Raw genomic sequence first — 137,622 nt, 5'->3', positions numbered from 1 at the left:
CACTCTGACACAAAAGTCGTCATGGGTGTCGTAAAATAGGTTTTAGGGGTGCTGATTCCAAAATTAATGACCAATTTGGAATCTGACATTGCTGATTGTCACTTTGACACAAAAGTCGTCATGGGTGTCGTAAAATAGGTTTTAGGGGGTGCTGATTCCAAAATTAATGACCAATGTGGAATCTGACATTGCTGACTGTCACTTTGACACAAAAGTCGTCATGGGTGTCGTAAAATAGGTTTTAGGGGGTGCTGATTCCAAAATTAATGACCAATGTTCAATCTGACGTTGCTGACTGTCACTCTGACACAAAAGTCGTCATGGGTGTCGTAAAATAGGTTTTAGGGGGTGCTGATTCCAAAATTAATGACCAATTTGGAATCTGACATTGCTGACTGTCACTTTGACACAAAAGTCGTCATGGGTGTCGTCAAATAGGTATCCGAGGGTGTTTGAAAACTAATGACCAATTTGGAATCTGACACTGTTGACTGTCACTTTGACACAAAAGTGATCATGGGTGTCTTCAAATAGGTTTTCATGGGTACTGATCTCAATATTAATGATCAATTTGGAATCTGATATTGCTGACTGTCACTTTGACATAAAAGTCGTTATGGGTGTCGTCAAATAGGTTTCCAGGGGTACTGTGCAATGTCAGGTTCCAAATCGGTCATGACTTTTTAAATCATTTCATTAATTTTGGAATCAGTACCCCTAAAAACTATTTGACTACACCCATGATTCCTTTTGTGTCAAAATGACAATTAGCACTGTGAGATTCCAAAATAGTTATTAATTTTGGAATCAGCACCCCCGGAAACCTTTTTGACGACACCTATGACGACTTTTGTGTCAAAGTGACAGTCAGCAATGTCAAGATTCCAAATCGGTCATTAATTTTCAAATCAGCACCTCCGGAAACCTATTTGACGACACCCATGACGACTTTTGTGTCAAAGTGACAGTCAGCAATGTTAGATTCCACATTGGTCATTATTTTTGGAATCAGCACTCCCTAAAACCTATTTTACGACACCCATGATGACTTTTGTGTCAAAGTGGCAGTCGGCAATGTTAGATTCCATATTGGTCATTAATTTTGGAATCAGCACCCCTAAAACCAATTTTACGACACCCATGACGACTTTTGTGTCAAAGTGACAGTCAGCAATGTCAGATTCCACATTGTTCATTAATTTTGAAATCAGCACCCCCGCAAACCTATTTGACGACACCCATGACGACTTTTGTGTCAAAGTGACAGTCAGCAATGTCAGATTTCACATTGGTCATTAATTTTGGAATCAGCACCCCCTAAAACCTATTTTATGACACCCATGACGACTTTTGTGTCAAAGTGACAGTCAGCAATGTCAGATTCCAAATCGGTCATTAATTTTTAAATCAGCACACCCGAAAACCTATACTCGTGGTATATGCACTTGAAATGTGAAAGTGAAAATGCTGGAATGACATGTAAACCAAAAACAATTTGAGTGACATATAGAAGTAAAGTAATAAGCCTGGAATCGAAGTAAAGTGGAATTCAGATTACTTAAGTACTTGATTACCGAGGAATCCATATTACAGGAATCTATATTATACCGATTCCAAAGGAATGGATTACAGAGGTAATCATAATACAGCATTACAGTAATTTTCATATAACAAAAGCAAATATTTGGGATGGGATCTACTTTTATAATTATTTTTTTAAATAAATTTTAACATAATTGATATTATTTTGCGCTACATTCTAGTATTTTCGTACAAAATAATGTTTATTAGAAATCAAAAGTTTATATCGAGATAGTAGATTGTGGTTGTTATCAAAATTCCATAGAAAGGATCAAGATTGTTTTGTCCATTATTGTAGTGCGAGCGAGTGATAAGACGTGCTAGAAAGGGTCGGCATATTGGGCTCGCGCGGCGGGTAAAATACCTAATTTCGCCCGACGCCGAAATGTTATAACGCTCTTAAAAATGAAGGTTGGCACTTGCCGGTAGCTGTAATCACACATAATTATAATGAAAAGCTTTAATTCCTGCAAAACCAGATCAGCAACGAAATTAAGATCACGCAAAGTGAATCCAACCTGGGTAGTATACCATCGCGTCCCATTCCAAACTATAGTTCTACACACAGTGGCTACAAGCAGTTTGCCGACGCGATGGGCACATAGGTATTTTTCGAGGAGCTCTGAAATCTTGAATAGTACATGGTAGTCATCCAGATGGAAAAATAGCTGAAGATCCAACAGGAGAGTCTTGGCTCTCCAGATCTGGTGCTTTCGTAGGCGCTGTAACCATGTGGTTATAGTCAAGACGTAAGCCAGAGCAAAATCGCACACAGATCTCCCCGCATGCCCATCAGTTTTTCGCATGCCATTAAGAACTTCATACTGAAGTCCCTCATCTTTCTTACTGCTGAATAACAAATATTTTATTCATAGTAAAGTTTATTGGCAAATTGTAACAAATATAGTGCCAAGATTTGGTTGACCGGCTATAAATTGACAGGTTTCTATAACAAATTAAATAAGTATTTTTTTAAATGCAATTTTTTCAAGGCTAGTCGGGCGAGGTCTTAAACTTATAGAGGAATTTCAACGAGGCTATATGGCACTGGTCTCTCCTAAAGTGAGTAAGGGCTATGAGGTTCAATGGTTTGGCATGCACGCCGCAGACCCACCCCGCTGTACGCCCATACGAGCGTACACGAGGGCCGCACACTAAAGTAAAGTAAAGTAAAGGCCTATCGGGATCGTAACTATTTCTTATAAACGTAAAACATTACATACTTGCGTGATAGGTGTAGTACGTTATTGATGTTCGCCGTATGTTTAGTACAGTCAAAGTATTTATAGATGCAGACAAAGTGCCATAAGGGTCCCCCCATATCTGGCGTCTCGCGAGCGTAGCGTTGGGCCAACTGTATGGCAAAGCCTGCGTCTTTTTTCATACAGTTGGCCCGACGCTACGCTCGCGAGACGCTAGATGTGGGGAGACCCTAAAAATGTATACATGACTCTATTTATTAAGTATCTATGTACACTATATGTATGTTAAGGTTGTGGATACATTTTTGACACGTTTTCCGCAGATATACCTTGGCTTGATAAGTTTAAAAAAATCTATATAAATCTGTGCCATAACACCTTAAACTATAAAAGTACAAGATACTTAATTTGTTGAATAACAGAATTTTGAATGTTTAAATATTGTGTTGTGTTATGAATTGTATGTTAAACAATGCCCTTAAATGATCTTACTTATAATTACTGAAAAGTATTAATTATTTTAACAAATATGTGTTGGTTGTGTTGAGTTATTAAAACAATATTATATGAATAAATATAACTTTATTCATCTGAATGAAACATACAAAATCTTAAAACAAATTAAACAATGTCACACGAGATGTTATTATTATTAATAAAATTATAACTATTAATAATGAGGATCAATTGAAGTGCACTTGACGTATATTTAAGAGAAATTTAATAATTATTCTTATAATTAAATGGTGCTAGCCTAAGACACAATTATTTTACAAATCAACAAGGATTTTATACAATTAAATTATTACTAACTAGTTGTTTGTTTCATTTCATTAAAAAAAATACGTTTCATTGAGTGGCACCTACATCTTGGAACTGTCTTGTATATTTGGTTGTCGCAGTGTTTGGGGTGCGAGGAGCGGGCAATCAAGGACGAAGAGAGCGATAGAGAACGCGAGCTATGATTATGTTATAAGCGTGCGTTGTGACGTTGGCTAGGTATCTTGGTCGTCAAAACAAGCATGAAGCGAAAAATAAAAGTAACTTGTAAAACCAGTACAAGAAGTGAAAACGCTTATTACGAGTATGTGAATACAATCAATGTGTATACAAACATGTCAAATATTACAGATTTAGAAGAAAATGAAAATGCTAACTACAAATATAAGAGAACGCTATGTACAGTTCTACAAATAATGTAATACAAACAAGATCTCAAATGCTGACGTAATAAGTACATGTTATTAAAAATGATGTAGTAAAATGCAAATGAATGTTTTTTTATACTACGTCGGTGGCAAACAAGCACACGGTCCGCCCGATGGAAAGCGGCCACCGCAACCCATGGACGCCTGCAACTCAAGGAGCGTCACATGCGCGTTGCCAACCCATTAGAAACTTGTACACTCCCTTTTGCTGTGTTGTTAGATATTTTACTGTTTATTTATGGAGTACCGCTATAACATACACAGTAATCGTTAAAAATATAAACAAAGAGCCAATGACAAGAATTCACAGTTAGAGAGATATCTGGGTATGGTATGTACTTTTCAACTAGCTTACATCATGCCTAATTAATTATATGTACCTATTACTGCTTGTGAAAAATATGTAGATATAAAGGATGGACAGATTGTCATGACGAAACTAACAAATCAGATTCACAAAAATCCTTAAAATTAGCACGAACAGTTTCAAAGTCAAAGAAAATGCATACTCAACTAAGACTAGACAAATCTAAAATCAGTCTTACTTCACATCTCATCGTCCGTGATATCGTCATCGTCCGATATGTCGAGGGGGGCTATTCTTGTTGAGTTGGCGACGGGTTTCCGCCGGTCCGTAGAGAACGCGTACGACTCGTAGTCGAGAATCTCTTCATCGCTTAGGTGCGAGTCGCCTTCGACGAATGATGCGAACCTGGGAGCGAATAAAAGTTAAATTGATTTGTTTTATTAGGAATTATTAGGAATTGCTTCCATAGGTAAATACATGGTGTTACATTTCGTTTGTTCAGCTATGAAACCCTCTAGGGCACTGCAATATAATTAAATCTAACTTATCTAAATACATAGTGATAGTTATGACTATGGCTTAAGGCTATTTATTAAATATACACTGTTTTAAGGAGAGCTAAACACATACATTTCCTATAAAGTTATATAACTCTACTCAAATAAATATTATAACTGTATATCACTATCAAAAAACTCTTGTAACGAATAAAAGGAATTATCTAATAAGTATTTCGAGATCTGTTTATTAAATAAACTGTTCGTGTCTTCATCTCTGATGTGTTTCGGAAGTTTATCATATACTTTAATACACATTACATGCGGACTGGATGCATGCATTTTTAATTGAGATGATGGCACTGGAAGTCATCAAGTTTACCTGTTATTTTTTTTATGGGATAGGAGGCAAACGAGCAGACAGGTCGCCTGATGGTAAGAGATCGCTGCCGCCCATGGACAGGTGAAACACCAGAAGTTAAAATAAATAAAATGTGAAGTGAAAGTAAATTCATTAAGTTTACCTTTTCGAGTCATTAATCGTCATTAAGTTTGAACCTGATCCTCCACTGCGCACAATCCGGACTAGAGCAGTACTTCCTCAAGTTCTCTAGCACCTGTTTCGTCTACTCTTTTACTTTTTAGTCATTATGTGTACCTTTTCGAGTCATTAAGTTTACCTTTTAGAGTCATTAAGTTTGAGCATGATCCTCCACTGCGCACAATCCGGACTGGAGCAGTATTTTCTCAAGTTCTCTAGCGCTTGTTTCGTCTCTCTCGCTCCCTCCTCGTAGTATTCTTCGCTCGTGAGCAGACGCGGCTTCGGGGGGAACTTGCGCCGCCTGAAATGGACCGTGAGGTGAGAAAAGAGGATCCAACTTCCGTTAATAAGCCTAACCGGCAAAATTAAGGGACATATATTTCTTATTTTTATTAAATATTTATTTGCTTTATTTTAACCTATCAAAAAGTCCAAAAAGAGAACGTATAAAACCTTAAAAGAGTTGAAAATTGCAAGTTTGTTTATTTTGCGTTTCTTAGTGCAATCGAATCAACTCAAATTAGTTAGATTAAGGTACGTAATGTAACTGGTCCATTTATTCCATGTTTTAATATGTTTGCATTATTAAATAGAGTGTCCACCGGTTATATATGGTAGGCGTGTTCACTGGATACATGTAGAACTCAACATCATAGTGTAATAATGGAAAAAATGGATCAGTTACAATATGCTACTTGACCCTTTTTTAAAGTTCATTTTATATTATTTATTACTGTCCAATTAACCGAAAAAAAATACTACCATATTTTATTACGACATGAAAACCACAAAAAACATTTATAAAGTTTACTTTAGCTTAATTAGGCAAAAACATCATTAGCCATGTTAATGTATAGATTGTCTGCGCATGACGTAAATCGAATTGAACTCAAAATTTTCTGAAATTTAAGTTATGAGGCAGGAGTCAAATCAGCTTTCTTTTTAAGAAGTGTCAAAATGAATTAGAACGACTTGTTAATATGGAATTTATATGAAATCGAATTGAGTGACGTCACGTTCAACTCAGTTACTTTATATATTTCTACCTGACTTTAAATATTTTATTTTAACTACAGTCAAGTTCCCAATTACTTACCAATATCCATAAACGGAGTTGAGCACAGACTGAGGGAAGTATTTTATGGTAAGACAGACAGCGACCACGGCCGTGGAAGCTTCTTGATACTCGCTGCTAAAGAACATCATCAGTACGCCAATGCCCTGTAAAATATTTTTGAGTTTCATCAGGTTTGTCAGATTATCTCAAGTTCTGTGACTAATAGCCGAGTCATTTAAGGCGTTGCCATGGTTACAGAGCCAAACAATGCGTTTTCAGTTTTTTCGATACTGCGCGCATGCGCGGAAAGCCGGCGGACGCTGGCTTTGGGGAATAGACTTTTATGTAGGGTTTTAAAGATCTATGCACGACCCTGTAAATGACGAATAACAGTTCGGGAGTAGAAAAAATTACTAGCGGTCATTTTTCAAAAATAGCATTACATCGTTTTCCACAGACTTTCTAACAGCGAATTCGTGCGTTCGAAATTCAAAAATCGATCTCCTGTTTCCATTTTTGCTTCAAATTTGACACCTTGAAGATAAACAAATACTTAGGCGTCAATGGTTTCTCTAAATTATGCCTATGGCTGAATTTAAATGTAAAAGTCGAAAAATTCGTCCTGGGGTTTATTATATACACGGTGCTCGGGAGCATTACGAGAGATTTTAACAGCAAATTCCTGGTCCCATTTTGAGACTAAAATGTCATACATACTTTTCAGAATTTCGCCTAGTTTCAGAGTTATTACCAATTGACAACGTTTCAAAATTTTCAATGTCCCTCAATCGAAAACCATTTCGAGATATACGTGTAGATCACATAAATATTTTTTTTAATTTTTTTTTCCGTATTTTTAGTATAAAAAATCATAAAAATAGTTTAAAGGGGAAGTGACGTAAAATAGCTGATTTAGAGCTGCCAATATAAGAAAAAATCTTCCAGTTGGGATGTCCCTTGAGTTTGACAGTGACACTTATCACAGTTCGTAGTAGTTCGTAGCAAAGATATTAAAAATTTCATGGCTTAGTCTATGATTCGTAGTCATTCACTATGGGTTGACAGTGACACTTGACAGTCAAACATACCGGACTGTTTGAGCTGACTGTTAAAACTTTATTTTTTTTTAAAGATTTTGTCGTTTTCTTAGGTGTATGAAACAACACATGTGACGTCACGAAGCTGCGTCTTGACGTTTGTAACTTACGCTCTTTCTGCTCGAAGTAGTAATAAGAAGGGATTTTCTCATTAAAATAGCAGTTTTTGGACAAATAAAAAAATACGTGTATCTTTTAGTATTAAGTTCTTTCAAACCAAACAATAAAAAGTAGTACTCAAAAATATGAAATGTTGTCAATTGAAAAAATAAAATTCAGTACAAAAGGCTTTTTTAACGGCGGTCGGTGGCAAACAAGCATACGGTCTGCCTGATGGAAAGCGACTATGGACGCCTGCGATTCGACTAGTATGCGGATGAGAGTAAACCCATTTTAACCGACTTCAAAAAAAGGAGGTTTTGAGGAATGTTTTTTTTAAATTTATTTTTTGTATGTATGTTACTCGATATCTCCGAGAATCGTGGACCGAATTTCAAATTTTTTTTTTCAATCGAACGGGTATAACCCCGAGATGGGGGACCATCCTGCGTATGGTTGGGTGGGGCAAACAGGAAATAGCAAGGCGACGAACAGGTCTGGTAACGACTCCAAAAATAATTGATTTGTTTATAATTTAGATGTTTAGATTATTGCAATCCGATAAGAAATCTGAATCCAAAGGTTTATTATTTTTTGCTTTTTAGTTTCTCCGTGTTTTGTAACGCGCTTATTTTGAAGACGTTTTTTTTTATTAAAAAAAAAAAAAGATCGTAAGTAAGTACCTGCAATGTCCACATGACAAGATTCTTGCTCCGTTGATTCCTCGGTGGTCCCACCCTATAGCAAACTAAGAAACTGATGAATCCCACAACCAGTGTATACCAGAACATATACGTCTGGTATGACAGGAGAATGTTTCTGATGTTCTCCCATATCTGCTGGAAGATGTACACGCCGACCGTCCAACCGCCTATGAGGACACCGTAGGTCAAAGTTTTCTGTAAAGAAAGACATCGTTGGGTTTACCTTCATACCGGTTGCTGGTGTGCGGAGGCCAAAGTGTTTTTCGGGGAGGTGGGAAGACGCTTGAGGGAGAGGGGTCTGGATCCTCGCTCTGGGACCTGATGCAAAGGTTATCCATCGCGGTTCAACGCGGTAATGCGGCAAGCGTTATGGGTACTTTTGCATCGGGAAGCTCACGGCGGGCTTGTTAGGTTAGGTTTTTGTATCTGTGTGTGTATTGTTAGGTTAGATCTAGTTTTTGTTTATGCATGTTAATGTAAGATTATTGTAATTATTTATTAATCATGTCACTTGAATGTTATTCTTAAGGGTCTACCACTTCATAATATCTGACTTTTAATCTTTTTACATATTTTTTATATTGCCAGTGTAACGAAAAACATTGTGTGTAACTCGGGGCGTATAAATGTATGAAGATACGTAAGCGTTTTCATGCTAACGAGCGATTTCTCATACATAAAATGCGGCTCGATGCTAAAAACAGGTGACTTCACCCTAAAGTGGAGATGCAAGACAATGTGTACTGCTCGCTCGGCCCTAGAGTGGTCAAAAGCGCCTAAACTTCCGAAGATGGCACATACTAAAAAAAGTAAAACTGCAGTGGAAACTACTTGCATCTATTCTCATTATTCAGCTGTAAAATATTTTACTTTAGCACAGGTCTATTTCTAACACTCCTAATCGTGTTTTACTTCGATTTTCAACAGATTACTTACTCTAGGCAAAAGTCTGCTGATATAATACACCAGCACCATGAAAGAGGCCGACACGCCCATAAGAACCCCGCACAGGTAGAAAAACACCGGGTTCCCGCTGAGCGCACGCGATCCACACTTCACATAGGAACATTAGCAGCACACGGTCCCACGCAATAATGCTATCTCTGTCAGTCTTTACTAATTCCTATGAATAAAGCAATCTCTGTCTCTCTTTAATTGATATAGCACAAGATCCCAGGCAATAGTGCTATCTCTGCCACTCTTAATTACTTTTTAACCCCCGACGCAAAAACGACGGGATGTTATAAGCTGTCTGCTTGTCTGTCTGTCTGTGTGTGTGTCTGCCTTTACTTTAGTAGTAGATTTAGTTTTTACTTTAGTTTTAGACTAAAGGTAACTTACCCTGGGCAGAAGCCTGCTGATATAATACACCAGCACCATGAAAGAGGCCGACACGCCCACAAGAACCCCGCACAGGTAGAAGAACACAGGGTTCCCGCTGAGTGCACGAGATGAGAACACAGTACACGCGCCCAAGAACATTAGAAGCACGCGCCAGATGTCCACCCCTGGAAAAAGATTTATTAAAATTAGGATATAGTGATATAGAAGTAGTGTGACTACTTGAAAAAAGAACAAATCAAAAAATATTCAATAAATTAATTTGATTTGTTCCCTAGTCGTACTGGTAGAGTTCACAACTTCAAAAAAAAAACACTTACTAATAATCTGCAACTCTATGCTGTGCCTATGTTTAGTACTGATGGCCATGCATGTAGTATTGAAGAGGTCTATCGCCACCGTCCGGTATGTCTTCTTATGGAACGGACTGACCACGGACCAGCCGTAGCTGTCTTCCGTGTACTCCTTGTACACATCAACCGGACTGCTGGCGATGTATTGGCTGAATTCATCGTTCTTTATCCTTATGTGGAACTGTAAGGTAAACATTATTATTGTGAGAAATATATAAATAAATATTGGAGACACCTTACACAGATCAAACTAGCCCCAAACTAAGCAAAGCTTGTACTATGGGTGGTAGGTGACAATATAAATACTTATATAGATAGATACATACTTATATTCATAGAAAACATCCATGACTCAGGAACAAATCTGTGCTCATCACACAAATAAATTCCCTGACCGGGATTCGAACCCAGGACTGCGGCTTAGCCTATACTTATATTCATAGAAAACATCCATGACTCAGGAACAAATATCTGTGCTCATCACACAAATAAATGCCTTGACCGGGATTCATACCCAGGACCGCAGCTTAGCAGGCAGGGTCACTACCGAGCCAGACGGGTTGTCGAATGTGTAATTTTTTCTGTTAATTGTTAAAGACAAAATGTTAACAACTGAAGAAAAACGAAAAAGAATTCAGGGATGCCAATGTTTTTAAAGTCAGCCATACTATTTGCATAGCAACATATTCCACACAAATTTAGGGAGGGATTACTCTTCTCTACAGGTACTATCAGCTGTAAAAGTGCATGGCGAATTTATCAAGGAATACATTCATAATTTCACCATGCAATTTGCCGCTCACTGTACATGCACAAATATGGGGCTACTTTCTGGTGTTGCTAGATAAAGAATGTTAAATATAAACAGCCTTGTCAGGAATCTACACAGGGAAACTGGCGATGCTCAAAATAGCAAGGAGTAAAAGCCATGATAGGAAAAAAAAAATTGGCGATGCAAAAAACAATGACTGCACATAGTTACTACTACTATTATAGAGTTACTCATTATTTTCCTCCTTGCGTTATCCCAGCATTCACCGCGGCTTATGGGAGCCTGGGGTCCGCTTTAACAACTAATCCCAAGATTTGGCATAGGCACTACTTTTATAGGGCAGGGCCATAAGTGGACAACAGACCTCATAGACTGGTACCCACGGGGCCACACAAGGAAGAGAGGAAGGCCCAATCTCCGATGGTCTGATGACTTTAAAAAGATAGGCGGAGCTGGCTCAGGAAAGCGAGAGACCATGATACCTGGAAGGCTTTGGAACAGGCCTATGTCCTCAAAAGACAAGACTGAAGTTAAAGTTGTTGATGGAAAAAAATAGTAATATATTATAGTTATAAATAAAAACAAATAGATAATAATCAAAAATAGTATACATGTAGATGAAAGCTTCAGTAAATAAAGGCTATTTTATTTTGTTTTATTTATTTACTACTTTTATGAAAATGACTGCCATCTGACCTTCCAACCCAAAGGGTAACTAGGCCTTATTGGCATTAGTCCAGTTTCCTCATGATGTTTTGACTACTATTATAGAGTTACTATGCTAACAGAAACTACAACATGAAACTGAACTTACCTTAGCTGTTTGCCACAGGGCCAGAATATTTTTGGAAGTGCCCCGGTAACAGTAAATGTCTATATTTTGTTTTGTGGATGAAATATCTCTGTCTATGGTCTGTGAGCCGCTCAACCAATGAACTGTAATAGAAAGTAAAGAATATTCATGAGTTTGTAGCCAATTTCAATAGAACACTAACAATAAGTCTCCATATGTATCAAAGGATTTTCAGATGCAAAACTTCAACCTGGCATAGGCCATTTCTTAAAGATTTATTTTCTATAAAATTACAACGCGTTTACACACAGCATCAGCTGCGTGCTTCAAACACTTTGAAGTTGCAAAATGTTAGACAATATTGAATTTCTTTACTTTATGAAAAACATAACCTCTAAATCTGACCTAGTATTTACGTGAGCAACTCAGTCTTTATTTTAGTGAAGAATTACAAAATAATACCATACCATCATACGGCAAGGAGTGAGCTTGAGAAAATACCACAAACAATAACAAAACTATCAAGCGTTGTGATGCCTCCATGTTAAAATAACCACTAATACACGCGCATAATCGATTTTCAGTAAGTTTCAATAGTATGTTCTAGCACTTTTTATTTAGTTTTTATAAAAAATCGCTTCAGAAACTTTATAATTATTTAGTTTTAGCTTCGTTACGTTAGGAGCTTGGTCCGCGGTTTGCGTTTGACGCGTTTGACGTTGGTTTGACGTCTCACTGACAATGCAGTGACATATAAGACAAGAAAAGTCCGTATTGTACTATAATCGTACTTATAACCGCGAAAATCGTAGTCCTTAAATTTTGAGCAACTTGTCAAGTTGTCACTTGTAATGTCACGCTATTACACTATATACATCGGGTTGGCTCGCCAATACACACCGCACGTCCGTGCTCCATCACACTCGGACACCGACTGCTATATGTACTCGAGACACCTATACACTACATCCCTTTCTTGTTTTAATTTTTTTTTTTATAAATATTTAAATAATAGGTCAATTTAGTTTTAATTCAAATTTGCCATGCTGTGCCGTGTATCTCTTTTTTTTTCTTTTTAATGAACTACGTTTCTTCTAATTGTCTGCCCACTTTCGTCATTCCTAACTTGATCATCTCCGTCTTTACCACTTAGTACTGTATGTGAAGTAGTTATAATTAGGGATTAATTTTCTATCTTTAGTCATATGTTTAGGACATTCCGGTCTGAGGGTTGACTCAGAGCGGACGCTGCACCACCACCTGCAGTGTATACTCAAACATACTTGTGTGTTTTATTAACTACAATTCCTAGATGTCAGTCTCCCTCCTTCTTCTTTAAATCTGTTACCTTTTTCCATTCAGACTGTTTTGAAAACTAGATTAGTACATTTTTTTTTATATACATATATGATTGTTTTTTTTTTCTTTCTTCAATAGCATACAAATCATACAATATAATTGTACAATGCAAGCATCGCACATTTCTCACGTCAGCATTAAAATTAATATAATTATGACTTGATTAGAATTGTTTTGCATTGCTTGATTGCATTTGCATGCATTTAGTTATGTTTTATTGCAAATAAATAATGATTGATTGATTGATTGATCGCTGTATTTGCGATTACGCTATACATCGATTTATGCATTAGTTTATGTTTATACGTGCTCCTAGCTAGTACTCAGTATACCTTGGTTATCAATAAATTTATAAGTGTATCAAAAATCAGTGTTTCTATCAAGACTACCATCAACCATCAAGAATCATATCATCTAAGGTGTACGGCTCGTACAATAATATTTCACTAATTTCATACCTTTTCATGATTTACATTATTATTATTTTTTTTAATAGGTCGCTTGTCAGGCGTCTAATGTATATTAGGTAATTATTGATGATAACATTGATAACTGATTGTATCGGCCCTATACTTCATTATATGCACCTATTATTGCTAGTAACTAGTAAATAGTACATATAAGTATTTAGTTATAGAACCTAATGTATCTGGAGCCTCGTCTGCCGACAAACCATACTCTGGTTTGGCAGAAGATAATTTTAGTTGTAGGTTTAGTTTTTGAATAAACATTTATTTCATTTTTCAGTTCATCTAATGCAATTCATAATACTTACGGATATTATAATGTTTAGTTAGATCTACTCATAAATTTAATTATAAATTGCAGTGCATAGTTATTAAAACTTTTACTGTCTACTGTTTTTTTTTTCTGGATCGAAAGGGCTCGTGATTCATTGCATTGTAATACATAGAGATACTATATAAATCCTATTCAGGGTCACGTATCCACTTTATCGTTTTATTGATTTTGTTTCATCATGATCAGCTTTCTTTCTCGTAGATACTTTGTACCACACAAAGTAATCAACGATTAATTTTCTAAAATAGATAGCTGTTCATATACTATTTAAGAAGTGCTTACCCAATTGACCCAATTATACTAACATCCGATTTATATCTACACAGTATGTATATATTTTAGATAACACTTTCCTTTTAAAGTATTTTATCAACATCTTTTTTTTATTATTATTATCTCTTTATCTATCTTAAGATCTTAACTCTTAGGCTAGGCTATTTTATAATATGATTATTAAAGAAATTACAAAACCACTTTTTTTTTTTTTTTTTTTTTTTTTTTGGATGATTGGCGATTGACCATAGTCACACCCGATGGAAGGTGAAGATATAGTCGAAGATGGAGCTCACCGATTCAGTAATACTTAGCATATTCACTTTTATCTTAAAGAGACCGAGGTCGTATTTTTCTGGGAACATCTATGGTGGGAGTGCATTCCATTCCTTTGATAAAATATTATCTAAATTATTACCCAAATATTATCTCCTTCATGTACTTTCTTTGCGCTGTTAACCGAACAAATCAGCATGCCCATTTACAAGGCATCAAGTCATACTGAAATTGACCGGAGTAACAGGAGTAACAGAATACTTATACAGCTCACCGAACTACGAGGTAACTACCTCGTAGTAGGTAAGCACAGTGTTTCTCCCCAGGTACCACGATTTGAATTTGTTTTTGCAGCTGTGTCTTTAAATTCCTTCAGGAGATGTTATATCTTGACAGACTCAGCGTTTATTTATGTGTCACACGGAGAGAAAAACAACTAGATTTAATGTTCGTTCAACATTTCTATTTTTTTTTTTTTTTTTTAATTGCGCCTACGTGTTCTTTCATTCCAACTACAAGTTTGATGTTGTTAAGTGTAGTTACACTTCCTTCTACATTTTTTTTTATACCACGTCGGTGGCAAACAGTTATAGGGCCTCCTAATTGAAAGCGGTCACCGTAACCTATGGACGCCTGCAACTCAAGGGGTGTCACATGCGCGTCGTCGACCCATTAGAAACTTGTATAGTCCTTTTTTTTTTTTAGAACCCCATACTGTAGTTCATCGGGGAATACCTTGACATAGCTCATTCCACAGCCGGAGCGTTCGTGGGAGGAAATATTATTGTTTTTTTTTTTTTTGAACCAATCTTTTATTTAAACCAACAAGTCGATTTTGTAAAAGCACATGTCACATAATGTTTGGCTGATTCAATAAAATATATTTTAACAAGTTTGACCTTGTTGTTTGGTTCGTACAAATTCGACTTGTATCATCAATATTGTGATTTATTCCCTTTACTAAAATACTATTGTTTCAAACAGATAAACACGCAACAAGACGAGTTTGTTAGATTCACAAGGCAAATTTCTCTCAGTTGTACCCTTAACTTCACATCCGTCTATCAATCCATTTATATATAGAATAGAATCATGTTCCCTAACTTCTAAATAATGTGCATTGTAAGTAGTTAGGTACCTAGATAATTGACGTGAAGCATTGAAATCTGTGATTATTTAACATTTTACAATCACTACAGACAAAGCTGATTCAGCCGCTGATTGTTGTCCTTTTGTTCATTTTCTTGACCAAACGAAATAAGGTCACTAGTGAGATTTCAATATCCTCCCGTGAAATTACGCAAACAAGTTCAGCATTTTTATTTCTTATTTTTTTTTTCTATATTAGTTCAATAGAGGCTCACAGATCCATTAGTTTATTTGTTTTAACTGGACACCTGACTTGTATGAGATTCACCTACATGAATCTCTGCAGTATGTACCTATTACCCTAACTGATAACGAGTACCTTCAGTACCAATATATTTTTGTAATGATTTTCAACTGACGTAGATTGTCTTTGAAAATCTATCATAGATCAACTTAAATAGGCATGTCTTTCTCTTGAGGTCACCCATACTGACAAAGCCTTGTTGACGGTAAGCAGAGTTAGCAACTTCTTTTTTTCCGCGTTGTTGAAATGTATCAAGCGTTCGCTTAATTTTATTCAATTCAGCTGCACCACTACGTGTTTTTTTTATATACAATGCAATGTCAAACCAATGAACTGTCTTTATTTATTTATTTTTTTTCACTCTTTTCACTCTGATTGACGTTAGCGGCATCTAGGTATATAAAGAGTGCTCTTTTCCAGCGCTCCTACCGAACTCCTACTGATGTAGGATCACCTTCGCTGTCAAATGCCTCCAACGACAATTAAGAAGCCATACTGGACTTTCTTGGGGCAACCTGTACCCAATCAATTTAATGATTCTAACTAACACAAGTCAAAATATATTATATTGAAAATATTTCAACTTATGCTATCTCAAAGTACTCAGTCATTGTACTTGAGTGTTTTACTGGGGTAGTTGTCTCAGACTCTCAGGCACTGGATGCCTTGGTATTTTTTTCTTTCATATGTGTAATTTATTTCGGTTTCAATTTAATGATATTTATTGACCGACGTCAATCTACTATTATGACAATTGAAGGCTCAGATAGCATTTATCATCTGATCTAAGCGTCATTTAAGCGCACGTTCAACCAGTATAACCGTAATTTACTTCGTGTTTAGGTTATTATCATTAAGCTCATATTTGCAACAATTCAATGTTCAGTTTTTTTTTTTTTTTTTTTTTTTTTTTAATTGCTGTTTAACTATGTTTACAACAATTTAATGACCAGATAAATATATCTGCCTTAACCAAGGTATGTTTTTTTTTCATTTATTTTACATGACAATTAAATGTCCAGATTCAGTAATCTGCTGGTTCCACATATATCTATATTTATCCTCGTAAGGCTAAAGTCATATCAAATTAATGACCAGATACATTTTATCTGCTTTGAATGAGCCGTGCACACTGTACAGGTCAGGTCATTGTTATTCTGTTACCAGTAGGTTTTTTTTTCCATGACAATTTAATGTCCAGATTCGGTAATCTGCTGTATTAACTAGCTTAATAACCAGAATTTCTGTTATCCAATTCACACACATGACAATTAAATGTCCAGATTCTGTAATCTGCTGTTTCCAAATTCGCAATTTAATGCCTTATTTTCAGCCACAAATGGCATAAAATTTCATAGTACTTAGGTGCCAATTAAATGTTCGATACAATTGAATGTACAGAGTTGCATATCCGTTTAATGCCTCTTTTTTTCTGCCGACTTTACTGGTAAAGTAATTTAATACTTAGATGGAAACTGCTTATCATAAGTGCTTCAAAAATATATTTTTTTCTATACCGTGTTTTTTTTCGTTAAATTTGACACGTCGTTAGGTTCATTATCAAGAACCATCCTGTATATCACTTTTAGGTATATTTAGCACTTAATGTGAACCCATCTGGTTTTCTGGTTTTTAAGTAATTAAATACTCAGATAAAACTGCTCGAAATCGGCGTTAGGAATGTTTACGTAAGTCAATCCGCGACAAGAGTATTAGTCATGATTTTATGGCATGTTCAATCAATTCAAAAGATTCACGTTCAAGTGATAATCTATCTCTAAATAAGTGTTACTTTCCCGACATATGCATAGATCCTTTCATTTGCAGCTGTAGTTCAAATAACCACTTAATGAAGTCGTGACTTACGTTACTTTTACGTAAATTCACCCCTGTAAGGAAGTATACTTAGGTAAGTATTTATCTAGTTTGTTTTGGTTTTCACCTTACTCTCAAACATCGACTAATGCTACCATAGGACATTTAAGTGTGATGGTTGTACAACATTTTATCATTCAAGTAAATGCCTTATTTAGGTAAATAGCTTAACCATTTATAAATTTAGCAACATCACATAATTTTGTGTATTAAACCAACCAACAGGTAGATGGTAACTTCACTAATTAAAAATAAATATCATTTCTCTTGGTTGGACGGAAATTATTGTAATGATTCCGGGCTGTGATTTATGTAAATAATAAATCAATTTTATAAACCCACTACACATAAACTCAAATAACATTTTGGTACCTAAAAACATTTGGCAATCTAGGTAGGTAACCAAACCGTTTACTAGGTAGGTAGGAGCCACACACCGACACCTGTATAGGCATGACAATCTAGGAAGGCTGGCCGTATGTTGTCAATTGCCTCAAACATTTTATTAATTACATCTATCGGTTACCTGCTTAAGGTTTATATTCGCACGGTTGAAAGAAATAACATTTCATTTATTTTTATTTGGTTTTGACTTAATTCTTGAAAAACTGCCGTTATAATCATTTCGCTTTGTAGTATTTAATGAACACTTTCATTTAGCTTCATTACGTTCCGAAACTACTAAGAATGCCAGTAATTTAAAACGGCAGGTAACCAAACCTGTTTACAAAAAGATAACGGTGCATCATGGCGCATCGTTACTCGATTTTATAGGTTATGTTACTTATGTTTCTATCCCATCCTCGTCGCCACTTGTAATGTCACGCTATTACACTATATACATCGGGTTGGCTCGCCAATACACACCGCACGTCCGTGCTCCATCACACTCGGACACCGACTGCTATATGTACTCGAGACACCTATACACTACATCACTCTCAGTGCGTCTTCATATTTTGAGTAAAAGTGAAAGATGACCGCAATTTGCTAAATTCAAGCTATAAATTCCAAATAAATTCGTTGTTTGCGGAAAAGTTGTATGATAGAAGACACAATACTTTTTGCACAGACTTTCAAGCTGACATTTGTCTAATTTCAAAGCTTACCAAACCAACATCTTCATTAAAATTTCTGCACATCATGTCTAAAATGAGATGTTAGCGATCGAGCTAGCGGCTGTTTTGGCTGCTCTTTTCGCTTGTTGCTCCGGCGCGTCGGTCAACTACTGTGGGGCTGTGATGTGCGGGATGACTAATGCTCACACGTTTTGCCAGTTTACTGTAAGTGTTTTCATTCACACATTGGTTCAGGACCAAGTCAGGACTGAAGACCCATTGGAGTAATGAACTGAACCACCCGTATATAGAAAGTTGTTTGCAAAACAGACTTATATAAGTAGGTACCGACTGAATGTGGTACCAGGATGCATTGTCAGAACCGGCGTCTCTGTACCTACATAAAAACTTTTATTGCAAAGAGTAGACATTATTTTCGTTGTCTTGTTTCTGGCCACTCTGTCACGATTGTATTTGTCTTTTAACAAATAATTAACTAATAAATTCGTGCTGTTGCATAAATTTCCACCTGTTAGCTCCTGTTACAGAAAGCTCCAGGTCGTCATACTTTTTGGTGATAGATAAACCAAGCAAAGAAAACAAGACAACCAAAAAAGTTTTCGACCTGGGTGGCTAGCCGAATGGCACAATCGCTCACGAAACGCTCACGAAACGAAGCGCTAGTAGATATCTATCTCTATCGCGCTTGCGTATTGGCGCGACAGAGCCAGCGGCGTATCGCTTTCGTTTGGCGTCGGAGAAATGCCATTCGGCTACGGGGCCAGGAATCATAAATATGTTGCACCTGGAAATGAAAAACGTAGGAAAAATAATATGCATATTTATTTATTATCAGCATACATATTTTACAGCACGGCCCAGGCCCCAAATGTACCGGCTACATGGACGATCGTCTTTCAGGCGAGGAGAAGACGCGTTTGATTGGTCGTATGAACCGCCGGCGCAATGAAGCCGCCCTGGGCAAACTGCAACTGCCTCCAGCCAGCAATATGTTGAAACTGGTAGGTTGGATATAGCGATGCGCTTATTGATAACTACTACGTCGAATACGATCAACGTCTAGTCCTGCTGTCAAACATTGTTGCAACTTCTTGAAAGTGGGAGCTTTGGTGGGGTAACGTCTATAACGTAAAACATTACCTGACGGCCGCTTTATGTTTTGAATCAAAATTGTCACTTTGTGACTTTTAAAACAACTCGGGACGGGAACCACGGGCTTACTTAACCTAAATGACAATGGTTTACGATTCGTAGTGAACCAAATACTTACTGTCTTCGTCACACGAAGTATGATAGAGGGAGATTCTGATTACTTTATAATTATTATTATCTTTTGTAGCGTTGGGTCGAAGAGTTGGCCCGAGAAGCGCAAATATGGGCAGATCAGTGCAACCCGCCCAGCTATCCCGAAGGACATGACGCGTGCAGGGATCTATGTAAGTTTAGTCTAGTCTAGTAATAAGAGGCAAGAGGTCATAAGTTTAGGGACTTAGAATAAAGGTTGGAAAAAATCTAGCCCTACAGATCTTTCACAAATAAATTTTGCAAAAAGATGGTGGAACGGACCTGGCATCTTTTGAAAGATCAGGAAAAAATACGTAAGTAACGATTTTGATGGGACCGTTTCTGAAAGGGCTAAATAAACATAATATACACATTACATCGAAGTTTGACGCTTAAAATAGCATCAGAACTGGCAACGCTTTCAAGATCGTTGCTAACTTGTCTTGGACTGATCAGTCTTATCTGTATAACACGAAGATCTTTGCTTCGCCTCGTATACAAATATTTTCATGTATGTATTAAAATAACCGTAAATTCCAGATTCAATAACTGTAGGCCAGTGCGTGGCCTCAGTGGTCGGTGAAGCGCCCGGCCTCCGGCCTGAGTCTATGGTCGACATGTGGTACTTGCAGGGCCGGCAGAGTCCCATCTCCGCGTAAGTCATCTACGATAACCAGTTATCGGAACTATGGGAGCAAAACTTTAACAAAACTTGCTAAGTGGACATTATGGAGTGCTTACAGCCCTGAAAATATTAATATCCTTGTAGTAAAGTATTGTAAATCTTAGGTATAGAATCTTTTTATTTGATTTACGTCAGCTCTAAGGTTTTGTTAAAGTTTTGCTCTCATAGTTCCGATCACTGACGATAACTACAGGTTCATACCTAACGTCACAATTGCTTACACTCCGTAGCGTATCGTACATATATTTTAAATTTTTAAAGTTGCTACGACTACTACTGCCCTGGCTCAGCGACCCGAAGTGGATCTTGGCCTCCGACACTAGACTCCGCCATTCGCTCATATCCTGTGCGATCTGATGCCAATGCCACTCAGTCACTTTAAAGGCCAGACAGGTCTTTCTGGACCTCATCGATCCATCGGTACCAGGACCTTCCAGCTAGCCGTTTCTCAGTAGATCGGAGCTCTCACTATCGCTCTTTCTCTCTTTCGTGCTATAGAGCCAATTGCGCTTCAATCGCGTCATTGATTGTCACTTCGGTTAGGCTGGCTGGACATGATATCCACGAATTAGGGTGTTTACGTACTTAAAGGAAAGTAGTGGGAATTGGAAAACGTGCTGATGAGTTGCAATCTCTTGGTTATGTTACTACTTAAAAGGTTAGATAAGATACAAAATGATCTTCTGATGTAAGTTAATCAGATGGAATTTTACGCCTTCGTATAGTTTCGTATAGTGTAAAAAGTTTTCTAACTATCATATATTGTTTGGTTAGGGATGAGAAGATTCCAATGGACTTCGGGCAAATGTTATGGGCACACACATACTTAGTTGGCTGCGCAAGAAGCCGATTTATGGTAAGTTACAATACTCTGACCGAATTTTATATACTTATAACAAGTGCAGATACAAAACATAATGACACCAGAATTCTGCAGTCCTACTACAGCGAACACGCAGATTGTGATTCTGTCTCTTTTGCTCCAATAAAGGCATAATAGAGTATCAGAGGATTCAGAGGAAACTTCAATAGGTAGTGCTTTTGTACCACTTGGGCAGGCCTTTATCACTCTTGAGGGGGATCAAGCGTTTCTGATCCCCCTCCTCATGCGGGTGCCTTGGCCGTAAGCCTAGGCAATGCCGGAGCGCGCCATGGTGAATGACATGATAAACATACATCGATCCCAGCGCGCCCTCACGAATGGCCGAGAGGATGAAACGCCGGAGTGGGTTTAGTGGGTAGGACCAAGTTTCCCCCCTGTCGCTTTATTACTCTCCAAAGATCACGATAGTTTTAAACTTTCATACTCTTACTTAACTGGTCGCGATTAGGCTCCACAGATTTTCGACAACGCTGTACCCAACATAACACTCTTTTATGTTTCATGTATTGTGTACAAATGGAAAACTAGTACTTTATCATTTATATCATTTTAGTTTTAGTTGCACAGTGCCTTGGTTTTTTGTTGTTGTTTCATTTTCGTGTGCAGATAGAGCAAAACGGCCGTCTCCGTACAGTAACACGCCTGGTCTGCAACTTTGCGCCGCGTGGACCTGAAGGACCCTTATGGACTACAGGAGCACCTGCATCCGCTTGTCCGGCTCGTTCGGGATCTGACCCGGAGTTTACTGGACTTTGTACCTTTCGTGAGTTCTGGTTACTATTTCTTGGCTTTTAGGGCCCGCTGAGAATCACTGGAGTAGATGTTGAGTCGGTTAGCTTAGTTGTTGCCATGTCAAATAAATTTAAGCGTCACCGAAGAGTCCTCTCTTCCACAAACTTAACATCGTCCGTTCTTGACGATATTATGCGAATGCGAATATGCAGGTACATGTTACGGGAGGAAAAATTGAAAAATTTACGTAAAAAAGTAGTAGTTAAGCAATCTTCAATGTAATTTGTTATTGCTTTTATAGATCCCGACAGTACTTTTACGTATAATAACACTAACGCCACGGTATTAAAAGAACAGTCAGTTTTGGATGCGATACTGGAAATAGAGAAAAATGATTCTTTGGATTATCATGGTAGCTTGGACCAAATATATTTGACAAAAATGGTGGCAGCAAGTATAAATAATCCAACTGAGGACCAAGACCAACTTGATTCTACAGAGAAGGATGATATCATTGAGACTGAGATTCCGGATTATAAGGAAGGTGCAATGAACGTTACTGACGATAGTTTAATGAATGATTATAATGATGATAATGTAACAACAAAAATAGTAAAAGAATCATCTACAGCACGAGTAACCAAAAAAATCAGTACGATCGGAAGACCACAATCATATAATATAGAGGAGCTTAACCTAGAAAACAAGGACCCTGAAAGTAAGTCACGTGATGAATCAGATCATATTTAACTATAAAAATATTGAAAATTTCATTCCATTGTTGCAGATGGAACAGCAAAGTCAGTTTCTGACAAAGAAGATAATGTTTACAATGATTATGATCATGAAGAAGGGATTATAGAGAGAAAAGAACGGGATTATATTACGTCTACGACAGAAAACATAGTAACAACTTCAACAACATCAGACGAAATCGGTAATATATTATTAGTAGTAAAACATGTGCTTTTGACAGTGATTTGATTGATCAATAATATAATAATGCAATTGATAATAATATATCAAGAACTACAAAACAGATATTACAAGATATCTAAATTTTTAATTACAGAAAGAACTATAGAATTTATATCGACACCAAGTAACATAACAGTATCAACAGACATATTATTAGAAATAGAATCTACAATAGCTACTTATTCAAGTATCAGTGAAGTAAATAATGATACTGAAAATCCAGAAGCAGGTGCCGAAGCTACAACACCCTATGTTCAAAACGATATCCTTAAAAGACTGCTAGACTTAAGTAAAAAGAATGAAGAGAATCCATCAGACCGTAAGTGAAAAATAAATGAACATGGAAAATGTAAAATAAAAATGTTATTGTTGATGATCATATGATGAGAAAAGAAATTTAAAATTATATTTAAAAAAGTATAGACGATGGTTTATTACAGGCTAAGGTATAAGGAAACCTTTTTGAAAATAATTTAGAAAGGTTTATGATTACAGAAATAATGAAAGCCTATAGGAAATGTAATTATTAAATCATATCCTAAACATTTTGAGAGGATTTTTCGGAAGACAGAAAGTAGATGCCAACTACTTATATTGAATTAAAATAAGACAGTGGGATCTTACTAAAATGTTTGTTTTTCTAGTGCCCCACAACCTAAGCCTTCTTGAGCTTACTGTGGGACTCACAATTAGATAATCTGTGTTAGAATGTCCTATAATATTTTTTCTTCTTTTCTCCAGCTGAAACCGCTCGGCAATTGGAAGAAGCATTGGAGAGTATGGAGAAAGCTTTAGAATCTCCACCAGTTTCGAGCAAGGTACTTTACAGAGCAATACATATATACATAAACTCACTCATGTATTCTCAAACGTGGTTACCCTTACCTACTCCGGCAGAGCACATAAAACTGCTCAAGTTTCAGTGCCAAAACAATGAAAAAAAACGAAATTTTGATACTTCATGATAGTGACAGGTTGCTAGCCCATTGTCCACACCACAACCTGACATCTGCGTTATTTTAATAGTTATCTGTGGTGCAAAGAAAGCTAAGTATTTTTTTTAGGTTCGCCGAGAATTACGTGAACCACAAGAATCTCAAGAACCTAAAGAGACACCAGATCAGATAATTAACGAGCGAAAGCCACAAAAACAACTTCCTAAAGAGCAAACCCAACCTAAAGAGCAAAGCCAATCCCAAAGACTGAGAGACATCGGTACTCCTGACGCGGCTCCAATCATGTCTATACTGAAGAAATACGCTCCGTTGATGAAGGGTTATGAAAATATATTCAAACGAAGTGATGCATCAAACACAACCCTAACTTTTGTAGTATTGGTTTTAGGATTCTTAGTTTCAAACAGTTTATAAAAATCTATCACCTACCACGAATAACGAAGTTCTTCTTCATTTACTATGACGCTATAGTAAAGGAATTGCGAATGTCACCAAGTTTACATCGATTTAACAATGACAATGACAATTATAATATATGACAATTATAAAACAGCGTGGTTGGACTCTTAAAAAAAAAACCATTTCCAAGATATACTTAGAAAACATTGTATACGTTTACCTATCAATCTGTGACTGATGAACTCAATCTGAGTGGCTGTAACTTTTGTATTTCGTACATCAATCTTCTTATTGTTTAAGATAAACATCTTTAAATCGATTTAGCTCATTTGAAGAATTCAACGGTTGAGTCGTAAATATGCCCAAATTCTATTTGTTTTTTCGCAGACGTGATTTAAGACAACTGTGCCATTCTCAGGAAAAATGTCCGTTTTGTATGGACAATTTCGTCACTGACAATATTTCCCATTGTATAATGAAAACATTCTCGAAAACGGTAGAATTGTATGATTTATAAATACATCATATGAGTGATGATATTTCTCCCTAATATTGTCTTCGGTTACCGCGATAGTTACTCAAGAAATAAAACTATGGAAACGGATTATTACGGAATTGTAAATTCATTAAACGCTCTATAACCCGTTTTCATAATTTTATTTCATAATTCTATATCTTATATTTTTCCATAATAATATATTTATTGTTGACTAGAAGTACTATTGTGGTTGTTAGATTTTGTCATTTCTTTTTATAATCTACCAACTACTTATATTGTATTTGTTATGTTTTATTAAAGCTCGTGTTATTATTTTCTCTTGTTTTATTTGAATTTGAACTCCTGAAACTGAGAAATCAAAAATATCCGTGCAGAAACTCTTCCCAAGATTTGAATCTGCCGGCGTATCATGCTGCCAATTTTATCACTTATCCACGTGGATAAGACATCAGTCACTCGCACACTGTAATACTTGCTAAAGCGTGACGGATGCTTTATCCACGTGGATAAGTGATAAAATTGGCAGCATGATACGCCGGCTGGTACAAGTTGGCTTCTTAGGCAGGGTCACTACCGACTAGATCAAACATGTCATCTCACAGACACACAAAGACAAAATAACTTAACGCTGTTGTCAAAAAGATTTGGAACAAGGCGTTTAAAGGGTTACTGTCATTAAAAAAAACAACATTTTGTAATACGACCAATATACTTAAGCAGGCTTAATTACGCCATTGCCCCTTAAATAAGGTAACCAAGTTACAATAATTATGTATTCTGGTCCGTTTATGAAGAGACATTTAATATGTAACCAGTTTTAGCTCCACGTCGCGGTGTCTTGGTTATGTCTAAATTGGGCCGAGCATATTTAACAGTAATGGCGATGTTGGCATTGGTGGATTTAGACAATTCTTGAAACGTCTGATTTTTTTTTTCAGTATTGTTTAATTTTACAACACAGTACCTATACTATTTTGGTATTGTTTTCCCAGTAGGTAGATAATAAAAATGTTCTTATTTGGAGATTATTTCATAGTAAAATACATTTTATCATTGTCTTCAGCTTGGTAATTTCGGAAAATTACAGCCGCAGGTATAATAATATAAAGTAACGGGTTTCATTACTATTAGCCTAAAGCTAAAATTGCCAAATTTGACCTTGAATCATATATTTTTTGTATTTTTTCGTGAAGCTCCACGTACTAAAGAGTATGTAAAATTAAATTAAAATTAACAAAGTACTCAAAAATTTAAACTTCTCGGCCCGGATTAAATAAAAATATGTTTAACAATTAAAAAATTCTAGTAACTTTTCAAAAAACCTGCCTTTGAACCCGCATCGCAACGGCGCCGGCGAACGGTCATCGCCCGGTCCGAACGTCAGTCGGTCTCGGCGCGCGTAGCACGTAGCACGCTCGTAGCCTCGTAGCGAGCTACGGCAGGCTGTAGTGCAACGTGAATTTGATATAAAAATATACTAGGCTGCTGCTTCTAATCATTTGGTTCAAAACGAAATGGTTTTAAATATATAAATAAACCTTTTTTTAATGTAGTTGGTTTATCCTGTTTCAATAGACTCATTTATTTCTATTATTTAGCTTGAGAATAAAAAACGGAACAATTTAATACAATAATATACATAACAACCACATCAATATCGAAAACACAATATTTGAACTAACTTTTACAAAGATAAACAAATGAACGTCGATTAGTCTGCAAAAAATTGCAGAAAACAAAAACGCATCACGGTAATACACAAAAAAAATACGTGTGAGCTCGTTCAAACAACGATAAACAAATGAAAATCGACTAATCACCCAATACCGCAAAAACAAAAGCGCATCGCGAAAACGAAATGACGAACGACGACAATAAAGGCGAGACGAGAGAGGCGAGAGGATCGTGGCCGAGGAGGTCTGAGGATGTCAAGATCGAGTTTGGTTTCGGTGTACCGCTGGGATCTATGGGGGCTCATCCGGCTTTCCATTCTGCTTGGGACATTGGATGGTAAGTCTTGTGTCATTGTTGAGCTCTTACTTCGAGACCTCGAGATTCATATAAAAAGTCCAAGGTCTGTTGATGAATTTGGTTTTGGAGCCCCGTTGGGAACTATGGAAGTGCATTCTACTCTGATTTTCAATTTGTTGAAAGTATTGGCTGGTAAGAGTGGTAACAGCTTCAAGGTTCAGCTTGGGACATTGGCTGGTAAGTATTTATTATATTAATAATAAATATTGTATTCTCGGCTGATGCTCCGGGGATGAAAAATAAAGCTCCGTTGATAGAGGAAAGTCTGAGAGCATCGAAAGAGTTCGGGTTCCAGTCAAGTTGGGAGCTATGGGAGCGTATACGACTTTCCGTTCAGCTTGGACGGGTAGTGGGCAGCATTGGATGGTAAATAAGTATTGTGTCATTGCTGAAGGTCTGACTTTAAAAGTTATGGGCAAAGGTGCGGTCTCGAAGGTCATAGACGACATGGTGTAACAAGTTCTGCTTTGGAGCATACCACTGCGATCTAAAGGTGACTTTCCATTCAGCTTAGGACACCAGATAGTAAGTATCAGAATCATGGATGAAATATCAACCGAGTGACGACAAAGGAGAAGCGATGGAGACCATATACACCTGACTGAGGAATCTGGAGCACTCTGCAGGGTTAGCACATGATTGCCGCGAGAGTATGTCGCCACGAGATAGACTACCCGTCCCTGACTCGAAAAAAAGGAATCTTGGCGCGTACTCTGAGGATATCACTGAGATATCAAGAACGAGTTCCTTAGAATGCATTTGAGTTAGGGCTAAGGGAAAGTCTTATTACTCCAGCCTGCGACGCGAATACTTCGATCCCAAAATTCCCTTACGCTATTTCACGATTTACTCTTGTAACAAAATAATCTCTAGTAAATTGTTTGGAAAATACAGGCATTTGATGCACTCAATCCTTTAGTTTAAGCTTGCAAAATGAGTCAAGAGTACCTGGAGCTAAATTTGCATCAAAGTAGGTATCTTAAATAAGGAATGAGTTGAATTGAGCAATTTTCTACTTAAGCCTGCAAGGCTTGTCGTAACTATCATCAATAAAGAAGTGCTCTTTGTTCAGAGTTGTCATACTGGCAGTAACGTAACGTCTTTAACTAATTAGTAATTACCTATTTGAGATTTTCCGCAATTGACGGTTTTAATCCGAATTTTAATATTAAAGGTCCTTTGAAACATGAGGAATCTTCTGTGGTGGAAAACCAAATTTAAGGGCCCTATATCGTTCATATCGTTCTTATTAACTAAATGAAATACCACTTGTTACAAATCAAATTAAATGGCTTAAAATTAAAATTACTATCATTGATAAAATAAGTCAAAGTTGCAAAAAAAGTGTGACGAAAATTTAAAATGATGCTTCAGATGGTGTTGTTTGCTTGCACTAGTACGCAACGTGGTTCAGCTTTTGTCAAGTGGAAACTTTAGCCAATTTTACTGAAAAATGTACATGTGCGAAAAGGAAATTCGTAACTAGTGTCGATTTAAAACACTCCTCTCGGTCGTGGTTTAATTTATCGCCATTCGACTTATATTGACCGGGATATAGACCGTGATTACCCTTTAGATTTTTGTCGAGATCCCGATATTTCGACGCAGTTGCATGCATCATGATCACGGAAAACTGACGAAGGCGGGTGGATGTCAAAGTCAGATTATCCCGTGATCGTGATGCATGCAACTGCTTCGAAATATCGGGAGCTCGACAAAAATCAAAAAGATAATCACGGTCTATATCCCGGTCAATATAAGTCTAATGAAAATAACCGTGAATCATTCAAAACTCTTACCGCCATTCGTTCCGAACTCCCTTTTCCGCCCTTGTATCGTAATTTACTATTTAAAGCCTACTTGCTAAACATAAACGTAATTATTACAGTAGCCTTACCATGACTTTTTTAAGTGAAAAAATACGTTACGTTTTCAGTGAGAGTTACGGAAAATGTATGGAAAAACTGAACAGCGCTCCAAGCGGAAACGCTTACGTACTAACATTTTCATCGGTACCATAAGTTATTAATGTGTTTACTCCGAGTTTTTAATACGTTCCTAACTTTACAGCTAAGGCGCTCTCTTTCTGATTGTATGAAGTCAATAGAACCAGAACTATTTGACAGTCTCTAGTGAAAACTCAATACTTTACGTGAGTAATCATGACAGTCACTAACGTAAAAGTAAACCACCAATTCACTCTGATGTGTCATTACTGTCAAATTATATAACAATCCCACAACATTTTCACGATTATATTTGCAATTTTAAATATGTATTAATTTATAATATTACGTGAAATTAAAGAACAGCTTAAATGTAGCAGTTAGTATTGGGTTGGTAAGAAAGTAATGAGCGATCGATTGAATTCCACATAAAATTTTTGAGAGAGTTCTAGAATCTTCTATGGTCGAAAGTATATAAAGGGCGAGTCGCACAGTTTCTCGTCAGTCATTCACTAGCTGTCGCCGAGCTGATATAAGGAAGAACATGGACGAATTAAAAGTGCATGTAAGGCATTGCTTACTATATGAATTTCAGTCTGGCCATTCAGCCGCCGAAGCAGTGCGTAATATATGTCAGCGTGTTGCTCCTGAAGTTGTGTCTGAGGCCACGGCGAAACGATGGTTCCAGCGGTTTCGTAGTGGCGACTTTTCATTATCAGATCAACCTAAGTCTGGTCGACCGGTGAAGATTGATGTAGCCAAATTAAAAACCTTCCGAGGCTAACGAGTCGTACTCTTGCTACCGAGTTAGGCTGCTCTCATGTCACCATAGAAACACATTTACACGAGTTGGGAAAAAACTACAAATACAGTGTTTGGATACCGCACGAACTTGATAGAGATCAACTAAACCGCCGTGCCGATATCTGCATACAACTTCTGTCTTTTTGTCGCACATTCAACTGGTTGGACCATCTTATCACTGGAGATGAAAAATAGGTCTTATGTATAAATCACACACGCCAACGTCAGTGGCTAACTCCAAACGAAAAAGGAATAGAGGCACCAAAAACAGAGCCTCACCCGAAAAAAGTTATGCTGTCCGTTTGGTGGGATATTCATGGTATTATTCACTGGGAACTCCTACCAAGTGGAATGACTGTTACCGCATCAGTATACTGTAATCAGCTTGAAAATTTAAACCAAAAAATCTGTCAGAATCGTCCACAGCATTCTAAAGTTTTTTTCTTACACGACAATGCTCGCTCACACATTGCAAAAGTGACTCGGCTAAAGCTATTGGAGCTAGGTTGGAAAGTGATACCTCATCCACCGTACTCTCCAGACTTGGCACCTACGGATTACGCATTGTTCAGATCGCTAAGCAATGCCTTGAATGAAAAAAAGTTCGATGATCAAGCCCATCTACGACAGTACATAGCTGAGTTTTTTGAATCTAAACCTAAGAACTTCTTCGCCGATGCTATTCATTCTTTACCAGAATGATGGAGACAAGTAGTAGATAACGAAGGCCGTTATATTTTTAATAAATGATTAAAATAATAAATTAAATAAAAATTACAATATTGGTTATGATTCGCTCATTACTTTTTTACCAACCCAATAGTTCGATAAAAAGATAAACCAGTGATGAAACCCGTGCTTGATACTTTTACAAAGGTAATGAGTTAGGTATATTTATTCATCATTTTGTACTGTTTAGCTACAGTTGAGATGATTATATTGGTTGCTTTCAGAAAAAGAAGATATTATTGAAAACAATATTTCCATGCCAGCCGTATGGTATTCAGCAAACCCAACGTAGAAGATTGTTCAAATTGATAATGAATGAGGCAGTTAAGAATCAACTGATTACCTACAGCAGCAGGCAGTACCAATTCATGGGCATGTTAGTTCCTCAATGCACAATACTTGTACCTATAATCACCATAACACCATATCTCGTGGGTATATATTAGAAGTGAACCAAAGGAAAATACTTCAAAAAAATTATCCTATTACTGAAATAAAGTATCTCATTCTGTGACTTTGTTTATTTTGTAATATTCTTGAGTAACAGGCTAAGTATTTAATAAATTAACGTGAAACGAAAACTAAAAACCTAAAATTCAGCGTTTACGTACATATCAAACATCAATTACAACGACATCGACATAGGTAACGACAAAGTCTAAGGTAAGGTATAGAACTTTTGAAGGCGATTAGGCCATTATGGGGTGTACGAGTATATGAAGATTATAATTTGATACAAAAGTGAGTAGAAAAAGCATTTTGAAACAAGTAAAAATTGTATCTAATCATTTGGCAGGACACGTAGCCAAATGCACAAACGATTATGATAACATCGTTATCGTAGCTTAGCTATCTCTATCACTTTTCCGTTTTGACATGACAGAGCTAGACTGAATTTCGATTGGCGTTTAGCGCATAGATTTAAAGTCCATGGTTTAGCGTCAACGATTGACATTTCAGCTAAGTCCTTGTGTCAAAATTGACAAAGCTAATTTTTTTTTAATTTATTGGGAGCATTGGCAACTTGGCCATCAGCGCAAACATACAATATTTAATACAACATACAGCAGAAGAAACAATTACAGGAATAACAATTACTTTGTTAATCATAAAAGTAATATTGCACATATTGAAATGATAAACTTAAGACTATTTAGTAACTACACAATACAATGTTTTATGAATGAAAAGAAGTATTTTTGAACAATTACAAATTATTTACAAAGCGCCAATAGTGTGCATAATAAATTCATAAATTATAGGGTTTAAAACAGCCTTCAAGTTCATCTCCCGGTTCTTTGCTTGGCTGAAAATCCCGGGAATTCCCGGTACTTTCGGTACCGGTATTTCCCAGGAGCAAACCCTAATAGGGATAGGGATAGGGGTAATCGGTCGGCATCCGTAATTGTAAGCGATAATGCGAGAAAGTACTTTTTACCCACCGAAAATAGTGCCGAGATACGGAGCTATGTGAGTTCTGTTGTACAATATGTAGTTTCCTCAGTGTATATAGAATACATACTACCTACGCTGTGGTCGCTGTGTAACATTAAATTTGTACAACCACTGCAAGCATTTTTTTTTTTAAAAACAATAGTAATATGAGTAATCGAAAAAAACGCAGACAAAAGTCTGCATAGAAACCTACGGATCCAAATGAAAATTTTATTATTTGTATATGTTTGAATAAGCATTCTTTTAGTACGCGAGCGAAACCGCGCGCAAAAGCTAATTCTATATAAGATGCTATGTACCCTTTTTCTGTAAAAAATATTTCTATTTCTTTACTACTCGAGAACATCACAAATAAACAAAGTCAATTAATGAAATACTTTATTTTAGTAACAGGATTATTTTTTGGAGTTGAGGTTTTTTCCTTTATTGGAGCACTTCTATACATATACCTGTGATGATCATGGCCAATAATACCATTAAGTGCATCGCGGAACAAAAACACCTATAAATTGGTACTGCTCCCCTCTGCTGCCCTAAGGTTTTGAGTAGCGTAACTGCCAGAGTGCCACAGTATCAATATCAATTGAACCATCTTCCATGTTGACTGAATACCATACGGGTTTGTTCGGAAATATTGATTTCAATCATAGCTTCCGTCATCTTTCTGAAACCAAAAACTGCTTTGAAGAATATAATCATCTCAATTGTAAATAGTACAAAATGATGGCCAAAAATAACTCATTACCTTTCACTGGTTTATCTTTTACAATTTTAGCTAATCTTGAATTTCACGTAATATTATAAATTGATGCAATATGTTAGTCATAATTTTATTTAAAACTGCAAATATAATCCTGAAAATTCCGTGTGATTTTTGTATAACTTGACAGAAATGTCACGTTAGAATGACTTGGCCTATGGTTTGAGGCCTACTACCGAATACCGAAGTTATCGAAATGTGGACATGCGTCTCTTTTACTCTTATCAGTATAAAGTGAAAGAGGAAGAATCCCTCAGTGTGTATGTTTCGAAATTTGCAGTAGACCCTATATTGACAGATTTCGATAGGTAAATTACATTTACTTATGATTTTAGTTCCATCGCGTAAACACCAGAGGCGTAGCAATCGCCTATAGTTCTTTCTCCGTTTATGATAAACTTAGAAAGGGATAGAAGCAGCTTTTTTGGCGTGAAGTTAGGCACAATATATTGTAAACAAACGTAAACTCACTTACTTTCTGTTTAATCACTATGAATATTTATATAAAATAATAAAACAATGATTGTCAAGCCATTATTTATTCGACTGATTCCAAATACGAATTGTACCATAAACTAGAACCATAGATAACGTAACATTCCTCTCCTTAATAAAATTATAACAAACACAAACTACAAAGATTCAATTAGCCTCGATGGAGGCTTAACTATTCGCCCAGACCTAGTTTTATACAGATCAGGATTTCTTTCCGTAGCAACAATGATTTCAGTGTTGTTTTGGCTTACATCGCTCGTATTTATGATCTCCTGATCATCAGCATCCCTTTCCTCTGCTTCATAAAAAGAATCAGACTCACTGTCATCACTGTCATAATTTATAGCATAAGGGTTAGGGTTAACAGACTCGTTTTGAGTAGAATTAGCATGTTCAAAGCCGTTTATGCTACGCAGAAATTGCCTGTTCCTCCTGTATTGGCGACCTTGTTCGTCCTCTACAATGTAAGAACGAGGAAAATTAGCCTTATTTACAATAGTGCCTTTTTGCCAGCGGTCATCTGAAAATCTTTTTTTAAACATGATACTCTGTCCTACTTCTAATTCTTTCAGTATTTTAGCTGCTTTATTATAATGGTATCCTACCTTATGTTGCAAAGTTTTATCTATGTGATAGTTTCTAGTATATATTTTAGGTTTTAAATAATTTGCAGACACAGGACAACGATCATTAAGGTTTCGATTAAACAGAAGATTAGCTGGAGAAGGGCTATTTTCCTTAGGACTATTTCTAAAATTTAATAAAGCTATGTAAGGATCTGTGTTATCCTCTTTACACTTTTTGAATAAAGATTTCACAATTTTGACACACGATTCTGCTAATCCGTTAGACTTTGGATAGTCAGGAGATGAAGTAATATGCTTAAATCCATATGCATCTGCAAATTCTTTAAACTCTTTACAAGAATATTGCGGGCCATTGTCACTTACAACCTCTAATGGACACCCATGTCGAGCTATCATAGACTTGATGTGATTGATAATGGTTTTGGAAGACAAGTCATTTATTCGAACCACTTCAAAAAATTTGCTGTAGTAATCCACAACTATCAAAAAATATTGCTTATTAAATTCGAAAAGATCAGTGCCTAGCTTTAACCAAGGATGTCTGGGTATCTCATGAAAATGTATTGGTTCTTTGGTATTATTTTTTCTAAACACGGCACATGTTTGACAGTTATTGCAGAGTTCTTTAATTTGACTTGTCAATCCAGGCCAAAACATAACATTTTTAGCTCTTCTAAGACATGTATTTAATCCTAAGTGACCCTCATGTATAATTTCTAACATCATTTTCTGTAATGTCAATGGTATCACAACCAGATTATTTCTTAAAATAATATCGTCAACTACAGACAATTCATTGCGAAAATTCCAAAAAGGTTTTACTGAGTCATTCAAATTATTTTTAGAAATTGGCCAACCATGATGAATATAGTTTTTTAAACAAGATAGTGTAGGATCCTCAGTAGTTTTCATCGCAATGAGCTGTCTCTTTTCGCTAGAAATAGGAAGCAAATCCATCATTATCTCTACATGACAAATTATTTCCTTATTAAAGTCTTCATCAAGTTGTTTTGTTTCATCATTTTTATCGTTTAGAAATGAGCGACTGAGAAAGTCTGATATGTACATTTGTTTTCCGGGCACGTACTTGACAGTAATGTCATATCCTTGTATTTTAAGCATCATTCTCTGCAATCTTACAGGAACTAAAGACAGAGGTTTTTTAAATAGAATTTCTAAGGCAGAATGATCGGTTTCAACTAAGACATGTTTTCCTAAAATATACTTATGGAATTTAATGCATCCAAACACAATAGCAAACATCTCACGTTCAACCTGTGCATATCCCTTCTGACATTCGGTTAGTGCCTTTGAAGCGTATGCAACAGGCTGTCTGTCTTGTAAAAGGCAAGCGCCTACCCCTTCTGAGCTGCAATCTACTGATACAACAATATCTTTATTGCTATTAAATAGTTTAAGTGTCGGAGCATTCGTTAATGCGTCCTTAAGCTTATTAAATGCACTTTCATGAGAAGGAAGCCATTTAAATAATATATCTTTTTTGAGAAGCTCACGTAACGGGCTTGTAATAGTCGAATAGTTATTGATAAATTTTGACAGGTAATTTGTCATTCCTAGAAATCTTTCAAGTTCTTTCTTGTCATGAATGCGTTTCAGTTCAGAGACAGCCATTACTTTCATTGGGTCGGGTTTAACCCCTTGGTCACTTACAATCATACCTAGAAATGAAATTTCTTTACGCAGAATTTGAGATTTCTCCCTGTTGAATTTAACATTACATTCCTGAGCTCTTTTCAATACATTTAGTAACACTTTATTATGTTCTTCCACGGTGTTAGCGTAAATAATTAAATCATCCACATAAAATTGTACATTGTCGATGTCACTGAACGTCTCTTCCATACGTTCCTGAAACGCTTCCGTTGACACGGAAAGTCCAAATGGCAATCTTTTATAGGAGTAATTTCCAAATGGAGTTGAAAACGTGCACAACTTTGAACTCTCCGGGTCAAGCTGTACGGTCCAAAATCCACTGCTACAGTCGAATTTGGAAAAATACTTAGATCCTGATAACTTATCTAGTATGTCATCGACAGTTGGCAACTGTTTATGCGTTCTAATAATAATAGTATTTTATGCAACAGGCGTTTAAAGGAGGTCAAAAAAGACGAGTGGCGTTGGGTAACAATTTGAGGCGAAGCCGAAAATTGTTATTGAGACGCCACGAGTATTTTTTGACTCAGTTAAACACCGTTGCATACAATACTTTTTCTACGACTATGCACTAGTTTTTAATAGTTTTCTTGAATAACTTTCGTGAAATTCACACTGTTTCCTCTATTTTGACTCAAAGGTTTGCACTGTCAGCTCGGCTGCCCAAAGCACGCCCGCAGTGTCGTTATAAGGCGTTGCCATGGTTACAGAGCCAAACAATGCGTTTTCAGTTTTTTCGATACTGCGCGCATGCGCGGAAAGCCGGCGGACGCTGGCTTTGGGGAATAGACCTTTATGTAGGGTTTTAAAGATCTGTGCACGACCCTGTAAATGACGAATAACAGTTCGGGAGTAGAAAAACTTATTTAAATACCGGGGATCAATACATACGCGAATTTTATTGTTCTTCTTTTTGGTTACAACAGTAGAGTTGACCCACTCCATCGGATCCTCATTTTTTGTAATTATTTGTTGTCTCACCATATTTTCCAATTCTTCTTTAAGGTTTTGTCTTAGTGCTATAGGGACCCGACGAGGTGGATCGGCTCTGGGAATTGCATTTTCCTGTAATACAATTTTATAAGGTTTTTTAAAACAGCCAATGCCATTGAACAAATCAGTATATTCCGACATAATTTTATTTGTGTCGGTGTTATCTGACACACGAATAGTGTCGACCATGTTCCTAGTAACTAATTTCAATTTCACGCATGATCGTAGACCTAGGATAGTCATGCATTCTGTACTCACAATAACAAATTGAATATTATCATACTTTCCATTTTCGAGGTAAGATTTGATGGTGCACACACCTTTGACAGGTATGCATTTATCATGAAGTGTCACCAATTTAATGCGCTTACTAACTATGAATTTTTCATCAAGATTGAGAGACTTGTATGTAGCTAAGGACATGCAGTTTACTTGGGCGCCTGTATCTAGTTTAACATTTATATTTTTATTATTAATAATAAATGTCTCAATCCACTCACATTCACACTCGCTATTGATGCAGCCTACGAAGTAAGTCTCCTCGCTGTCCATGTCGACGTCCTCACTTGGTTGTTGCACTATCGCTGCAACTTGTCTGTTCCTGCAAACTTTTGCAAAGTGATTAGGGATGCCACACTTTTGGCATTTGCAACCCATGGCTGGGCATTGATGAGTACGATCCCAGTTATTGCCACAACGATAGCATTTTCTCATCTTGATGCTTCTTGTTCTTGACGTGTTGACAGGATTGACGTGTTTGACGTCGTGAATCGGCGTTGAGCTGACGTTGAGCACGGAGGTTGCAGGTATCTCGTTCGTTAGTTCTGCGACTTGTTTTTGGGATAATTCGGCCGCTCTGCACATAGTGATTGCCTTTTGGAGGGTTAGATCTTCCGTGCGCAGTAGCCTCTCCTTCATAGCGGAATTGGCTAATCCTATTACTATGACATCCCGCACGAGTTCTTCCCTCTTATCACTAAAGTTGCATGTCATGCTTTTATTTTGAAGGTCAGTAAGAAATTCATCAAACGACTCGGTAGGTCCTTGTGCCCTCGTGAAGAATTTGTGGCGCTGCATGGTAATATTAACTTTTGGGATGAAATAAGAATTGAATTTCTTTAGGACCTCATCGAAGGTTTGTTTTGTATCTAAATTAAATGAGATATATATCTCTACTCCTTTATCACCCATGTTGTGGAGTAATAATGCGATCTTACGATCGTCGGAAACTGTTTCCAGGTCCTCGGCAAGAAGATATATTTTAAATTTTTGGACCCATAGTTTCCAATTCTCCTCCATGGATTCCGTAAATTCCAGGGGTCGGAGGAAGGCATGCCGCTGTGAGTATTGTGGACGGGGTGGGGATTGGGGAATAGTAGGAATAATAGTATCTTTGCTCGACTCACCCATTGTTATGTCTATCTATAGTATTTATACTTCTGACACCATGTTTAATCACTATGAATATTTATATAAAATAATAAGACAATGATTGTCAAGCCATTATTTATTCGACTGATTCCAAATACGAATTGTACCATAAACTAGAACCATAGATAACGTAACACTTTCTGAGTTAAGTAATACGGCTCTCACTTGGGCAGCCCATGGTAACGGTACTGGGCTCGATTTGACCTCCTTCACTCATCGCGTGAGCCCCCAATTACTAAACTTTCTCTCCAATTTTCAGTCTTATTTCCCTGGTATACGTTTCAAAATGTAGATTAACAGAAAACTGGACAAAGGGTTCACAAAGAAAGCCCTGTGGGTATTATTACAAACGGAAGTGGTCCAAATTATTTGTAGGTGCCACTTATGCAACTGTAAGTTTTTTAGTACAGTCGCCAAGAATAACAATGAAGTCCGCAAATATAATACTTCAATATCTGGGCGACGGAGCTTCGCTCGGTTCTATTTTAATATATCGTCTTTAGATAAACAAAAACTCTTATAAATACAAAAACAAAAAAAAGACAAAAAACAAAAATTTAATTTCTAGCCGGGATTCGAAACCCTGACACACCTACGATCTATCTGCGTACATTAGACCGACCTCGTACGACTGAGCTAAGCGGAATCGATGCGCGCGTGGCGAAATTAACGACCATATTTTACGTTTACTAACGCGAAAGAAGAACTCATGAAAACTCGAAAATTCGCATTTTCCGGGATCTAAGGCTACGCTAGATCGATTTTTCACCCCGAAAACCCCCACATAACAAATTTCAGCGAAATCGTTAGAGCGGTTTCCGAGATCGTCGGTATATATAAATAAATAAATAAATATACAAGAATTGCTCGTTTAAAAGTATAAGATACTTATACTTCATACTTATTTATTCATAAAGCCAATTTACATAATATTGTATAGATATGCGTGAGACACAGCCCCTGTGGCACAGTTTCTCGAAGTTATTAAAGTCCTGTTTATTTTAAAAGTTTACCAACAGTTATTACAATGAATCTTATGTAGTTTATACTAAAACTAAGCATTAAGCACATGTTTAATGTATAACTTATTACAGGTAAACGCAACATGCAGTTATTTAAGACCAGCAAGTCTTTTTAGACCTCTTATTTTAGCCTCATTTGGACGTAGTTACGCAGAAACGTTCCATTCCACATGAAATTGTCATTGAGTTTTAGACCTTGTATGAAAAACAAAAGTCTTTCATTTCAATGATAATTTCAGATGGATTGGAACGTTTCTGCGTAACTACGTCCATTTACATAGTGTCCTCCTGCTGAGCAAAGGCCTGATAGGAAAGTTCAGAATATAGAAAAGTGATTTGGGTTGACTTCAAAATTTTAACTTGGGTTCATTTTTTTTATAGCCTATTTGTTTCCCACTACTGGGCAAAGGCTTCCCCTGTTTTCCGCCACTCGTCACGGCTCTTTGCATGCTCCCGCCAATCGCCACAAATGCCACAATTTGTGGCGATTTTAACTTCTAACAAAGGAAAAAAACAATAATGAAACAAAAAAATCTATGAGTCGCTACCGACTTTCACAGGAATGGAATAAAATACATCTTTTCACATACAATCAAGTAATACTCATTTTGAAACTTATTTCTCAATATTAAAAGAACCATAATGGAATTTTCCTTGACCATACATATTTGATCAACCATTAAAAAATTGTGGCACCATTAGCTGTCTAGACGTCCGTTCTATGTTACCTAAATACCCTACAAACGATTAGAACTGTTTCACAATAAACCAACATGTAGAATCTCTTAATAACAACTATCGTGCTTTAGAACAACATGGTTCTAACTTTTGTACGTGTAGGTACAATCCGCATTACTGAAATGGTTAGAACTCTGTCATATTCCGTTTTCATAGTGCTTCGCTTAGCGTCGACTGTTTAGGTTTAGAATGAAATGGTTCTAACTTTTTTGTACGTACAATCGTGTCGGGAATATAAAGGGGTGTCCATATATCATGGTATCTGATCTGAATTATACAGGCTGTATATATAGGGTGTTGCGTGGAAGTCCAGCCTTGAGGGTAGTTTCACGGTTTTGTAAACAAATGAGTTTGACCTTGAGGTTATGACTGATGATTTAGGTTATTTTTATAACATTTTTATACAAAATAGGGAAAAATGTTATTGCCAGGTTTTAAGCCACTATTACGTAATTTTAGGCATTTATTAATTTGGACAATAATTTAGTACATATCTTAATTACTTGGCACCTACCTACATGTTTTACTTTGTAAGTATATTCATTTTATACTGACGTCTGCCAATAGAGCAGAGCAGGTATTCTGTACATGTATATCTGTTTAGATGGGTTCTGGCAGAGAATTGCAATGATATATTTGGTCCTTCGAACCGGATTATGTAAGAAAACCCTCCTACAAAACTGTTTTTAATCCCCGACGCAAAAACGACGGGGTGTTATAAGTTTGACGTGTCTGTCTGTGTGTCTGTCTGTCTGCTTTGCCTACCTGTCTGTTTGTCTGTCTGTCTGTGTGAGTGTCTTTCTGTGGCATCGTAGCTCCCGAACGGATAAACCGATTTAGATTTAGTTTTTTTTGTCTGAAAGCTGAGTTAGTCGGGAGTGTTCTAAGCCATGTTTCATGAAAATCGGTCCACTATGTCGCGGTAGGGTGTTTTTCCAAAATTTTAATTTTGTGGTTAGGTTTTTTACATTAACTAATATAATATACTAAATAATAAATAAATAAATAAAATTGCTTTAAACCATACATTACATTTCATATATAATGATAGTAACACGAACATACTTATGTATTAGGTTTGTAACACAATTAGGTAAGGGGTAGAGCCTCTGCATCCCGAACTATATTATGTTATACGTCATATACATAGTTACATTATAAACAAGAAATAAATAACAGAATAATGCTCATATTTCCCGTTGTCTCAAGGCAAATAAAAATAGAAACGTCATTCTACGGAATCAACTTAACTTTAATCAACCTAAGTGCATGTCCTTTTTTCCTTTGTTACACTGCAAAGTATGTGTGACATTTATAAGTATACCTAGATATTTTTCTGACACGAACAATGTGACACTACTAGTGATTTCCTTCCGATATTTAGTTCATCGATAACTTACATTATAATTATGTCATTCATTATTATAATTATGTCAAAGAGGATCGAGTATTATAGAGAGTTACTGTCAAAGTAAAATGTGTAATCACAGTGCATAGACTGCCATCTCTCGACACAGGCTTAAAACTTTTGAACCTCAGTTTTGACAATTTGGCCCATATTCTAAGCTTGATATGTTTTAAAATGTCAAATATTAATATTAGCGCCAAGCCATCTAGACTTTACCTGTCTATACGGAGTTATATATTATGTCATGAATTATTGTCGTGACACTGAATCTTGAGTAGTTTCATGTGCTCTTCCTACCCAGTTTAGGGAAAATAGGCTTGAATTTATGTGTAAGTATATAAAATTAATGTTTTATACAAATGTCACATGTTTGAAAATAAATGGACAATAATAATAAAACGAACCATATTTTAATAGTTTACATAAGTTCTTACATTATTATACAAGATTTTAGAGATTATTATTAGGGGTAATTAATAACCTTATATAAGGCTATTTATCGATAAAAGGATTGACGATATTTTTATTTTGTCAAGCCCTTACAACTTGACGTTCGTGCCAGAAAAATATCTAGGTAATAAGTATACGATACCACATTGTCATTTACCATAGCATAAAGACGAAATTTACTCGTATTTTCAAAGTTTTGTGGCCTCAACGAGGATCGACTATAATAGGCTAGTTTCCTATACTTAAAATAAAATATTTTATGCAGTACACGAAATAAAGCACCACATAATTTAGTAGAATAATATGGACAGTGGTTCTGTTTCAACATAATTTCTATTTAATAAGTCGCAGAGAAAGATATAAAGTAAATGAATTGACCGTGACGTCACTCCTCAGTATTTCATAGTTCATAGTAATTCCATATTAGCAAATCGTTTTGACAGTTCTTAAAAAGAAGCTGATTTGACTAGTAGTAGGAAACTAGCCTATTACTAACTGTTAAAGTAAAATGTGTAGTCACAGTCTCACAGTGTATCTTAGACCGTTTTCACATTATCCGATCCGATATCGGACGTCGGAAGGATTTCAATGGAAAAAATCCAAGATGGCGCCTGTAATGTATGGGATATCGGTGCGACATCCGATATCGGATCGGATAATGTGGAAAGGCACTTAAACTAGTTAAACTACCTTCTCTCGACACAAGATTAAAACTTTTGAGTCTTCATTTTGACAGTTTGGCTCATATTTATTCTTAACTTGATATTGTGTTCAAATTGTCAAATCAGCAATTCTCAAAAAGTTTGTACAAAAATTAAGGAAAAAGTTAAATTTGTTTTTTTTTAATTCCTACGTTGTTACCAAGATTTTTTTGATGAATTGAGATTTTAGTAAGTTTTATTTCATCATTAAGGTTCTCTAGTATCTATATTTTCTTAATAGGCTAGTTTCCTACTAGTCAAATCAGCTTCTTTTTAAGAACTGTCAAAACAATTGCTAATATGGAATTAGCGCCATCTAGTCTTGACTTTAGATCACAGTTTAAATTGAACAGTCGTCATCGGAGTATCAGAGCGCCCGAAGTGTTCACAAATTTCTGATTACGACTCTATTGCCATGCCATTAGAGGCGTGTTAAAATCTTTTTAAACACCTCGTGCGCTCTGATACCTATATCTGGGTACGTAGCCGAATGGCACAAACGCTCACGAAACGAAACGCTCGTAGATATCTATCTCTATCGCTCGTGCTTATTGGCGCGACAGAGCCAGACTACCTTTCACGGCGTTTCGTTTTCGTTTCGCGTCGCAGAAAAGCCATTCAGCTACGGCAGCTGATAGCCTAGCTGAAATTGTCCTTTACGCCCACTGCTGGATAATTGAGACAATTGTATCATTGTATCTTCCTTCAGAAAAATAAACTTTAAAACGTTTAGACTGTGTCTTATTTGCATTGAAACATCGCTCAAAACATAGTCTTTTGATGACCAAGCCGGTCTGCTGTTTCAAAAGGTCGTATGTGCATACGATTTTCATAATAACATAGGACTTTTTTATAAATACATATAGACCCGTGGGATGGATGTCAAGTTTAATGGAGATTGGCAAATGCGTTACCTCGTTATTCACTTGTTTTTAAGATTGACACTTCTGCTTTGTAACTATGTTATTTGCGTATCAGCAGTTAGGTGCTTATATTATGATTAAAATAAATTGTAGGTGTGTAGGTTTCGTAACATACGCCTCGGAGGTGATATAGTCATCCTACGAGGCGTCTTGACCAATTCTAAGGACAAGCAGTAGGTTGGTCAAAGACAGCTTCCGCTCTGGGGGTCTTATTGCCGCCGATTCGAATCCGGCCTTCGCCACTGGTGATGTCCGTCATTTTTTCATTAATATATGACATCTTATTTCGATTTTTAATTTATATATAGTAATGTGACTACTTAAAAACCTAAAAATCAAAATATTTGTTTAAATTATTTGATTTGATCCCATAGTTGCGTGTTTTATTATACTTAAGGTCGAAGAGAAACGGTTTTTTTATATTTTCTTTCAACATTTTTTCTTCAAAAATATGCCTTCCATTTGTAGAGGTTTACAATTTTCTTAACTATTTTAAATTTCAAGTTGATAGCATTAGTAGTTCTTGAGATATTTAGTATTGTGACAGACGGACGGACAGACGGACAGAGTCGCACCATAAGGGTTCCTTTTGTACATACCCTTTCCTGTTCCTTGTGTTCTCGAGGCTGAGGCGTAGGGTTAGAGCCGGCGTAGCTTTATTTGACGTTCATATGCGCATTGTAATATGCCTACTTGAAAAATAAATATTTCATTTTCATTTTCATTTTTTTTTACCTTATTGGTACGGAACCTTAGAAACGGCAGAGAGAAGAAAACGCAATAGTAATCAAACTAGTCCACAGACAAGAACCTGGAGTGTTTGGGAGTGCGATGAGATGATGGCAGTCTGAACATTAAACAACAACCGTGTATGGAATACAAATCGGTTTATTTGGATTATGTCGACAAATATTAGTTTTTGGATAATCTATATTACACGTGTTCTTATCGCTCTAGCGCTAGTTTTCGACGAGTGTCAACATGTCAGCTCAGTGTCGCTGTTGTATTTTATAAAGGCGGCTATACACTAATGTAGATGGTCGCCACAAGCGCAAACGTTGACGCTCCATATCTTATCGTAGGTACCTAGTTATATTTCTATCCCTCTTCCGTACTTCTGTGACAGAGTACGTATCGTTCGCCCCGTAGCGTCCACGATTGTTCCTACTATTGGCTATCGGCCGTGATCAGAAAGAAATTACATGAGTTTAAAATTTGTCCATACAACTACCCCTTCACTGAGAACTTAATCGATTAATGTACCCCTCAATAGACACCCTGAAGACCTACTGATCGGCAATTACCTCATCACCTGTGCTGTTTACACGATATATGTGCCAAAGGTCGTCGCCCGGAGTTCATTGCCCCGCTCATTCATAGCTAATGCAATCGATGGCTTTGAAGAAGGACATGTAGTGTAAAGTAGAAGAGTCGTATGTACGGAGGGGTGGACAATTGGTTTTTTGGTTATAAACTGCAATGTCTCGTGCATTTTCATAGTTATAGCTTCCTCTTTTCTTATGCGCACTGCCAAGGAATGGAATTCCTTGCCGGCGGCTATATTTCCGAGCTCATATAACCCGGCAAGCTTCAAATCAAGAGTGAACAACAGGCATCTTCTGGGTGAGCTCACTCCATCGTCATCATAGGCCACGTCTTCTCCTTTGGCTATTCCGTGGCCAAGAGTAAGCCCATTTATATTTAAAAAAAAAGAAGACTGGAAGTTCTATGTTGCTGTCAATTACTTAGTAATAACACAGTATAATAAAGAGTACTATCGTACAGTATGGCCACTCCCGCTCCCCGCTGAAAGTGCCGCCCACCCCCTCTTGGTTACCTCACAGTTACCGCCTGTCAAAAACGCGAACAGTCGACCTGTCATATTTCACTCATACAAGCATGGTACGCGTTCACCTACACGAGCTTAGATTGTGTGCTAGGAACGCGCCTCTTTCATAAATTTGATCGCCAGTGTCCGAGGTGTGGTAATAATTTAACTTAGGGCATTCATCTTAATTTACATATATATGAGAGCTACCTATACCTATCATTAGAAATGTTAGCATTAGAATGTTCCAACATGAATTACATATTTATTAAAAAACCGGCCAAGAGCGTGTCGGGCCACGCTCAGTGTAGGGTTCCGTAGTTTTCCGTATTTTTCTCAAAAACTACTAAACCTATCAAGTTCAAAACAATTTTCCTAGAAAGTATTTATAAAGTTCTACTTTTGTGATTTTTTTCATATTTTTTAAACATATGGTTCAAAAGTTAGAGGGGGGGGACGCACTTTTTTTCCTTTAGGAGCGATTATTTCCGAAAATATTAATATTATAAAAAAACAATCTTAGCAAACCCATATTCATTTTTTAATACCTATCCAACAATATATCACACGTTGGGGTTGGAATGAAAAAAATATCAGCCCCCACTTTACATGTAGCGGGGGTACCCTAATAAAACATTTTTTTCCATTTTTCATTTTTGCACTTTGTTGGCGTGATTGATATACATATTGGTACCAAATTTCAGCTTTCTAGTGCTAACGGTTACTGAGATTATCCGCGGACGGACGGACGGACGGACGGACGGATGGACAGACAGACATGGTGAAACTATAAGGGTTCCTAGTTGACTACGGAACCCTAAAAAAGACCAATGAATATCGACTAACAATAGGTAGAAATTCTAGAACTAATCTAGTATTTAGGCAGCCAGAACCATTAGCCTGTTGTAACAAATTTTATTATTTGTCACTAGAATTTATTTAATTCGGTTATGAGTCATAGCAGAACAGTTATGACGCACCACACTGGTGATGTTGCGTAGTGCTGTTCCGTTTTCTCACACATATTGATTTGAAAGGGATGTCACTACATGTTGCCAATTTTTAATTTCTACTCTTTTTGGTCAGACTGTACCGAGATCATAGAAGTAGGATGACAGCGTAAGCGAAATGATAGGTCTGTGACAGAGATGACTGAGATGTTTCAGGACGTCACACGACGTCATATGACGCATACTGGCGATGCACGATGTTACAACTAGTTACAAGATATGTTTAGGTCGGAGGACATCGCACGTTGCTGTCAGATTTCTCAAGACATCATAAAACGTCTCATGAGTCTTATGACGTACGCTAGTGATATGCTAGCGATGTTGCAAATTATGTTTAACAAGATGTCTTAGGACATCGCACGATGTTGCCAGATTTCTTATGACGCACTAGCGATATTGTCAGACATGTTTAGAGAGTTGTCACAGGACGTTTCATGACGCACACTGGCGGATTATTTTAATTATATTTAACTAGCTTTTACTCGCGGCTTCGCTCGCGTTAGAAAAAGAAGCCTATGTCACTCTCCATCCCTTCAACTATCTCCACTTAAAAAATCACGTCAAATCGTCGCTCCGTTTTGCCGTGAAAGACGGACAAACAAACAGACACACACACTTTCCCATTTATAATAGATACTAGCTTTGGCCCGCGGCTTCGTCGCATTAGAAAGAGACAAAAAGTAGCCTATGTCACTCTCCATCCCTTCAACTATCTCCACTTAAAAAAATCACGACAATTTGTCGCTCCGTTTTGCCGTGAAGGACGGACAAACAAACAGACACACACTTTCCCATTTACAATAGAATATTAGTATGGATTACCTTTTATTTAGAAGTCGGCAGAATCAATATACTTATACATAAGTAGAAATTATTTGATTTGATCATCAGCATCAGTGACTCACCCATACACTAGTAGAAACAATGTCACCAAAGATAATCGAATGAATCCCCAATAAATTTCGACAACCTCTGACCCACATAGGCTACATTGACCGCATGGTCATTAGGGCTATAATCGACCCTTGATAGTTGACCTAGAAGTGAGCCTTGAATTCACCTTTTATTTGCTTCAAAGGTTACTTGTTCAATAGCTTTTTAATTTTAGGTTTTTGGTGACAATATTCGTTTACCTTTGACCGACGTGACAATTTAATGCTATTTACCCATGTGAGTGTGGTGAGACTGGGGCTAGGCTAGACTAGGCTTTGGGATTGAAACTACATGTAATTATTTTATTACCTACTAGCTTTTGCCCGCGGCTTCGCTCCCGTTAAATTCGAAATTTGTGGACTGCTCCATACAAACTTCCACCCCCTATTTTAGAGAAGTGGGGGGTTAGAAAGAGATAAAAAATGGCCTATGTCACTCTCCATCCCTTCATATATCTCCACTTAAAAAATCACGTCAATTTGTCGCTCCGTTTTGCCGTGAAAGACGGACAAACAAACAGACACATAAACTTTCCCATTTATAATATTAGTATGAATGTCATGGGCTATTGAAGACCTTGTGGCTGCACCTAACATCATCGGCGAGACTATAGCCCATCGTCTCCGTTGGCTCGGCCACGTTTTAAGAATGGAGGATGATCGTGGTGCGAAAAGGGCATACCTAGGTCTCTAGGACGGAGGCCAAGTGGACGACATAGATATCGTTGGGGTGATGCCGTTGAAGCGGATCTGCACGATCTCCAAGCAGACAACGTGAGGGACGTCGCTAAAGATCGAGATAATTCGCGTACACTCGTGTCGGAGGTCAAGACTCATTTTGGGTCGCTGCGCCAATAAGTAAGTAAGTATAACGTCATGGGCTAACAACAACATACAATCACGCCTGTATCCCATAAAGGGGTAGGCAGAACACATGAAACTACTAAAGCTTCAGTGCCACTCTTGGCAAATACGGGGTTGAAAGAAAACGAAACTGTGACATTGCAGTGACAGGTTGCCAGCCTCTCGCCTACGCCACAATTTAACCCATATCCCATAGTCGCCTTCTACGACACCCACGGGAAGAAAGGGGGTGGTGAAATTCTTAACCCGTCACCACACAGGCTAGGCATGGGCTAACAATACATCATATTCCATGCGTTTCTATTATACCCTACTAACCTTTAGATCCATTCCTAGTTATCCTGTCTGTACGTTACATCATGATAACTACTACAGAAGGGAGTTAGATGAAATTATTCCTGTCTATACTTGGTTGCAAGTATCTCATTGAATATTAAGCCAAGGGTCTAGTATAAATAGACTACCTACGCTACATAAAACAAAGTCGTGGGTAAAAGATTGTTAGTAAAAACATACAAAAAAATATAATAACATGAAGCCGCTTCGTAGAAGTCTAACACTGAACAAGAAATCAAACGATAATGATGATCTGATAAATTATGCTCACCTACTTTTCCATAACTAGTCCAGTCAAGGACCTCCTTACTACAAAAACACCTTGATTCTCAATTCCAACCATTTCTACCATTCTAAAGCTTATAGAAATAAAGTACAAATTCATTAAAAAACTCCATAAAGGGCGGCAAAGTGATTATGGCCGTACGCAACGGTCAACGTCAAGGAACATTTCCGCAACACCGTTGCTAGGCAACCGCCGTCAAACAACACTGTCACACACCCAGCTCACAATACATAATTGACCAAAGCAATGATTTTATGACAATAGAACTGAATGTATGTAGCTCTCACGCCTCTCCGATGATTTTAGCACGTTTCTGTAGGATTTGGAAAACGGCGATGGATTTCGGTTTCGGCGACTTCTTGTACCCGAATGTCAGGGGGTTGAGGCAGTTTTTTGAACATGAACCACACAGGTAAGAAGGTCACGGCATTTATAACATCGATATAGTTTCTTGCTTTTTGTACGTTTGCCAGGCACGGTATGAATATGAAATTCCTACTGAGGTCTGGGCTAGGTAAGGTAACAATTTTTTAGGGCTGATTTGTCAACTTTTCGTTGCGTAGATTTTGAAATTTGAAGGTGAAATGTGTATTGTCTTCGATCTTATTGAGTTAATTACCGGTATGTTTTAAAGAGCCAAAGGATTTTTGCTACAGATATGTATTAGTATGTTGTATGTCACTTTATGCCACTTTTGAGTCTTGCTGGCTCCTTTCGGAGTCAGCCAAATGGCATGATTCAAAGTTGCGTATATATTGATTTTTGACGTTTCGAAAGGATAAGTCAGTGAAAATAATCTCATAGCTTCGATAATCTTTTCAATTCTTATTAACAATGTTCGTATCACCTGCGGTAGATATCCTTATTAGTAACTAATGGCTTTAGAAATAATTATCAAGGTCAGCTTAATTTTGAGCTAGATGGATTTGGCTAAAAAAATCTAGTGACCAATATACGCAAACTCAGGATCCAATTAAAACTATACCAATTCAATACAGGTTGCAACCTCAACACACAACACGACATAATTTTTGGGTGTCGTTTAATAATGATAATAATAAATGAAATAGTGTAGCCTGACATTGTGATAATAGATCGACCGCAACGCCGGGCCGTGCTCGTTGACATCACCATCCCCCATGATGAGAATCTCGTGAAAGCCGAGAAGGACAAGTCCAGTAAGTACCTAGACTTGGCTCACGAGATAACCGCCATGTGGGATGTTGATTCGTCGATCATTGTTCCGATAGTCGTTTCTGCGAGCGGTCTCATAGCGAAGAGTCTCGACCAACATCTTAAGAGACTCTCGCTAGGTGGCTGGATCAAGGGTCAGATGCAGAAGGCGGTGATCTTGGACACGGCGCGGATAGTCCGACGGTTCCTCTCTCTGTAGTCCTAACCACCGGCAGCTTGGGCCCTGCCCCGCTGCTGGCGGCACCCTAGGTTAGGTTTTTTATAATGTGTAATTTATATATTTTGTATTGTTTTAAAAGTGGTTTTGTATTTTACTTTTATATTCATATTATAAACAGCCTAACTTAAGACGAAAGATGAATAAAGGATAATGAAATAGAATTTCCTTCTTTTTCGTCTTAGGAATCTTGGTCATAGGAGCCAAGGTTTGGGAGATACAATTTTTTTTTCCTAAATCATCCATTTTTGTTGCAGTCCATCCTCCAGCTTCCACCACATGGCCCGAATGATGGACCGCATGATGCACGAGAGCCTCCAGCCCTTCGGTTTTGCTCGCATGAGCACCAGACGCGACAAGGAACCTCCTAGAGACGGTCTTCGGACCGAGAGGAGCGACACGCGAAGACAGAGGGCGGGGCAGCCTGACACACATGTCGCTAACGGGACGAGACATCCGCCAACACAAGGTATTTCATAGCTTTGTCACTTGTCACCCAAAAATCCAGCATTGCTCGCATTGAAGGCGCGACAGAGAAGCTTCTAGAGATGGTCTGAGAGGAAAGACATACGAAGACAGAGGGTGGGGCAGGCTGACACACATGTCGCTAATGGGACGAGACATCTACCGACACAAGGTATTTAATAGCTTTGTCACTTGTCACTCAAAGATAGCGTTACTAGCATTGAAGGTGCGACAAGGAATCTTCTAGAGATTTTTTAATATTTTCAAAAACTTTAAATTGTAGACGGAAACAGCCGAACTGTTTGACAGGCGTTATGTACAAAAAGACTGAAGATGAAATGGAGAAGTTTTACCAAGAACGAAAGGTGAAACTCCTTCGCTGCATGCAATCCGATCTCTTTTCCGCCTCACAGTAAAGCTTGTACACAATTTATCGTAATTTTAATAAGTAACTATTTTCTAGTCAGCGAGGATTGTGGTATGTTTCTCTTAACTAATTGGCTAATTTTTTCTATTAAATATAATGTATGAAATACACCAAAAATTTTGTTACACCGTCATTTGTACCCGTAAAATTTAGATGGTCTTACCACTCTCACATAGATAAGATGCAAAAATTCCTTACCCAACTCCTTCACTTATAACTTAAGAATGCATGTTTTGGCTTTAACGATGACTTATCTGACTTTGTTGCAGTGGTAAGACCAACGAACGTCACCACGTTCCAAGAGCAGCCCATGGATCAGGCCAAACAGGTAGACCCCACCACAGAGCGCTGGGCCGGCACACTTCGCCGGAGGGACCCAGACCTTCAACCAACACTACCATCAATAATTGCTACTAGAAAAACATCCACAGCGTCATCTGTAAGCAGCGGGAGGAAAACGCGATCCGTTGAAAGAATGCCGAAGACCTCAAGAGTCAGACAACTAGTTCCCATCAAGCCAATGGTCCGAAAACACGATGTACCGAATGAAGGAGGAGATGTAACGATTTTAGAGAAGGATGAGAAAGTCTTCGACGCGACGGGGTATGAGCTGCATCTTGTTGAGACATTGGAAAGGGATATACTTCAGAAGAATCCTGACGTGCGTTGGAGGGATGTCATTGGCTTGGATGATGCGAAATCTGTACTGCAGGAGGCAATGGTGTTGCCGCTTGTGATGCCCGATTACTTCAAGGTTAGCTCATTATATTATATCCAAATTTCAGTAGTTTGCATTAATGTATGTTGGATTGTCAATTGTATTATCAGCTGCATTGAAATAACCAACACCTGGTACCGTGAGTTCACATTTGTCGTGCAAAAGTAATTTCGTAATGACCCAAAGGAACAGCAATCTTAGCCTACTTTCCGGTAAATTGGAGATTTGCGTGATAGATGTTATCGTGCTTAAGTTGGCTCGGGCTTACCCGTTGACCATTACACAGTGTAACTTGATAATAGAAAATAAGAATAATGTTTGGTCAGAGCTGATAAGATGACAATCAAATGATTTACAGAACATTAGTCTTGTGTAGTCTTGTCTTGTGCACTGTCGCCATCAGATATATTAGAGCTGCCAAAGCTTTCAAAAATATCGGAACACTAACGTCTTGACATTTTCTGATATTTTTGTGTTTCAACTCCGATATATTTGATAGCGACTGTACCGGTAGAAAATATTCAAGTATTCATTGTTTTATCAAGCTCTAAGTTCATATAATAATTTTGATACAACTACCTAGATTGTTAGAGTAATCAGATATAAAAGTACTAGACGACGCAGGCTTGAATGTAGAATATACGGTATTTCAAACCGGTAGTTTTGTTTGCGTGACTATAATATTTTCAATGTCGCTTAATTGTCGGGTACTATAATACCTGGCGCAATGATTATAAGGCTCTAATTCATGTGAATATTTATTACCCTGCGCCTTTTCTAATAAAACTGCTACTCGAACTTAGTCCAAGAAAAAAAGCAAACAATTTTATAGCTTCAACAATATTTTTTTTCCCTATCTATATCAGAATTCTATATTTCACAATCAATATTATTATGAGCGGAAATAAGTTTTATGAGCGCAATGTGAAGATTTTTATTCATTTCTGCTAAATTTAATATTCCTGCATTCGTAACTCTTTATCAACCAGTACAAAAATGACGGTTGTTTGTTGATGATGATATTTATCTGCAATATGAACTTCCGTCGGACCGGGAACAGTGGAAATCCTTTCTGAGAGCCCTATGCCCCTGATGAGGGACAACAGGATAAAATCATCATCATCATCATCATGAACTTTGAAACTATTTCAGGGTATTCGACGACCATGGAAAGGAGTTCTTTTGACTGGTCCACCTGGTACCGGCAAAACTTTGCTCGCAAGGGCGGTGGCCACCGAATGCAGGACCACCTTCTTCAACGTATCGTCTGCTACGCTCACTTCTAAATATCGTGGAGATTCTGAGAAGCTTGTACGACTGCTGTTTGATATGGTAACTAAATTTGCTGTATGTTGAGTGTCTGACCAAGAAATCCTATTTTTAAATTGCCAAGTTATTCGTACGTGCAAATCTCCACGTCATGTTAAGCGACAAAATTAGATCTTTGAGTAGATTTCGCTGCAAATTATTTTCTAATAAATTTACCAGCTTGCATGTTGTTTAAGATATTATTGCCATTATATTATCAGTATTTAGGATATATAATAACAATACTATGTTGTGTGCAAAAATATTTTGCGAAAAAAGGAAAATATTGAATCTCTAAACTATCAACAGCTGGTGCCTAAATCTTTTATATATTTTCAGGCTGCTTTCCACGCTCCAAGCACGATATTCCTTGATGAAGTGGACTCGCTGTGCGCGGTGCGAGGCGCTGATTCAGAACACGAGGCCTCTCGACGGTTCAAAGCTGAACTGCTCATACAGATGGATGGACTGGCTGCTGCCTTGTAAGTGTTGATACTCGTAGTGGAATGTTTGTCAGCGATTCAACTGTTTGAAACTGAGTCCAATAAAAGTCATGTATACTGACGCACCAAGTACTTGTTGATAAAGTAGACTGGCTGTGCACGATGCGAGGCGCTGATTCAGAACAAGAGGCCTCGCTATGGTTCAAAGCTGAACTGCGCATACAGATGGATGGACTTATGGCTGGTCTGCCAGCCAATCAAACTAGGTGTCCAAATAGAAGTCATGCTGAGTCATGATATCCCAGGCAAGCAGCACTTGAGCAGACATTTTAATGTGTTAATTAATTTTATCCTATTTAATCGGCTTCATCTTCTTGTCCAGTAGAAGTCTTTATTCATATAAGCATGTTGACAACGATTGTTCCTGCGGTAGGTACAAGCAAAATCAAGATTTGAATCCACATTTGTTACTAAATATTATGATACATAAATGTTAAAGTGTAACTTTTGTATTCAGCTTGATACGAGATATTGGTATGTTTCAGCCACCGAGATAAGATCATCATGGTGCTCGCAGCCACCAACCATCCCTGGGACATCGACGAGGCCTTCCGAAGAAGGTTCGAGAAGAGGATCTACATTGGACTGCCTGATGGTACGATTGCTTTTCAAATTTAGGTGTTACAGAATAATACATAACAACAACAGTGAGAAGAAGTAAGAAGTCTACACTAAGACTAGTTTTAAAAGTCACCAAATCATTTAGTCACGCGCATGTGACAACCCAGCAGCGTGTTGCAGGCGTCCATAAACTAGTTACGGTGACCACTTTTCATCAGGCGGACCGTATGCCTGTTTGCTACCAACGTAGTATAAAAAAATCAAAGTCTAATTATCGTTCTATACATTTTATGAAAAGATTGATGTAGATACATCTGTGAATAAAAATACGGCTGCCATAGGTTTACGCTTATTTGTCAGATACTCAATATGATGCAGCCCGTCTTTGACAGTCGGTTCCAATATATTATGTTTTTGTTTTTATAGAAAGCACACGCGTGAAACTACTAAAGCTGAATTTAAGGGAAGTGGCTCTCGATCCTAATGTGGACCTTCCAGAACTAGCTACCAAACTTGAAGGTTACAGCGGATCGGACATCTGCAACCTCTGCAGGTACGAACTAAATAATTCAGCTGGATATAACGAAACCAAATCATCACCCAAGGAAAACGATTTTAAAATCGACTAAAGTTGTTCGCCACCACAGCGTAAAGTGTTAGAAAATGGAACACGCAATGAATCGGCTAATAAGCTTGCAGCTGATGCAACTGACCGTGACTGTAGAATTTTAGTCTATGTTTGATATCTATGAATAAAGTTCATTGGTCCACAATGCAAATATAAACGGGTTCAACTAAGCTGAATGGTGGATATTGAATACACACAGCTCTGGTAGATAATTCGAGTGGGTGACTTTTGGGTTGATAAACGCAGCGCAATTTTGTTGAATCGCATAATTCTCCCGAAACTATTTCAGTTCAATCTCTTTCATACTCGATTCTAAACCAACGTTGATTAAATTTACCAATATTGTGTTTTTTTTTTCTTTCTTTCGTGTATGATATTTATTTAAATTTATAATTTATATAATATAGTAGTGTGACTACTTGAAAAAACACAAATCGAAAAATATTCAATAAAATAATTTGGTTTGTTCCCTAGTTGTTACCAATATTAGGTTAAGGTTTAAATGAGAGTAGTACTTATCCAGCATTACCACTTCCAGAGACGCAGCAATGATGACGATGCGCCGCAAGATCGCCGGCAAATCCCCCGACCAGATCAGGCACCTGAAGCGCTCAGAGCTCGAAGCCCCCGTCTCGAAGGAAGACCTGGTAGCCGCCACGGAGAAGACCCGCCGCACGGTCTCCCAGGCTGACGTGGCCAGGTACACTGGCTGGATGCAGCGCCATGGCTGCTCCTAGCATAGGGCCGGCGCGTTGCATGCGCTGCTTATGAAGCTCAGGACTTAGGCACCATCTGTCTCTGTTTCAGTTTTGTGTGGCTTGCGTGGATGACAATCACACCACCGTCGCCGTCGCGTCGCATTGCGTGTCCGTCGTCCACGCAAGCCATGGCGTCAGGGTCGGTTGTACCAAACCATCCTTAACTGTTAAAAAATTCGCAAAATTTCTTACTATGCTGATTGTTTTATTAATTTGTTGAATCTGGTTGGTGCGCCTTGGCTATATGTTAATAATACAGTTGGTTTTTAGAATAATTACAAAAATATGATGCAATTTGATGCAATAAGTCCCTGAACACTGATTAAAGGTGATAGAAAAGTGAAGTTTATACAAAAGTTTTGTAACTAGCAGTTGGTCTTGTAAGAAAAGGTTGGTAAAGGATTTTTACATTATTGAAATAAATACGTTTGTAAAATTGATTAGTGTTTTGTTGATAATTAGAGTTTTTTACAGGTAGAATTAACGAGTTACAAGAAATTTTTGAAATGGAATTGGCTAAAGGAAGATTCCGAATTAGGTATTAATTATCTTTAAAACCTATTTAGTAAATATACGCAGATGGTGCCTAGGCTAGACTGAATTTAAATGGTTTTTTTAAGGAATAAGGTAGAATTTAGAGAGCTAAATTTAGAAGAGAAGACAAATTTGAATGTGAATAAGCAGAAATTGCGTAGAAATCGTCGAATAAAACTCTTATTGACTGAGCATCGCCATTTGAGCGAATAATGATTATTTAAAAGAGATGATGCTGTTTGGCATCACGCTATTCATACCGTATAAAGATTAGTGTAATTTTTTACTTAACAGAACTTTGAATAAAAATAATTGGTCTTTAGTTACAACTGTGGATGGGTGCATTAAAAACGTATCATAAATGCTACAATTTCACCTAAAGATATACAGTATAATGTAGATTTTTACCTGAAGCTATTCTGTTGAATTTGCAGGATGTTGAATGTTTGATGTTGAGTTCTTTTTATGTCCAAATTGCATAAAGTTGAATTTGCAGCTTGTTGAATCCTAAAATGTTGAATTTGCAGGAACCCTAAAATGTTGAAGAACCGTTATAAGAATTCAACATATTGCGAAACTGAAAAAAATCATTTCGGGATTTCATTTTATATTTTGGGCCAGAACCCAGCTTCTTATATTTTCAAGAAAGTTATACTTCTACTTTATTTAGATGTAATTGTATATATTCCTCTTTAACTTTTAACGATTAGTATATTATGATTCATATATCTTTTGACATATTCGACATTCGTAATAAGCAATCTTTGATGCACTTTGGCATCATAATATGATGTCTAATAAATAAGTTTTTATATGTTTATAAATGCCAGGTTACTGAAAGGTTGCTTCTTATTTCTAAAGGTAAGTGACGTCAATAAATAAAACCAAAATTATGTATAAATTTTGTTTATTGATGGATTCGTGAAATGTATAAGTGATAGTATCGTCTGTAAAAGTAATTTGATGTGTCACGTTATGTGCTATTAAACTGTAGATGAAACTTTAAATAAAAGTCGTAAAGAGTTTGCTTAGTTGTAGTTTTTTTTTTACCTTTTTTTAAATACAGGTTCTTGCGAGTCATATAAACGTAGCCGCGCAAAAATATCAACTGGTATTCTGATTCTGATCATAGCAATGAAAATTTTAATGTAAGGCCCCTGAATACATATCCAAGCTAATTCTCGCCCATCGTTATTCATTACATATATTATAGTATATTTATTTTGCCTAAATATACCTATATTTTTTCTATCGAAAGGCACTAAAAGATATAAGAAAATTTTAACATATAAAATCATCAATAAATCTTTGGTTTCAAACGATAAACATATTTAAACAAAAATAACAAACTTTCTTAACCTACAATATTCTAAGATATATTCTTTATATCGTCGATATTACTTAAATCTAAAATATATTAATGATATATCTCGCAATATTTGTTCAAACGTTGAAATACTAAGCCTAAAAGTAAAAAAGGTCTTTTCAACAAATTGCTTATCTTAAAATTAGCGGTGTGCATTCATGGTTTCCGTTCAGGTATACTCTTGGTCGTCGACTCGTTCGTTTTTCGTCACGTTCCTAAATTTGTCCGATTCTGCTTTCGTCAGCCATTCTTTATTCGTCACGATCATGGTCTTTCTCAACTACAGTAAATTTCGTTGTTCATCTTTATCTTAATTCGTTTCGTTCTGTACTCGTCATAATCTTCTTCCGGCATGTTCGCTGTTAAATCTATGTTTTTCGTGTTTTTTCGTATTCTTAGGTCGATACCAACTTAGAATATGACCAAATACGAAATGGCGAAAAACGATTGAGTCGAAATAAGAAAAAAGCCAACAACTCATTATGGTCAAAGACGATAATGACTGCAGACTAAGTTGACGAATGAAGAATGGCTGACGAAAGCAGAATCGGGCTTTAGGAACGTGACGAAAAACGAACGAGTCGACCCAAGAGTATACCTCCGTTCAAACAAATCTTTCAAATTATAAATTCCTTTAAACATTTTTTCTTATCTTTCTATCACTCTTGCTTGACGTCTGATTGAGAGATAAAGGCAATTAGGTAGATGAAAGTAAGATCAAAAAGGTTATATTAGGTGACCATTCTTATAAACTTTGTGATCTTTCTTTTTTCTGAAGTGCGGCACCTACTTGACCTTTGATAAAGTTCTTTGGATTTGTGTAGAATTGAACACAGACTCCAAAGTGTGTCTTGTACGGTATTGTTGAGTTTATTAACCATGTAAACATTGTAAACTATGTTACACACTGTCATACACATTACTACGTATACTTACAAACATAATTTTGTGAGGAGAGTAAAATAAATTGTTCTCAAGAAAAATTGAGGATTCATTACAAATATTTGCTTCAAAGTTTCTCATGTCTTACGTAAATTTACTGCACGTAAATAGGCTAGTTTCCTACTAGTAAAATTAGCTTCTTTTTAAGAACTGTCAAAACGATTTAATAATATGGAATTACTATGAAATATACTGAGGAGTGACGTCACGATCAATTAATTTACTTTATATCTTTCTTGCTGACTTATTATGTTTAAACATAACTACTGTCCATACCTATAATTATTTCTTCTAATTACTTTACGTGGTGCTTTAGTTCGTGCACTGCATAACATATTTTATTTTAAGTATAGGAAACTAGCCTATTCTCATTTTTTGGTAATGTAAGTATTATTTTATAATGTCTGTAAGTATTCTTAGAATAGTATTCAGTAAGAATGATTGTTTGTATATCAAAATCGAGTATTATAATGAGTATAATGACCCAAAATATGTGGATAGTTCGTTGTATGCCGATGACGGTGTTGAAGAACTTATTAATATAAGAAAGTCTTTTACAAGCGATATGCTTATTCTAGCCGGCCAGCTTCAAATCTTTCAATGAATTCTGTACCTATATGTTTACACGATATGCCGTTCGTACAAGAAACAGACAAATACATGATTCCATCAAAAAAATATATGAAAAAAAGCGTCATGACTATCATGAGGCTTATAAGTTATCAGAATAACGTAATTCATCAACGACAATTAACCATAGCATTCTGTCTTTGATTCTTCTCTGAGTTTACGACCAAAACTTAAAAGTCTAAAAAAACTGCTTCCCTTTACATCGAATAGAAAAGGCACTAACGATTTTTAAATTTTTCACTACCAAGTGGTGGTATGTCAGCATTTTGTGTAATATCTCCAAGATCTCCTGAGCTGTGCTAAAGATTTTTCGGCAATAATTATTGGCGGTATATCCTCTACAGTTACGGATGGTTTGGTGCAACCATGCAACATTAAGTGTTACCGAATTTAGAGATCGCTGTTTTTTTTGTATGGGAAATTCCATAGACTTTTGCTGCGTGACTTTGACGTGTCTGTTAACTCTGGTTGATGCTGGCCTTTCACCGGGGCTAGGGAGGCCATACTGTACGATAATACTCTTTATTATACTGTGGCTGAGCTGACCGGTGTCTTACAATTCTTACACTAGGGCTCTAATGGCTGACAGGCGACTCCGGCGGTGGACTGGCCGCCTGTCCCATCTCGTCGTCCTCCGTTTCTAAGATGGCGGAGAAGGAGAACGGCATAAACGGGTAGCCCTGCCCTTCGTAGAACTTGCTCATGAACTCCACCCTGGAAAGATAATGAAAATTTAGAGTATGATACATTGATAATAAACAAGCGTAATAACTTGTCTTCGTCGGCAGAATAGATGGAGTGTTGCGGGGTCGGAGAGTAAACAACCGTACCTACTGCTCTTTATCTAGTTTATTACTCATTTGACGAGGTGATGCGCTTACATATATTACAAGCTGACGTAGGGAAAAGACCTTTAGGCCGATGTGAGATCAGCAGGTCACATCTGCCGTATACTTCTACTTAGATAGGTGGGTAAATATAGCCACCAAGTGGATGCCGCAAAACAGTAGGTACTGTGGCAGGCCCAGGCGAAGATAATCACTAAATGCACTGAATTTATGAGTTGGATGCTTTCCTATCTTCAACATCACTATCAGCGTCACTCTAGTCCAAAATAAAATTCTCCGTATAGCATGTATCTCATGGATAGGGTCAATTCGGTAAGAGAAGAGTTATAGAATCTATTGGACCTAATACATTTCACTACTCTTTACGCACTGACCCTATGGGTTCTTGTTGGCCTGTTTCTGGCCAGGCCCCGTAGCCGAATGGCATTTCTCCGACGCGAAACGAAAACGAAACGCCGCGAAAGGTAGTCTGGCTCTGTCGCCAATACGCAGGCAGATATCTACTAGCGTTTCGTTTTGTGAGCGTTTGTGCCATTCGGCTACGCACCCAGGCGTCCCTACACTACAACTACATGGGTTCTTGTTGTTGTTCAGTGTCTTCTTTACAGTCTAAAAAGTATTCTTCTTACCAATGCAACCGCAGCGTGTGCAGGAACGCGGAGAGCCCCTCCATCAGCACCAAGATCGCGAGCGTGAAGAACGCCCAGATGGCGAACACGAAGTACATCACGAACCCCTTCACGGGGAACGTGCCCAGCCCGTTCACTAGCACTCGCTGCCAGAGGACTGCTGAGAGCTCTGCAAAGAAAGATGATTGTAAAATTCTAAGTGGTTTGCTTACATTCGCTAGAGGATTCTGACGATTTCTTCCAACACTATAAAACGGAGATGAGCAATGCAGGCGATTAAGAAATAAATAGTTAAGTTGCTTGCCAATTGGGTGGACATATTATTTAGAACTATACTTTAAAGCGTTTACCTATATTTAAAAAATTGGTCGAGTATTCGCTCGGTAAATCACTGGTGCAGGACACACATGTTTCACAGTTGGCAACTGCCAAAAAGATGACGATGTCGTCCCACGAAAGTTCATATTCCCATACTACGAACTTCGCAGAAGATTAGCCAATAAATTACTTACGTACATGCGCAAGTGAGGAGACCCATAATCGCAGATACGAGGCCGTATGGAAAACGGTACCAAGCACTCATTCTATGGTATAAATTGTCTATGTGATCAGCATCTTGACTTACTTCGATCAAAAAAGAGTGACAAAGACAGCACTACCAATAACTCAAAGATCTAGTAACTTACGTGCATGCGCGAGTGAGAGCGCCCACAGTCGCAGATATGAGGCGGTGTGGGAGACAGTGCCCAGCACGTATTCTATGGTGTGTATGGCTTGTGTGATCAACATCTCGCCCATGCCTCCGTCGTGGGGGTCTTTCTCTGTGGCTTCACCGCTTTCCACTCCTTGTTGGTATTTCTGAAAATATTTGCGACAATTAAGAAAGAGGTTTTAAAACTATACTCACAATAGGACTTCTCATAATAGTCAGAAGTTGTTTTGCTTTATTAGACTTCCAAAACTTGGACGCTGAACTTTGCTCCTAGAACTCAAAAATTCGCGTCCCCAATGATAAGATTAGGTCTTTAGGTGGGTGGATGGAGGGAGGAGAGGGAGTTATGAGTGTCAGTCATAACCAAATTTTTCTATATCAGCAAATCCGGCAGAATTTCAAGCCTCGTGAAGGCTGAAAATCGAGTTCCGCGTAGGGCCAAAGATCCGAAGGGAAAAAGGAAGACGAGTGACGTACTCCCGGGGAATTTGGAGTTTGAACAAGTCTCGATACTGAAAGTGCCTTAGGAAAGCGACACTTGGGACCAGATGCAATAATAAAAACACGCAGCATAGTCAGTTACTCACCCTTCGTTTCCTCTCTGCCATCACATGGTATATCGGCTTCCCAAACAGCATGACAGGAACACATAGCAGAGCTATAGCAATGAACGTGGACTGCAGCGGACCCTGTCCAGGGAATATGTAGGCTTCACATGGAGGTTTCGCCTTTGTCTCAGTCATGAGCATCATGTTGATGAAGAGAATCAGAACAGAGGGTGCGCAGTGTGTGTTGAAGGCGGGATCTGGAATTTGCAGTGTTATATTGTAGAAACTATCAAAAATTGTCAAATGTTGCTAACGTTCGGGGAGAAATGACAAAAATCCAAGAAGCAATTGATCTGATATTTCCTTCAGTATTGTAACGATCCTGGATGATGTTCGATTGAACGTGAAGCTGTCTGTTATCATTCGAATCCAGATCAAATCCAAAAATACTTATATCACGTCAAAGTCAATTTTTGTAATTTTGTTGTGAGAGGTTTTCGTGCGAGCCTGAACCATTTCGATTCTGAACTCTAGTATTTGTTTCTATTTCTCTAATTATAAATAAGTACTAAGTAAGTAGTATAATTGAAGAGCTTTTACATACCTGGCGAAATAGCTGAATACATCGTCCACTTCATAAACATCAGTATACAAAGGTACCAAAACAGCAGCAACAAGAACAGTATCTGCGGTATGTACTGTAAGTATATCATCTGCTGCTTCTTCAGGAAGCTGTTGAACGGAAATATTGATTACTTCTGTTGCCATCTTCAAAGTATTAATTACATTTTACTACGCTCAAAATTCTCTTTGAATACCATTTTCTTATTTAAAGTAATTACATTACACATATCATCAATGGCATCCGAAACAAATTATTTATCTGTTTTTGAATAATTATCGCTTTAATTTGTAGATTTTCAAATAACACGAATTAGATAATTTAGTTTTTTACTAAGCTACATATTACAATTACTTGGATTGCAAGAACTTTACCAATGCAAATTTTAAAGGCAGTATTAATGTAGGTCTTCAAAAAGAATGTCGAGCATATTTGGTCTAGTTTTCTATGAATACAGTAATTACTTGAAGTTTACCACACTCATTGTTACACCGAACGCCATATGTATCACTCCAAATATAATTGACAGTTTCATCTTGAATGAGTTTAGGAATATTATGTTATTCTCTGCAAACTGGAAAATAAACAATACAATACATTTTATTTAAAACATCACAAATATATTATATGCTAGGTATTTCATAAAAGAGATCTTAACAAACCTTACCACATAAGTGTGATTCAATCTAACCAAAAATTTCAGAATAAGCTCATAAATTTTATAGGAAAGACAATCCATACTAATATTATAAATGGGAAAGTGTGTGTGTCTGTTTGTTTGTCCGTCTTTCACGGCAAAACGGAGCGACGGATTGACGTGATTTTTTAAGTGGAGATAGTTGAAGGGATGGAGAGTGACATAGGCTACTTTTTGTCTCTTTCTAACGCGTGCGAAGCCGCGGGCAAAAGCTAGTAATTTATAAACTCACTTGCCACACTGGATCCAACCCGAATGGATAAGGAACTTGCACATACGCTTCCGCCGGCTCCAAATCAAAAGCATGACTCGAATTCAGCGTCTCTGCGTCATACAAATTCTTCCAACTACTCCCAAAGATATTCAAACTCTTAGAGAACATATCGTTGTATATTAAGCCAGTGTACATGGAGAATATGCCCATTAGAAGGATGATGTAGCGGCCAGCAAAGAAGATGTTCCAGATTTCGTTGTCACTCTTGACTTTGAGGAACCGCTTCTCCATGATGACGAGGGTGGCGGCGAAGGCGGTCATGAGGATTCCGTGGCCGAAGTCACCGAACATCACGGCGAAGAGAAAAGGGAATGTTATGATTGTGTATAGAGCTGAAACAAACGAAGAAACATTCAATTTAGATGCTTCTAAACTATAATCCTACAGAGTTAATTAAACTTGTTGAAGATTTTAAGATACCTACTTAGGATGGTATGTCTTGTTGAAGTAACCTTCAATATTTGTGCCACTGTTTGTTAAATCAATAGTGTTACTCACACACCATAAAACGAGCCATTAATAAAACTTATTTGCATAAAATATAGTGGGGTAGCGTACGATATACTACCTAATACAACAACGTGAGGTTGACATTTTTATTAGTTTCCGGAGTAGCCGGTATCAAGGCCTCGCCTCGTTGGCGTCGAAATATTACAGATCATTGTAATCGATGTAAGCTTTTAAACCTAAATCGTATTTAGTTTACAATGTAATAAAGCAAATTGTTATAATTGAATCAGGAGGCAAATATCTTCTGATGAAATGAGTCTTTATTTTAAAGTAGACGAAAAATAGTTAATGAAAGCTAATCGAAGCCAAGCGAATGCTAAGCGAAGTTTATGAAGTACAATGAGGATTGAATACCCGCCAGATAGTCTGGAGAGATTAATAATGACGGGCAAAGTTGATGGCACGAGACCCAGGCCCCCACTGATAGTGTGTTCAAATGACTGCACCCGTGCGATTAAAACTGCACGAGGCCATGCGTTTGGCGAGGAATAGATGTCTATGGATGGACCTAGTCTTCAACAGAATGACACGATGTCACGATCCTGAGTAGGGGGAACGACTTTCAAGGAGTGGAATTCCTTGCCGGCGGCTATATTTCCGAGCTCATGTAACCCGGAAACCTTAAAATCAAGAGTGAGCACACTGAGAGAAAATACAACCAGTTTTCATGTTCGTTCAACAAGTTTTTTGGTTAAAATAGCGCCTACGTGCTCTTTGGTTCAAACAACAAGCTACTTGTCATTTGAATCGGCAATATATTTGAATCAACAAGTCGAATTTATAACAACAACCTGACACATATTGTTTTAAACATACGTTTGGCTGATTCAAACGGATAAACCGCAACAAGTCGAACTTGTTAAATTCACAATGCAAATTTCTCTCAGTGCAGGCATCTTCTGGGCGACCTCACTCCATCGTAGGCCACGTCTTTGCCTTTGGCTAGTCTGTGCCCAAGAGTAAACCCTTTTATAATAATAAAAAAAAAACTTTTGAAGAAGTTACCTGGGTTGACTTCCCTGTAGCTCGCGATTCCATAGGAATCAATGAGGGTCTGGAAGCCGGTAGTGAACTTGTTGGTGCGGTTGTAGGTGGGGGGCACCTCCAATGTGGGCACGTGGTGCATGATGGAGGGGATTAGGCTGCCTGTGGCTCTCTGAGGAAGAAACACGGATATAACTTAACAATTAAATAACACATACATATAATCACGTCTGTATTCCATAAAGGGGTAGGCAGAACACAAGAACTACTAAGTTTCAGTGCCACTCTTGGCAAAAAGGGGTTGAAAGTTATCCGAATTGTGACATTGCAGTGACAGGTTGCCAGCCTCTCGCCTACGCCACAGTTTAACCCATATCCCACAGTCCACTTCTACGACACCCACTGGAAGAAAAGGGGTGGTGAAATTCTTAACTCGTCACCACACGGGGCAGTTAAATAAGTAATCATTTGATACACATGGTCAAAATAAATCGCAGACCGGTTCCGACTTAACGCTTTAGACTATGGTAAGTGTATTTAGTAACAATTTTTAAGAAAAAAAAGACCGCCTTCCTTTGGGGTTCTCGTGATAAATACTTTCAAATGATGGATCATGTTATCAATTCGTCTGTATATTTTGTAATGTTTGTTATTCGATATCTCCATCATTTCTGAACCAATTTTGAAATTTGGATGATTCTGAAGTACTTACAGATGAGAATGATTATCAGAACGGAACTAACCAAGGGCGGCTCACTCTTCATCAGCAGTTCCACTGCACCAAATGTCACTGTTCTGGACGTAAGTGCATGCTGTTCTTATAAAAATACCAAGATCACTATAAGTGTGCCGTTCAGATTTGAGGAGTTCCGTTCTGACCATCATCAGCTGTTTCACTGCACGAAGTGTCACTGTTCTGGACGTAAGTGCATGCTGTTCTTATAAAAATACCAAAGTCACTATAAGTGTGCCGTTCAGATTTGAGGAGTTCCATTCTGACCATCATCAGGAGTTCCACTGCACCAAATGTCACTGTTCCGTACGTAAATGCATGCTGTTCCTTTAAAAACACAAAAATCACCATATGTATGCCTTTCAGATTTGAGGAGTTCCCTCGATTTCTCCAGGATCCCACCACCAGAACTGGGTTCTGAGAAAAATGGGACCAATCTGTATGCATATATTCAATCAAAAAAAAAATTTTTCAAAATCGGTCCAGTAACGTTGGAGATATCGAGGAACAAATATAAAAAAAAAATACAGACGAATTGAGAACCCCTTCCCTTGAGATTTGGAAGGCGGTTGAAAAGGAGGCAAACAATGAAATTGTCGCAACCGTACCAGGGTGGCTAGCCGAATGGCACAATCGCTCACGAAACGCTCACGAAACGAAGCGCTAGTAGATATCTATCTCTATCGCGCTTGCATATTGGCGCGACAGAGCCAGCGGCGTATCGCTTTCGTTTGGCGTCGAAGAAATGCCATTCGGCTACGGGGCCTGGCCTTGTCTCAAGCGACCAAAATGTAATTTCCGTAAAATTTGTACTGTCGGCGAGATTCACTTCTATGTTTGTTGTCAAAACAACAACAACTAATAGCACAAAATAGGTTCTCTGTTCCGGTTCCTGTTATCCATATTATTTTATAATATAGAGGTAATATTATTATAAATGGGTTGAAGGGATGGACACTGACATAGGCTACTTTTTGTCTCTTTCTAACGCGAGCGAAGCCTCGGGCAAAAGCTAGTACGTAATAAAAACATAGAAAACAACGAGTCACTTTGTGTAAACGTAACTGTATATCTCATTAATCTCGTTTTAAATGCAGACAAATCTTTTGTTTTATTTTAAATGGACACAAAGCCGTGGATTTCCTGCAATTGCGAAAACACCTGTATCTACTCTATGAAGGTAATTATATGAAATGACATCATTATGCAAATGATAAACTTAAACATAAAGTAATATCATAATAAGTCTATCGTTTGTAGCGTAATATTATGCCTCCACCATGGCAATGAACAATTATTTGTTAAGCGATGAGATGCCATTTAAGTGTTGTCTCTCTTATGTATTTTCTATTTGTTTTTAAATATGTTGATATATGGCCTTCTCTTTGGCAACGGCTACGATCTAGTCATTACTGTTTTACTTTAATATCTCACATAATTCAGCACAGCGGATATCATCTCGCTCGAATCTAGTGCAGAGCCCAACTGGGGTAGCACCTCCGCCTTACAGAAGACCGCAGCCAAATAGCACTATAGACCCTACTCATAGTCTTGTGTTCTTCCCGGTGAGTAAGGCTGCCAGAGTTCAATGAGGGTGCGGTGTGCTGATGACGGGAGGACTTACGGAACTGACTTATTCCGTCTATTGTCATTTGAGTCGTCGGCAACTCGAACCCTCCTTGGAACTTGTACACTCCTTTTTGCTGTGTATTTAACTCAGTACAAGTTTCTAATGGGGTGGCAACGCGCATATGACACTCTTTGAGTTGCAGGCGTCCATAGGTTACGGTGACCGCTTTTCATCAGGCGGGCAGTACGCTTGTTTGCCACCGACGTAGTATAAAAAAAATGATTCAAATTCCCATGTGCAAATAAAGTTGACTTACCACTCCATCATCCAATGCTTTTTGAAGCGTCGACAGATCTCTCCGTGGCACCCAGCATTCTGCTATAAGGCACTTCTTGACTATATCCATACTGAACATGTTCAGTGTGTGGTATATGGCCTTCTCTTTACGAACTGCTACCATCCACGTGCTGATGTCTCGGGCTATGTTTTGGAGGACGAGGCGGCGGTGGTTTTCCGTTTGTTGTAAAACCTGAAAGTGTTGAGGCAAAAAGTTAGATGAAGTTATGAATATAGTATTATTCTGGGAGGAATAATCGAAAAAGAGTGTTATGAAATCTTCACTAGCCGTAGAAGAGAGCACTATGATTGTTTGTCATATCCATAGTATGTATACTTCTAAGAAGTACTGGTCGTTTATACGCCTCACGTAAGACAAGGAGCATAGTTAAACGAAATCTAAATGCTGTAGTCTCACAGTACGTTTCCAGGTATTAAAATGTCATAAAAACATTTAAATGCTACGTCGTGACACGGTGCATTTCAAGATAACTTGATGATAAATCCTCAAGAAATCCAATTCTGTTAGTTAGTTGGCTGCTGATGAAATGTCTGGAGATTTCAACCAGAATCAACAATGGAGCAAAGATTTATCACATTTCGGTCTTAGGCATTTCATGGTAAGGCTGCGTGTAAACATCTATTCATCATTAAGGTACTATCAGCAGCAATAGTGAATGGAGAAATTATAAAATTATGAATGAATTCATTGATTAATTCCCCATGAACTTTTGCAGCTGATAGTACTTTTAGTTTCGAGTTGCGTATTCAATCGATTTGTTCGAGTATTTCCGATTATCTCCTTGGTTAGGTCCTGAAATGGAAGGGAAAGGCAATGAAGAGCGGTGGCTTCCTTCTGCGAGGACGTGATGGTGCAGAAAGAGGCGGTTTTAGTGGGAAAACCATGGGTCTCGTCAGCTTAGAGAGTTCCACATTAACCATCCCAGGGTACGTCGCCGAATGGCACAAACGCTCACGAAACGCTCACGAAACGAAACGTTCGTAATAGATATCTATCTCTATCGCTCTTGCGTATTGGCGCGACAGAGCCAAACTACCTTTCGTTTGTTTTCGTTTCGCGTCGCAGAAATGCCATTCGGTTACGGCACCAGGCCTGTCCCCGCGTCTAGGTGGTATCCGTAATGCATTTCCCCTCCTAAAATAAGAACCCAAAATGATTTGACTAATAGTCGTATCAAAACAAGACAGTGACTATAATATGTTGTTTAAACAGAATCGCTCTGTCTCAAATAACATCGACTAACCACATTGCAATTCCTCAGAAGCAATGGAAGGATTATTGCGAAAGTACCCGTTGTCAATGGTGAATAAAAATATCCGCAACGAATTAAGTTATTAATTAATTATATTATAATAGAACGATTCGCGAGTGTGCAGTGCAAGGAAAGAGAGAACCAAGCTTTGCAAGGGTGGCCACCCGATAAACTCTCGAGACGACAACATCGGTGAGTTTGGCTCCCCATCAATCTCCATAATTTTATTTTCCGTTTTGTTTTATTTTATTACAATAGTTCGTTAGGAACTTCGTATCCGCAGGTCCTTCAACATTTCTGGTCTTCGAACCTGATTCTCTTCCCTGTTCCCCTATTTTCTCCTCATACATTCATTGCGAATCGTTCTCCTCCCGCACCGCCCGTATAAATATTACCTAAATTATTCTTACTTACTCGCTCCCGCAGTTTAGGTATTTATTTATACGTGTATAACTTTATTCGTCGCTCCGCCCTTATAAATTATTTACCTAAATATATATTATTAACCGCACCCGCAATTTAGGTATACGTTTATAAGAGTTTATCCTTCATAGGAACGTAAATTGATTTACCGCATATTTAACCCTTCTCATGCAATATGGCAAAAGAAACAAAAGCCGAAAGCGTTGACAGCTGGTGTTATGAAGACGAGTTGTCAATGCTTGAAGCAAAACGCAACGTCTTCTTTGAACTCGTCCAGGGTATTTATAAAAAGTCGCTAGTTGCCGATACAGATGCAGTGAGTCGCGAAAGTTTTCTTGACGCTGCTGACACTATTGACGAACTTCGGACGGAGTTCAAAGAAGTGGTAAATGAGTACAACCGCACGCTACTGAGGACTAAGACGGCTGCTGTCCCTAACTATCAGCCGCTCATAGCCTTTGAAGATTTGTACTGCCGCATCAGGAGAGTGGTCAAGCGACTGCAACCAGCCGCACCGCCGGCCTCTTCGCCGCCTTTATCGGTGGAGAGAGCTAGACCTTCTTTGCCAACGATGAAACTGGTAGCGTTTGATGGAGACATACGTAACTGGCCGCTGTTCTACGCTAGTTTTAAATCGAGAGTGCACGACAATCTGTCACTTACCGACGAGGAGAAGCTGTTTTATTTAATTGGGAAATTGTCACCAAAAGCTCAAGCCGTCTTTGCAGGCATAACTCCGAGCGCTGACAATTATCAGCTTATTCTAGATAGTCTACTTGACAGATTTCAAGATAAGCGCACTCTTGCCTCGACTTACATGGATCAAATGCTCAATTTGAAGATTAATGGTCCCGCTTCCTCGTCTAACTTCCAGACATTCATTGATACGTTTGTGACAGCTGCGAATGCGCTTAAATCGCTTAAGCTGGATGATTTAAGCGATTTTATGCTTATGCATATAGCTTTAAAGAAGTTAGACCAGGAAACTCTTCGAGCATTTGAGATGCTGCATCGAAATACGAAGTTGCCTACATTTCGCGATCTGTCAGATTTCATGAAAAGTCAGTTTAGGATTTATCAAAACTCGCAACCATGTACCGCCGTCTCCGCCGCCGTAAATCCATCGCGCGAAAAAGGTGTTAAGTCGATTCAACCGCGTAGTGCCGCACCTAAACTACAAAGCTACGTTGCTTGCGCGAGTACTACTAAATGTATTTGTGACAATATTGTCCATGAACATTTATTCAAATGTCCTTCTTTCAACGACTTAACGTCTTCTGATCGCTTCAAACGCGCTAAAGAGCTTAAAGCATGTATTAACTGCTTAAGCATTAAACACCGCACCCGCGAGTGCAATTCCGAGGTGAAATGTCGAGTTTGCCATCAAAAGCATCATACTCTGTTGCATTTTGACAAGAACAAGGATGAAAAAGCTTCGACATCTGATGAGTCAAATGCATCTACAAGCAACGCAGCTAAAACATCCTCGCCACCGGAAAGCACGTCTTGTAACACGTCTATCGTGACGCAAGCACTTGCAGCCTCTAACAATAAAATGTCAAATCAAGACTCAGCATCTTCGTGTGACACGGTTTTGCTGTCCACCGCAAAGGTCATCGTTCGCGACAGTAAGGGTGAAACGCAGGTTATCAAATGTCTGCTTGACACCGCGTCACAAAGTAACTTCATTACTGAAGAATGTTGTAGGCGCTTAGGTTTAACTTTTGATAGGAAACCAAGCTCTGTATTTGGCATTGGAAAAACCAAGAAAATTGTTAAGGGGAACGCAAACGTAAAAGTATTTTCGCGATTCGACGATAATGTCAACTTCGACGTTTCGAGTTTGGTGGTCGATCGCATCACCGACGACCTGCCGTCAGTGCCCGTGGACATGTCAGCACTGACACATGTTCATGGTCTCCCTCTAGCTGACGACACGTTGGATACGCCCGTCGCCATTGATGTACTGGTGGGTGCAACTATATTTCCACATTTGCTGCTGCCGCACATCGTCAAAAGCGAAGTGGACTATATGCCACCAGCTATACAGACGGTACTGGGGTATATTTTAATGGGTTCGGTGCCTGCTTTACAGCCACCGCGTAAATATACTTCAGCTTGTTGTACTTCCGTGGATTCCATGGACCACCTCCTCAAAAAGTTCTGGGAACTTGAGGAAGTATCCGCTCCGCCCGCTCAAAGCCAGGATGACTTTGAATGCGAGGAATATTTCCGCGCCACCACTACGCGCGACGCTAGTGGTAGATATACTGTGGCATTGCCTTTCCGAGATGACGTGTTCAAGCTCGGAGAGTCGCATTCGGCTGCTAAGAGGCGCTTTCTTTGTCTTGAAAGAAAGCTAGAGTCATCGAGTGTGTTACGTGCCGCCTATGACGATATAATTCGTGAATACGTCAGAAGGGTTATATATCGGACGTGACTAACTCTCTCAACGCGAACACCTCTTCAGCCCTCGCATACATAATTCCTCATCATGCTGTCGTGCGTGAGGATAAGACCACTACCAAAGTTCGTATGGTCCTGGACTCGAGTAGCAAGACAACTACAGGCCTGTCGCTGAATGATGTCTTGCACTCAGGGCCCAATCTTCAAGGGGATTTATTTTCAATCCTCTTGAACTTTCGCTTATTCAAAATAGCGCTTTCAGCCGATTGTCGCCAAATGTTTTTACAGATTGGTGTTCGCGAATCGGACCGCCAGTTTCAACGAATCTTATATAGATTCCGCCCGGCAGATCCCATTTTGACATACGAATTTAACCGTGTGTGTTTTGGTATGAAGTCGAGCCCATATCACGCGCTCCGCGTCGTTGGCCAGCTGATTGCAGACGACGGACATAAGTTTCCAATGGCAGCAGCGATCGCATCGTCCTGCACATACATGGATGACGTATGCTTCAGCATTATGTCAGATGATTCGCAACAGCAGGATAAATCTGTTGCTATCGCTGCGGCTAAGGAGCTTATTGACCTATTCAAATGCGGTCAATTTGATCTTGTCAAATGGACCTGCAACTCAGAGACCGTGCTACGTGAGATACCTGCTTCTCATAGGGCTTCCGTAGACTTGGAAATAGACCCAGGAGTCTCGCAAAAGGTCCTTGGCTTGTGTTGGAATAAATCTGGCGATTATTTCCATTTCAAGGTGACAGAGCCAGATCCAACGTGCACTAAAAGGACAATCTTGTCTGCAGTGGCTCGCCTATGGGATAACGTCGGCTTAGTAGCTCCAGTTGTCCTTTACGCAAAACTCCTCATACAGGAGCTTTGGTTGATCAAATGCGACTGGGATGAGACTCCCCGACCCATATTGTAAATTTATGGGAACGATTTTGTTCTGAGTTGCCAAAATTGAATGAAATTCATATACCGCGTCATCTCGGGGTAGTACAAGGTTGTACTATAAACCTCTTAGGCTTCGGTGATGCTTCCGAGCGGGCATATGGAGGTGTAGTTTATCTTCAGGTCATAAACGGGAATGAAGTGACAGTTCGATTGGTGTGTTCCAAGTCGAAGGTCTCTCCCTTGAAGACAGTCTCTGTAGCGAGATTAGAGCTGTGTGCTGCTGTCCTCCTGGCAAAGCTCATGCGGAAGGTGCAAGATAATTTCGAGCCCCGTTACAACATTAACGAGATCTACGCCTTTACCGACTCGAAAGTTGCGCTCTGCTTGATTCAGTCATCACCACACCGCTGGCAAACATTCGTTGCCAATCGCGTTGTTAAGATAATTGAAGCTGTACCGGCCAGCTGCTTCCATCATGTGGCGGGCTTAGAAAATCCCGCGGATTGCTTGTCGCGTGGCCTGACGCCTGCTAAGCTTGTGGATCATCCTTTGTGGTTTACAGGACCGGCTTGGGCATCCAAGCATCCATCAGAATGGCCTTTAAGGGAGCTCGATCGAGAGTCCATCGGAGAAGTGCCGGAGCTTAAGCCTCTTGCACACGCTACTACTACGGATGTGTCAGAGTCACCACTTTATTCCCTCGCGCAGCGGATATCGTCGTGGTCTCGATTACTGCGCATCGTCGTATACGTGTACCGCATCCTTAATCCGAAACCGCTCCCCACGGCCCTTACCCGATCCGACTTAGAGTTTGCTGAAGGCAAAATTCTCTCATCGTTGCAAAACGAACATTTTTGTGACGATATTGAGAAAATTAAGAGCAAGAAATATTGCTCACCTGCTTTACAAAAGCTCAAACCGTTCTTAGACAAAGACGGTCTAATTCGTGTTGGAGGCAGGTTGACAAATACAGACTTGCAGTATTCTCAGAAGCACCCAATTGTGCTCCCGCGACGTGATCATGTAGTCAATATGATCGTTGACTACGTTCACAGAAAGCATTTGCATGCTGGTCCCGAGTCAATGATGACTATACTTAGGCTTCAGTATTGGATTCTGTCGGCTCGTCGTGTCATTCGCGACCGCATTGCCAAATGCAACACTTGTTTCAGAGCGAATCCACAATCGTCTTTTCCGCTCATGGCAGACTTACCGGGCTGTCGCGTGAATCAAGTGGATAAACCGTTTACGCATACAGGGTGTGATTATGCAGGCCCTCTGCAATATACGCCTACTCGTGGCAGAGGAGTGAAGAGTCGCAAGGCTTGGTTATGTATTTTCACTTGCCTCACTACGCGCTGTCTTCACATTGAGATAGCGACGGAATTGAGTACCGCCAACTTCATGGCTGCATTAAAGCGCTTTTTGGCACGCCGTGGTCCCGTCCAATGCATGTATTCGGACAATGGAACCAATTTCGTTGGCGCCAATTCTTATATGCGTGACCTCTACAAGTTCTTGGATGCTCATCGTCCACTTATAGAGATGGAACTAGCGGAGAACCGCATTGATTGGAAGTTCATCCCTCCTGCTTCTGCTCATTTTGGAGGCGCATGGGAGTCTATGGTGAAAATAGTAAAAAATCACCTTTTCAAGGTGATCGGTACGCAAATACTGACGTACGAAGAACTTCTAACGACGCTTGCTCAGATAGAAGCGCTCGTTAATTCCCGGCCTCTAACAGCCTTGAGCAGTGACCCCGCTGAGCCATCAGCTCTTACTCCTGCTCATTTTCTCCATACTGCTCCACTGTTGTCGTTACCTACTCCATTGGTCGAGTCAGGTAACTTACGTGAACGACATGCCCTCCTAGATAGGATAGTGCAGTCTTTCTGGCAACGATGGCGAGCAGAGTATCTGCATCAGTTGCAATCTCGAGCTAAATGGACAACGCCATCAGTTCCCATCGCAATTGGCACAGTAGTCGTCATTAAAGTAGATAATGCGCCGCCATTCTCATGGCCATTGGGTGTTGTAGACGCAGTGCATCCTTCAAAGGACGGCTCAACCCGCGTTGTTACTGTCAGGACAAGTAAAGGAAGTTTCGTCCGTCCTGTCGTGCGGTTGTGTCCTTTGCCTAACCAGTAATGGAATGGGTATTATGTTAGAATAATATTATTTTTTTCGCTATTATTTTACTCGAAGAAAAGGGTCATTATTTATTTATTTTATTTAGTACTTCTTTCCTTTAAAGGAACCCTTTAAAGCCGGGGAGAAATGTTCGCGCCCTTTTCATTCATTATCATTCATATCGTCCATCCCGCTCGCTCTTCCTTATGATAGGTTCAACCTCATTTTTAATTGTCATGTCACCCGCCTCTTTGCCAAACTTCTTAAAAAATATAAAATACGTCAAGTGTCAATCCGCAAAAAGAAAGTCGTTGTCAATGGTGAATAAAAATATCCGCAACGAATTAAGTTATTAATTAATTATATTATAATAGAACGATTCGCGAGTGTGCAGTGCAAGGAAAGAGAGAACCAAGCTTTGCAAGGGTGGCCACCCGATAAACTCTCGAGACGACAACATCGGTGAGTTTGGCTCCCCATCAATCTCCATAATTTTATTTTCCGTTTTGTTTTATTTTATTACAATAGTTCGTTAGGAACTTCGTATCCGCAGGTCCTTCAACAGTACCGATAAGGCTTATTGGCTCTTCATTACGATAAGAGAAAGACGAGTACAATGCTTTCTTGAGTTTTCGTTTGGTCAATGATCAATACTCTGGTAATTACAGCGAGGTATATGCTTAGGACCGAATTGTCCTAAGCATACTCATATGCTCTATGCAATATCGTTTAAAAAGTATTTAAGTTTTGCTAGCTAGGAGGGATGTCACATGTAATATAACGTCACTACTTTTTAAAAAACTTGTATCTTCGTCTGTCAATGAAAAGAAAATTGTAGTAAGTATGTTTGGAATGCATATAGACTTACTGCGTTTTAACTTTGAGGAACAGCGTGAGATACGAGATTTTTTAAAAGTAGTGACGATAATATAAATGGTTAGGGTCTTTAATTTTAAATATTAAAATTTTGTTGAGAAGCGATTTGTAATTATTGATCCAGCAGGTAATTAATTTGATTCTGCTAGCGAATAAAGGAGCCTATAAACTACTAGTTTGCCAGACGATTTAAATCCTGTCAGTTATTCGCCTAGCTTTTCACAAGTAACTGATAATCTGAAGTAGTAATCTGTGGACCTCTTTAATCATTGGCCTATGGACTGTGTGTTGTTTAAAGCCTGGCGTCCACTAGGCACGCCGAGTCATTAATTCACCTTTTGCATTTATTATGAAACTGCTTCCATTAGCGACGCGTCGAATCGAATTCACCGTTCATAGTAAATGTATGGAGGACTCGATTCGACTCTACTCCTATCATCAGTCTATTAAAATTACGAATGCAATTTTTTGATAAAAGACTTTTAAGCATATTTTCAAGCCTTTCAGACGTTGCGGCATTGCACATTATACAATCGTATAATAATTTAAAGAGTAACTAATAAACTCTTATTCAGGAGTTCAACTACTATAATATGAAGTGTGATATTAAAGCAGTTTACCATTTTAAAACAATCAACTTATTGTACGCGTGCGTTACGTTTGTTCTTTATCAACATTATAATGTGTGCGGATTATCAGAAGTATTATATTATTTTCTATATTGTGAATTGTTATGTCTAAATCGAGCGAGGCAATTGCACTATGTTTTATAGTATAAGTATTGCCCTATGATCCACATTCTTTTTCTAAAGTTTCTACAATATAATATCTTAATTTGTTTGTATGGATCCCTCTCTGGGTGAAGGCCTCACCCAGCGACAGGGCATGGGTAGAGCATAGCCTGGATGCCGTGGCCGTCGGACCACGTCGGACGTCACTATGACCAGACCTATTTACTTATAATATATACTGGAGTACTGACTTCTTATTAGGAAATGTTTTCTTACCACTTGGTCTTACAAAATCCTGTATTCTAGTAGCAACACCAGCTAGCATGTCCAGATGTTCCTTGCACATGGCAGGGCATAGGCAGATTGTTTGGAAGCCGTGGCAAACTTTCTTTACTCTGATCAAACCTATTGCTACCACTGGGGTACCTAACTTCTTGTTCGTAAATGTTCTCTTAACATGTCCAAATCCTGTATCCTAGTGGCCACACCAGCCAGCATGTCGTTGTTCCTAGTACTTTGCAGGGTATTGGTATACGATTGCTCAAAAGTTGTGGCAATCTGCACTCTGACCAGAAGACCTCTTTCAGTTTTCTACTGGAATACCTAAATCTTATTCTTATTTTAGGTTATTCTAAATTCTCTTACCATGTCCAAGTCCTGTATCCTAGTGGCCACACCAGCCAGCATGTCCAGTTGTTCCTTGTATGTGGCAGGACATGGGTAGAGCGTCGCCTGGAAGCCGTGGCAGACCTTCTTCACTCGGAGTTTGATCTGCTCGCCGTGGAAGAAAACGACGAACACTGTCTTTTGGAGCTCGTGACCCTGGGGACGAAAAGTTTAGGTAAGTTAGTTGAAATAAAGCAGCAATCAATGGTTTCATTGAATACGTCCGACGAGATACCGTCTCATCTCATCTGATGACGAAGACACACGTACAGTCAACTAATCCCGCCAGGCAGCACCTGTGAAAGTGTCTAGGTATGTCACTGTCATTCATATGTGAGAGAGAGAGAGAGAGAGAAAACATATCATCTTCTCGTTCTCACGTACGAAATTCTTTATCTGTGCAATGCAAGTGCAATGGACTAATAGGGTGGTGCCACCTTTGAGTGTGCCTCCTCATTGGAACCCTAGGATGTAGAAAGAACTATGTCATAGTGACGTTAAAAATTTAGATTGTAAGAAATCTCTTACTGCTTGTCATTTTAACATAGTCCTAGAGTGGCCTCGGGTTCTAATTGGTTGACTGCACAATTAGATACGTTATTATAACAAAGAAGATTAGAAAAACGCCAATGAGTTCAACATAAATTATACACTACGTTGCATTTATGGATAACAGAAAGGCTTTTGACAGTGTTAAACACTGCTGTATTTTCTGCTATGCGTAAACAACTAGTTAATAAAACTATAAGGTAATTTATTTATGAGATAGGAGGCAAAACGAGCAGACGGATCGTCCGATGGTAAACCAACACCGCTGGCTACGGACACCCGAAACACGTGACGGGTAAGTAATTGCGTTGTAGGCATTTCAGATAAGAGTCGGTACCTTCTTTCTTTGATGGTCGTATCGCTCCGGAAATACCGAAGATGATAGTTCATTTCACTGTTATAGTTAGTTATAGTTGAGAATTGTTTTGTTATAAAAAAAAACCTAGGTATCTAAACAAAGCTCTCATTTTTATTCCCATAAAATTACCATTCGGAATCCATTGCAGCCCAACCCAGTGATTCGCAGAACAATAAACCGTTTTACAAGTAGGTAGTTGAAGGCTAAAGATTGTAATGGTCGTAAGGCTAACGATATAACTCAAAAAATCAATAAAAACGCTCAGGTTAACGTCCTGAGTTCTACGCCATTATAACTCATGGTTATTGGGAAGCATGACTGTATAAACGTACGGCTAATAAAACTACGGCTTATGGTATACAAGTTAAATTCGTATCAATAGAAATTTTCTTTTTGATTTCTTAGATTTAGATTTAGATTTAGATGTCTTTATTTCATGATAAAAATTACACTATAAATTTGCTACATGTCAAAATTATGTTTATCTTCTCATCATGATCGTCAAAAATTACATAATAAGTTCTAAATAAAAATAATTGTGTCTCCCAATAAGGGTCGTCATTTACAAAGAAAGAAAATACACATGCCAAGCTAAATAAAATTAATAAATTAAGTTACAATATCATAAAATTATCACAAAGCAAGAAAATATTATATAACAGAGAAAAATATCATAACGTCATCGGTCATTCAAATCCATGTACCTACTCATTTACAGAGTACAGCGGGTTATACACTGGTCAAAAAGAGAAATAAAAAAACAAAGTGTGATGTAAAGCTGCATTTTTGGTATGTTATTTGGGGTCCTTGGGGGAATGTAGGACTATATTTTGCAAGCAAAAAAATGGTGTGCTAACTTCGTAATTTAAAAAAAAAAGTAAAAAAATCAGTCTTTTTTTGGTTTCTGCCGTTTTATTAAAAAAACTATGCATTTTTGGTCAAAAGTTGGTTTGTAATGTTGAAAGCGCATTAAATTCCAAACAGTTTGACATCTTTTTTATCAATGTCCGTCAAATATTTTTTGAGATATGAAGCGTCAAAAGAAGACCATTTTTCCCCTTTCTATGAAAATATTCGTTTTGCTAATATTTTGAGACAGATATCAGCAAAACAACTCAGGCTATTACATAAATTGTAAAATAAAAATGTAGAAAATTTCACTAGCTTTCATTTAAGACCAAAAGAGTGCGAGTTATTTAAAAAAATAGGATTATATCATAAGTCTAGTATAACTGGATCAGAAATAATCGGTGGATGGTAATGGCCAAATGGGATAGTTTACATATATTTACAAGAGGCGTAGCGGAGAACGAATTATTATTATTTGGGGGCTGTTATAGTATTACTCAGATACATATTTGCGTATATCAAATCAACATTAATTTAGTAAGTTAAGTTTACGGTCAGAAAGACCTCAGGATCGCCGCTTGGCGGAAAAAAATATTTACGAGTAGAAAACCCTCATTAATTGAATCAGATTGTTCCGAAATTGTTCTTGTACGGACTGGTTTTTAAAGCATATCACTGAGGGCCAATAACATCGATGTAATCTCACGAGCGTTGTCGTGGACGTGCCTGAATCATAGTATTCTCCGTTTAACGAAATATCAGTACATAGTATGTGTTGTATTGCACGCGCAGGTCTCTCACCGCCGCGCAGGTGTAATCGGACCATAACTCGACAGTATACAACTATACACGCTTGTACAAAAACTGAGGAACAGCTGTCTTTTTACGCTGTCACTACATTTGGCGAATCTTCTAGCCAACATGTTTGCCCTTACTGCGGTGGCTCGCCTGTGCCTTTCTATGTCCTCCTGGTCTTTTAAACTGGACAACAAGATGTGGCCAAGATATTTGACTTCGTGTACTCTCCGCAATTGAACTCCATCAAGCAAAAGAGGTGGTACATGCGTGGGCATATGTGCTGCCTCCATGAGCATAAATTCAGATTTGTCCGGATTGTATCTCATGTTATGCTGGCTGGGCGTATCTCTCGCATTCTGCAAGTAACTTACGCATAGCTCCCACAGATGGTGCTAGTAGGACCATATCGTCTCCATATGCGATGTGATTTATCATTTGCCCATTGATGGAGCAGCCAACCTCGGTACTGGTCAAAGCCTGCGACAGCCCATCCATGTACACGCTGAAGAGAGCCGGAGACATACTGCCTCTTTGTCTCACGCCACAGTTTAGCCCGCTGGCTGTGGACAGAGTTGACTTCCATCTTACTACGTTCTTCTGCTGGGAATACCACTTCTCCAGTATCTTAATAATTGGCGTGGGCGCTTTCCGTTCCCGTAGTTTATTCCACAGCAATTGATGGTCAAATACAACTCAAGTGGACTTTCTATCACTACAGGAGTTGTGCCATCAAGATGCAGGACCAGGACCCTCAAAAAGGAAAAAGTAAAATGTAACTAATTCTGTTTTATCTTTCTAATTTACTAAACTTCAAAATTTTACTGTATTTTATTTCTTCATTAGTAATAGTCAAATTGATGCAAAGTTAGCTGAGACAATTTTTTCAGATAAACGTATATCAAAGAAAGTTAGATCGAATAGATAGCACTTTCAACCTAAAACTTTTAGCGTAAACTATTTTACCTTAACCAATTTACCAGACTCTTGGCTTCTCTATTTATAGATTTTTTTTTGTTTACCAAAGTAACTATTCGTCTTACTGACCTTTATTTGCACTAAAACTAAAGCAAAATAAATTTTATACAATGTTATATTGCAATATATATCATATCATGAAGTATTTTGCAGATATTTGTCTAAAAATATTGGCAAAACGCTACATTTTATAAATGCGTCAAAAATTAACCTTTTTGACGCTTCATATCTCGAAAACTATTTGACGGACATTGATAAAAAAGATGTCAAACTGTTTGAAATTTAATGCGCTTTCAACATTACAAAGCAACTTTTGACCAAAAACACATAGTTTTTTAATAAAAAAATAAAAACCAAAAAAAGTCCGATTTTTTTACTTTTTTTTTAAATTACGAAGTTAGCACACTTTTTTTTTGCTTGCAAAATATAGTCTTACATTCCCCCAAGGACTCCAAATAACATACCAAAAATCCAGCTTTACATCACACTTTGCTCATTTCTCAGATCGGCAGGTTTTTTAGCCGATTTTCATGTAAGATTTGACCGGTGTGTCTAGACAGTTAGCCATGCAAGGTGGTGGTTGAACCTTTCGACCAGAGAATAACATAATATTCGATTTGGAGTAGTTAAGTAACAGTCCATTTGCTAAGAACCATGACTGCAATTGGTGGCAAGCGTCATTCATTTTTATTGCCAGCTGGTCATAAGAACTTGCACTAACCAATACAGTCGTGTCATCCGCAAACAATACAGGCAAGCCAGCTTCAATGTTCGACGGTAGGTCATTTACAAATAACAAAAACAAGGTATTGCCAAGGGACGAACCCTGTGGAATACCTATATTTATGCTACCTATGTCAGACTGAATTGACTTGCCGTCAGTGAGTAATTTCACGACTTGTTTGCGGTCTGACAAAAAAGAGGTACTTAAACAGCTCATGAGCTGTACTATAAATTCCGTACATCTTCAATTTCATAAGCAGTAATTCGTGACTAATGACGTCGAATGCTTTTGACAAGTCACACAGTATTGCGGCGATCTTATCCTTATCGTCTAACCCTGTCATGATAGAATCGAATACGTCGCGATGGTTGTCGATATTTTTTGTCGGTATGCGAACTGGTTTTCCGTAAGTAGGTTATTCGATTCTATATGAGTCATAAGGTGGGACGACAGGATTGATTCTACCATTTTAGAAATGGTGGGTACTATTGTAATAGGCCTATAGTTGTTGACGTCACACCTGTCACCCTTACCCGTGAAGACTGGACAGACTCTCGTGTTTTTCAGCACATCTGGGTACGTACCAGTTTCAAAGATAATGTTTATGAGAACGACAAGTATGTCGGCAACAACCGGCTACAAATATAAAATAATTTTTGGTGAAATGTCAAAAGCATCAACGGTATTCTCCTTTTTCAGCATTAAATGCAGGGTACTGGTCAATAAATCACGGGTGAGGACTGGCAGAGTGTAAGAGGGTATATCAACAGTTTCTAAATGCCTCTTAAGATAGTGTGTTGATTGCTGCGTTTCATTCTGTATGGCGTGATTGCATCCTATACCTAAAAAGTGTGTGTTAAACGTGTTTGGCAACTCAGTACTCTTCACATCCATGTTGGTGTTCGGATCACGTAAACAAATGTGAGTCGATCTTACTTTTGTGCCTATTTCCTCATTAACAATCTTCCAAATTTCCTTCGTTTTATTGCTGCTAGAAGCCAACCTACTCTCAGTGTGAGCTCGACGAGCTTGTAACGTCTTCATTATGGAAGAGTAGTGTTCAATACAGTCAGTCAATATGGGATTGCTAGGGTACTGGCGTCTAATTTCGTGAAGGTCATTGTGTTTACATATTAAGTCTGCCAAATCGTCATTTAACCATGGTACAGTGTTATGCTTTTTATATTTAACCCTCTTAATTGGAAAATGAATGTTCATATAGTATGTCAGTATATTAAATAATTAAGTAAATTTAAAGTTAATGTCAAGGTCAATATTATATTATAAATAAAATTAAAATCATAATTATCAATGTCAGTATAATGAAATGAAATGAAATGAAATATTTATTTCCAAGTAGGCATATTACAATGCGCTTATGAACGTCAAATAAAACTACGCCGGCTCTAACCCTACGCCTCAGCCTCGAGAAGATTTCAGTCCCCCCTCAGTTGGAGGAGGGTATCCACTATGGGACCGGCAAGAAACTCGGCGGGCCACTTCTTTTCAAAACATTACATCTTATATTTAACATGCATTAAAAAAAAACAAGATACAATTTAATAAGCAAAAGTATTCATAAAAAAAAATATTAACACAAGAAATTATACAAAGTACAAAGCTATTATGATTATTAATAAGAGATGTTAGAGATGTATAGAGTCTCTAAGTGTCAAAGTACATCTAAAAAAATTATACATGAAGAAAAAAACCGAATAACTAAAATAACTTTAGAGTTGTAAAAGACTCTTGTTGTCTTAAGCAAAGGAAAAAAAAATATATGTATACTTAATCTACTTTTTCCTTGGAGATGTATATGGTCTCCAAGAGTCAGAAAGAAAAATAAACAAACAAGGACCGAACAGAGTGCCTCAACGTAATCTCATTCAAAATTAATGTTACATAGAATAGCATAGCCCCTATTAGCTGAAACAGACCGGTCTTCACAAACAGCACCCGTTCACGAATATGGCGCGCATCTCAGCCATCGCCTCCCTCAACCTTCATTCGGGAAGGTGGCGACCCGATCAACGACGTCACCGTAAGCAAAGACTTTTTAGCGAGCATGACATGTTCAAGCTGTCCGGGCTGTATTAAATATTCCAATAATAAGTGAATACGGTATACCTAGATGTAAGACACAACATTCCGTGCTTGTATGTTACATAGTTTAAATTGACTTAATTGAAAACAAGATCTTGGGAGATGTAAAAGGTCCCCACAGTCAATTATAATTAATGGGATATAATAAAAAATAAAAATTTGGAGGTGTAAAGGTTCTCCAAGTGTCAAAAGAACTAGAAATAGAAAAAAAAATGCGTATGAAATACAAATTTCACGTCAAGAGACTGTTAAGCTAGCAATCTCCAACTAATTCTACAGAATACATAACTAGTATGTACTCAACAAGTCAATATATATATATACCAAATTATAATTATACAATAATAAGGATCAATAATTTAAACAGCCAGTAGCAACAGCGCCTTAAGCATGACACAATGTCTCCCCGGGACACTGCTAGCAAAACTATGACAGATTTTGAGCCTGGATAGTCGGCCATGGTGTAGTATCTCCCAGGTAATCATCAATTTTGTAGTACCCCTTTTTGAGAAGTGCACTTTTTATGTACTTCTTGAATGAAGTAAAGGGCAGATCCCATGCCTCTAAGGGTACCTTATTATAAAATGTTACACAGTTTCCCAGGAACGATTTCTTCACTTTCTGTAGACGAAACTTGGAAACCGCTAGCTTATGTTTGTTCCGTGTATTATAAAACGAATGAAATGCATTTGCATTAAAAAAGCGGCGCTCAATAATATTATTCGACTTTTCCTCATGGTCTACTGACCACTGTCAACTCATACCTTTGAGCGGTATGGTCGCTTATCGCTGTGACCACCGGTGTCACTGAAAGCATGTCAGGCGCAATGTTGCTCAGACCGCAGACCGAGTGAGAAAAGTTATCGTGTTACGACATCCATAGGATTTTAATAAATCATTCATGCGTCGTTTTAAACAGGAATCTTGTAAAAAATCCACATTATTTCGCCGATGTGAAACCTTTTGTTTTCGTCAGTTATTTTCCTTAACAGTAATTCCAAATGTTCAATATAAATGTCAAAGATACCATTTCCGGTTCTATACATTGCAATAATAATAAAGTTACATTTAATAATTTCTATAGCCGCGAATTCAAAATGATATTGCACGGCAAAATCAAGTAGGTCATTACGCTGCCGATATTCTGTTCCTTCCCGCAAAACGCACTAACCTATGGACGCCTGCAACTCAAGGAGTGTCACATGCGCGTTGCCAACCCATTAGAAACTTGTACACTCCGTTTAAAACTGCTGCATTTATAATATTGTCAAACTTAAACGAAGATTTAAGTTCTATAAGGTGACCTACGTCATAAACTGTCAGATTCGGAAATAATCTATCTCTGTACTTTTACAGTAATATAACATTAAAAGAAAACCTTTTATCTTACAACATGCAATCCTTCTAATAATTCTGAAGACGCTAAGAAATCGTAGTTGTGTCTAACAACCTTTCATGACTTGGTTAACAAATTGGGAGTATTTTTCGAGCTTTACGCATTTGATTAAAATAGCTGCCACATAAGGCAAAAGCATGTCGTAAGCGACCGTATCGTTGAATGCCCCTAGTATAGCTGAAACACATTTGACGTGTCCATGATTTCTGACTTTGATTGTGTTTTAATCGTAGTAGTTTCAAACCTGATACGAATCTGAACATTGATGTCGACAAACACGAAATCTCAATTGCTTTTAACATTATTTCCATGCGGCTCAAAATGCAGAGGTGTGTGTTAATTACCTGTCAAACATAAGTATAGATTTTTAGGAAAACCCTTCCTAGTCATAAGTGAGTCATGCTTTGAGTTGAGCACCCCAATTTTTTGCCACCAAATATTCGCGGGTAAGAAAAAGCTCCTATCACTGTATACAGCTTTTTCTCACGCACTGTATACAGGTTCAGGTTTTATGCGTGTACGGTTTTTTGCAGGTTTTTGTCAGTAGGAAAGAACTCTGAACTAGTAAGGAGAAGGGAAGAGGAAGAACAAGAAGTAATTCATAGTAACTCTCCTCAAACTAATTCTGGACATTACGGAGACAATTATCATATTCGAGGATATATTATTTCCGTGTACAAGGAAACTTTTCCGGTTTAATTCTTGAGGCTAGAGGCCGTAGTTTGGGTTTTCATTATTTATTTCGCCCTTAATCAATCCAACAAACATGAAAATCTTATTCTAAGGACAAAAGAAGAGTCTCGAAAATTTCGTAAACTTTGTTGAACATGAAATGGTGTAATTGAAATTTCGTACGTAATAATAGAAATAAATATTGATCGCTTTTCGCCACTAGTGCCTACACCAAATAATGCGGTTGATTAAATTGCTAGTTGACAATGCGGACCTCACGCTCCTATGAGCCGTAAAAAATGCCGATAAAACCCAAGAAACATGATGATGACTGATCGCTTTTCGGGAAGTTGTCTGGTGAGACATATCAATCAAGTGGACTAATTAAACTACAAAACAAAATCCAACTCACCGTCACTGGGTCCCTGAGCGGCTGCTCAATATGTGCTTGTTTAAAGAATATATTTCCATGCGAGATCCTCCACAGCATCCTCTCAAAGGAGTGCACCCTGTGCGTGGCGACCACCCCCGCTATAAACCCTAGATGTGCCAACACCCCCTCCCCGTTATATATCTGGACTGACGCTGATATCTTCCTCTGGGCGCTGTGGTCTTGGAAGAAGGTCTGCATCTTCTCGATCAGGAGTTTCAGCTCGATGAGAGAGAGGTAATCAGTTTTGAGGTTTTGGGCGTTGCGGGTGATCTCTTGGATTTCTGATTCGATGTAGTCGATTCTTTCCTGGAAGAAGAACATTGTTATAGTCAACAAACATAATGTCTTTTTTAAGTTAAAGCTCTATCTAGTCCTTAGTCCTTTTCCATGACATAGTTTAGCAAAAAAAAATATATTTTTTATATACTGTTTGAAACAGAATTATGGAAATGGATTATATCGCGTATAATGAATGCTGTAAAGTGTTCGAAACGTCTGAAAGAATTGTAAATTCATTATATGTGATATAATCCGTTTCCATAGTTTTATTTCATGAGTAAATATCGCGGTAACCGAAGAAAATATAAATATAATGCTTGTATGGTACCCTTAGGGGCGGTTGCACCAAATTGTCACCGTCAAAGCGTTCGTTAAATTGTATTGTATGGGAAGTTCTAAAGGTATAGACCTCTGAGCTCTGCTGCGTGACGATGATTTTTCTATGGCAGCATGCGTTTCATTAAACTGTAGTGCCTTACTTCTGAGACGAGGCTTTAAGACATTCTCCTAAGGCCATGAAAATTTTTCGTTACGACTAGTGAACTGACGTATATAAATAAAGGAGTATAGATCCTTTATAGGTCTATGTTTAGACGGTTATGATAGCAGAGAGCCGATCCAACGAAGGCACGTCTGTGACGTAGCCGGATATCTTTCACCCAAGACCAATGTTCTGCATGACATGAGCTTTACCTCAAGTATGTTAATCTCCCTCGGTGTCAAGTTTCTAGGCCCTGGTTTTGGTGGTGGAGGCGGCTCTGGTAGCTGGGACCCGACCCATCTCAGCTTGCGTTCCATTTCACTGCAGCGCCGCACTTCTGTGACGTAGCGACGTTGGAAGTCATTTACGTGGGGGTTCAGCTGTGGACAAAGAAAGATGATGTTAATTGATGTTTTATATAAATTGAACCTGAGGAAAATACACTTATATTAATAAAGTTCATTTCTTTTGTCAAATCCAATCATGCGTAATGACATGACACGCATCGTAGTGAATGACATGTTCCATGACTTGTATTGCTTTTAATACTGTCAGCGATTGTAAGATCAAGTTTTAAGGAACGGGTTAAGAAATTCACCACCCCCTTTCCTCCCGTGGGTATCGTAGAAGTCGACTGTGGGATATGAATTGTGGCGTGGTCGATTGCTGCCTGTCACTGTAATTCATAATTCAGTTTTCTTCCAAGTTCTTAATTGCTAAAGGTGGCAATGAAACTTTAGTTTTTTGTGCTCTGCCTACCACTCTTAGGTATAAACGCGTGAGTTTATGTATAGGCATGTATATAAAATCAAATAGACGAGACAATTAAAAAAACTATTTAGTCTGTCAGTTAGATTATCAAAAAATTTGGACACATATTTTTTCTTTTTTCTCGTCAACGAAAAATAACGACCGTACAGTGCTTTGAAGTTTCGCGTGACGTCACTACCTCTACTAGGTACAATTTTTACTTAATAGTGGCGTCATAAGCCCCCTACTGCTTTGATGCTCTGTATCTTTGTATTTATTCATTAATTAGATAAAGCGAAAAATATAGGTTTACTGACTGACTGACTAACGGAATGCCAGTTTTTTATATATATTCGTCGTCCCTATTTGTACCCAGCGTTTTTGAAATAGAAATAGAAATAGAAATATATTTATTGCAAGAATATAGTTTTGTTACAGTCAGTGTGGTGCTTCAACATTTCTTTTGCGAATCGCCAAGGAGTGGAATTCCCTGCTTGAGTCTGTGTTTCGCATGAGTACAATCCAGGTCTCTTTAAAGCAAGAGTAAATAGGTATCTCATAGGTAAGCGTGCTCCACCGTAGACCGCATCATCACTTACCAGGTGTGATCGTGGTCAAACGCCTACATATTCAAACTAAATAAAACCTACATTCATCTTGTCTTGTCTAAAATCACAGGCCTCTAAAAGCCGCATAGTTTATCAGAGTAGCAGTGGTTCATTGGAGTCATTGTGTATTCGTGTCAGCATATCCAGGATGCGGCTAATTTCACATCTGCTACCGAGACGGACAGGGACGAGTGCCGTTTTGCGGTACCAGTTTGTGTCGACGTCAACATCATCATCATCATTGGCCTTGCGTCTATTGCAAATGGTTTATGGTGTAACATTTGAGAGGCACCCTTTTTTGTTGACTTAATTAAACGTCAATATTGGTACAGCAAAATTAAATGAATACACAATAACCCTACCTAACCACAAAATTAAAATTTTGAAAAAACCCCCGACCGCGACCTAGTAGACCGATTTTCATGAAACATGGCTAAGAACACTCCCGATTAACTCAAAACTAAATCAAAATCGGTTCATCCGTTCGAGAGCTACGATGCCACAGACAGACACACACACATAGACAGACAGACAAACAGACAAACTTCCTGCCCCGCACAGCTAAACTGTGGAATGAATTGTCGCCTGCGGTATTTCCGGACCAATATGACCTTCAAATCTTCAAGAAAAGAGCGTACACCCATCTTAAAGGCCGGCAACGCACCTCCAACACCTCTGGTGTTTCGGGTGTCCATGGGCAGCGGTGATCGCTTACCATCAGGCGACCTGTCTGCTCGTTTGCCTCCTATTCCATAAAAAAAAAACAGACAGACAGACAGATAGACAGACAGACAGACATACACACAGACAGACACTTCAAACTTATAACACCCCTTCGTTTTTGCGTCGGGGGTTAAAAATACCAAGCAGGTAAAGCAAACAATTTTGAAGAAAATAGCCGAAATCTTATACCTTAACAATTATAATATGACAGCAGAAGACTCCAGGTGGTGCTGGTACCTATACTGGTTGCCACACCACGGAGTTGTGAAAGAAGTTTCTTGAATGCGTGTAATATTTGATGCGCTTAATATACTCACTTACTTACTGTTTTGTATCCATAAATCGATACAAATGTTGTTGTTCTTATTAATATAATCTTGTTATTATCTACCATCTACTACCAACATCTATGGAGTCTCTGTACTTTGAATTAAAGAATTATTATTATTATTGTTTTTGTTAATTTATTTTTGGATACACCACTAGGGGACATCATGAGAAAGTGAGACAAACAACATCAGAACTGGGGAAGTACATCCACCTCGAAGAGAACCGCAGTCAAAATAACACTCCCCTACTCATCGTGTTGTGTTTACCAGAGCTCAACCAGAGAAGGTTGAGGGTCGTATGTTTTACTACCGTTGTAGTGTAGAAAAGAAGAAGCCTGTGTCTAGCAGCAGCGGCTGATCCATACAAGTAGATTCCCACCGGCTTGCCTAAAATTGATAACTAGTAAAGTACCTAAAGTTATTTTTGCTCAGTGTTGCCTAGCAGAAATTTTCACCAGCCGCCACTGCACACTGTCTAGCTATTGATAATTCGAGACATTCGTCCTTGAACAAGTGGGTATCTGTCATAACATAAGTTATTCCATCGATAGGCGCGAAAAGCGATAAATAAGGAATGTTTTATTGCGGCCGCTCCTCGTCTAAAATTAGATCTCATCAATTGGTCACAGTTATTGAGTCTCCTTCGGTTTTATTACACTCTTCTGTCTCGTATTTTGTCATAATCAGTTTAGCTGTCACATCTGTTGATAGGACACAATCAAAATTTCTATAGCATATGGAAATTATTCTGTGGTCTTCCATATCGCTATATTTTTTCTTTTTTTGCATAGTTATCATCTCCTCATCTCTAATAGACCATCCTGTATGTCTAAAGGGGCATTTCACGAAAGTGTCGGTCTAATAATTCTGAATACGCTAAAAAAGCGAAGTTGTGTCTGACAGCCTTTCCTGACTTTGTAAACAAATTGGCAGTATTTTCTCGACAATATATCAATACTTAATAACAAATTCGGTAGTATCCTACTGCAGGATTTCGACAAATATGTGTTTTATTGAAACCGCTCCTTGTCTAAAATTAGCTTCCATCAATTGGTCACATCACAGTTATTGAGTCTCCTCTGGCTTTATTGCTCTTCTGTTGGTCATACTTATTCGTAGTATCAAGATATACGTAAATACTTAAACTCACGGCTGCTTTCCCTAAACGGGTTGACAGCTCATGAAACTGCTGAATATTCAGTGACATTCTTAGCAAATAAAGGGTTGACGCCACGAGCCAGATGGTCGGACGACATCAAAAAGACGGTAGGGCCGACCTGGTACAGAACCGCCGCATATAGAACGGAATGGAAAGCCATGAAAGAGGCATATTATGTTCAGCAGTGGACGTCAATATGCTAAGAAGAAGAAGAAGCCCATCGACCTCACCATAATTGAACTCATATCCCTCAGTCGATTTCTATGACACCTACGGGAGGAAAGGGTGCTAAATTCTTAACCCGTATCTACATAGGGAAAATGAATAACCACAAAATTTAAATTGTTAAAACACCCCCGACCGCGACATAGTGGACCGATTTTGATGAAACATGGCTAAGAACAATCTCACCTAACTCAGCTTTCAAACAAAAAAATCTAAATCCGTTCGTCAGCTACGATGCCACAGACAGACACATACACAGACAGACAGATAGACAAATTAGACAGTCAGACAGACACGTCAAACTTAATATAATAATAACGTCATTTTTGCGTCGGGGGTCAAAAATAGATAAGTCGGATAGTATGAAAACGCTGTAACTTACCTACCATAACATATATCTATTGAAAATGCACTTACTCATCACATTCCCCTCAACAATAACATAACACTTCAACCTTTGACATGACGAATTCGCCATTCATTAACTCCCGACTATCAGTTACACCAACACGATCATTCACTTGACTATATCATACACATTTACAACGCCGGTATTAAGGCACTGGTCCCATCGCGAGCTAGTAAGCTATGAGCTGTCGGCTATAAAAACAAACAAAAGATAAGCACTCCCGTGCAAATAAAAGATACAAGGCAATATTGATAGTTCACCGCTGGGCGAGTAACTATAAACATCGCCGTTCGCCGTGTCTCTTTTATTTACACGGGAGTGATTATCTTTTGTTCGTTTTTATAGCCGATAGCTCATAGCTTACTAGCTCGCGGTGGGACCAGTCCCTAAGTGCCTTATGTCATATGGATTAAGCATTGAATTACAACAGTTTGACTTTGTCACATCAAATTAGATAAATGCACTGTAACCAACATGTTTTAAAGTTCAAAATGCTATGAAGCATATTAATGCCAACAAATTACACATGGACATGACTAAGTCCTTATTTTTAACTCCCTAAAGTTTAGTCTGGTATGTTTCACTGACTTTTTCAGGCAAATTTGGTGACTGTTCCAATGAACTGTAAGGTTATTATTGCGGGTACGAGTGCCCTCGTGACTGGATGACGCGGTCCATTGTCATTTCAATTAAAACAATATTTTCATAGGCGAGAAGTAAGGCGATGTTGATACAAGAGTTTTAAGTTGAGTTTCTTGGGCATTTGCATAGAAAAGTTCAAATACTTAGTCTCTAGAAGGTGTCCAACAAACTGCAGATGCTATACAGTAGGTAAAGCAGGTAAGGACACTTGTCGAGATAGTTGGGGAAGGTTGCCGTAAATATTATTTTGGCAGATAGAACGCGCGCACTTGTCAGCTGATATGATACTCGTAATATCAAATATATAATATTATTGTTTGTCTTTGCCATATCTCGGGACCATGGGGTCCCGGTCTTTTGGGAAGCGTGCGTGGAGCCGAAGCCTACAGCGCAGAGGCCCTTTAAGACAGTTTAATCTAAAAGGTAAGGTGGATGGATGGATGGATCTAAAAGATAATGTGATGATACCAACCGACGATTATCCCTACTATAGTAATGCACCCAAGGACAATCCCCGGTTAGTGTAGAGCTATTGCAATGAAAAAGAAACAAAATAAACTGGGTTATTGGGTTGAAATGTTAATGTACTAGTAACTGGTCTATAGAGAGGTGTATGGCACCTGCCTTGATCATATGTTATAAAAACACAAAAAAGGCAGGCGGTGACTCGCTAACTCACTATATGGGTCCCCGAAAACGGTCGCTCGCACGGAGCGACAAGGGCACAACATAGCGTGAGCGTCTCAGGGTGTGGAGAGGTGTGCGCCTCTTTCTACCCAGTCTGTACGAAACAGCCACTGTGCCAACTCGCGTCTTATGCATATTTTACTCCATCCTGCGAGCATATAGCTCTGGCACCCCACTGGACGGCCGGTTAAGGCAAGCCAGAGGTGAGAGTCCTACGGCCCCTGCTCACTGCTCAGTGTTCACTCCGGCCGGCCAGTGAAGGCAAGCCGGAGGTAGGGGTCTGACAGACTCTCGGGGGCATGGGACCCAAGGGACGCCACTTCTCATTCATCTCGCCACAAGCTAAAGTAGGTTCTACAGTAGAACGTGGTAAGGTATGAGTGATATATGTGTAGGGATGCGCTGATGGTCAAGCGTTAAAATCGCGCGACTTTCAATCCGAAGGTTGGGGAGTTCAAACACTAATAAATTCTACAAATGAGTTTCCATTTCGAGTTAAAACTCTTCAAGGTCAGATGACAGTTGTTTTATTAAATCCTGTGGTTAAAACGAGGATGATGCGAGGCAGATTAATGAGGTACCTATTAATTCTGATATGGCGTCGTGTGAATTTCACGCCCTCACCAGACAGATGACCTGGGTAGCAGTTGTCAGAAAAGATATGAAGAATGGAAACTTAAGACCAGAGACGACCCAGGACCGACCGGCCTGGCGACGCATGATTAGAAGGGCCGATCCCAAGTAAATGGGAAGGAGCCAGGTAGAACAAGAGACCAGACAGATAAAAAAGAGCACGCTATTTGGAAATAAAGGAACACATAGCTCTGCCTTAATTTCCATCATCTATAAAAAAGGGCTAGTCAATTAAAAACAAGACCTCAATTTACCAGTGTACACCGATTTAAAACATTAAGGCTGTCTTAAGAAAATCTGCGTGAATCTCGGGTAAAAACAATATTCGTGAAGACGATACGGGATAATCGGGTAATTGCAGTATATTTCCTGTCCCTTCCACCAGTCAAACCGGCATTTGTTCGAGATTTTCGAACCAGAATTATAAATTAGAACTTAAACTGGGTATACTCGTAAAAGACAAGTTCCTACCCTGAAATTTTACCTGATTCATCGTTATAAACGTAGATAGGCATATTAAATGGTCTTGACATTCAATTACTATTATTGAAAATTACAAAAAACTGTATAATGCGAGTGTAACTGCCGCCTAACGTGCAAACGTACCACTTCATAAATTATCTTGACGTTTTAAATTGATTAAAATACGACGTCGGGTCGTGTGAGTATTTGCCCTTATGGAGGGGCCAGGCCATAGCAACCGCACTGTAACTAGACCACTTATAAACGCTGGTGTAGGCTAGACTAGTCTTGTTCTGGTTCTAGGTTACCTGATGTTTTATGGAGTACTTTACCGACAACTCAATGAGGAAGCAAACTAATAGTTTATGCAGCCAAGCGACTCATCTACCTATAACCGCCTGCTGTCAGTTACACCAGGATGCGTAGCCGAATGGCACAAACGCTCACGAAACGCTCACGAAACGAAACGCTAGTAGATATCTATCTCTATCGCTCTTGCGTATTGGCGTGACAGAGCCAGACCACTTTTCGCAGCGTTTCGTTTTCGTTTCGCGTCGGAGAAATGCCATTCGCTACGGAGCCAGGATTTTAGAAGAGTGAATCTATGTACAGTCACCGACAGCCTGCAAAAAGAAAGCATAAATATCTGACACGCACCAGAAATAATATTGTATCAGATATAAGCTATTACTGAATCGGCGAGCTCCATCTTAGACTCTGTCTTCACTTTCCATCAGGTGTGACTAGGGTCAATCGCTGGTCAGTCTACAATAATATATATATATATATATATATTAGCGGCGTATTTTTTGTGCCATGTTATTGCCGATGGCTGTAATAAGTACGTATAATTGGTACCCCAGTTTAAATGTTGATCCTTGTAGTAAGTCTCCCAGGCTCCAAAGCCCTGATGTTGTCAGGTTGAAAAGTGGTGCCGTTTCTGCCATCACTTTCTTCAATATGTTATAATGGGTTTTAATCATTTTGTTTGGAACCAAACACGATATCGCGATAAAAAAGAGATCATGAAAAAATTCAAGGTCAGGCAGCCAAAATGAATACATGAAACAGCATGTTTTTCTTATAGTATTAGCTGCTAAATATGACCTAAATTCATCCCCTAAATAATTACCTATACAGGTGAAAAAACATACTGCGAAAATATCAAAGCTTTTCTTCTAACAAACTATTCTATTATCATCACAAATAAAGAGTAAAAATACGAGAAAAACACCTGTTTTTTTTAAATAGCTTGTCCTAAAAATACACTAAAAATGTGTTACGCTAAAACATTAACATGTCACTTCGCTAGATTGTAGAAAGGGGAAACTCACCCAACTAGGTTAAAAGGGTTCGTATGGGAAAATATTTGTACGAATATAATATTAGAGGAAGGCTCGGCATGCAGGCACGCCCTCACATTCGTGTTGTGGAGTGGAATTGGTTAAATTACAGTGGTTTTAATACATTAGCCTTAAACTTATATTGACCGGGATATAGACCGTGATTACCTTTTTGATTTTTGTCGAGCTCCCGATATTTCGACGCAGTTGCATGCATCATGATCACGGAAAATCGTCGGACTGCGTCGAAATATCGGGAGCTCGACAGAAATCAAAAAGGTAATCACGGTCTATATCCCGGTCAATATAAGTCTAATGAAAATAACCGTCATAATCATTCAAAACTCTTACATTAACCTTAAATTAATAAAACCAAAGATAAAAAGACAGATAAAGTCTTAGAAAAAAAAACGTACAGTCAACCAATTAGAATCCAAGGCTACTCTAGAACCCTGTCGTATTGACACCGTGCTTTATTTGCTATAGAAGTCAGTTTGGCTTTTACTGTGAAAAGGTTCTACAGTGGCCTAGGATTCAGATTGGTTGACTGTACCTCGCTCGGGCCCATTAGGAAAAATGTATGGTCGATTCCACAGGAAAGATGGCGCTACACATTTTGTTGATTCTCGGTTAGATGGCGCTAATATTAATAATTGACAATTTGAACAAACACCAAGCTATGCATATGGGCCGAATTATCAAAACGGAAGATCAAAAGTTTTAATCTTGTGCCGAGAGATGGCGGTCTATGCACTGTGACTTCAAATTAAATTTTACTTGGACAGTACTTCTCCATCTTCTTTGATGAAACTTAGAAACTTACACACCACAGTGTAACTTTTGTTTCTTTCTGACAAAGAGAAAGGACGATCAGGGATAATCATTATCATCCTTTAAAAGTAGTTATTGATGAATAATGAAAAATGGCCTTAATGTTTTGGGATGAAACTTATTTGATTACAGTTAGATGAAGAATATTTACTTCTTTATCCCGAAGATTATCCTCATTATCTTCTTAGAGATAATATTTATAGAGTTGAAAGTAAGTAAAGTATTACATAAAGGGAATCCCCTTATGGGGGATAGACGATAGTTTGTACAACAGGGCCTTAAAGTTTGATGGCTGAAATTTTGAGCCTAATAAGTTTAATGACCATAAAGATAAGATATAAGTTTCATGTCACATCACTTCAAGTAAGACGTAAGCAATCTGACCTTCTACATTTGTACAAAATTGTCCATTCTCATATTGATTCTCCATATCTATTGTCGCTGCTGAATATCAACACAGCTTACAGATTTCGATCTCCGAATACGTTTGCTTTGGCTATATATAAAAATAATACCTCATACTATAATCCAATAGTTCGCATGTGTCGGGAGTTTAACGATAATTATGGTTCGAGTCTGTAAGGATTTTGATATTTATGTTTCCAAGATATCTCAATTTAAAAAGTCTGTTTATTTGGTCACAAAAAATATTTGATTAAAATTTGTATAGTTAAGCGCGTTTGTAATTACCTTCTGTCTTCTTTTAATTTAAATTAATTTCAAAATTTTGGTATCTTGTTCTTCTTTAAATTTCTTTATTATTGTCAGACATATAAAAATTGTATTAACATGCTATAAATTATAATAAGTATAACTCATAGTCATGTTGTGTACATATAATTTTGGACTGTAATCTAGTTCTTAAGCTTTTCTAACCTGTATCTCTTTTGTTATTTCGATTACTGTCTGTTTTATGTACTATCGGCTGCAAAAGTGAATGGCAAATTTATCAATGAATTCATTCATAAATTCTCCATGCAATTTTGCAGCTGATGGTACCTTATGAAATAAAATAAAATAAAATATTATCTTTGACCATGTTAGTCAGGATAAATTGAGGGAAATTTAATGAATCTTAAAGTAGTTAGGTATTTAGCAAAAGTAGTAAACAAACCAATTTCACTAATTCTATTTTAATCGAGTACGTAATAAAGGCTGCCTAGGTATTTCAAGGCGATCTTTTATTCAGTATTCGGTCGGAATGGGCTCTGAAAGGGCATGGTCTTTTAATGCCAATCGATCCAAGGGTTTGTTCTGAACTTTTGAGACACGAGGTTTTGTATTTTTTCGACGACCGGTCTGGCTCAGTTGGTAGTGACCCTGCCTGCTAAGCCGCGGTCCTGGGTTCGAATCTCGGTAAGGGCATCTATTTGTGTGATGAGCACAGATATTTGTTCCTGAGTCATGGATGTTTTCTATATATATGTATATCTATTTAAGTACGTATGTCGTCGCTTAGCACCCATAGTATAAGCTTTGCTTAGTTTGGGGCTAAGTTGATCTGTGTAAGGTGTCCCCAATATTTTTTTTTATAAGAACGTAACAGATAGTTATATTATGTAATAAGATTTGTCAATTGTCATGCGGACGAAAGACGTCTCAAACAAAACCGTCATATCAACATTTGCGGATTAGACTGAATTTACATACACACTAATAAAAATTAAGTCCAATTTACACACAATATAAACAATTAAGTTCAATTTCCGTAGTTACACATTATTCATCACAACCAATTACGCACTTTGATAATTAGGATCATTTTGTAACTTTCTAAATTTCAATTATTTCAGTCTCATTTATGCGTTTCTGCTTTCGATCTCCGTAATCATTGATTGCAGCTAGGTATTCAGATAAAACAAAATTATAATACTGTTGATTAAATTTTGCCATATTTATTTTAGTTGCTATCAGAACTGCCCCTCTATACATTATTTTTCTCATGAAAAAAGGCTTAAAGTGACATTGTTGAAAAAAATGAGCTTAACGACCTTAAAGATAGCATATTAACTAAGTCTCAACTGAACGAGGACACTTGAAGCATTGCCACTGTCGTTAATTATGAAAAAGCTCGGTAATCTTCGCTGGACACGCATGACATGATATAGCTAAATGCTTGAAATTGTTTAAACTGACTGTAGTTTTACTTTACTAACCGGTAGTAATGATAAAGGAAAAAAAACGATAAAACAAGAACAAAACAGAAGCCTTAAAAAAAATGAATAAAACATATCCTGAATATAAAAAAAATATCCTTTTAAAACGTAATTTTCATTAAAAAAGGACGTTGTTAACAAAAACAACTAATCTATTAGGTTCACTTACTTTTTTACTTTTTTTTTTACAGTTTTTGCTGGCTCTTTTGGTTTTTAAAAGATCTCAATCAAATATGAACTAGGTATAAAGTTGATGGCATTATCATATGTCATGGAGATATATCAATTTTTAAAAATGTATTGAATGTCATAGCAAGTGAAAGCTAAATCTGTGCAGTAAAATATTGTGAAAATGATTACCCTACAAAACTTTTTATAGCAGTTTGAAGCTCCTTACCGAAATACTGGTATTATCGTTCTTTCACTTACTGCCTTAACTTCTAAGAACTCTTCCTTAAAAATACACTTCTTCACCTTCACCAGACCTTTGACCCTTCAAATCTCAGAGTTCAACGCACTAACCATATGCTGTGACATTTCCCCGTCTATTTGCAGACGCGCACGTGTTTAGAAATGGGCCAAGTGCGTGCCCGGGGCATGAGAATGCTAATTTTACTTAGCTTTTGTTCTAGAATTCATGCAAATTATTTGTTGGATTTGGATTTTTCAAATGAATTTGTAATAACCAGAGATCGGATAACTGGGCGTCATTCTAACACCATAAGATTAATTATTCCGAAAACGTCATATAAATGACGCCCAACAACTGTCCGATTTCAGGTAATAACCTAACAAGGCCAAACATAGTGATTAACGTCTATAATACTGGTATGAATGTTAACAATATTATGAAACAATGTCACTGGCTAAACATTATGCACATCATTTCTTCTTAAAAAATGCTACAAGAATGAGGGTTGTTTTTGATGCACGGTCAAAAACTTGGCACTTAGTTTTCAGCTCAGCACAAGTATCATGAATAAAACCAATAAAAATAATATACGGTCATCAGCATCATCACAGATTTTCCAGTAAAAAAATGCGAACAACCACATCATAGTTTGTAAGGAGTCTAACCGAAAGTTCTATGTAGATATGATTTCGATCAAAACTAGTTTCTGAATCCGCAGCAACGAATTGTAGTTTCTGTAACGCTGCTAATATTTCGGTATCATCAGGGTTTGACCGAAATATTTCAATGGAACTATAAGCCATTGTCACACCACATTCTAGTCAGGTCATATCTCGATCTGCAAAAGGGCCAAGACCTCATTACGCGTTGCGTGCTGCAGGGAGCGTCCATGTCGTGACCTGTCATATCGATTGACGCATATTTCGTATTTTGGGGCCGCGGCTCTGATTTGAGACTTTGTCATTGTGTAGTTAGTCTTGGTATTTGCAATGCTTGTTAGGATTTGGTGGTGACTTTAAGTTTTAATAATGGATGTTTTTGCCGGTAGTTGTTTTTTTTTTTGTATGAATAGGTAGACGTTTGACCACGATCACACCTGATGGTAAGTGATGATGCGGTCTACGGTGGAGCATGTAATTTAACATTCAACCAAGCTTTCTAACATTTATTTTATAAATCCTATCTACAACTGCAGACAAGTCATATTTAGTATCTAGGTTTAGGCACTAATGATACCACTTTGACCTTTGCGGCACTTTCAGCGGCCTTTAGTACCTAACTAAGGTTTTTAAGGTCATTTAGGTTTCATGTTAATGAGCTATCTGTCCTAATTATATTCTCAACTGGCTTTTACTAGTTTTGTTTGCGTAAAATTTATTTTTTTGCTAAATGTCAAGCCTCTACTTTGTGCCCTCTATATAACCTAACAACAAAATTAAAATTTTGAAAAAACCCTCGACATAGTGGACCGATTTTCATGAAACATGGTTAACAACAATCGAAATCGGTTCATCCGTTCCGGAGCTACGATGCCACAGACAGACACACACACACACACACACACAGAGACAGACAGACAGACAGACATAGACAGACAGACACGTCAAACTTATAACACCCCGTCGTTTTTGTGTCGGGGGTTAAAAATGTAATTATACACCGTATCGAAAGTACACATTTGCTACCTATTACTATTCATTTACATAACTATTTAACCTAACGTTTATCCAGATAGAAACTGCTATCGGGAGTAAAGGTCATCACAGCTGATACCATTCGACCGGCATATCTCATCCAATACAACAACATTATCAACCTTAATATAAGGTACGTAACAGACGTTTTCAAATGAGTAGTTTTTTAACTGCCAGTATTTTAAGACAGATAAAAAATGACGAAGAAAGCCATTGAAGACGGTTAGTTTAAATTAAAGAATCTTGAGCAACTGGCAATTATGATGCTTACGTCATGGGTATTGTTAGAAGTAGGGCACGAATCCGTCTTGCTCAGAACAGAATCAAAGCAGGTTTGTTGGAGAAGTCAGGTCAAAATGAAAACCGCTAATATTTAATTGTGTTAAAGTGTAACCAATAAATCATTTTTTATTTTAATTTTCATTCATTTTCATTTTCATTAATGGAGGCAATATTATTATCAATACTAGCTTTTTTCCGCGGCTTAGCCCGCGTAGGTAATTTTGTTTTTCCATACAAACTTTGGACCTCCATTTCACCCCCTTAGGAGGTTAATTTTGAAACATCCTTTCTTAGTGCTCCTCTACACCTTATAAGGAACCTACGTGCCAAATTTGAAATCTCTAGGACCAGCGGTTTCGGCTGTGTGTTGATATGTCAGTCAGTCAGTCAGTTTCTTCTTTTATATATTTAGATTTTGTTAAGAGTCAAGTCCTTATATTCTTCCACGTTATTCCTGCTATCTTAATTCTTCTTTTGAAGTTGTTACAATTTTACAGTAAAAATCAAATAATGGGACCGTTGCAAAGCCTCTTCTTGCGCTTGCATGATATATTTTTGTGGTGTGATAACTTTCATTTTGGCAGCAACTCTAAAAATAACAATACCAAAAATTAGGTATATATCATTTTTGTTCCCGATAATTACTGCCAAAGTCCTAAAATACTTCAAGTATTTATCTGTACAGATAAGACATCCATACTAATATTATAAATGGGAAAGTGTGTGTGTCTGTTTGTTTGTCCGTCTTTCACGGCAAAACGGAGCGACGAATTGACGTGATTTTTTAAGTGGAGACAGTTGAAGGGATGGAGAGTGACATAGGCTACTTTTTGTCTCTATCTAACGCGAGCGAAGCCGCGGGCAAAAGCTAGTAATTACATATTTCACAAAGTGTGTTGTGTAATTCTCCGATCATCAGAGATGATTGTTTGCCGTGCGCGTCATTCGTATACCTATCTAGAGGTAGTTATATTTGCTTGACTTCTACATACTCAATACTCGGGCACCGGCAATGTGCCTGGCAAATCAGAATTATTACAATTATTACGCTCAGCGACTCGACGCTGACTCAACTGATCCAATATTTGATGGTCTTCATATTGATCACAAATATAATAGAATATTCTTTATAAACACAGACGAATTAATGAAGTGCCATGAAATGATCTCATATCAACATGGCGGCGCTGGTGCCTCAGCGCTGATCTTCCAATGAGCCCATCAAGTAAGAAATAATTATGCATGTCGTTCTTAAGTATAGCTACGTGCTCGAATGCTTATAGTGACTGCGGCACTCCACCCAAGGCGAAGACGGAATTCGTTGGGGCCTGGCCACATGGGCGCGTTGCGGCGACGCACCGCAAAAATTCTGCGTTGCGTTGCCGCGCCGCCAGTTTTTGCGGCAGGAAATCTGCGGCGCGGCACCGCGACGCAAGAACTCGCGGTGCGTCGACGCACCGCAAAAACTCGCGGCGCGGCACCGCAACGCAGAATTTTTGCGGCGCGTCGCCGCGCCGCCAAAACTGGCGGTGCGTCACCGCTGCTCGCAATTGTGAACTGTTGTGTTCGAATTAAACTTCGTGTCGTTTATATTTAACCCTTCTTTACTTGGTGATGGATTTTTTTCCAAGCATCACAAACATTGAATCAATAGTAGATTTAGTACCGTTTTTCACGATAAAATACTAAGCAATATTCGAATTTTTCAATATGCTATTAAAAATCATCTTTTTTTAGTTACGTTGTTTCATATTAAAAAAATGGTGATATATTTTTAGGGTTCCGTAGTCAACTAGGAACCCTTATAGTTTCGCCATGTCTGTCTGTCCGTCCGTCCGTCCGCGGATAATCTCAGTAACCTTTAGCACTAGAAATCTGAAATTTGGCACCAAGATGTATATCAATCACGCCAACAAAGTGCAAAAATAAAAAATGGAAAAAAATGTTTTATTAGGGTACCCCCCCTACATGTAAAGTGGGGGCTGATATTTTTTTTCATTCCAACCTCAACGTTTGATATATTGTTGGATAGGTATTTAAAAATGAATAAGGGATTACTAAGATCGTTTTTTGATAATATTAATATTTTCGGAAATAATCGCTCCTAAAGGAAAAAAAAGTGCGCTCTCCCCCCCTCTAACTTTTGAACCATATGTTAAAAAATATGAAAAAAATCACAAAAGTAGAACTTTATAAAGACTTTCTAGGAAAATAGTTTTGAACTTGATAGGTTCAGTAGTTTTTGAGAAAAATACGGAAAACTACGGAACCCTACACTGAGCGTGGCCCGACACGCTCTTGGCCGGTTTTTTTCATTATTTTTCCAGTGCTCAGCATATATACCACCATGGTGTCACATATCTGTAAATTGTTAAAAAAAGTAAAATCATGCAATTAAGGGTTTATTGACATTTATGGAGTGCCTCTCTAATTTATATTTCCGCAATGGGTACATCGATGGGTAGATTTAAATAATAACATTTTTAACCCCCGACGCAAAAACGAAGGGGTGTTATAAGTTTGACGTGTCTGTCTGTGTGTCTGTCTGTCTGTCTGTCTGTCTGTCTGTCTGTCTGTCTGTCTGTCTGTCTGTTTGTCTGTCTGTCTGTGTGTGTGTCTGTCTGTGGCATCGTAGCTCCCAAACGGATGAACCGATTTAGATTGATTTTTTCAAAACAAAACGGGACTTAATCGCGTAAACACTTACATTTAATATTAGGCCCGACGTTTCGAACATCACATTATGTTCGTGGTCACGGGTAGACTGGCGAGGAATTGCATCAACATCTTCTAGCCGCGCGAGTTTCTCGAACTACCCGCACTTGTTCTTGATTATTCACTTTTACGCTAGGGTTGTCACTTTGCCTACACACAACACTCACGACATCAGCCGGTGTGTCCCTCGGTGTCCCGTTTTGTTCTAAAATTATAAGTGCAAATCGTGTTAGTCTAAATCAATATATTGATTTTTTTGTCTGAAAGCTGAGTTAGTCGGGAGTGTTCTTAGCCATGTTTCATGAAAATCGGTCCACTATGTCGGGGTCGGGGGTTTTTTTTTCAAAATTTAATTAAATAAATAATTTTATGACTTTTATGTAATTCCCAAAAGATTTGACAATTTGTAAATACATAGGTAAAGAAAATATTCGTTCTATCTGAATATGACGATAGGTACGTACTTACGTTAAAAATAGAGCGCTTTCGAACTACGTCCGATCCGAATCCGATAAATTCGTGAAAATAAAATTACGCACTATTATGGACTATGGACGGAAATCTGGCAGGATTTTGGGGTAGGCCCTTGAGGCAACTTGCTAAGATGCTTCTCTTATCATAGTCAACCTCAGGTCTGCAAGCTGGCAGCTGGGGAGCGGGGCTAAATCGACAATCGATTATATTTTTTAGACGATACAGGACGGTTCAATTTCCATACCAACGCTCTCGACTATTTCCTCCCTGGTGTACCTTCAGATGTACCTCCACGAAAAAATCAGTCTACCTTCAAAAGGTAGACTGATTTTTTCAACACAGATTATTCTATAAATTGAAATAGACATCATACACGAAAGAAAAAACGACAAGGCCCAAGGCAACAATTAGTGCTTGCACCTCCTATATGAATTCTTTTGCAGCATTACGATATAGCGAAAGACTATTTTTAACCCCCGACGCAAAAACGAAGGGGTGTTATAAGTTTGACGTGTCTGTCTGTCTATTTGTCTGTTTGTCTGTCTGTGTGTGTGTGTGTGTGTGTCTGTGGCATCGTAGTTCCCGAACGGATGAACCGATTTAAATTTAGTTTTTTTGTCTGAAAGCTGAGTTAGTCGGGAGTGTTCTTAGCCATGTTTCATGAAAATCGGTCCACTATGTCGCGGTCGGGAGTTTTTTTCAAAATTTTAATTTTGTTGTTAGGTTATTAAATAACAAATCAAAAAAATATTCAATAAAATAATTTGATTTGTTCCCAGTCAGATTGTTATTAATTATTAATCTTATCTGTGTTGGAACGTTTTGATATTTTTATTTTTAAAGACGCTCGAGTCAATCAAAAATTTCCGAAAACGGCCTTTTTCATTATGGCGCAAAAAAGTGATACTCAAGATTGGTAACAATTAGCCAAAAAACCTAAACGGTACGACATAGATTTGATGAAAAACGTGTGACCTGTGCCTTTAAAAAGTAAAACAGAAAAACGTACGTCGTTTTCGTACGTGTTTTCGCTACGATCAATATGCAAATGGATAATTTAGTAGGCAAGTTTTATTTAAATCGATTAAATCGTAAATAGTGGCTTGCAGCTAAAAATAATGTTCAACTGGAAAAACCTAGGTACGTTTTTTCGCTAGAATCTACATTTTAGTAGGAACATTTCTTAAAAATAGATTAAAATTAAACTAGTACAGATTTTTTTAATTAGCCCGTTATAGTGCCCTACTGCTGGGCAAAGGCCTCTCCCCTTGATTTCCTCAACTCCCTCTGGTGTTATTTTTCCGGCCATGCAGTCACTCATAAAGGCGTCCAAGTCGTCTCACCATGCATGCGACAGACCAGACGTGGCATGCACAAATACACTTCAGCATGGCGGTTTTCTTCCCTACTTACTTTAATATGTACAGATCATTTAGAGTAACACATTTCTCATGATCGTATTTTAGATCTTTGTAAGATTCTATCCAGTATAAAATTGCAGAAACTTGCGGATCAGACATAATTGTTTACGTAATTATTGCACGCACCGATTGCAATAAATAATTACGTGACACATCGCGTCGTGAATGATTGACATGACATTGACATGCAAATGATTTTTGATAAATCAGCTAGTACTTAGCATTACGTTTACCGCAACAAAGTAGTCTGAACCAAACAAAATAGTAACTAATTTGATATAGTTACAGGGTAATTGTAACCCTTTACCAAGCAAAAGGCTTCCCAAATCACACCACATAAATAATTTTAATTACATTCAGTAAGATTAATTTTCGATTAACATTTTCGATCTGTCAACCTGCACAAGGGACAAAAGTATTACGGGACTAAGAAAATTAGTGAGTATGAGTATGAATATGAATTAAAGTTTAGTTTTAATATCGACTCCATAGTTTTTTTTCATCTTACCATGCGAAAAATAATCCGAGGCCTGGTAATTAAATTCCGTTAGGCCGTTTTCACATTATCCGATCCGATATCGGATGTCGTAAGGATTTCAATGGAAAAAATACAAGATGGCGCCTGTAATGTATGGGATATCGGTCCTACATCCGATATCGGATCGGATAATGTGAAAACGCACTTACGATTCATTAAGTTTTGAAGGAGGAAACAGTCGAGAGCGGAACCTCGATTTTAAAGATTTTTTTCGCATTATCTTTTAACTGAGTTGTTCTGAATGGACAATTTTTTTCGATAAATCTAGTTAATAACACTAGTATATTTAACTAAAATTCCCAAATTGAAAGGGCTCCCTTTCCTTTCCATTTTCGCTCCTGTAGCGTCTTAAATACCTAAAAGTACTTAAACACCTAAAAGTACTTAAATACCTAAAAGAACAACCAGCAAATCGTGTCATCACGCACGCACACAAGGGTAGCTTAGCTAACAACTGCGACACGGCCGGCCGCCGCGGCACGTTGCCGTATCGTGCAAATGCTACATTGAGCGGTGTAGGGTTGCCAACCGTAGGTAGTATACACAAAGACAGGAAAAATGCTCTGAGGAAAATGATATGATATATAGTATTGTAAGTAATATATTATTTTGGTTCAGCGTACTGTAATTATTTTTAATTTCTGTACGATTTTTTTTGTAGGTACTGTACTACACACAATTACACTGTCATATTTAAAATAGATACCTAACTTAGATAAGTACTCGACACCGATAGCAATAAGAAGCTACAGGGCAATCATGGTCGCGCAATAAATGATAAAACATCGGGTCGTCCCTATCGCACTTACAAATAGTGCGATAGGGACGGCCTGATATTTTTATCATTTATCGCGCGACCATAATTGCCTGCCTGCTGTCTATAAGGCTGTCCTTTCGTCCTTCGTTCACATTAGATATGGGCCGAATATTCGGTAAATATTCGGTATTCGGCATATTTAGTTAATCCCAGCATCTCCAGAGGTCCGACAGGTTTTCTAAATATATATTGTTTTTTTTATTCGAGGTGAGATTTTAAAGACCAGTTCTTCGAAACTTGCTATTGTCATTCTGAAATATTCTTTGAACTTCACTTCACTTGTCTTTAGTGCCGCATATTTCCTTTCAAAATGAGTTCCGTCATTATTCATTTTATATATATATGGGTTGACCCAGCATCTTCTTTTCGTCTCCTTTTTTTTTAAGCGCCTCCGTAATACGAGCAAGAGCAGAATACGCGTAATGGGATCCATGTCTGGACTCTGGATAAAGACTGATCGTGAAGTTCTGCACTGTGTATAGTTATCGAGGCGCGGCGACGCACCGCCAGTTTTGGCGGCGCGGCGACGCGCCGCAAAAATTCTGCGTTGCGGTGCCGCGCCGCGAATCTTTGCGGTGCGTCGCCGCACCGCGAGTTCTTGCGTCGCGGTGCCGCGCCGCAGATTTCCTGCCGCAAAAACTGGCGGCGCGGCAACGCAACGCAGAATTTTTGCGGTGCGTCGCCGCAACGCGCCCATGTGGCCAGGCCCTTGGTGGTTTTAGACGGTAGTCTTAGACAGGTTGGTATGTCATGACCCCTTTCCCCCGGACCGGGTGGCATGCGTGCATTTCGCCAAAGTAAAAAAGGAGGGGCGAGTGAGACTGCCCATGTGCCCATCTATAAGCATTGCTGCTACTGTTGTTGATTAGCTGTTGTAATAGTTTTACTTTTTAACCGACTTCAAAAAAGGAGGAGGTTCTCAATTCGACTGAATTTTTTTTATTTTTTTTTTTATTTTTTTTTGTATGTATGTTACTCGATATCTCCGAGGATCGTGGACCGATTTTCAAAATTTTTTTTTTGATCGAACGGGTCTAACCCCGAGATGGTCCCATTGGCACCAAGTCGGGGTCTGATGATGGGATCTTGGAGAAATCGAGGGAACTCTTCAAATGTTATAGGCACATGTAATGTTTTTAGTGTATTTTTCAAAGGTACACCAGTATTTACGCCTGATGGTAATAATTTTATGTGGCTGAGCTGATGATGGAAGGTCAACTCCTCAACGGTTAGGAGTTAAAGGATAATTTAATAATAATAATAAATAATAATTTATTGTCTTGAAACCTAATACAATGAAAACTAAACTTATACTAAGTTACATTACTTGTTATTACTGTTATTAGGTTTGTATCAGCTTTACTACTTAGGAGTCTCTGTTTCCTGAACTAGGTCTAAGCCTGTGACTCAGGATGCAGTGAATCCCCCGAGGAAAGTGAAAGAAAAAAAAAAAAAAAAAAACACAGAGTATATCTTATTAGGTATGGATAAAGAATGATGAGAAAAAAAAAAAAAAAAAAAATATGTGATACTATATGTATGAACAAAAGGAAAAAACAGAAAATAAAAACGTATTTAGATAAATGCCAAGTGAAATGATCCGAATCAGAAACGCGCAAGCGTGTGTGACTCGTGAATGAATGCGAGAGTGTGTGTGTGTGTGTGTGTGTGTGTGTGTGTGTGTGTGTGTGTGTGTGTGTGTGTGTGTGTGTGTGTGTGTGAGTGTGTTTGGAGAAACTTTCGGAGCTAAAGGAAAAGGAGAAGGGATACATTTTGGGATGAATAGGTAGTTATTTGAGAGCGTTTAAAAGTGACTCTGTTTCTTGATAGGTCTGTGATTGTAGCCATGTTTGTAATTTGGTCTTGCAGTTGTAGCGATTTAGTGGGTAGATATCTAGTTGTTTGTTTGTTTTGTTGTAGATGCGTGCACTCATTGCTATGTACTGGCGGGTGGCGAAAGTTGTCCTCTGGAGTACCACTGGACAGACAGTTTGCTTACTCCGCTTGCCGGATGCTTTCGCAGATATAGAAAGATCTCGGTGTCTACGTAGGATGGTGCGGAGGACGTATAGTTGCCTAACTGATAGGACACTACATTCGGCGTACAGTTGAGTTGTCGGATATCTGAAAGGTTTAGCCATTGCAACCTTTAGTACAGCGCGTTGGGCACGCTCCAGTTTTAGCATAGCTGTTTTGCCAGCAGCCCCCCAAACCGGAGTGCAGTAGGTTAGTAGTGACTGGCATAGAGAAGAGTAAACTATCATTAGAGTCTTGGCATCCGCAGAGTAGCGTAGTTGTTTGAAAACAAACATAAGTTTCCGAACGCGGGATGTCAGACAGTCTATATGGGTGTGCCAATTTAGTTGCTGATCAATCGTAACGCCGAGATATTTTACTGAGTCGGCTTGTACAAGTGGGACGCAAAGACAGTTAGTCGAAGGAGACTGGCAAATGTGGCTCTGTATAGAAAATGATGGTGGAGGTAGCGATGGGCTAGCAATTGCGAAAGGTATATATTTAGTTTTGTCTAGATTGAGGGTGAGCTGATTGGCTTTAAGCCATTGAGTTACAGCGTAAAGGCCTTTTTCTGCTAATATTTTTGTTTCAGTCCAGTCTGAGCCATGAAAGAGGAGCGCTGTATCGTCGGCGTAGGCTATAATTTTGCAGTTCTTAAGGTTCATATGGCACAGTTGGTTTACATAAATCTGGAAAAGCGTGGGACCTAAAATGCTACCCTGCGGTACACCGTAACTTATAGTTTCTTCACTGCTAATGTAGTTTTTGATCTTCACTGACTGGGAGCGATTGGATAGGTAGTCTTTAAATAAACTAAGCGACACTCCTCGAATACCTATGTTTTCTAGTTTGTGCAATAATATTGGAATCAATTATTTTTGGAGTCGGGGCCAGCCTGCGTATGGTTGGGTGGGGCAAACAGGTCTGGTACCGACTTCAAAAATAATTGCTTTGTTTATAATTTGGATGTTTAGATTATTGCAATCCGATAAGAAATCTGAATTCGAAGGTTTATTATTTTTGGCTTTTTAGTTTCTCCGTGTTTTGTAACACGCTTTTTTTGAAGGCGGTTTTATTTTTTGTTATTGAGAGAAAAGTAGACCCTCCTGCATACAAATTTGTAGAGGTATGCAAGGGGGTCTACTTTTGTCTGCAGCTAACTGTCATGGAGATTTGCTTCTGAACATGCATAGCTTCAGAATATTTATACAGTTATCTCACTCCTCTCTGAATGGTACAATGACGACCTCTTAGATCGAGTTAGCTGTCTCTGATTGCACGAAGAACTAACACTGTATCATCTTTTTTGAACATCTATTTCTAATATATTATAACTCACGTCTCTAAACTGCGCGATGCCAGCCTCTCCCAGCTCGTACATTGAGACGTACGCCGCCTCCGGCTGCACGAAGAGCTGGCACAGCACCATCTCTTCGCTCCTGAACATGTCCCCCATGGTGGCAGGTTATTGACCTGGAAAACAAATGCTGTTCAGCAAACAAATGTAGTATCGCTCGAAGACGTTTCTGAATGATAAAAAAGAAATGCTGTTCAGTTTTCCCCGACAGATTCTAAGGCTGGTTTTAATGTCACGTGGACTGACCGCGCGGAGCGATCCGCAATGGACTAATATTGTGTTAACTTCAGGGTGGCTAGCCGAATGGCACAATCGCTCACGAAACGCTCACGAAACGAAGCGCTAGTAGATATCTATCTCTATCGCGCTTGCGTATTGGCGCGACAGAGCCAGCGGCGTATCGCTTTCGTTTGGCGTCGGAGAAATGCCATTCGGCTACGGGGCCTGGGAGCGTTTTAGAGTGGCGCGGACGGGTCAGCGCGGACAACATACAAATCACGACGACATCAACTTCATACAAATTGGTCACGCGGACGGTCCGCGTGGCACTAAAACCAGCCTAAAAGTCAGTTTTCTGTGGATAAATGTCTTCCTTTTTAGGGTTCCGTAGTCAACTAGGAACCCTTATAGTTTCGCCATGTCTGTCCGTCCGTCCGTCCGTCCGTCCGCGGATAATCTCAGTGACCGTTAGCACTAGAAAGCTGAAATTTGGTACCAATATGTATATCAATCACGCCGACAAAGTGCAAAAATAAAAAGGAGAAAAAAATGCTTTATTAGGGTACCCCCCTACACGTGAAGTGGGGACTGACTTTTTTTTCATTGCAATCCTAATGTGTGATATATTGTTGGAAAGGTATTTAAAAATGAATAAGGGTTTACTAAAATCGTTTTTGATAATATTCATATTTTCGGAAATAATCGCTCCTAAAGGAAAAAAAAGTGTGGCCCCCCCCTCTAACTTTTGAACCATATATTATGTTTAAAAAATATGAAAAAAATCACAAAAGTAGAACTTTATAAAGACTTTCTAGGAAAATTGTTTTGAACTTGATAGGTTCAGTAGTTTTTGAGAAAAATACGGAAAACTACGGAACCCTACACTGAGCGTGGCCCGACACGCTCTTGGCCGGTTTTTTAATCTGACGACAGTTATATACTTGGCTGTTGTTGAGCTATCCTGACCACGACTTCTACGAAGCTTTCACTACTTTGTTAGTCTTCTCTGGGACTAAGGGGACACCAGTCCACCATCCATGACATTTTGGCGGTAATGTGATATTCTTTGGGTGACAACTGTAACTACATTTTACTGGTGTAGTGTCGTTATTACCGACCCCATCTCTTTCATTCTATCAGTTTCCTGATAGATATATTATGGAGAAAGGACATTTCCTGATTCAGCCGGCGTATCATGCTTCCAATTTTATCACTTATCCACGTGGATAAGACATCTCTCACGCATTGGCCGACCGGTCTGGCTCAGTCGGTAGTGACCCTGCCTGCTGAGCCGCGGTCCCGGGTTCGAATCCCGGTAAGGGCATTTATTTGTGTGATGAGCACAGATATTTGTTCCTGACCTGAGTCATGGATGTTTTCTATGTATATAAGTATTTGTATATTATATATATCGTTGTCTGAGTACCCACAACACAAGCCTCAATCTGTGTAATAATGTCCTATAATATCTATCTATCTATTCTATCTATTTGGCAAATATATGTCCGTGTGAGAGTGGCAGATGTCTTATCCACGTGGATAAGTGATAAAATTGGAAGCATAATACAATCAATGCTGCCACAGAAGCAACAATATAGCAGTGGAAAACAGAGGGCGGCCAATGGCCATGCTGAATATTATGACTCCTCCCATTTTTTAACCTCCGACGCAAAAACGACGAGGTGTTATAAGTTTGACGTGTCTGTCTGTCTGTCTGTGTGTCTGTGACATCGTAGCTCCCGAACGGATGAACCGATTTGGATTTAGTTTTTTTTGTCTGAAAGCTGAGTTAGTCGGGAGTGTTCTTAGCCATGTTTCATGAAAATCGGTCTACTATGTCGCGGTCGGGGGTTTTTTCAAAATTTTAATTTTGTGGTTATTTGTAAACGAACTCTTGTCAGTGAAAACGTCTTAAAGTCGGAAAGATTCAGCGAAATGTATGTTACCAGCAAAACAATAAACACGCAAAAGTATTGCGATGATGGATGGATTATGCGTAGGCATCTGAAACAATGTCGGAAACGGATTATTTTAAAATTAAGAGTACGAATCTCACTCGTAGATTATTTTTGTTAGTACCTATGGGAATACCTAATGTATTTACGGACGTGTATAACGAAACAACAAAATACTTGTATCTCATATTTTGCGTATAATTATCATCGCTTCTCAAAATTAATAATAACTGTACTAACTGCCAAACAAATCGAGAAGATTGGCACAAAAACATAGATGGCGCTGTATCGGCAAAAGTGCAATAATTTTAAACTGAAATAGAGTGACAGGGACTTTGTCCAGAACAGGAATCGAATAACGTTCTTTGCGTTCGCGGCAGGCACCTATAACCATTAAATCCAGTTTTTTTTCAGAATAGAGTTGAGACTTTTAAAATAATTTCATATACACCGTGTTTTTATTGAATTCCGTTAACTTTGGCATATAGTTAGGTCCATTATAGGAAACAGAATAGTATAGTTAGTTTTTTTTAATTCGTAACTTTTTTTTTTCGAAAAACAACATACACCTGCGATAGATGCTACATCAATTGCTGTTCAGAAACGGACTTTGTGTGTTCAATATGCGATGGACAAGTCATAGTTTTGACATTTAGAGTGAGTTAATTGTAAAGCCCGTTTCTCAATCAGTAATTAAATTAACATCTATAGCAGGTGTTTGGTTTTTTTTTTTAGAAAAAAAAATACGAATTTAAGAAAACTAACTATGCCATTCTGTTTCCTATAATGGACCTATATGCTAAAGTTAACGGAATTCAATAAAAACATGGTGTATATTCCGGGACATTTACAATCAATTAATTAATAAAGGGTAGTTTAAAAATATTTATATTTTAAGTTACTTTTATTTTATGACATGTATGTTTTAAAAACTAATTAATACACACACATACATTGACGCCTTATTTGTACGGAGCATCGTTGTGTGCCCTTTCCAAAAAAGATGGGGGTATAAGGCCGATTGCTGTGGGCAGTGTGATTCGGCGTCTTACAGCAAAGCTGGGATGTCAAGCAGTGAGAGACGTTATGTCACAATACTTACAGCCGCACCAGATCGGGTTTGGTACGACAAGGGGTTGCGAGGCGGCTATACATGCTACCAGGACTTTTGTTTTGGAACGCGATAACACGGACAGTGTCCTTGTCAAGGTAGATTTGAGAAACGCCTTTAATTGCCTTGACAGGGACGTTATGTTGCAGCAGGTCTTGGAGCGTGTGCCGTCTCTCTACCCCTTTTTGTATCAATGTTATTCCGCCTCGTCTAACCTTTACCTAAAGGACGAATTGATTAGTTCTCAGGTTGGAGCACAACAAGGTGATCCTCTAGGTCCCCTGATTTTCTGCCTGGCTATACAGCAGACCATTGTTAAGCTCAAGTCTCCGCTTAACGCGTGGTATCTTGACGATGGTACTATCGGGGGTAAGCCGGGTGAAGTCATGGAGGACTTACAGCTATTGATACCAGCCTTGAAAAATGTGGGTTTAGAGGTGAACCCAACAAAGTGCGAACTTTTCACGTGCGGGCCAGTGTCGAAATTTCATTTGGATAATTTGGAGTCTCTATTGCCTGGGATTAAAATGGTTGACAAGACGGGGTTATCATTATTGGGGGCGCCTATTTTTCTTGAGGGGGTCAGCGCGGCTTTACGGATGAAGAAGGATGCTCTCGTTAATGTTAGGGACCATTTGCTCAATTTGTCATCCCATGTCGCTTTGACGCTGTTACGGAACTGTTTTGCCACGCCTCGGATGACTTACATCCTCAGAACATCCCCAACGTGGAAATTTGTTAACGAGGCTAAGGAAATCGATCGTGAGCTCAGGGTGACTTTGGAGATGGTGTTGAACGTGGAACTGAGCAACACCCAGTGGGTTCAGGCTGCTCTTCCCATAAGATATGGGGGTCTAGGGATACGCGCGGTTGAGGGGTTGGGACTAGTTGCATTTCTTGCATCAGCTCACGGGGCTGCGGATCTTGTCGCTCGCATTTACCCTGAATATGGCGGCAATTTTCCAGTCTCGTACGTTTCTGATGCACTTGCACAGTGGTCGGACACAATCCCCTGCGGTAAGCGGCCTGACAACCCTGTTATCCAAAAACAGTGGGATGACATATTGAGCAAGCGGGTATATGATTCGCTGGTGAGTGGTGCATCGGGCGTTGATCTGGCGCGCCTTAAAGCCCTCGAACGGGCTGAATCTGGGGCGTGGTTACATGCCTTGCCTTCGCCTCAGCTTGGTACGCTGTTAGATAATGATTCGTTACGAATTTCAGCGGCTCTTAGGCTGAGGGCAAGGGTGTGTGAGGCTCACCGTTGCCGCTGTGGAGTGATGGTTGAGGAAGATGGGCACCACGGCCTTAGTTGCCAAAGGTGTGCTGGGCGGTTCCCGAGGCATCACTCAATTAACGAGATCGTGCGTCGCGCGTTGGTCTCTGCCAATGTGCCTTGCGTCTTGGAGCCACCGGGGTTGAGTCGCACAGACGGCAAACGGCCAGACGGACTGACCTTGGTTCCGTGGCGAAGGGGGCGCTGTCTCGTGTGGGATGCAACTTGTGTCAGCACTTACGCTGCATCCCATTTGAGGCAGACTACAAGTTGTGCTGGCTCAGCGGCGGAGTCCGCGGCAAAGTCTAAGCACACAAAGTACTCTGCGTTGGAAACCGCTTATGACTTTGTGCCGGTGGCAATTGAGACAGCGGGGCCTTGGGGTTCAGAGGCTCGCTCCTTTTTCAGGGAATTAGGGCGTCGTTTGCGGGAGAGGGGCTGCGATCCTCGTTCTGGGTCGTATCTGGTCCAACAGGTCTCCATTGCAGTTCAGCGGGGAAATGCGGCGGGTATAATGGGGACGTTTGAGCCAGGTACGATCCAGGGAGGGTTATTTTAGATTTAGGTGTATGTTGTGTTCCTTTTTATATATATATATATGTTAATAACCTAATTAATACATAAATCATTATGCATTGTCATGTCATCACATAATACAGTATAAACACACTTTTAGTACCAAGAACAACACGTTTATCGATAGGTACAACTTCTCAGAACGATTTATATCGCCAACTGCTGAACTTGTCAGCTCATAATAATTAAACATTGGCTTAAGAAAGCCATCAATCACGGTTATAGTAATTTCGACCTTGTGTTGAAGTAATTTGGCCTATTTTCGTTGATTGGGAGCGGAGACGATACCGTCAGTTAATGTTTAATGATGGGTAGTAAAATTAAAGAACGCGCTTAAAGCTCGGCCACACATGCGCGTTTTGATAGCGTAGACGGAGCGGTAGCGGAGCGTCAGTGGAGCGCAACGATAGCGGTGCGCCGGACGAACGCTGGCGTTGCGCCCAGCGGACGCCGGCGGGAACTAACGAGCGCGGATTGCGAGCGGAATGCGCGCGGATTGCGAGCGGAACGCCAGCGTTCCGCCGGCGCACCGCTATCGTTGCACTCCGCTGACGCTACGCTATCAAAACGCTTTATGTGTGGCGGAGGCTTTATAGTTATTTGGATATTTTTAGGCGTTTGTATAATAGTTCAGAGTTTTTTCTCTTTTGGACATTAACAGCATCAAAAGTAGCGGATCAAAAAAGCTTCAGAAGTAGTAACTGAACCATTTTTTTTTTCAAAGTTGTCCACCCCATCTTTTTTTTGATTTGGAAATTTTTATGTGGTTTCCACTCAGAATCGCGAGCTCTTTCAATCCCAATAGGAGAAAAAAAGTGTCCCAAGGTTCTTTCCCATTCCGTTACCATTTTTTCATACATTTTGTATGGCCGTAACGGAATGGAAGGTTTGAAAAATGTATGGAAATTTTGGGACAATTTTTTTCTCTTATCAGGATCGAAAGACCTTGTGATTTTGAGTATGAATCGCGTAAAAAATACCCATGTTACAAAAAAGTGTGGTGGACAACTTTGAAAAAATGGCCCAACTAAAATACTGTAACCGCCAACATAAAAAAAATAACTTTGACATTTCTGACCGCAAACTGTACAGATTAATTTATATTTAGAAGAGTTATTTAGGATGTCAGATACTTTAAGTGCGTTGTTTCATCCACTACAGTACTATTGATTCTCGGACATGTCACCATAAATGTCATCTATCGATTTATCAAATCTGATCACATAAGTAGTTCTAAAGATATTTGGTAAACAGACGGACAGACTCGCACCCATGGGTTCCTTTTGTACGTCTTTGGTACGGAAAACGCCAAACGTGCGTCAGCTTCCTATAAATCCAAATTGGATACAAAATCACATTACTCTTCCCGAATAATTCAATGTCTCAGTCAAGGTCACATCGGCCTTGGCTGCCAGAAAATTATTAACGGCCCAAATTATCCGGATAGAGGTGAACGAACTACGAGTTTGTGTTGGCTTCTGGGGGACTTCCGGTCGGGTCTGTTTTATTACAGATTTTTGCTTTAGGCTCCGGAAGTTTGAATTAAGCCAGAAGTATGTTTAGGGAAGCCGTCGTGATCTCCAAATATTTCATCCAAGAGAAAATGTAAATTTTTCCAATATTGGAAAAACTTTATGCATGCCTATGATGTTCCCAATTTTATCATTTATCCATTATTTCTATTGGGTTGGTAAGAAAGTAATGAGCGAATCATAACCAATATTGTAATTTTTATTTAATTTATTATTTTAATCATTTATCAAAAATATAACGGCCTTCGTTATCTTCTACTTGTCTCCATCGTTCTGGTAAAGAATGAATAGCATCGGCGAAGAAGTTCTTAGGTTTAGATTCAAAAAACTCAGCTACGTACTGTCGTAGATGGGCTTGATCATCGAACTTTTTTTCATTCAAGGCATTGCTTAGCGATCTGAACAATGCGTAATCCGTAGGTGCCAAGTCTGGAGAGTACGGTGGATGAGGTATCACTTTCCAACCTAGCTCCAAAAGCTTTAGCCGAGTCACTTTTGCAATGTGTGGGCGAGCATTGTCGTGTAAGAAAAAAACTTTAGCATGCTGTGGACGATTCTGACAGATTTTTTGGTTTAAATTTTCAAGCTGATTACAGTATACTGATGCGGTAATAGTCATTCCACTTGGTAGGAGTTCCCAGTGAATAATACCATGAATATCCCACCAAACGGACAGCATAACTTTTTTCGGGTGAGGCTCTGTTTTTGGTGCCTCTATTCCTTTTTCGTTTGGAGCTAGTCACTGACGTTTGCGTGTGTGATTTATATATAAGACCCATTTTTCATCTCCAGTGATAAGATGGTCCAACCAGTTGAATGTGCGGCGAAAAGACAGAAGTTGTATGCAGATATCGGCACGGCGGTTTAGTTGATCTCTATCAAGTTGGTGCGGTATCCAAACACTGTATTTGTAGTTTTTTCCCAACTCGTGTAAATGTGTTTCTATGGTGACATGAGAGCAGCCTAACTCGGTAGCAAGAGTACGACTCGTTAGCCTCGGATCTCCTTCAATTAAGGTTTTTAATTTGGCTACATCAATCTTCACCGGTCGACCAGACTTAGGTTGATCTGATAATGAAAAGTCGCCACTACGAAACCGCTGGAACCATCGTTTCGCCGTGGCCTCAGACACAACTTCAGGAGCAACACGCTGACATATATTACGCACTGCTTCGGCGGCTGAATGGCCAGACTGAAATTCATATAGTAAGCAATGCCTTACATGCACTTTTAATTCGTCCATTTTCTTCCTTATATTAGCTCGGCGACAGCTAGTGAATGACTGACGAGAAACTGTGCGACTCGCCCTTTATATACTTTCGACCTTAGAAGATTCTAGAACTCTCTCAAAAATTTTATATGGAATTCAATCGATCGCTCATTACTTTCTTACCAACCCAATATTATTGTGAATATTATATATTGTGAAGTTGAACAAACTGGTTTTTGAAATTCGAACTACATTATGTGTAATTTCCACAATGCTGTTATTTCAAAGACAAATTATCTCGATTTATCGGGTTTCACCGGTAAACCCTCGATATATTCTTGATATGTTATATATTTTTATATGTATTTTTAGACCTTTTCCAGACCTGAATGATGATTATCAATTCCTAACAGTATTTTCTAAAAAAATGGCCAACGGGCCGAACTAGGTAATATGCAGGCATTAAACGTCAAAACGAACTCTACATTATCCCAAAGTTTCATCCTTGAGAATTTGAGGAAGGTCTGGCGACTCTGGGCTCTCAGTCCATTACAAAGTACAGACTCGAAGTAAACAATATAATCAGTGTTGTAATAGACCGTAATAATAGCTACTGATAATCCCCGCTGCAGTTAGATGCCCCACTGCACGATTGAAGTGTTTTCATCTTAAATTGAATACTAATAACTGGGCCAAGTCTGAAATATACCAATATTCTTAGATTTGCATCATGCTTGTAATCATCATTCACCTGCCCTGATCCCAGTAATTGGGATGACGACTAAAAAAAATTATTAAGATAAGATAAGATAAATCGTTTATTTACTTATTTCTAGAATACACAGGTGTTATTATGTAGGATGGTGTACAGTATTCAGTCGCACGAAACGACATGCAAAATATTTTACATAAAAATACTATATTATACCTATACTAAATATAGCTATAATTTAAAATTCAATTCCATTTCAACAACATAATTCATAATAAAAGATTCATAACGTAATACATGCTTAACATTTTAATTATTCTAATTCTATCAACTATCATATTCTAAATATTCTTTCACGCTGTAAAAACAGTGTTCTAGAAGAAAACTGGTGACTTTCTTCTTATACTCTAGAGCATTTAGTGTCTTAATAGTATCGGGAAGACTATTATAAATAACTATGCACATGTTGTACGCATTCTTCTTATACAGAGTGGGGCCTGTAACAAAGGCGAAGAATTGAACTCTAGGCTATTCTCCTTATACTGATCAACATTTATTCGGCGACTTTTAAAAATAACTTGTATTTTGATTTTTATCACCCTTGAAAGTTTTTTCTAAGAGGTAATATATTGCGAATTCTGTTAAGTCTAAAGTGTGACAGACAACGTCAATGACAACAATAATGGCGTACATTGAAGCTAATATTTATTTTGTATGAAAAATTAAAAATTTAAAGACTTCATAATTTTTAAAAGTCACTGAACAAATGTTGATCAGTATAAGGAGAATAGCCTACAGTTCAATTCTTCGCCTTTGTTACAGGCCCCACTCTGTATATATCTAAGTTGCACCGAGGTTGGTATAGAAGGTTTTGGTATTAGGTTCTTTGGCTTGAGAAATACTCCGATCTTATATGGAATAAGTCTGGACGGCTTTTTACAAGCAACAGTGCTTTTTTAATATACATGCAAGGCAGTGGTAATATTTTTAATTTCTTAAATAGTGGCCGGCAGGTATCCATTACCCAGGCTTTCATTATTGCACGGACACATTTCGTTTGCAATATAAATGCTCGTTCGAAATCAACAGAATTAAGTAATTAGTCCGTCAGTTAGACCATCAAAAAAATTTGGACACATATTTTTTAATTTTTCTAACAAACGAAAAATGACGACGGTACAGTGCCTTGAAGTTTCGCATGACGTCACGCCTAGGTACAAATCTTACCTAAAACTGACGTCACAAGCCCCCACTCCGGAACTTTGATGCCCTGTATCTTTGTATTTTTTCAATAATTAGATAAAGCGAAAAATATGTGTTCAGTATTTTTAGACGATCTATAACTGACGGACTAAATAGAATTACATTTTTTATTGTAGTCGTCGTCCCTATTTAGAAGTCGGCGCAGCATAATCCCCCTCTTCCATACCTCTCAATCGTCCGTCATCTCATCATTCACTTGTTTTCGTTTCATATCATCTCTCACACAGTCTATCTTGTTGTTCCTCGGTTTTACTCTCCCATTACTTCGCTCCACATTCATTCGTAATACCTATTAAATTTTTTTTAAATACATTCTCGTCACATGATTGTTATCTCATCACGATTAGTTCTTGCTTTTTCTACTATCGGTGCAACTTTCAGGCTTCCTCTTATATACTCATCTCATCTCATAATCTTATCCATTCTTGTCACGCCACACATCTATCTTAACATTTTCTTCACCGCTACATGCAATCTCTTTTTATCCGTCACCCAACACTCTTATCCACACATGACTAGTGCCTTGTAAAATGGGGTATTTAAAAAATTCAAGGCAAGCAACACCAATCATGTAAGCCTTTATATGGTTGCTAAGCAACAGTGGGTAAACTAAGGGTTAGTAGTGTATCCATACTATACACCGTGTTGTTTTTGTTTTCCGTTAAATTCGACACGTTGCTACTGTTGCTAGGTTCATTATCAGGAACCACCCTGTATATCATTTTTAGTTAAATTCGCAAAATAACTTTTCATCATTTTCATACATAACATAATAAATGAAATTATTAGTGTGAGAGACCCTTAAGAATAACATTCAAGTTAGTGTCATATGATTGACGGCACATGTCAAAACAAATAACATTAGGAATTGGTAAAGGTTGTCACACACGTGTTCAGTAAGTAACTATCTTTATTTTTTAATAACTCGATAACCGTAAGAGTTAAGACGCTAGTTTCTTAGAGAAATTAATTGTATTTGATCTGAAGAACCTTCCCTTAAAGTTAACGGAATTCAATAAAAGCAGGTTGTATATTAATATTATAAATGGGAAAGTGTGTCTGTCCGTTTATTTGTCTTTCACTGCAAAACTGACTAATTGACGTGATTGTTTAAGTGGAGATGCTTGAAGGGACATAGGCTACTTTTTGTCTCCTTCTAAGGGTCTCCACCCTTAAGAATCTCGACGCTGGTCTTCCGTGGAAACCCTTCCGAGAGAGCGCAACTACATGCTAACGTACATAATAGTGTTTATATATAGGTAAGTGCAAAACCTGAAATAGATACCAAAGATACCCCCAAAGAAAAAGCGGGGGTGTGGCAGTTTGTATGGAGCATTCGGGAATCTTCGAATTTAACGCGAGCGAAGACACGGGCATTAGCTAGTCACAAATAAAGCGTTCGGTATTCTTGGAGTGAAACTTCTAATGCGACTTCCAACTGACAGCGCGTTAAACGTTAAACGCTCAGTGTTGTCAACTGGAATTTTTGAAATTCCCCTTCCTATTTTTATTTCCATATTACGAAGTTTCACTGCTTCCGCGCCAAGGGACTCAAAGCACATTTTTTTTAACCGACTTCAAGAAAATCTTTTTTGTACTTGAGAGCGATGTTGCCCATAGCCACTATAGCCAGTGTCGAGTTCGCTATATTTCCGTAGACCTATTTTTAGTACGGGTCCACCTCCTAACAAAAAAAATATATCGGTCCCATCCGGAAGAAAGCATGAAACTTGGCATGTTACATATTATACACTGAATCACTTACAAAATTATTATTTCATGTTTCTGTCAAACCCTGCATAATCATCAGTATTTAAATGCTTCTTCTCTGCCAGCTTATTTGCTTTGGAAGGCACGCTAAGACGGTTGGTCACATACAAATTTGTAGTTTGGTTTGTTACTCAATCACGAGAAAGCGGCTAGGCGGATTTATATAAAATTTTATATACAGATTATAAACTGGATCAATACATGAACTACACTTTATTTCTATTTGGACCTCGAATTGGAAGCAAATAAAGTGGCAGCGTATTGTGAAAAGGCAGAAAACTTAGGTGCTTGTTTCATGGAGTCAGACGGGGTGAGCTGTAACTCTGAAAGTTATTACTCTACCACAATTATTATAATAGTATCATATTGTAGCTCAATGAATAAAGCATTTAACCTCTTTAGCCTATTTTTGAACAACTCTTGTACTTTTTCTATAAATGACACAAAAAAGAAAAAATGTGCCTCTTTTTACAATTTCATAATAAGTTGATGGCTGTTTTCTTTTTAAATATTAATCTTATCACTATGTATTTGGTATCGTTTTATAGGTAATTTATCGACGATGATTTGGTTCTTAATCTTAAAGAGTAAACTCGTCAGTCCTACCGTTTTGGAATAAAATCCAGAAAACTAGAATGAGGGAGATAAAATGGGGGTAAGGGGGGGAAAAATTGACTCTTCAGCGTGCTTCCATATCGACATTGAAGCACATATATGAAAGCTACATTCATGCCAAGTTTCATGCTTTCTTCCGGATGGGACCGTATTTTTCATTATGGACCCCAACTATTTAAAATAACTAATTCAGTTATATTTTAGACATTAGCTAGCTTTTAGTCTTAGTTTCTTATATAGGTAATTATGTAAATATTATGTTCGGGTAAATAAAGACTTTGGATAATTAATTCAGCTGTCGATATTGTCAAGATATTTCCATTTTTAGGGTTCCATAGTCAACTAGGAACCCTTTTAGTTTCGCCATGTCTGTCTGTCCGTCCGTCCGTCCGTCCGTCCGTCCGCGGATAATCTCAGTAACCGTTAGCACTAGAAAGCTGAAATTTGGTACCAATATGTATATCAATCACGCCAACAAAATGCAAAAATAAAAAATGGAAAAAAATGTTTTATTAGAGTAACTCCCCTACATGTAAAGTGGGGGCTGATTTTTTTTTCATTCCAACCCCAACATTTGATATATTGTTGGATAGGTATTTAAAAATGAATAAGGGTTTACTAAGATCGTTTTTTGATAATATTAATATTTTCGGAAATAATCGCTCCTAAAGGAAAAAAAGTGCGTCCCCCCCCCTCTAACTTTTGAACCATATGTTTAAAAAATATGAAAAAAATCACAAAAGTAGAACATTAAAAAAACTTTCTAGGAAAATTATTTTGAACTTGATAGGTTCAGTAGTTTTTGAGAAAAATACGGAAAACTACGGAACCCTACACTGAGCGTGGCCCGACACGCTCTTGGCCGGTTTTTTTATTACTATTTTATGTCTCCGTTCTGGTCAAGGTGGCTAGCCGAATGGCACAATCGCTCACGAAACGCTCACGAAACGAAGCGCTAGTAGATATCTATCTCTATCGCGCTTGCGTATTGGCGCGACAGAGCCAGCGGCGTATCGTTTTCGTTTGGCGTCGGAGAAATGCCATTCGGCTACGGGGCCTGGGTGGCTAGCCGAATGGCACAATCGCTCACGAAACGCTCACGAAACGAAGCGCTAGTAGATATCTATCTCTATCGCGCTTGCGTATTGGCGCGACAGAGCCAGCGGCGTATCGCTTTCCTTTGGCGTCGGAGAAATGCCATTCGGCTACGGGGCCTGGTGTCACTTGAAGCCTAAAATAATTATTCAAATGTCAACTGAACATTTGCATTTATTATTTTTAAAATGTTTTCCTGGGCGATATATTTCCGTAGACGCTGCGCGCACTCGTTTTTTGAAGCCGTTAAAAACATAGGAAAACGCAAAGGAAAAATCTGAAAACGATATATGTTAAATTTCAGGATCTGGTGAGTATGTTATGGAGTTGAACAACAGGAATGTTACAACTTCGCTCGATAGAAAATGACCCCAAAGTTCCCTCTTCTTTTAACAATAAATCGTTCCCATAGCTGGGATAAAAACTTTTTTGACTTCTTTTTTACTTCAATATATAGGTAATAAGATTATCTAGATGAATCTGATGAGTTTGTGCCGGTAGCGTCATTAAAATAATATAATATTTATCAAATACTACCAAATCCGCAAAGGAAAGATGGAACAACTATGAACCCAATTTTAAGACCCGTTACTAATCCTGTTTTTGCAAAAAAAAAAAAATTTTTGAAAATTTTTTTGAAATTGAAAACATTTTCGATGGCACTTATGGCCTCTTCAGTCGCGCGGCGGCGCTTTCAGAGGATGGACCTGTGTCAGTTTTCTCCGCGTGGTCACGTGTCATTGAAACAATGGGGAACAAAGCTTTGAGGAGGCAGAAAAAATAATTGCGTGCTAGAAAACAAATAAATAAAGAAAATTCTAACCAAAGACTCTGAAAAGGTAAGAAAATGATAATTTATATATACTCGTAAGTATTTCATTTTCATATGATGTTATCAAGTGACATTTACGATATCTAAACATCTTAGATTTTAGAAACCCCTAGATGACGCGTCTGTGACGTCATTACAGCACAACTTTCCACTTAGAAAATATATGACTGATGTCCAGCTAGTGAACAAACATACGTATAATTTTCATAAACATATTGAGTTGTTCGAAAGAAAAGGCGGCGGTAGATACAGTACTGATTGAAGATCAGGTAGGGTAGGTATTTCTGTCTTTCAAAATTTGGTATAAGGTTAATTAGATCGTGCTACCCTCCGTCTATATTTTTTCTGTGTCTATGCCAAACATGTGGCCAGCCTGACAGAAATTTTGTTTGTCAACTGTCGCCATTTTTCCATAATAGTTAAAAGATTTCAGTATTTTAACTTCTCAATAAATTTTGATGAATAATCATACATTGATAAAGCTGGACAATTTTTTTTATTTTTATTTGGTGGGTATGATTCCGGTACTTTATATTTACAGATATTTGTCTAATTTGCAAGATTATACGAATCCTTCAGCAAGCTGTCTGACTCCTTTGACAAAAGTTGATACTTGATATAAATATACTTGAGAATTCGAGGTAGGCATAGAATGGTATTGATTTATCAATAAATTATTATGAAGTATGATACTTTATCTTGTGCTGGGTTGTATTTTATTTGGAGATATTAGTGGCGGTAGTGCCACCACCACCAACACGAGTCAAGCGAAGAGAAAAACTGTTTTCTTGAAGCATTTTGTCGTTCTTCTGAATCCTCGAATTTGGGGTCTAGTTTAAACCAGATAAATATAATTGTCAGGATATGATATCAATAGCAACTTTATTAAATAGACAAAGTTTCAATTGCATAGTTTTCATACTTTAGATTTTATTCATATCTTAATATAAATAGCACAGATTTCATCAGTGACTGGATGAGTGATTTCATCATAATCATCAAAATATACGAGTACTTAAGTAACCTGCTATTAGTAGGTTCATGAACAACAAGAATAAAATTCGAAACTTTGGCATGTATACATTGTAAATATACAGGTTAAAGGCTTTCAATATGAAAATGAAAAAGCGTTATTTATTCACGGCTGAAAAAAATAATGTGTATTTTTAAACAGCAGTGACATGACATAATATCTTTTTACCTAAAGTTTATGGTCAAAGAAGCTGACGGTTACTGTGTTCTGTTAACAATAGGTTTATTATAAGAAAAAACTTGTCCATGAAGTAGAAAACTCGCCGTGATGTTAATCTTCACCCTCCTCCCCATTTTTATGTCCCCATTTTCAGTTTTTTTTTATATATTCAGGAAAACCGTAAAAGCTACACTTATGATGTTTAGGAGAAGTAGGTATATTTCCATAAAATTCTCTACACAGTATATATTTGCAGGTAAATAGTTGTAACTCGTAATTTCAAATCAAATCAAATTGTGCTTCTATTTACTATGGGACTAATGCTGAAAACGCAAAAAAAATATCTATTTTATACATTTCCACTGTTATGATACAGCTCATTTCTATGGAACATCCAAATTTTTTTTCGTATATGTTTCAGCATTGTACCCTTAATAAACGTTGTTCATAATGACCTCAAAAGTCACTATGCAAAGTTTGAATGGTCCTTTTTATTTCACCCTGTCGATCTGTAGATAAGTGCGATTACTAAGAAGTTCGATAAAATTGATTTTACTTTAGGTACGTCCTTAAAAGCTCCGACAACTCTGACCAAACACACTGTAACTATAAATCATTAGTATTACTTACACAAATGATGAAACCTAATAAAAAAAATAAAGGCGGTGATCGTTTACCATCAGGCGATGAGCTGCTCATTTGCCTCCTATTTCATGAAAAAACTAAGAAAGCCCAGTTAAAATACGGCGATCATTATGACTGCGATCCGTCTGTGTCATGCTACCGTGCGAATTTGAGTTCCCGCGTGTGCGACAAGCGAACATCGCCGCGCGGGCGGGGCTGCCCGGACGCCGCGCACCTCACCCCCTTGGATTGGTTAGTTTGACAGATCATCTCGCCTTAATATATTTGCCATTTGCTAATACAATTGCAGTATAGTGGTGCGCATTTGTGTCGGCTGCATTGCTGTTGAAAATATCAAAATAGTTAAATTTTTGACATTTTACTGCTAATGTCAAAAATTGAAACAAGACCTTTTTAGGGTTCCGTAGTCAACTAGGAACCCTTATAGTTTCGCCATGTCTGTCTATCCGTCCGTCCGTCCGTCCGTCCGTCCGTCCGTCCGTCCGTCCGCGGATAATCTCAGTAACCGTAAGCACTAGAAAGCTGAAATTTGGTACCGATATGTATATCAATCACGCCAACAAAGTACAAAAATAAAAAGTGGAAATAAATGTTTTATTAGGGTACCCCCCCTACATGTAAAGTGGGGGCTGATATTTTTTTTCATTCTAACCCCAACGTGTGATATATTGTTGGATAGGTATTTAAAAATGAATAAGGGTTTACTAAGATCGTTTTTTGATAATATTAATATTTTCGGAAATAATCACTCCTAAAGGGAAAAAAAGTGCGTCCCCCTCCCTCTAACTTTTGAACCATATGTTTAAATAAATAAATAAAATAAAAATAAAAATCATTTATTGTAGACCACTGATCCATAGAATATATTAGTAACAATTTTAACTTACAAACTATGTTAGTAGATTTATAATAATTATATACACACACTCACAAGAAAAAACACACACATTACACACACACACACACACACACACACACACACACACACACACACACACACACACTCTTACTTAGCCTTGCCGATGGCAACTTCCACCCAGTATTTAATTATGGGGCAGTCGTAGTCCCCAGACAGTACTCTGAGTAGGCTATTGCTGCTATTTAAAAAATATGAAAAAAATCACAAAAGTAGAACTTTATAAAGACTTTCTAGGAAAATTGTTTTGAACTTGATAGGTTCAGTAGTTTTTGAGAAAAATACGAAAAACTACGGAACCCTACACTGAGCGTGGCCCGACACGCTCTTGGCCGGTTTTTTGTGAAACGTTACACTTTAAAATCTAAAAGTCCATAAACATCAGTCAGTAAAATGTTTCTGTACAGTCATAGCTCTTTTTAGGGTTCCGTAGTCAACTAGGAACCCTTATAGTTTCGCCATGTCTGTCTGTCCGTCCGTCCGTCCGTCCGTCCGTCCGTCCGTCCGTCCGTCCGTGGATAATCTCAGTAACCGTAAGCACTAGAGAGCTGAAATTTGGTACCAATATGTATATCAATCACGCCAACAAAGTGCAAAAATAAAAAATGGACAAAAATGTTTTATTAGGGTACCCCCCCTACATGTAAAGTGGGGGCTGATTTTTTTTTCATTCTAACCCCAACGTGTGATATATTGTTGGATAGGTATTTAAAAATGAATAAGGATTTACTAAGATCGTTTTTTGATAATATTAATATTTTCGGAAATAATCGCTCCTAAAGGAAAAAAAAAGTGCTTCCCTCTTACTTTTGAACCATATATTTAAAAAATATGAAAAAAATCACAAAAGTAGAACTTTATAAAGACTTTCTAGGAAAATTATTTTGAACTTGATAGGTTCAGTAGTTTTTGAGTAAATTACGGAAAACTACGGAAATACTGAGCGTGGCCCGACACGCTCTTGGCCGGTTTTTTTTTGCTGCTAGTTTCAGTGTCTGATCTGACGACTGATCTAGTTTGGTAATTAATTAGTGATCAATCTGTGTAGCAGTGGCGGCTGGTGAAAATTTCTGCTATGCAACACTGAGCAAAAAGAAACCTACCTTAACATTAAGGTACTTCACTAGTAATCAATTTTAGGCAAGCCGGTGGGAATCGGCTTACATGAACCAGCCGCTGCTGCTGTGTAGTTGGTGATCTTTGGTTTCGAACTTTCGATCCCAGTAGAAATGTTATTTGTGTGAGTACAAACATTTTTTCCCATGTCAATACTGTTTGCGTATATATTATATTTAAGTAGTAGTTCCTATTTGTATATTATGTATATGTTTCGTCGTCTGAGTACCCACAATACAAGCCTTCTTGTATTGTGGGTACTCATATTTTGGAGCTCAGCATTAAAGCATAAGTATAATAGTAGTAACTTATTTATTTTATCAGTTAACATAGTAGAACTCTATTATTAGTACTGACCTACTGATATAAGACGACATATAAATATTATTCGCCCACGAATTTGACAAGCAAATCCCCGAGAGGAATGCAACGATGCAAAAGAATGAGAACACATACCGCACATTTCTAGCAGCCCACTTATGCCCAATTTATCTCCCTCACACTCACCTGACCAGAACGAGACAGAACTAGGATAAATGACCCAGGTTTAAGTGATATTTACGACAACAGGACATCCAGCTCTGATCCTAATCTTAGGTCTCCCGGATGAACCGTTTAGCCCAGACGAACGCCGAGACAGTTAGGTATTGTATTTTCGTACCTGGACGTCATCCAAATACTGTTTGATAATATTTAAATACACAATTATCAACACTTTGGAGCCTAGTTATTTTGCTCTAATGCATTCCATTTCGTTCATCTGGAATTCATAATCAATTACGAACGCGAGTTCAAATTCAACGGCGATCACGAGTAATCCTTTCGAACTCAGCAATTTAAATTTGGAACGCGCGCGCTTTTTGTTTTGAATCCGCGGCCATTTTTGATTTTCTTTTTTTTTCGCAAGTTGTCACTGGATACTCACTTATGGCATGAGCGAGTCGAGTGGTGCGCGTAAGTGGCGGCACGGGCGTCGCTCGCGGCGTCGCGGCGAACTGTGGCGCGGCGTGCTGTGAACCTGTGAACCGAGGTTGGTGCGCTCGCGAGATTACGGTGCACCGATTTGTATTTATTGAACAGCTGTGATAATTATGATGTCGTAAAATTCGTATTTTATTGGGTTTACTTGGAAAATCGATTGTATTATACAGAGTGCTACTCGTACATATATAACGTGGGGAATACCCACTGGGGATGGGAAAAATGGACTTGGAGACCAATAAATATTATTTATAGTTAAATTGTTAATTTGCCCGTGTGGTGACGGGTTAAGAATTTTGACCACCCCCTTTCTTCCCGTGGGTGTCGTAGAAGGCGACTGTGGGATATGGGTTAAATAGTGGCGTAGGCGAGAGGCTGGCAACCTGTCACTGCAATGTCACATTTTCGATTTCGATTTCTTTCAACCCCTTTTTGCCAAGAGTGGCACTGAAACTTGAGTAGTTTCATGTGCTCTGCTTACCCCTTCATGGGATACAGGCGTGATAGTATGTATGTATGTATGTATGTTAATTGGCACTCAATTTTTTGTTCTTGGTGGTAACAAACAATAGTACGGGCCGTCTGATGGTATTCAGTCACCGTAGTTATACCCCTGAAACTTCGTGGGTGATACATGCCTTGCATACAAACGCACCATCAAGTTGCCGGCCCTAAATTAACACCTATTATACATACATACATATAATCACGCCTGTATCCCATCAAGGGGTAGGCAGAGCACTTGAACTACTAAGTTTCAGTGCCACTCTTGGCACGCCTATTATAACATATTATTATGTACATAATACATAACTATATGTTACCCTAGACAAAGAGGTAAATGTATATTATATCTATAATTGTTTTATCCTAGTAACTAATCCCAAGTTTCACGGCATAAGTATCCCCCCCCCCTAAATCCTATGTAAGTATCAGTATTATCTTTCTGCCTATGCTGTAAGTATAGACGGTCAAGTAAACATTGGCACCAGAAAAGGCGACATGTAGGGTTCGGTGGCCAATTGCATTCTTGAAACGCGTGCCTTCTCAAACCTTGACGTTGGCAGAATCATCAAAGAGTCATAACACTTCAAAATTGAGTTAAAATGCAAGGGCAAAGGCTTAATTTCTATAGAAAATTTGAATTTCGCATATTTTTAGTGCTAAAATTTGGTTGATCGTCTACAGCGCGTAACAAGGGCGATAAATGAAACCAGGCGTATAATTTAATATTGTTATCATTAATTAAGAGGTGTTTCTGAGTTACTCTTAATTTTCACCCCATAATGATTTTGAAAAAAATCCCAGCAGAAATGTACTGTAAACGTGGTTGCGATGACAATCTATGACACCTGTCAACGAGCGTTTAACACGAGTGTGTTTGCATTACGTTGCGGGTTTAATTTGGTAATTTGTATGGATAAAAAAAGCATTTTTATTTTAAGTAAAAGTTTTACATTTTTTATGTCTTATACTCACCACCGTTAAGAGGTTCGCCCGTATTAGGTTTACACACAGGTATTAGGTTTAATGGTTAAAATGAAAACAGTCGCACCGTAATACACGGAACAGTGTGTACGGTAGTGGGGTGCTTACAGTACAAAAATATGGAACGGTCCTATTTGCATTATCTATTCCTAAAATAATAGATTCGTTCATTGCGCTTTTGACAGATTTATGACTAGCACTGTCATTATTTCCGAAAAGTGATTTCTTCTAGACAACCTGTGGGATGATGATAGGAATTTGTACGAAACTTAACTGTTGTTATTGTATCACGTTATCAGCGTTGCCGTTGCGAGTTTTAATACAATTATCTTCGTGTTTATAAAATGTAAGTAGTAATATTATTATACATAAATACATACCTACATATAATCAAGCCTGCATCCCATAAAGGGGTAGGCAGAGCACATGAACTACTAAGTTTCAGTGCCACTCTTGGCAAAATGGGGTTGAAAGAAATCCAAACTGTGACAATTGCAGTGACAGGTTGCCAGCCTCTCGCCTACGCCGCAATTTAACCCATATCCCACAGTCGACTTCTACGACACTCACGTATTTCTAATACGAAGTTTTATACACCGTATAATACTTTAATAACAAGATAAGTAAAGCCAGACCAGGGGGGCTAAGAGAGGGACGGAGCTATGGAACTGCTATAGCTTCGTCCCTTTCTCTCAACCTAAACTGAACGGCTTTAGCACTTCATGGTAACCCCCCAGAAATGCATATATGACTACGCGCCACGTAATTTCATTGGAACTATTTTTAACCCCCGACGGAAAAACGACAGGGTGTTATAAGTTTGACGTGTCTGTCTGTTTGTAGGTCTGTCTGTCTGTGTGTGTGTCTGTCTGTGGCATCGTAGCTCCCGAATAGATAAACCGATTTAGATTTAGTTTTTTTTTGTCTGAAAGCTGAGTTACGCCGTGTCTTGCGTGGGCGACGGTCGCGCGATGGTCGCGCGACGGCGATGCGACGCATACGGAATCAAACCTTATCGATATGGAAGTATGAGACGCGACGGCGACGGACCCACGCAAGACACGACGTTAGTCGGGAGTGTTCTTAGCCATGTTTCTTGAAAATCGGTCTCAGCTATGTCGCGGTCGGGGGTTTTTTCAAATTTTAATTTTGTGGTTAGGTTAGTCTTCGTACTATTCTGAACTGTCACCCCATACACCAGAATAACGGCACCCTCTTGCCAAAAGTCACATGTTTCTGGTCAGCCTATACCTCATTAATTACATACTTAGGTAAACACTCTTTTTTTTTTTTAACGAAACTTTTCCTTTTCTTTCAACCCCTTCATTACCAAGAGTGACACTGAAGTTTTAGTTTCATGTGCTCTGCCTACTCCTTTATGGGATACTAGCTTTTTCCCGCAGCTTCGCTCGCGTTAGAAAGAGAAAACATGTAGCCTATGTCACTCTCCATCCCTTCAACTATCGCCACCTAAAAAATCACGACAATTCGTCGCTCCGTTTTGCCGTGAAAGACGGACAAACAAACAGACACACACACTTTACCATTTATAATATTATAAGTATAAGTATGGATTAGGGCCCATTTAGACAGTACGAGAACTCGCATACGAGTTTTATTACATTGCGGTATTTGATGGCTGTGCAAAATCGTATGTACCCTCAACAGCCCGCAATGTAACTAAAATCGCATGCGAGTTCGCACGCCGTCTAAATCAGGCCTAGTGTGGATAGGCGTGATTGAGTGATTGTATAATTATGTATGCTAACGAAACTACATATCACGTTATGATAGCAAGAACCCCAAAAATGAAGATCTAGTGAAGGTCAGAAACGTCTATCTTCGATCCTAATAACTAGGACTTTCCCGTCATTTATTTATACTTTGCAAGTCTAGAATGTAGCTTCTGCAGTGTTTTTCTATTCTAATAATAAGCCTAGTTCTAGGCACGCTAGACTCGCGTGCCACCCTTTGACCGGGGGTCAATGCACTATGCCGCAGGATGCCTATATGCGACGCTGGATCACTGTGATCCTTCCTGGGATAATAAGGATAATTAATACATAACCTAACCACAAAATTAAAATTTTGAAAAAACCCCCGACCGCGACATAGTAGACCGATTTTCATGAAACATGGCTAAGAACACTCCCGAAGTACTCAGTTTTCAGACAAAAAAACTAAATCCAAATCGGTTCATTCGTTCGGGAGCTACGATGCCATAGACAGACACACACACAGCCAGACACACACAGAGACAGACACGTCAAACTCCCCCCCCCCCTGAACACCTGAGGGGTGAACACCCCTTCGTTGTTGCGTCGGGGGTTAAAAAATAAATAATAATAAAACGAAAATAAGCCTTTTATTTCATGCAAATTCGTTACAATTTTTTAACATTAAGAGAAAGAAAAAATATATATAAAGTATGATAAAATGTAGCCATGTTGTGTATAATTAACTATGTAGATATCTTTGATATGCACGAACCCCTCCTCAGGTGAAAGTGAAGGCCTCCTCTAAAGAACTCCATTTGTCTCTGTCCTGCACGGGAAGCATGGTCGCGCGATAGACGATAAAATAGCAGGCCGTCCCTATCGCACTATTTGTAAGTGCGATAGGGACGGCCTGCTGCGCTATTTGTGACCAGCGGGGTCTATGGATATGGTGCGGGGTGTATGGATAAAATGGAATTAAGAATTTACCTACACCATGAACGAGAGTTAAAATCTCCTCAAACATATCGACGCGGAATCGCCATTCGCCGACCGTAACGGCTGCATTCATCGACGACAGCGTAAAGCGTCTTCATACCAACGAGCGATTTTTGGTCGGCTAGCGAGCGGCCTTCGCGGCCGGCGAGCCGATCCCGTGTCAATACGGTTTGGGGAAACCCTAAGTAAGGGAGCGTTCAAGTATTACGTAACGCAATTTTTGAAGATTTTTGACCCCCCCTCCCCTCCTTGTAACGCACCGTAACGTTTTACTGTACCCCTTCTCTAAACGTTACGTAACATTCTAGTGACCATTTTTACCCAAAAGTCGCAAAAAGTTATATTATTGTTTTTATCCTTGGTATAGTTTTAATTGCATTTGCAGTAATAATACTGAAACGAAAAGGCTTTCCATTCCAACTTGCTAGAGCAAATTAAAAATGACGACCAGACTAATACAATCGAGGGATTCCTCGTAAAACGCAAATGGAAAGGGTTGCCAATTTGGGAGTTTTAATTTCCTAATTTAAAAAAAAACAATGTTACGTAACGTGTTGTAAGAAAGACCCCCTTCCGCCCCTGTAACGCATCGTAACGTTTTACGAGACCCCCCCTCCCCCCCAAATTGCGTTACGTAATACTTGAACGCTCCCTAACCCAATAGAGTTTTGGAAGTGCATTTTATGAGCGCATTTAGAGATAAATGTCTTACAAACTGCGTTAATAAAGCGAACTCTTGAGACTAGACAGCCAAGAGCTGCAAGCTTCTATAGTCTACGATGGCAGCTTACCACCTTGCATAAGGGCATTTTTTCGACTACGTGATAAAAAAATCGGTAAATGTATGATTTTATTTGATTTGTAAATATGCACACTTGTTTCTTTCTACCACGCCTTTGCACGAATCTACCAAGATCGATTTGCATCTGCCCATCACTTGGCCAGCCTTAATTCGCCAGCAATTTGAATGCTCCAATCACTTCAACTAATTCACTTCGATCATGTAATGGAAGTTCCTATGGATTATTGACAGAACTGTTAGTGAAGGCATTCGATTTAAGTTTAACTCAGGTAAAATGCTTTCATATGTCCGGATACTCTCTTTTTTAGGGTTCCGTAGTCAACTAGGAACCCTTATGGTCCAAGAGCTGGCAGGATTTTGGAGTAGGTCCTTGAGGCAACTTGGAAAGGTGCTCAGATGCTTCTCTGATCATAGCCAACATCAGGTCTGCAAGTCTGGCAGCTGGGGAGCGGGGCTTTATCGAGCTATGAATTTTTAAAGATTTAATTTTTTGAGGCCCAAAAAAGGTGTTTGAGGCAACCTGGAATTATTAAAAAGTGAAAATAGAGTTCCTCAGAAGTCGCATAGTATTTATGCCAGATCATTTGGCCGGGTCCTTCACCGTGCCAGAACGGTACAAAGTGGTAAAAAAAAAATTCCAAAAAAGGTTCTTGAGGCAGTCTGTCATTTTTACCAGTGAAAGATGAGGGTCTTAATAGCCATGGAAAAATAATGCCATGACATGAGGTGGGGTCCGTACCCTGCCATTCGATCTTGAAAGTCAATTTTTTAGTTTTTCGTAAATAACTCGTAAACGGTGGCCCACAGCAAAAAAATATGTTAAACAGAAAATATCTACATAAAATTTCCTACAAGAAAGGTTATGTATGTTTTTTCGATAGGATCAATATATAAATGGATAATTTAGTAAGAAAGTTTTTTTTAATCGATTACATGCTCCGTTTTTCGTCAATACCTCGTAAACGGTGGCCCACAGCAAAAAATTATGTTAAACAGAAAATATACATAAAATTTCCTATAAGAAAGGTTATATGAGTTTTTTCGCTAGGATCAATTTTTTAGTTGGAAAGTATTTTTAAATAGATATTTGGGCCGTTTTTTGTTGATAACTCAAAAACGGTGGCTCACAGCCAAAAATAATGTTATACAGAATTAATCTACATAATATTTCCTACAAAAAAGGTTGTATAATATTTTTCGCTAGAATCAATATTTTAGTTGGAAAGTATTTTTGAATAGATTTCATGGGCCGTTTTTTGTTTATAACTCGAAATCGGTGGCTCACAGCCAAAACTAATGTTTCACAGAATTAATCTTCTTAATATTTCCTACAAGAAAGGTTCTATAATATTTTTCGCTAGGATCAATATTTTAGTTGGAAAGTATTTTTAAATAGATTTCATGGGCCCTTTTTTGTAAATACCTCGTAAACGGTGGCCCACAGCTAAATAAAATGTTCACGAGAATAAAATCTACATAAAATTTCCTGTAAGCAAGGTTCTATACGTTTTTTCGCTAGGATCAATATTTTTGTTGGAAAAAATTTTGAAATAGATTACATGGACCGCTTTTTGTTAATAACATCAAAAACGGTGCCCCATTACCGGAAATAATATTAAACAGAAATAATCTATGTAATATTTGCTACAAGAAACGTTATGTAAGATTTTTCGTTAGGATCAATATTTTAGTAGGACAGTATTTTAAATAGATTACACGAGCCGTTTTTTGCTAATAACTCGAAAACGGTGGTCCACAGCTAAATTAATCTTCAAACATAAAATTTGCTACAGTAAAAGTTTTGTACGTTTTTTCGCTAGGATCAATAATATTTAAATAGATTTATTTATTTATTTACAGAAAGAAAATTACACAATATGACAGTGTACAAAACTAAAGCACCGTGAATTTTAAATAAACATTACAACAAGTAACACAAAATTAAATATTAAATAAACAGCAAAATCAAAACATTACATACCATAACATAACTAATAAATAACAGATGAAGGCCTAGCATCCAATCACACACAAAACCTCATGCATTCGTCACGTATAAACGCCCATCTGCTCGCAAGAATATCAACATTAGGTGCCACGTCTAAAAACTCATTCACTATTTGCAGTGCACAAACTAGCGGTGACTTGCGGCAAAACACGGTTCGAGCGGCCGGCACCTCCAGTAGGGGGTGCATGTAGATTCACGAAAAGCATATTTCGTCACAGGGGGAACAAATAGACGTACCAGCTGGGATACTAAAACCGGGCAATCTGACTCCCCCTTCAAAATACCACATGCAACAGACATCAGCACGACATTACGCCTAACTTCTAACGAGAAGAAACCCAACGTCCCCAAAAGGAATTTTGTTAGGTACAAGAATCGGTAATACCCGTACATTTTTTTATAAAAGAAACGCATAAATGTTTTTTGGACCTTTTCGAGCAGCAGGATGTAGGGCGCTTCATGGGGATTCCAAACGGCTGAGGCTGTCTCAAGCTTACTTCTCACGAGGGCAGTATAAAGAAGCTTTATGTCAACAAACCCAAGCCTGCGGTAACAGTCTGCAGCAAGCATTGTCATGTGCTCATGAAAGTTAAGGTGGGAATCTAAAACAACCCCCAAGTCCTGTATCGATGTGACACGGGCGATGGGTTTCCACCCCAGGAGATACTGCCTACACAGGGGACTACGCGCTTTACAAAAAGTAATAACCGCACAGTTGTCAACATTGAACTGATGTTTCAGAAGTTTGTTTACAAGACTCAATTCATAAACCCGATCAATATCACTTTGTAAAGATTGTAAGTCAGAATCTTCCTGGACCCTGTAAATTAGTTTCAGGTCGTCAGCATAGAGTAGGCATTGCGCATGCTTAGGCACCAAGGCCAGATCATTGACCATAACACCAAAGCATCCGTGCTGCACATATTGCCGTCTATCACGTAGATAACTAGCAAAAAGGCAAAGCAGTTCAGGCGAGAAACCAATGCTGCATAATTTGCTTAAGAGTACGTCGTTATCTACGCGATCAAAGGCTTTTTTGAAATCAAAGTACAGCACGTCCACCTGCATCCCTCTATCTAAGTAGCGCGAAACGGAATCAACCAAGGTTAAGAGGCCTTATTCCTAAAGAAGAGCGTTTTTTGCAAAATGTAACATTTTTCATTCAAAACTATAAAGATACTTAAGTGATTATTAAAAAACTGATAATGTTCCTAAAAGAACATATCTTAAGCTAGTTAATCATAAGATAATATTTTAAAATATGTCTTTTTATACTTAAAACAAATCAGTTTCTTCGGAAGACGTTTTTAAATTTCGTAGTGGGATAACTCGTTTAGAATCGTGATTGTGCTGTTAAATATGTTATTTGGGGTAATAAATGATCACAATCCTATTTGTTACATCCAGCACGGGAAGCATAAAAAAATTCAGATTTTCAAATTTCGTTCCGATTGATTAAGTTTTAGAGGACGAAATAGTCGAGAGTGGCACCTCGATTGTTTTCTATAAACCTAGTTAATAAATAACAAGAGTATATTTAACAAATATTCCCTATTTGAAAGGGGGACATTTCCATTTTAGCATTTTTTCGAGTCGATGATAATGTAAGGTTTGATGGCTACTAGAAATGTCACGAACCAAGGGTAATTCATTAATGCAAATGAAAATTTGCTTCATTTTGTAAGACTAACATGGACACATCTCTTTGTAGTTGACTGTACATTGCAGACCTTACGCGAGCATTTCTTTTTTTATTGACAACAAAAAAAATTTGATTGTTTTAGGAAACTTTAGGTCAATTGTACTCAGAAACACGAGTACTTTCAATCTCACTGGGAGACAAAAAGTGTCCCAGAATTTCCATACATTTTTGTTACTTTCTTTTGTTACCCCATACAACATGTACGGAAAATGGTAACAAAATAAGAAAAAATTGTATGGGACAATTTTTTTAACTACTAGGATTGAAAACTACTAATATACAATAAATGTTATTAATTAAATGTGTTAACACTAGTAAAATCGAAAATTCGTTACTGAACTATACTGTGATTAACCGTGTTACCCTTGTTGTCTGGTTAGCTTTAGTCTTAAATATTTTTTAGTCATTAGAATTGTTTCTTCAGCGTAGGAAAAGTAAATGTAATATGTAAATGGTAATGTTTGGACTGACTCCACGAGACAGGCCTAGCCTAGTGTGGTGGTCAAAGGTAAAATCTTTTGTAACACTTTTTGGCAAAGAAACTATTTTTATTTTATTTATTTTAAAAAGCTAGTAATTCTGAGTAGATATAGCATTTTTTTTTTTCAAAAATATCACACTTCATAAAAGTGGCAAAAAAAAGAAATGCTCACGCTATGGCTTGCGGGGGCGACGGTCGCGCGATGGTCGCGCGACGGAGATGCGACGCATACGAAATCAAACCTTATCGATATGGAAGTAGACGATGCGATGAGACGCGACGGCGACGGCCGCGCGACGGTCGCCCCTCGCAAAACGGTTTACATAGACTGTGGCGCCCCTATTAATTTCTACTCTTTTTTGCCAGACTATTAATGCGGTAAATGTCACCGGTTAAAACTTTGCCTCAAAAAGATTTCAAAAAAAGTTTAAGCGCGGAAATTTAAAAAAATATACCTATGTTTGCTCGGATTTATCAAATACCTATACTTTTCAAATTTCAAAATGAGTTCAGACAAAAGTGATGTGGATGTGGATTTAAACTGTAGTAACCTATAACTGCAGTA

General features: G+C 38.3%; 4 protein-coding genes across 7 annotated transcripts; 2 read left to right on the top strand and 2 right to left on the bottom strand.

Moving 5' to 3' along the window:
* Positions 1–3,715: 3,715 nt before the first annotated feature.
* On the bottom strand, positions 3,716–12,248 carry LOC125224694 (nuclear envelope integral membrane protein 1a). Its single transcript, XM_048128125.1, has 8 exons — positions 12,020–12,248; positions 11,574–11,695; positions 9,955–10,168; positions 9,635–9,801; positions 8,273–8,488; positions 6,433–6,557; positions 5,476–5,637; positions 3,716–4,703 (listed from the first exon to the last, which is right to left on the bottom strand). Exons 1-8 carry the CDS (start codon positions 12,093–12,095, stop codon positions 4,538–4,540), a joined length of 1,248 nt encoding a protein of 415 aa, XP_047984082.1. The 5' UTR covers positions 12,096–12,248; the 3' UTR covers positions 3,716–4,537.
* A 6,247-nt stretch (positions 12,249–18,495) lies between these two features.
* LOC125224885 (venom allergen 5-like) lies at positions 18,496–25,088 on the top strand. The gene is made up of 8 exons (XM_048128386.1): positions 18,496–18,812; positions 19,460–19,609; positions 19,948–20,044; positions 20,433–20,547; positions 21,352–21,433; positions 22,067–22,223; positions 23,912–23,988; positions 24,235–25,088. Exons 1-8 carry the CDS (start codon positions 18,687–18,689, stop codon positions 24,538–24,540), a joined length of 1,110 nt encoding a protein of 369 aa, XP_047984343.1. The 5' UTR covers positions 18,496–18,686; the 3' UTR covers positions 24,541–25,088.
* A 1,341-nt stretch (positions 25,089–26,429) lies between these two features.
* On the top strand, positions 26,430–56,156 carry LOC125224877 (katanin p60 ATPase-containing subunit A1-like). 3 transcript variants are annotated; one of them, XM_048128378.1, is made up of 8 exons: positions 26,430–27,034; positions 50,096–50,307; positions 51,000–51,484; positions 52,601–52,780; positions 53,096–53,238; positions 53,745–53,854; positions 54,247–54,373; positions 54,987–56,156. In XM_048128378.1, the coding sequence occupies exons 1-8, from the start codon at positions 26,883–26,885 to the stop codon at positions 55,183–55,185; spliced, it is 1,608 nt and encodes a 535-aa protein (XP_047984335.1). In that variant the 5' UTR covers positions 26,430–26,882; the 3' UTR covers positions 55,186–56,156. The 3 variants fall into 3 exon arrangements, with proteins under 3 accessions (XP_047984335.1, XP_047984336.1, XP_047984334.1); XM_048128379.1 differs by lacking the exon at positions 26,430–27,034 and adding an exon at positions 48,570–48,839 and having other exon boundaries at positions 51,162–51,484; XM_048128377.1 differs by lacking the exon at positions 26,430–27,034 and adding an exon at positions 48,571–48,839.
* A 1,425-nt stretch (positions 56,157–57,581) lies between these two features.
* Positions 57,582–127,872, bottom strand: LOC125242623 (V-type proton ATPase 116 kDa subunit a 1-like). 2 transcript variants are annotated; one of them, XM_048151430.1, is made up of 14 exons: positions 127,807–127,872; positions 108,829–108,962; positions 86,376–86,543; positions 85,383–85,709; positions 76,526–76,702; positions 67,122–67,334; positions 64,524–64,674; positions 62,967–63,340; positions 62,502–62,611; positions 62,020–62,147; positions 61,455–61,672; positions 60,842–61,013; positions 60,156–60,324; positions 57,582–59,392 (listed from the first exon to the last, which is right to left on the bottom strand). In XM_048151430.1, exons 2-14 carry the CDS (start codon positions 108,943–108,945, stop codon positions 59,254–59,256), a joined length of 2,463 nt encoding a protein of 820 aa, XP_048007387.1. In that variant the 5' UTR covers positions 108,946–108,962; positions 127,807–127,872; the 3' UTR covers positions 57,582–59,253. The 2 variants fall into 2 exon arrangements, with proteins under 2 accessions (XP_048007387.1, XP_048007386.1); XM_048151429.1 differs by lacking the exon at positions 127,807–127,872 and adding an exon at positions 127,543–127,754.
* Positions 127,873–137,622: the final 9,750 nt, after the last annotated feature.

This window comes from Leguminivora glycinivorella, chromosome 3, assembly GCF_023078275.1.
Source record: "Leguminivora glycinivorella isolate SPB_JAAS2020 chromosome 3, LegGlyc_1.1, whole genome shotgun sequence".
Classification (NCBI taxonomy): Eukaryota; Metazoa; Arthropoda; class Insecta; order Lepidoptera; family Tortricidae; genus Leguminivora; species Leguminivora glycinivorella.
This window is presented reverse-complemented; position numbering and strand designations above follow the sequence as displayed.

Bases quoted from the DNA above. Each gene is read 5' to 3' on its own strand.
- LOC125224694 (XM_048128125.1), bottom strand. From the start codon at position 12,095: ATGGAGGCATCACAACGCTTGATAGTTTTGTTATTGTTTGTGGTATTT. The intron at 6,558-8,272 runs GTACTTACTTAC...AATATTTTACAG, and splicing joins TTGTCATGTGGACATTGCAG to GGCATTGGCGTACTGATGAT. The intron at 5,638-6,432 runs GTAAGTAATTGG...GGTCCATTTCAG, and splicing joins AACTCCGTTTATGGATATTG to GCGGCGCAAGTTCCCCCCGA.
- LOC125224885 (XM_048128386.1), top strand. From the start codon at position 18,687: ATGTTAGCGATCGAGCTAGCGGCTGTTTTGGCTGCTCTTTTCGCTTGT. The intron at 18,813-19,459 runs GTAAGTGTTTTC...CATATTTTACAG, and splicing joins ACACGTTTTGCCAGTTTACT to CACGGCCCAGGCCCCAAATG. The intron at 20,045-20,432 runs GTAAGTTTAGTC...CGTAAATTCCAG, and splicing joins TGACGCGTGCAGGGATCTAT to ATTCAATAACTGTAGGCCAG.
- LOC125224877 (XM_048128377.1), top strand. From the start codon at position 48,682: ATGACAATAGAACTGAATGTATGTAGCTCTCACGCCTCTCCGATGATT. The intron at 53,239-53,744 runs GTAAGTGTTGAT...GGTATGTTTCAG, and splicing joins GATGGACTGGCTGCTGCCTT to CCACCGAGATAAGATCATCA. The intron at 54,374-54,986 runs GTACGAACTAAA...TACCACTTCCAG, and splicing joins GACATCTGCAACCTCTGCAG to AGACGCAGCAATGATGACGA.
- LOC125242623 (XM_048151430.1), bottom strand. From the start codon at position 108,945: ATGGGGGACATGTTCAGGAGCGAAGAGATGGTGCTGTGCCAGCTCTTC. The intron at 61,673-62,019 runs GTATGTAAAAGC...TGCAAATTCCAG, and splicing joins GTATTCAGCTATTTCGCCAG to ATCCCGCCTTCAACACACAC. The intron at 60,325-60,841 runs GTAAGTTACTAG...CTTTCTTTGCAG, and splicing joins GCTCTCACTCGCGCATGCAC to AGCTCTCAGCAGTCCTCTGG.